The sequence below is a fragment of the Xyrauchen texanus genome, chromosome 40 (genome assembly GCF_025860055.1).
Source record: "Xyrauchen texanus isolate HMW12.3.18 chromosome 40, RBS_HiC_50CHRs, whole genome shotgun sequence".
NCBI lineage: Eukaryota > Metazoa > Chordata > Actinopteri > Cypriniformes > Catostomidae > Xyrauchen > Xyrauchen texanus.
The window spans coordinates 15,716,122-15,860,300 of record NC_068315.1 but is presented as its reverse complement, the minus strand read 5'-3'; the positions used below and the strand labels follow the sequence as shown (position 1 = coordinate 15,860,300).

Here is a 144,179-nt window from a genome sequence, read left to right as displayed (position 1 = left end):
GCAAGCCTCTGACACTGTGACCACATCAGAGACGAGAGATGAGAAAAGCAAAGCAAGGTGATGAAACTCCTCCATTCTCTCCTCCAGCCTGACCTATTATTATTCTCTGTGAGAATTCTCTCTCATCCATGTTTTAAGCCCCTTTCTCTCTCTCCCACAAAGAAAAGCACTCGCTCAAGCTGAAATGTTAATAACGATGCCAACAAATGAAGTGTGAAAATAGTCCTCGCATGTTTGATGAGGTCTCTTTGGCTATCGGATGCCAAGACAGCGAGTCAAATAAAGGAGGACTGGATTATTGAATGAGAGCAGAGAGGAGAGAGAAGATGAAAGGAGAGAAAGAAAGCAGAGCAGTGGTGGAGACCAGGGCAACGGAGTTGAAAAGCGAGGAGAGTGGGGGCGTATAGAGCTGTCATTTCATCTTAGATTTTGCTCTCTCCTTGTCTCCACTCGTCTTGCTTGGTGAAATGTTAATCTGGCATGGAGTGGAAAAAAGCACAGAAGATCAAAAATAGGTCAGAGGGAAAGAAAAGAGAGGGCGAGGAACAGCCCGCCCTGTGATTCGAAATGCACACAGAGTGGAAGGAGAAAAGAGGAAAGAGAGAGGGACAGAGGGAGAGAGGGAGAGAGGATGGTGATCAAGCTTCAAGAGATTTACTGAACACAGTAAATAACACTATGGTATCAATGTGGATGAAAAAAAGGAGAAGGTGAAAGATTTCAATACAATTATACCCTAAGATCCATTACAACACACAAAATAAATAATAATCTGATTTCTAAAATTCAGTGGATTTGCAGCTTGTGTAGTTTTCCTGGGCATAGGTTTGACTCTTTGAAAAAAAATTAAAAGCTTGAAAGTGAAAAAATGAAGGGAAAACATTATCTGTATTTTGTTTTGTTTATAAAGGAATATTCTGGGTTCAATTGTTCCTTTGGCTCATTCCTACTTTTCTTTATAAAAAGCAAAGATTAAGCTTCCAGTGAGTCATTTACAACGCAAGTTAATGGGGCCCATTTTTGGAGGGTTTAAAAGGAAGAAATGTTAAGCTAATAATTCTATAAAGCACTTACATACATTTTTCTGTGTATTATTTGAGCTGTAAAGTTGTTTAGATAATTGTTTTTACATCGTTTAAGGGTTTACAGCTTTACGTTGTTATGGAAACGAAGTTGTAAAATTGTATATATGTTTGCACAAAATAGGTTCATTAACAATTTCAGTAAAATCATGTTAAAGGGGTCATATAATGGTACATGCACTTTTTCAAGTTGATTGTACTGAAATGTGTGTTGGCTGTGCCTGTACACAACCATCCTATTATGATAAAAATCCATCCAGTGTTTTTGTTTTAATCTCCTTATATATTTTCCCCTGCCTCAAATCGAGCCCAGTGTTGCCAACTATTTTCAATGGAAAGTAGCTAAAGCCTGCTCGAAATGTAGCTAAATGTCGCCAGATGACGTCATGCGTCATTAGCATATTAATGACGTCATCGTGTCGTATTTGCATTCTGCCTAATTTGTCGGTACTGTAGCCTACTTCAGTTTATAATAACGGTTGTCTCCCCTAAACCGTGCTCATACTGTTTTTATATAAGTATATAGCCGAATGTCCAGTAAAACGGTTCTCAATTACATATTTTCTGTTAGACAACGGAACGGAACTTAGCTAACGTTACATGTTTATGAGTTTGAAGAAGGTTTATTGTTGTGTTTGGATAAGTAAAATGTATAGAGTCTGTAAATATACGATCTGAAGTCGGAGAGTTCAGAAACCGAACCAGAATGAACTAAAACTCTGATTAGTAGTGAATATAAGCGCATGCCAAGAAAAAGCGGTCAAAATAAATGTTTTGAATTAAAACAAAGGAGAAGGCAGCTGCTATGTGATCACTGATTGGTTCCTGCTAACACAGCGTGCACATGCGCAGCTCATTCATGTCTATGTCCGCTGGCGTGCAGTCAACGGAATGTGCTGCTTCTCTCAGCCGCTCACTGAACAGAGCAGACGCAGCGGGGAAGTAAGACCTCACGCTTGCAGTACTGGCGATATTTGGAATTTGGAAAGTTGCTAAGGTTTGTCCAAAAAGTCGCTAGATTTGTTGCTAGTCGCTTTTTTGAAAAAATTTCGCTAAAGGGGTCTGAAAAGTCGCTAAAAATAGCGACAAAGTCGCTAAGTTGGCAACAATGATCGAGCCGTTCGACCGTGTGACGTCACACGGTCGGACGCCCCTCCCAGGATTGTTGATTGACAGCAGTGTTTCAACACAGACCCGCCCTCGCTCGTGAGCGAGCTGTCAATCATAGTCGTCATCATTGTTGATACACTGGAACAGAATGGCGTCTAAGCGATTGTGGTGTTCTGTTCTTCGGTGTAATAACGAACACAGCAGTCATTTTGATGTTCCTAAATCTGAACCGCTGAAGACGCAGTGGCTGAGTTTTGTTTACGATGGGAATATTCCCTCGTGCAACGTCAATGCGTTCATGTTTGCGCGAATCATTTTTCACCAGACTGCTTTATAAACGAGGGTCAGTATAAAGCTGGTTTTGCTAAGAAGCTGCTGCTGAAAAAATTTATATTAATCTTTGCAAATCGCTTGCACGCTTCACAATGAATGTGGCTAATGTTTACAGTCAGGGTACATTACGGCATGTTTTCCATAACGGAGGGGTGGGGTGACCAAAGCTCATTATCATTTAAAGTCATATGCACTGAAACGGCGTGCTGAAAACAGAGCTGTTTTTGAGCAGGTAAAATTAGTGTTTTCTTAAAATACTAATGAGAATTTTTAATAAAAGTATATTACAAAGTTTTCATTTAGACCCTAAAGATTCATATTAACTTGTACAAAAATGGCATTATATGACCCCTTTAACATTCATATTGTTACGTCTTATGGCCATACTTTTAAAACAGTATTTTAATGTTTGATTGGCCCCATTTCAGTCATTGTAAATGCCTCACTATAACCCATATTTGAGCTTTTTACAGGAAAGGAGGGACATGTTTATTTTGTGGTAATCAACACTATGCCACCAATGCTGGATGAGCTTAACTTGTACTGAACCTGGAATATTCCTTTAAGTAATAATTTAATAATGATCCAAACATCCTTAAAACAATATACATTTACTAAAGAAGCAAATCTGTGAAAACTATTAAGACTTACTTTCAGAGAATTTATAGTAAAGTTTATTTTGCTTACCCCATCTGTAATCTTTTTATTTATGTTTTAAGCATCATTTTAAATATATTCTCTCTGAAGAAAAAGTCACAACATCTTTTGAAAGGCAAAATGGCATAAGATTTTTTTTAAGCCTTTTTGTCTTGTTTTAAGGATTTTTAGATATTTTAGAGTAAACCAAGGCAAAAATACTGATATTTTGTTTTTGCTTTTTTGTTTACAGTACAGAATCTATAGCAAAGATCAGCTCTTATTCTGCAATGTCAGGCTTCATATGGAGTCTCCAACTCTATCTCTCTCTCTCTCTCTCTTTGAACTGTATCCACTTGGCATTTGCCCTCTTCATCTCCTTTGTCCAGCCACAGCTCAGGATCTTAAGATGGGCTGTGAACTGATCATAATTCCTGCTCTCATTCCTTCTTTTTCACCCTCTGTGTTTCCCTGACTGCTGTGTTTGTATTGGAACAGGGAGTGGGGAGGCAGTCCACAAACTGCATTTACACACTTGTTAGTGAGAAGGGAAGCAAAAGAAGTGAACAAATGTGAGAGTGTGACAAGGAGAGAATGGAAGACTGGGAGCGATCTGGGAGTACACAAGTTAATGCAGGATAATAGAAAGGCACTTTAAACAACAAAGCTACTGAGACAAGAAGCACACACAGACTCATAACACAAATGCACACACTTCTCACACTACTACCCTTAAGAGTTCCTTCCCCATCAAAGAGCTCTGTGGTGTCCTCTGCTGGCATCAAATAGCATCACCAAACACAGATATGCCTGCCACTACTCAGCGATTATTAAACATCAGTCTTTATAAAACTGTGCCAACAGCCCTCAGCTAATTTCTGATGTGAAAAAGAGTTTCATAAATGTACTTGGCCCTCAGTGTGCATTTGCTGTCTGGCCAGAGCACAGGAGCTTTGCTAAGGGCAAAACTTTGATCCTGGAGCCTGTTAAAGGGCAAGGGCTGCTAAAATCACAACTTGGTTTCTAAGAAGACCTGACTCAATGTGGAAGCTGCTCCTCACAGGTTCTAGAAAAGACAAAGTGCAGGAATCTTTTGCTTTTTTAAGTAATGTGTGGATGCATGTTCAATTTTAATTACTAAAATAAAAAGGTAAGGTTAGTTTCATAAAATGAGCTCAAACTTCAATTCAAACACTACCCTGCTGAAAAAAACATATAAAATCAGAGTAACCGTGATTTCGCCAAGTAGCACATGTTTCTGTTTCAACATCCTTGTTGGTCCTGAATCAACATTTTTATCAACATTTCAATCAGATTTTAGGGTTAGATTGAAGGTTAGGAGTTTGTACACCATACTTGATCCTATTATTTCCCTCCAATTTAGGGTTGCCAACTTTTGGAATATGGGACACTTGAGCATGTTCAGTGCTTAAAGGAATAGTGCACCCAAAAACGAAAATTCTCTCATACTTTATTAACCCATATGCCATTCCTGATGTCTATGACTTTCTTCTGCAAGTGAATATAAAGGCAGCATAAATGTAACTCATACAACTCCAGTGGTTAAATCCATGTCTTCAGAAGCAATATGATAGTTGTGGGTGTAAATAGATCAACATTAAAGTTCTTTTTATTTTTACTATAAATCTCCACTTTCACTTCACATTCTACTTCTTTTTTATTTTGGCAATTCACAATCTTTATTCAAAATTGCCACCAACTGGTCGGGGCTGGTCAAAGGTGGAGATTTATCCTCGTTTGACCCCGTGTACACATGCCTGGATGTTGTATTTTGGCATTGCTATATGCAATGCATAATTTCAATTAATTTAAACTGACTGATCTCAGTTCAGAGACATGTACAGAGTCATGTGACAAAACAATCACAGCAGAGTTTGTCTTTGGGAGAAATGCCAACAAACCTAAATCTGGTAAGAAACTTAATTAAGCTTTAACATTGAAACCTGTTTGAGTCAAAAGATTAGAGTCTCTAGTATCATCCGACAAGCCATTTTTAAAACTTGAGTAATTTATCGCAAAACGCTACTATGCTAAACACAATGTACACTAATGTTTACTTTAGTGCTAATTTTCTGTAGAAAACATATATTTACTGTGCATTATCACATTGAAAATGAATAGGTTCATCCAAAAGCTGAAACATTTTGCTTTCAGAGGCTGTATATCCTGCTAAAAAAAAATCCATCTTAACCAGCATGGTATTACCATGCTGGTCTGAGCTGGTTAATGCTGGTGGACTAGCACAGCCATGCGTTTCACCAGCAAAGTACAGCTGGTGAAGCTGGTTAAACAGCCTTTTCTTTCAGGTGAAGCTGGTTTAGCTAATTAAAAAGCCAGGTAGGGTCACCAGCACACCAGCATGCAATGCTGGGGGACCAGCACACAAAATGCAACTTAAGCTGGTATGGAGTTAGGATGAAAATAAGGTGTATTTCGAACTATTCTGAGACAAGTGCAGACAGACAGCACACTGGAGGTTAAGTCATTCACTAAATAGGGAGCAAGGGAGCATTCTGTTGCTTTCCTATGCAGCCAGCTAAGTGCATTCACTCCTAAAATCCAACCACAATTTCAGTTTCAGGCTGCAGAGGATGTTTGGAGCACACAACATTTTTGGGACAGGAGACAATGTAATCAATGCATAGATTCAGAATTTACAATGTCTAATTTTATTTTAACATGGTTAAAATAAGTGTGGCTATAACTTGTTGTTTGATTGACAGTGCAAAGTGAGAACACTGAGATTTTGTTATCAAAGTAGAAAAAACACTGTAACATAAAAACATTGTCAAATCAAATTTTTTATTTGTGCTTTTCCCAATTTAAACTATTCCAAAGCAGCTTTACAGAAAATCAGCAGTAATGTCTGTAACATCTCAAAAACAAGAATAACTAACACTCCTGTAAAAACAATAAACAATATAATTAAAAAACCTGACTTTCTATAGCTTTGTATTATTTAAAATTTCACAACTTAGTGTAACACATACAGTGTGTGGACATAATTGTTTAGCAAAACTATTTTCTCTAGAATTGTATATATATATATATATATATATATATATATATATATATATATATTGCATATTTATTAGGTGCTACTAGTTACAAATAACAAAGGGAAATGGAAAATGCACACAGCAGTCACGCACTGGTCTCAGGAGGTTATAGAAAATAGGATTTAAATATTGATCTATTTCTAACCCACACTTATCATATTGCTTCTGAAGACATTCATTTAACCACTGTAGTATGGATTACTTTTATGCTGCCTTTATGTAATTCTTGGAGCTTCAAAGGTCTGGGATGGCATGAGCGTGAGTAAATTATGAGAGAATTAAAAAATTTTGGTGAACTATTCCTTTAAGTCTCCCTTCACTGTTCCAGTGGCGTTAGGCACTGAAATTAGGGACAAAAGGCACCCAATGTGGGGCGTCGTAATTTTGCATTGCAAAACATTACTGAAGTTGGTCGACCAGCAAGATCTTTCTGATGCAACTGGTTAATCAAGGAAATTTAGCTAGTTAAGAAGTCTTTTGAGGACACCAGCACATTAGCATTCCATGCTTGGGACCAGTAAACATAACATTACATTTACTGATAATTTTCAGCAGTATATTTTAAAACATAATTTTGTGTTCCACAGGAAACTGTCCAAACAGCATTTTCTGTGCTCTCTGCATAATTTCTTTATTATTATTATACATGATTATATCTACACACTCAAGGGTGGACTGGGACTAAAAAGTTGCCTTAGATTTTCTGGCCCAGAGTGGCCCACCAAACCCAGCTCGCAACACACCACACAGGCTCATTGATTTCATTTCAAAAAAATTTATTTTGACTGCTTGTCATGACAACGGGCCCAACCAGTGTAAAAATTATAATGTTAAAACATATAAACCACTGTAAATGTGACAAGTGGATATTCTTTTAAAAAGAAAGCACTAAAAATATAGCTCAGACAAATAACATGTCAGAAAACTTTTTTCCCAACATACAGAGATGTTAGGTTAAAATGTACATGAAAGGACAAGGGTAAGTGAGTGTTTAGGTGCTGTGACAAGTCTTCAAAGATTTAAAAGATCTAAATCACCTTTCAACTTGTTTCTACAAATGTAAGCGCAGCATAGTTCTAGCAGGAAGACTAGCAGCTGTACATCATCACACCAATAGCTGGGTAATTCCTAGCCAATCACATGTAAGCCATTGCTTTATAAGTCTACTCACAATCTATCACATTGCAGATTCAGTGTTCTAACACGGCAACCTCCACCAGCCCACCACAACCAGTTGAGTCCCTTCCTGCACGGGGGTTGGCTCCACGCCCCTGCACGATATGACAGTTCAGAGTACAACTTCTTCAGACTACCAGACAGGGCATACACCACTTTTCTGTTTTATATTCATCAAATAAATGTCATCTTAAATTTCACTCAAGTCTATGAGTCTTCCTGATAGAAGTGAAAATAAACTATTGTCTTAGTTAATATGAGATCATGGAAACAACAGATATAATAATAGATTATATGTGTGTATATTTAGCTATACAAGATCATAAAATGTTGTTTAATATAGTTAGATGAAGAAAGTGTCACACAGCAGGACACTGATGACAATGCTTAAAATGTCATTTCAATTACCCACATAACTGTGTAATTGTTTATTTACAAAAAAAAAAAAAAGCAATGAAAACAAATTTGGCCAGAATATGTACATATTTAAATATAAACAAACATAAATATATGTAAAAATAAATGAATAAATTAAATTGAAGATCTTTGTGGATATTTTGCAGATTAATTGCTTATATTTTCACTTTGAGTTTTTTTTTTTTTGCGTCTTTATATCTGCAATGTTTTAAACCCTTGCCCAGATTATTCTTGAGGAAAAGTGAAAAGCCCTATGCTTAGACAAGAGCTGTTTCTCCTATCCTTTAAACAAAGTAAGCCTCAAAGACTCAAATAGTCACAAAGTAATATTTTTCATGACTTGTTTTCTGCATTTTTATCAGGCATGAGCATTAGCCACACTTAAGACCCTTTAATGCTTTGTGGAATGAATACATTTTGCAAATGGCCATGTACTGCTCATAGCTTTACTGTTTGTCGATTTTATTTATGATGCTGTTATCGCATTTTTTGTAACTTGCAGTTGTTGTCATTGTGTGATAATTCAGAGCTCATCTTATACATAATATGTTGTTTTTGGTTGTCACATTATTGTGATTTGTATGTCAAATAATAAGGTCCACCCAAGGAAATGCCCTGTGCTCCCGATGGCCAGTCCGCCACGGCACACACTATTGTATTATTATTAATACTAATACTCATAGGAACATCAAATGTACTATTGACCCCTCTGTGACCTCATATTCACATGGCATTTCATTATCTGAAAGCAATTTGCTGTTCACCTATTTTTAATATCTCTTGCTCGGCATGTAATATTTGTACAGTATGTGCGTGCTATAAAAGCATGTCTTGTAATGCTGCGCTAATGTAATCCAACTCTACTGCAATCACTGACCACCGTTATGAAACTAAAAACATGTGAAGAGTAGTGCTTCTTTCTAAGGAGGCCAGTCTTCTGCCTTGTTTCTCTCCACTAAGCTTCTCATCTATCTATTTGAGCTTTATCTCAACTTTCTTTCCACTTCCACCCACCCACCATGCTACCTTCTCCATCAGCAGCTGTGCTTGCAATCACCCGGCTCTATTGGCCCACTCTGAGGGGGTCATAATATGTTCTTTTTGCCATCTTAATCACTCCTATCCACAGCAACCTCCTGCACAGTGAGATGGATGTGTGTTTTACTGTCACGCCACCATTCATGACAAAATGAACAGCCTCGGCTCCTTTACCCTTGCCTAAGGTAGAATTAGTGGAGCCTTTTCAAAGTTCAAGACAAAGTGACACGTCCAAGGCCACCTTTCTCCCTCAACACTTGCACACATACACACTTACACACCTCTCTCTGGTTTTAGCTCTAATTATACTGAGAAGTAGGCTGCTGTTCTAGTTCAGCGCACCCAAGTGGGTGGCCTGATTCACCATCACTGGGCATGGAGAGGATGGGAGGGGGTGAGAGAGGGAAAGCGAGAGAGCTCACAGCATAATGTGAAGAGGGAGATGATAAGCATGGCCTAACATAGTGTAGTGGCCTCAGATCAGCAGGAAGTGCTAGAAGCTGTTCAGTCTATGGTGGTCTGCTGAGAGACAGGGAACTGAGAGACAAGCTCCTAGCAGAATTCATAAAATCCATTGCAGATTATTTGTGTTGGTACTGTTGACATGCTGCTGTGTGTGAGGCAATTTAGAGGTAAAGTTATGTAAAGGATAATGTATTGCAAAATGTAGCACACATGATACACTGACAGGGTGATCAAGATATGATCAAGGTCTTGTATAACCCTGATGTTGTTTATTTTGTGATAATGACTGCCAGACAGAACATTATCCCACTTTTTACATGGTTACTTACCAAATAAATAAATAAATGCATATGGAAGAATGATTTAAGTTGACGGGAGAAAAAAAGACACCACGTGCAGAGTGGTAAGAGACATGCGTACTGTAGGAGATTGGTTGCTAGGGACAATGGTCAAATATGCAGTTCAGGGGTAATTATCGCCTAACAACAATTGAACAATCAGAATTAAAGTGATAGTTCAACCAAAAATGCTAATTCTCTCATCATTTACTCACCATAATTCCATCCCAGATGTGTATGACTTTCTTTCTTTAGCAGAACACAAACAAAGATTTTTAGAAGAATATCTCCGCTCTGTAGGTCCAATGCAAGTGAATGATAATCAGACTTTCGTATATCCAATAATCATATAAAGGAAATGTAGAAGTAATCCATACAACTCCAGTGATCAAACCAATATCTTCAAAAGCAATATAATAACAGATCAAAAGATTTTTTTACTCCAAATCTCCACTTTCACTTTTGCTTTTACATCTGTAAGTCACATTTGGTGCCTGTTTGGTTTCACTTTCACATCTAAATGTGATTTAGAGTAAAAAAGGACTCAAATATATTTTTTTCTCACCCACACCTATAATATTGCTTCTGAAGATATAGATTTAAACACTGGAGTCGTATGGATTACTTTTCTTTACTTCACTTGCATTGTATGGACCTACAGAGATGAAATAATCTTAAAAAAATCTTTGTTTGTGTTTTCTGAAGAAAGTCATACACATCTGGGATGGCATGAGGGTGAATAAATGATGAGAGAATTTTTAGATTTGGGTGACGTATCCATTTAAGCATTTTAAAGAACTGTGTATAATAAAGTTCAGGGGAGACTGGGGCTACTTGTCACATAGGGAAGTTGTCACAGTGGCTATAACTCAGTAACAATAAGATTTGCACTCAAAAGTCCAATTGTGCACATGTGTGTTTTCTCTAGCAGTGAGTTTGCATGTTGATTTCAAACATCTAGCCTTGTTCAAAACCCTCTTAATTTAGAATATTTTTTTTGTGAATGGTAAATTTTCACTGACTTGCATTCAGGCAAGAGTCAACTATATTATGAAATGTTTAAATGTGTTCTTTGGTCAAAGTAATTTTTCATGAAAGTCAGGTCGGTCCATGTTTTCGCATTTCAATCAAAGCAGATTGTCACGTGTTTTAAATGTCATAAATGTATGCAATTAATCAGTTACAATATGTTTTTGTCCAAAACAATGTTTTTATATTTTTGCAATTTACTTTTTCCATTTTTGTTGTTTTATGAAACATTTTGAGCCTCATAATTATTAAAACATATATATTATTTGACAAAAAGAGTATAATACACAGTTATTATAGACAGATTTTGAAGAAGATACCTTTTTTTAAATTTTTGAGTCACATTACCCTGTTACCCCTCCATGTTCAAATATAACCTACACTACTGGTTTAGTGGAGGGTTCAATTATGACAACTTACCCCACTTAGTGTGACAGCATACCCTGCTATTGTCACAAAGGCCACCGTGTGTTGAATGGACTTTACAAAAATGTACAATAGCTTTTTGTTTTTGCCAAGACTTTAAGCTATGTGGCTATGCATAAACAGACTTTCAAATGTAAACACACTCTGAGAAATACTGACTAGAGCAAAAAGTGAAAAATAGCCATGGTTTCTTACATTTATTGCATTAATATCAGTATTTCTCCTGTGATCAGGCTGTTTTGACTAAATTCCATCTTTAGTGGTTGCTCAGCAACTAGGCACCAGCCTAGTCAGGACACCAGCAGTCTGATTCTCCACCTAAACAGCCAGTGGAATTCTAGCATCCATGGGCATGGATACACATATTCAAGCGCACTTACGCATACACACACACACACGCATACACACACACACACACACACACACGCACACACACACACACGCACACACACACACGCACACGCACACGCACACACACACACACACACAATTGCAGGCTGGAATCACATGCATACACACACATGAAGGCAAAGCAGAGATGCTCCCCTGCTCAGATAATTATCTGCCTCCAGCATCCAAATCCATGAGTCTGCGTTGTACCTGGACAATCTTAATGACAGATCTGACAACTATAACACTGATCTGCACTTAGAAGTCACAAACACTAATGAAGAGAGCCTAGAGGTGAAATGAAGATGAATTGATAGAGAGAGAGAGAGATACAGAGGGAACTTACATAACTATGAGCAGCTTCTGATGAAGCGGCGTTTGCTAAGCAACAGCATCCATGCAGCAGCTGCATTGCGACAAACAGAGTCTGAAGTTGACCACTCTTCCATTACTGGGAATGCATTACCCCCTCCTCCCATTTGTCATACTTTTGATGAAGCTGTGACACTGAACTGAACCCAGGAATTAGAAAGGGCATAAAACGATTAATTCCAGTCTGCTTCATATAAAACAAGTCAAGTCTTTTTTATTGTCGTTAAACCATATACAGTTAGTACAGTACACAGTGAAACGAGACAACATTCCTCCAGGACCATGGTGCTACATAAAACAACATAGGACAAACACAGAACCACATGAGTCTACACAGACAAAATAACATACCCATATAAAGTACATGTGCAAACGTGTGCAAAAAGTATGGGACAGTACAATAAATTACTAAAAATTAACAGGACAATAGGCACAGTGAGAGACAGTGTAGCGCCAACCAGTACACAGTAGTGCAAAAAGATGACAGTTTCTAAAATTGCCAAATGTAAACATAACATACTATGAAATAGTGTTCTATGCACATAGCAGTTATTGAGGTAGCAGCCAGGTACAAAGTGACAATAATTAAAGTGCAACTCAGGACACGTGTGTGTGTGTGTGTGTGTGTGTGTGTGTATGTGTGTCAGTCCAGTCTCTGAGTATTGAGGAGTCTGATGGCTTGGGGGAAGAAGCTGCTACACAGTCTGGCCGTGAGGGCCCGAACGCTTCGGTACCTCTTGCCAGATGGCAGGAGGGCGAAGAGTTTGTGTTAGGGGTGTGTGGGGTCATCCACAATGCTGGTTGCTTTGCAGATGCAGTGTTTTTTGTAAATGTCTATGATGGAGGGAAGAGAGACCCCGATGATCTTCTCAGCTGTCCTCACTATCCTCTGCAGGGCTTTGCAGTCCGAAACGGTGCAAGTCCCAAACCAGGCAGTGATGCAGCTGCTCAGGATGCTCTCAATAGTCCCTCTATAGAATGTAGTGAGGATGGCGGGTGGGAGATGTGCTTTCCTCAGCCTGCGAAGAACTTAGAGACGCTGCTGGGCTTTCTTGGTGATAGAGCTGGTGTTGAGGGACCAGGTGAGGTTCTCCACCAAGTGAACAAGGAATTTGGTGCTCTTGACGATCTCCACAGAGGAGCCGTCGATGTTCAGCAGAGAGTGATCACTCTGTGCTCTCCTAAAGTCAACAACAATCTCTTTTGTTTTGTCCAAATTCAGAGATAGGTTGTTGGCTCTACACAGTCCGTTAGCCTCTGCACCTCCTCTCTGTATGCTGACTCGTTGTTCTTGCTGACGAGACCCACCACGGTCATGTCATCGGCGAACATAATGATGTGGTTCGAGCTGTGCATTGCTGTAAAAGTGCACATATGATGACTCAAATGCAAGGAGTGTTCAGATCATGGACCAGTCTATGAGCTTTACTGCTGAGTCACACTGACTGAACCAAAGAGTAGAGTTAAACCAGTCATGTATGGAGGAGTGGAGGAGAGAGTAAAAAAAAGGGTGGGAATTATATAATCAGGCAGGAGAGCGAGTGAGCAAGCAAGTGAGAGAGCTTAGTTATTTTTTATATTTTGTAAGCCTTTCATCCAAAGGAAATTCCAGCATATTAATTGCAACGACTGTACCTCTGTAACCTTTTTTGTCTGCAGAATTGGCCTGCTACATACAATAAAAAACAGAAAGTAACAAAGAAGACTATTTCACTGTTTAACTAACTCTAAGTTTGGTTTAGAAGCAGAGTGCAAGAACATCAGAGCAATCTGCAGCTCTTACCTCATTGCAAAGCAGCAGCTGTTCCTGTCTTTTCCTATTGAACTGCAATGACATCTGCTGGACATAGAAGGAAACACAAGAATGTTAATGACTTGAAGCCTACACCCTTTAAAAGTCTGAAATCTCTCTCATTACTCACCTCATGTAGTTCCAAAACCATTATTAGGGGCCGTTCATAACAAATGCGTTTTTGCATCCATCTGTGCTCTTTTACATTTGTTTTTCTATGTAAACATGCACTAGACGGACATATTTGACAGTCTCACTGTTTTGTCATCATAGGAGTGTCAAGTTAAAACTGTTAAAAAAGCAACACGAGCACCCGTGTCTTGCTTTTTTTTAATGCAAGTACGTGTTTTGGCCTAGAACTTTCAAACTTCAAAAAGAACGCAAACACACCATAAATGTATTCTACAACTTGCACTACGTATGTTCCGTGTCTTTTGAACTCATACCATAGCTTCATTTGAGGAACAGATAGAAATTTAAAGGGATAGTTCACCCAAAAATGAAAATTCTCTGATCACAAACAAAGAATTTTAGAAGAATATCTCAGCTCTGTTGGTCCTTACAATGCAGGTGAATGGTGCCCAGAACTTTAAGGTTGAAAAAGCACATACAGTAAAGGCAGCTTAGTAATCCATAAAACTCCAGTAGTTAAATCCATATCTTCAGAAGTGTCATAATAGGTGTGGGTGAGAAACAGATCAATATATAATTCCTTTTTACTATAAACCTCCAACTTTGACCAGCCTAAACAGTAGGTGGCAATATGCACGAACTGAAAGTGTACTGTAGATTTACAGTAAAAAAGGACTTAAATATCTGTTTCTCAAACACACCTATCATATCGCATCTGAAGACATGATTTAACCACTGGAGTCATATGAATTACTTTTATGCTGCCTTTGTGCTTTTTGGACCTTAAAGTTCTGGTCACCATTCACTTGCATTGTAAGGACCTACAGAGCGGAGATATTCATCTAAAAATCTTTGTTTGTGTTCTGCTGAAGAAAGAAAGTCAAACACATTTGGGACGGCATACGAGTGAATACATGCTGTGAGAAATGTCATTTTTGGGTGAACTATCCCTTTAAGTAAATTATGTACATGATGCCAGAATAGCCCATGTTTAGGTTAGCTATTCCTTTAAGCAGTCATCTTGTTGAGTATTATAGCCTATTGTCATATGCACTCCCCATTTTGTTTTTAAGATCATTTGTATTATGTCTTTAGATATAGTCTATTGAAAATGTGGCATTTAATATTGCACTGCAGTTTTTCCCTGAGCATTTCAGATGGCACAAAGCCCCCTTTGCTCTCCACTATCAAACCTCAACAGATCTCCAAAAGGGACCTGCTTATGTCAACAACACCTATCTGTGTGCATATAGCATGAAATCTCTCTGTGTTGGCAGAAGTGAATTCCAAGAACTCTTACTCTGGGTCAAAGATGATAACGTCTATAGCCATACTAAAGGGAATCAACAATAAATCAAAAGATTTCTGGTATGTCACTCTATAAAGTTTAAACTGAAGGCATTGGGAACAATCCAGACAAAAATAAACTTAGAAATCACACACACATACGCAATTGTTTAGTTTATCATATTTGGAGTGAACACCTTGTTTGACTGATAGGTTTGGTGCATGTTGTTATCTAGTAGTCCACTGCAGACTGTAGGGTGCTTGAGTATCTTACAAACCCAAATAGACATGATGTGGAGAGGAGAGAATGCAACCAGAACCTTTCCCTCCCTGTTTCTGCGAAAGAGAGGAAGAGTTTGGATGATGACATCACACTAGTATCACAGAGCAGAGAAGGTGTCATCTCAATGTTGGATCCAGTTAATAAATGTATGAACTGGGTTCCATTTATGAGCTACAGCACTTCTGTGTGAGCATGCGGAACATGCTGCTTGAAGACAGTTGTAAGGATACTTTGAGCCACAAGGAGGTAGAACTGAGCATTACAGAGCCACTGACTACATTGAAGGTTAAGACTAGTAGAAATAGCAGTGTTGTACAAAGTAATCAATCATCATACTACGTAAAATTCAAGATACCTTTATGGAAACTGACTCAAGTAAGATATGGATTTATGGTCTTATGGATCTTTACATGATTTTTGGAGCTACAAAGATCTGATCACCATTAAATTGTATTTTATGGACCTACAGAGCTGAAATAGTTTTCAAAAAATATTCTTCATGTGTTCAGCAGAAGAAATTAAGTCATATACATCTGAGATGGCATGAGGGTGAGTCAATTAGGAGATACATTTAATATGGGGTGAACTCGCCCTTTAAAGTAGCCTAACTAATATTAAATGTACTACTATCAGTTGATAATTTGAGTACAAGTAAATGGCTTTTAGGTACGTTAATTGTTAAGTCAATTGCTTATGGTTAAATGAGCTTAGTAAATGTTATTGTTAGGACATTTTCATGAGCGTATCGGGTCATGATTCAATTTGATAGACTTACTGTAGTTCCCTTATATCCACAATGGTAACCGTGTTTTATTGACTTATTAACAGAAAAATATTACAATAATTTATCCATGAGATTATCTAAGCCAATCATGTGGCAGTAGTGCAGTGCATAAAATCATGCAGATACGGGCCAGGAGCTTAAGTTAATTTTCACATCAACTATCAGAATGGGGGAAAAAAAATATTTGGAGCATGGCATGTGTTAATGATTGTTGGTGCCAGATGGGCTGGTTTGAGTATTTCTGTAACTGCTGATCTCCTGGGCTTTTCACACACAACAGTCTCTAGAACTTACAAAAAAAACATCCAGTGAGTGGCAGTTCTTTGGACAGAATTGCCTTGTTGAAGAGAGAGAGAAAGAGAGAGAGAGAGAGAGAGAGAGAGAGAGAGAGAGATCAACAGAGAATGGGCAGATTGGTTCGAACTGACCAAGTCTACGTTAACTCGGGTAACTGCTCTGTACAATTGTGGTGAGAAGAATATCATATCAGAATGCTATTCTGAAATTTTAATGTTGTGGCTGATCGGTGTATAGCAGTTGACCAATTTGTTTCTTACCTTGTCGGAGTTGGATGACTGTCAATCAAACAAACAATCAACTTTTGTGTGAATATTGTGTCCTGTAATTGTGATTCTTGTGAAAATCCATGTACCCTGTTTACCCCAAAATTAGTTATCAAAGCTGCATAAAGAATTTTCTGGACTTGTGAGCAAGTATGTGCATGTGCTCTCTGTGGGTACACCAAAGAACAACAAATAAAATCAAAAAGGTGCACTTGTTTTTACATATATATATATATATACATTTATATATATTCTGATAACATAATTTTAAATGCATTTCTCAAACATACTATTCAGTTCGAAGAAATTAAACCAATTATCCTATCGTGGCTAACATAAGACCATGAGAAATTCACTGCAAACTTCAAACTGTTGGGTTAATTTTTAAGGCCCAGATACCAGTGTATATTTATAGCCAGGGCTGGGAAGTAACAGAATACATGTAATGGGATTACGTATTTAAAATACAAAATATAAGTAACTGTATTCCACTAGTTAAAATTTATATAATTGGTCATTAGAATACAGTAACATTCAAAATGTATTTTGATTACTGAATAGATTACTTTGCATTTTATTGTCATTTGTTTCATTTCATATTTAATCCTTTCAGATGGAAAACATACATACATATAAATGATGTGATCCAAAGTGCATTTGAACAGCGGTGAAACACTTTATTATGATGTGTTACATTCATACAAGCAGACAGAGAAGTAAGGTTGAAGTTTGTAGCAGAAGAAATAGAAATAAACCTTGTGTAAATTGTCAGCTTTATGCTAAGCTAAAATGCCATTTCTATTTTACATGCACGTTACCAGGCAGTAACATGTTTGTTTTTTTTTATCAAAAAAATCACGTTGGATCATTATTGTTTTTTTCTTCTAGGATCATCTTTGATATTAGGGCAAAAAAAATCATAATCTTGATTATAATTTTTGTAATGTTTTCCTTTAAAAATCCTAAAAACAAGATCAATTTGTTTTATCTTGTTTTAGAAGCAACACGGCCTAAGATATTTAGGTTTTTCAGAGAATGTATTTTTAACCTGCATATTTTGTCTTACTGTAATGGCAGAGTTTTTATAGTCAAGTTTTATTTTTAAACAAGTGAAAAAAATCTACCAGTGCAGAAGCAGTAATCCAAAGTATTTAGAATACATTACTGACCTTGAGCATGCATTCTGTAATATGTAGTGGAATACATTTAAAAGGAACCCACACAACCCTGTTTTCAAGGCAGGATACACACAGAGCAACTATACTGAATTCTCACATGCCCCATTATCTGCACTTCTACCACTGACCTAAAGACTGAACAGGGGACAACAACACAATGAAAGTAATGAACAAACAACAATTAATTGTCTGCAGAAATAGTAGTATGTGCATAAAACAGACTGAAATCTGGAAATTGGAGTGGTCATACTACATGAGCATAATTATCTTGGCCTATGTGGGCTTTAGAACCTATTATGGCCACATTCTTGGTAAAATCACTTTTGGTATCCTAGTTAATTTAAAGTCTGCAACAAAATGTTGGATGACTTGTATATTCCCCAACAACAGACTTATATCCCAAAATAAGCCATTCCAACTGGTATGATGATTTTTACATTTTCTATCACATTGGTACATATGTGAGTTTACAATGTTAAGATTTAGACATGATTTAAAGTAAATAACGCATTACATTAAGACATTTCAGTGTTCACTTTTTCTCACATTTACCTCTCAACTGCCATCTCTTCCACAATCAATACAGCCTTTCAGTTATTCAGAGGTCTACTGTAGAAAAACCAAAACCCACTTGCTATTTTTACCTGAATTCAAAAGGAACACACTGCAGAATAGGACAGACCCATGTCAACCTGACCCCTCCACAGAAGAGACAGCGAGATCAGGGGAAAAACAGGTGTTAATCAAGGAGTGGATGGTTATTTCTTTTTTATATAATCAATTAAATTGTTTATCCTGCTGAAATGTAAAGGTTTTAAAAACTCCATGAAATGAAAGTCCTAAACATTGGAAAAACTTGCACTTTTAGATATACGCATTTAAAATGTAGTCATTTTTTTCAGGAATCAGGACCAAAAATATTGATGACTCAGCCTGCACTACATTCAGTTTTGTCCACTTAAATACTCTCTAAGTCCCTACCTTAATACCACTTACAACTGACTATCAAATAGCAAATCATGTTCAAGGCATGATGTCTGGGACGGATTACCGACCGGGCCAATGGGGCCTGTGCCCAGGTGCCCTTGACTGCCCTGGGCTGTAAGGCTGCACGATCTAGTTTGGTGACCCCCCCGTGTGAAAACCATTTTAGGCATAACCAAACCCCCCCAACAACGTTTGGGTGGAGGGGGGCCCATTGAGATAATTGGCCACCAGGCCTTTGCAAATCATATTCAGTCCCTGCATGATGTATCAAAAATGATTAAAATAGATAGAGTGGTGCAGACATCAATTCAGCTGACCAATTAAAATGTTGGATATCAAATAGGTGTGTTTGTGTGTATAGGAATGGAGGCTGGAAAACAGAAACAGAACAAACAAAAGCAGATTACACATACAACACGTTTATTTTTGAATATTAAGACAATGAAGCATAAACCAAGAGCACCAAGAGTGACAGCTACTGGTGAAAGAGGGGCATGCTGAGAAGTGACCCTCTGCCCCACAAAACAGCAAACTGTAACTCAAAGTCAAACAAAATAATACAACAGAGCAACTTAGTAACAGCCTGGGAGTAGGGACCATTAACTGTACATAAGAGAGAGTGAAAGAGAAAAGAGATGACATCAAGAGAGTTGCGAGTAATCACATTGTACAGAACAAACCTTGAACTGTGTGTAAATAAAACTAAAATACAATTAAGTAATTTATAAGATATTGTGAGGGAGACCCATGTTAACAGTTTAAGCAAAAGTGTTTTGAGGGGGCCAAGTGCATACAGAGCTTTAAAGTTACACATGTAACCATGGTGATGCTCGTGATTTACTTTATCTGAGTCACTTTTTTTTTTATCTTAGTTTACAGAACTGAACAAGTCAAACAAGCAGTCAGTCTTTTTTCTACTTTTGTTTCGGTCTAAACATTGCTGAACACCTCCCAATGAGTTGAAACATTCCAAATAACATTCAACAGAAATCAATGTTTCCTGTTGGTAACGTGAAAGGCTCTGCACAAACAATGGCTTGCAATATTCACTCTCCTAACGCTTTGTACCATAACATCGTCACGTCCAAGGAGAATGCTTTTAAATGATATAACATGAACTCCACCTACTCTACCAAGGCTATTGGCAGGCATATCATGTGTGAGGCCACATGCTGCCAGTCTAAGCATTAGTATCACATACATCCCGGAATCATGACCTTCCATCCCTCTTTGTGATCTGTGAAAAAGATTCCATTCAAGCAAATGTTTTTCTCTTGCTGTGCAATCACTTGAGTCAATCATATGCCTGATGGTCTATAAACATTAAATAAAAAGAAATTTAACTACTTTTCCTGTGAAAACGCAAATCTAGATCATAATATATGGAGGATTAAAAACTATGGGGGATTAGAAGCATTGTGTACAAGACTTTTTATGATATATTCAACTACAGACTTGCATAAAAACTAATAAAAATAATTCATACATTGCATTGTCTACAATGGGGAATTTAGCTTTAATTTGCTTCAAAATGCAAAGGGATTGTTCATCCAAATATGAAAATTCTGTAATCATTTACTCACACTCATGTCGTGGCTAACACAAATTTACCATAAAATTGTCATAAAGGTTTGGAACAACATGAGGGCTATTAAATGACAGAATAAAATATTGGAACTAGACTGGGGACTAGTTAGATTATTTGAAGAGAGGGTTCTAAAAAAGGCACATCTACATGTTAATGACCAAATCCATACAGTGAGCAAATTAGCACCCTTAGGTCTTAAAGTAGGCCCCTTTTTGACTTTGCAAATCTTGACAATTTTTTTTTGCAATCACTTTGCATGGATGATGTCTGAATGCATTTACATTGAAACATTCTCTCCGTTCTCAATCGATGACCGTGAAAACCAGAATCTTTGGTAACATTAATCCATAGTTTATCTCATACACCTTTATGACACATTGCACCAAATCCATGATGTGAACATGAATGATCCTCCTCCCTTTCTGGACAGTTTCAAATGAGACCTTCCTCTCAGTCAAGGTTCTTCAGACAGGTCATCCTTATACATAGCTAAGCCCAAGGACATTATTGCATTTCTTCACAATTATTAATATTAAAAATATTTCATTTGAAAATATCTGTATATACTTTTAATATTACTTAAGTAAAACTAGGGAAAAGAGAGAGAAGAGGCACCACATTTCCCTTCTCTATCTGACTGAGCAATAGTTGCAGCCCTGATGAAAACGGGCAATTCTCATGAAACCCATTAAAAAAAAATGTTGTGGTTATATTTCATCCAAAATTAGCACATTTTGTGTAAAGAAAACGAAGCATACATTTAGGACCATTAACATTATTTTTTGCATTGTGACATTATTTCCAAGACACTTAAAGGAATTATAATTCTCACTCTACTTTTGCTCACCCTTATGTGGTCTTAAAATTGTTTTCAATGATGATTCTCATTTCTCTGTGATTTTAAAAAAATTATAATCTGCACCAATGGAGGAGTACTATGAATTTGGTGTTAAAAAGGTATGTAGCAGTCAAGAAAATAATGCAAAAATGTAAAAAATCTTAATGCCCCCAAAACAGGCATTCATTTTCTATATGTAAAATATACATTTTCTTTTTCATTTGATTTTAGAGTAAAATACGACAAGGACACCTCCTTTTCAGGTTTCGTGAGAATCCCCCAATATAGGTAACACCTAGGTATATAGGTACACATCAAGTTTAATGGGTTAGTGCACTGAAGAGTGTCTGGAGCTAAGCCAAGAATGACACACTTTTACAGAAAAGCAGCAAAAAGGACAACTGGCCCCTTCAAAATAAGATCCATCTGATGCCATGACAACCTGCTTCACTACCACCAACCCAGCAGCGGTTTTATGTTGCATTAATTTTACCCACACTATGCAGAAATAGGGAGTGAGAATACAAAAGACCCTCCTCCTGTCCCTGACATCCTCTCTTGTGCATGGACACATAAAACAAAACAAAAAAAAAACACGACATGCAGGAAGACAACTTTAAATACATCAGGAACAACTGTGGATTGTGTTGCCTGGGAGATAACTTTTCAGGTCAGCAGAAGTCTCAGGGAGGACAGGGGCAGTGCAACTCTCTCTCACTCTCTCAAAGCTGGTTATAGTTGCACTGTACCACACTGCTGTTTGGGTGTTGTGAGTCTGAGATTAGCCTAATGTTAGCATTTGTCAATTGTATCTGATCAGTCTCATCCAATAAAAACAAGACGTTAAAGTCAGAAAGGTTTGGGAATTATTAGCCATATCACTACTAGTCCTCACAATACATCATTAGCACAATGCCCATGAAGAGGATGACTGTGTCTCTCATGGTGCCATTGACTCTCGTTGCAGACACAGTCATTGGAATATGGAAACTCTGTTTTTTCCAATTATACTACTGTTAGTAACTTCTACTTTATGCACCATATAATGAACTAAAAGCTTAGGCACATTGTTTAAAGAGATAGTTCACCCAATAATGAACAATTCTGTCATTTACTCACCCTCATGTCATTCCAACCCCATACGAGTAACTTTCTTCAGTGGAACACAAAAGGACATGTTCTGCAGTATTGCCAAGGACTAAAAGCCTTAGTCCCCATTCACTTCCATTACATGTTTTTCCATACAATAAAAGTGAATGGTTATAGGAGTGTAAAATGACATGCACGTTAAGTAAATGATGACAGGATTTTTATTTTTGTGTGAATTTAGTGACTGGGTCTTTTTACACGGTGTGGATGTTGGGACAAAATGGAGGAGAAAACGGCACAAGAGTTACACGTGTCTAATGACATTATACATAGGGTCTTTTCCTCTCTCACCATCAAATCTCTCTATTTTAGTAAATTAATTCAAGTAATTGCTAATTACGGTCTCTGAACTGATCCAGAACGATTAACTACTAAAATCATTCCAGAATCAAGCAGGCCTCCCACAACAAGCCAGCATGACATAATCCAGTGGCACTGATGGGGGTCATAAATTACTCTCAAGAGCAATGTGGCTTTGACGAAGTGAGCATAGTGGTTTTTTTGGGGGGGGTTTTAGTTTTTTTTTATAAAGGAGAGTGTTTATCTAATATCAATGGTCCCAGTGTAGCAGGTTTTATGTATTGCCTCTGTTGCTTCTCCTAACATAAGCACATTTAAGTTAAAGTGCTCTTAATCAGTGCCCAATTTCCAGGGCACTGACAGACCATTCACCAAAAAAATAAAATGACGATATCCCCCTGTGCAATTAGTGGTAGGAATTAATGATTACAAAACATTTCGACAAAAACAGAATGCAGAAAGTGAGTAACTATTTTGACAGGTTGTGCATCGTCGTCCTTATCACTTTCCGGAAGTGTTAAGGAAGCAGAACATCAAACAGCCCTTCTCTCCACTGCAAGTCAATCCATCTTTCATGTATCTTTCTGCCTTGTTCTTTATGAGCAGGACAAAACACTTTTATTTCCTACTCTAGAATGCCTCCAACCATGGAATGAGCACAAAATGTTTCCATGGGAACTTCTGACAGAGCACCATGAAAGCTAAGGATGATGTAAGAAGCTAGAAAAAAAGAAGCCCCTCTCATCAAAATGTGTCAACAATATTACTTTGATCAAAATAATTAATGCAATTTAAATGCAAGGGAATTAAGGGCAGACAGGGAAGTGAATTGGTAGCACAACTGAAATAACAAGGTGAAACCACAATGCCAAGCAGTCAATAGAATGTTTGAAAGGGGCATGAAAACATCTTGTAGAAGTGCAGCCCCCTTGTTTTCTTTGAGTAAGGCCATGGGAATTGAGGGAGGGAAAAGTGAGACTAAAAGGCCAAAGTTTACCTCAGTTTTCCACGTGGCGCTTCATCTTGCGCACAGTGCAATTATCGCAAATTTCGTCAACAGTATGCTCGTACAGTGTGCATGTAGGCAGGTTGTTCTAGGCACGTGGACAGTTCACGTCTGAGCGCGCCATCACATATCCATCCTCCACTGTCCCCTGGCATTGGCTGTCTTATAGAGTATCAGTTGTACTGCGCATGCGTTGAACGCGTCTGTACAGTCAAAAAGTCATGGTCAAAAAGTATAATTTGCAAGGCTATAGCACTCAAATGTGCACAAGATGTAATTACAACCAGAAAAACAAAGTATACACTAGCATTAAGACCTCTGCTGCGTCAGCCTAGTCCAGAAGCTGTAGTGAAATGTGCACACTGGAGAGCCACTTTTAACTGTATATGCATTTCTTTGTTAGAGTGATAACAAAAAACAATATAAGTAGTGGTCGACCGATAAGTGTTTTTTATTGGCCAATGCCGATATCCAGAGAGCAGGGTGTCCTATAGGCTGATACAATGCCGATATATCACACCATTTAATATAGTATATAACAAACATAAAATTGCTAAAATAATAATAATACTCTTAATTAGCACTATGTTTACTAAATTTCACACAAAACCTAAATTATTTTAAATGGTAAATAACCGTTTCTTCAGATTTCTGGTTAGTCATCAAATTTTAGTAATTTGTTTGCACATGAAGAAATTGTTAATATATCAGGAAGGAGGAAATAACAGTACACACAGTAGTGCAGCAACCATGGGTGGCATGTCCACGTTAGCAATCGCATTTACTTGAAAAAAATATTGAATCAAACCAATTGTACATACAGTGCATAGTGAATAAGACATTTATTTTTAGCACACGTGATGCACTTTTAGATTGGGCTGCATCTGAAAATGTAGGCAGCTGACTTGCTATCTTGCTGCCCAATCAGTTAATGGCTTAACTGACATCTGTTTTGAATGAATGGAACACTTAAGGAAACTGGACTCCGAACAGTTGGAAAAGCACCTTATTTTCATTGTGCCTCCATATACATACTCCAAAAGGCAGGATTTTCTGTTTTCGGATGCAGCCTTGAAGTTGCACTCACACGCTCGTGCGGATCCAGCACGAGACTCAATCTCCTGACAGTTTAAACAGCCTGGATTAACTACTTGGACTGTCACAGAGTGACCATCATGATTTGTGAATTAGAGGAACTTTTGATCCTGAAGTTTGTGATTCTGGCTGATGGAATACGAGATTCAGAGGAAGATATTAGATGAGTGATCGATGAAAAGAAAACTAGGGATGCACCAATCCGGTACCTGGATCGGCTCTGATACTGACGTTTTTAAATGGATTGGTATCGGTCTGATGACCCCCGATCAAATCCGATACCATGTTAGTCATGTTCGTTACTGTCAAAATCAAAAAATTACATAAAAAGAACCAATAAAATAGTTTAAGTAGTTAATTTGACTCGTGCATTTTATTCAAAGCCACTTGAAGACGTGCAATAGCTCTGTGAATCACAAAAGGCTGTGTTTTATAAGTAAATATATTAAATGCATGCGCAGCTCCAGCGCATCAGTGAATGGCACTTCTCGGATTACACACACACTCTCGGCTATTTTTAGCCTTCAAGCGGTGAGCAATATTTGAGCGCTACTCACAAACAACATCTCAGCACTTAAAATAGCGGCACCAGAGGTGCATTTTTACCAGAATTTGAATAAGAAGCGAATTAAACTACTGTGAACTTGCCTACAAACACATAAAGGACTTCCTGGAAAAAGTAGAATGTCAAAATAAAGGGTGAGGGTTTAAAAGTGAAAGGTACACGATTGAGATATATTACTATTATAATATATTATTATTAGTTTACAAATTATAATAATATTTAATTTGAATGGGTTCCAAACTGTGTGAATGAAAAGTGGACTAATGTCTTGCAACTAAATTAAAAAAAAAAGAGTTCTGAATCCTTTAAAAATCCAGATACAAGTTGAAAAATATTATGAAAAAAAAAAACAAACAAACAACAAAAAAAAAAAACACTCCTCTAATGATGACTTATACTGGAATTACTGTTAATTTTGCTACTACATAATCCAGTATACTAGTTAATAATAAAGTTTTTCTTAAGCTATACATTTATATTGAAATAATGTGTAGTTAAGAGTTGTGTTTCTTAACATATTAAAGAGTACTCCCAATTAGTTCCAGACAATAATGTAAAGATATTCTAAACTGATTACGCAAAAAAACAACACCGTATCGAATCGGCCGATACGGAGATTTCCAATATCTGAATCGGAAGAGAAAAAGTGGTATCAGTGCATCCCTAAAGAAAACACTGGATTTTCATGAGGTTCATGAATGACATCTGTTTAAACAAAATAAATGCATATTTGCAAACAGAATATAATACACGCTTTATTTATATATGCCTTTTATCATTAGAAAAGTTACAGGGAACTGTTGAGTATAGATTGTTAGAATATGTGCTTCAGAGGAAGATTTATGATTGCTCCACAGGATGCTAGATCTGTTGAAGTTGTGTCAGGTTGGTTTATTACGTCGGTTTAAACAAGATCAGAGGCAAGATAGTTAAAGTTACATGGAACTGTTGAGGAGAGGGAGAATGAAACGGAAGAGCACTTTAACAACATGAGCTCAAGCGTGTCTTCAGTGGCTCCGATATGTGGATCATTTAAATGAGACTGTGTTGCACACCAGTCTATTATTGTAGTAACATGATGGCACGTAACAACAAAATGAACCATGACTGGTTGTTTACATGTCTCAGTCACTCCACATGCAAGCAGGCGGTGCGCTAAAAAAATAAAATAAAAAATATCTGCCAGAAGGGAAAATTATTCTGCCAATGCCGCCAATTTAAACAAGTCAGAATATCGGCTGATTTATCGGTCTCTGCAATATATCGGTCGACCACTAAATAGAAGCTTATATATTGTGTTCAGTTTCAGGTCCCTCTTTCCATACCTACATCCTCAAACATCAAAACCCTTCCTTGCCAAAAAAAAACGTAATTTCGCCACCTCTGCAAAGTGCTGAATGGACTACTCCGGTTAGAAAGTTGGGAAGTATGCTGCCATGCTTCACTTGGCCTTGATTGGCTCCCTCTCAAGCCAGCGTACCCGCACCCTCTGCTTATAATGATACACCGTGAGGTAGTCCTGTAAAGCAGGGGGCAGTGGCAGTGCCCCGATGCCATCGTAGGTGATCCCCTGGCAAATGGCGGCTCGAGCCAGGCTTTGCAGACCAAAAGGGAAGGTCCTGTGCAGAGGCACGGTGAGAAGCGGCTCGAAGAACATGCAAGCGCTAGGGTCCTTGTAGTGCTCCAATAGTGCTGTGACGGTGGCTGCGTGGAACACACAGGGGTCGTGTGCGTCAAAGCTGAAGTTGTGATTCCACTGCTCGATGCGTGCATGCAGCGAACGACCGTAGCGGCGGAAGCTAACAGAAAACAGGTAGTCTTCTTGAGCTGAGTCACGAAGCAGAAAAGTGCCCTCGGGCCGACCATCCAGCAGCGCTTCGGCCTCATAACGGTCCATAACACCCCAGTAGCAGGGCAGTGCCGTGACACGTAGGAGATCTGGAACCAGGCAGTGGATGTAGTCGATCTGGGTGTGTACTTTCCAAGGCCCTGGCTGCTTGCCACCCAGATGGCCCTCTGCTGAAGCATGCCGCTGTTTGGGCCTGCGAGCTTGCAAGCAGAGAGTGGTGGTGTCATCATCCTCAGAGTCACAGTTAACTGCCATTGCTCCCTGGCTGTCACTTAGGGCCTCACCCATTCCATGGGTCAGCTTAGGTGCCAGCTTATAAAGAGAAGTTAGAGGGGCCTTGATGGCCTCCACAGTGTGGATCTGGGCATCTGGGGGTGGGTCCACACCCTCCTCAATGCTTAGCCGCCTTCTTTCTCTCAAACGTTCCTCCTCATCTTCTGGTGATGCACAACTAGCACCACAGGCATCTGAGAATGACTCCACTGGCATCAATATGACTGGTGCTGTGTGCTGTTTAATAAGATGCCATTTTCGGGCAAGGTCTGATCCCGGTGCAAAGGGGCATGTCTCCAGCATGAGCTCAGTGATTTGGATCTTACGTTTGGGCGGTGGAAGGTGGGAGCTTTGAGAGGATGAGCGCAATGGGAGGCACAGGCCCACTGTATCATGAATTTGCTGGCGTAGTGAGCGTGTTGCCCCTGGCTCTAGATCTTCCTGACTTCTACCAATCCCATGCCTGCGCCGAGATCGTCCCGATTGGCGATCTGTGGTCTCCAGCGAACCCTGAGCTTTAGTGGAACACGAGTGTCTCTTCTTTCCGCTCCACGGTGCGTGACGTGAATAAGAGTCCCTGCGGGATCCCAGGGGGGCACGAGCATCTTCAGTGTCCTGCTCAACTGTGATCTCTAGTATCTGGGGCATATCCGCTACACAGTTATGGCCCTGTCGTGCCACACTTCCACTGGTCCTCCATGCCACTAGAGGGAGTGCTGCAACAATGCCAGAGGGACTAGGAGCCTCCGGTGTGCTGTCTCCCTGGGCCTTTTCCACATTGTGGCATATTGTGTCTGCTTGTGGTTGAAGCTGTGGGGGTGATTCAACACTGGTGCCCCCCTCTGGGTGGATCAGGGATTGACATCCCCTCTTCAGGTTGCTCCACACCTTGCCAACCTTCTCCATTAGGTGGGGGCACCTGGACCTGGGGGAAAAAAACAAAGTAAGCTTTACATTAGAGCATGATTATGAAAGTAGCATTTCAAAAGAACAAATATAACAATATATAAACACATTTAAATGTAATTTTTTCAAAAGGAGTGTGTTTTAACGTAGCACAGAGTCAGACAATTGAATACAATAATTTGTAATAGCTATATATAATTATTAAAGGTTTTTTTCTCAATATTTCATATTTATTCATTTTTATAAAATACTACTTATTACAACTAAAATAATGTGTATCTTTAACTAGAAATGTCTAAGAAACCAGTCAAAAAAACTAAATCATGATAAGAGGATCACTAGCCTTAAAGCTAGGCTTTGTGCTCTCTAGTGCAAGCAATTTTAAGTGTTTCGGCACTGCTCGTCTGCGCGAATGAATCTCATGATTTGACCTTACCTAGACATCGCCTGTGTGTGATCATGACTGGAGATATTCAGAGCCGGAGTCATAAAGTGGTATTTTTATGTTGATTATTGTTATACAATTAAACTTTAAAACTAAAATGTTACTTGCTTTGATGAAGATAACCAACACTCTTTTTTACATTTTTTGAATGAATGAATATTACACTTATAGCCTTTTTCTGACACTACACTCAAAGCACTTTTGCATAAAGAACAGGGGACTCAATCACCTTAAATCACTACCAGTAAATAAAAAAAAAAATTCAAGTGTTTTATCTACTATTAATGTTTGTATTGTACTACAATTATCAATTTAAGGGGTGATGCTCATGATATGGCTGATACGAGTTCAAATGAAGACTTTATTATTTTTATATTATATTGGACAGCCTCAGCTGATAATGCAAGTGAACCGTAATACTAAAATAGTATGTCTATGAATACACACAATAACAGTAATCTAAAAACATAAAATTAATATTCAATAATGATAGGGATAAAATATAGTTTATTAAACATGAAAATAATATGCTTAAAAATGCAAGTCAATTTCAGAAGACATAAAAACTTGTAAACATGTCACAGTAACACCCCCCGACAATGTAGATACATTGCTATCGGTTAACACACGAGTATAGTTCGATTCATACAAGCTTGAAAAGCAATACTAGCTTCAACAACCCTACCAGACAACATCATGTTGTTACATCAAGATGGCGCCGCGGATGGCCACCTTGTTGGAGTGCTCCCATTCTTTTGAAGTTTTTGTTTGTCCTGTGTTTAGTAATCTTTTTCCAGTCATTTTTACCAGGGACGAACTGCTGAACATTTGGCAGAAAATACCAGACAATCTTTTCCCGGTTTTTGAATATTCGGATGCTTTGCTGGACACTTGAGGTCAGAGGTGCAGCTTTGCTGTTCAAGAGACGCAGGCGAGGGAGACGGGCAGGTGCGCTGGTCAAGCTCCATCGGAAGGGCTTTCGAACAGCACTGGCGAACATTCATCTAGCGAGTCTTCACTCTCTTCCTAACAAAATGGACAAACTACATCTCTTCACCCTTACAAACAAGGACTTTTCAAACTCTGCTGCCTTGTGCTTCACAGAAACCTGAAGCCATTCCGGACAGCGCATTACATCTGCTGGACATTCAGCTGTTCAGAGCACATCTCATCGTGGATTTAATGGGGAAAATAAGAGGCGGTGGAACATTGTTATTATTTACATCAATGAAAGTTGGTGTACAGATGTAGAAACGTTAAAGAAGATGTGCTGTCCTAATTTGGAAGCGCTCTTTATTAACTGTAAGCTGTTCTACATGCTGCAGATGTTTTCCTAATTTATTCTGGCGAGTGTTTATATTCCATCACCCGTGTGCGTGAATGCAGTGCTGCAACAGCTGGCTGATCAGATCACAGAACGACACTATCTGGACACTGTTATTATTATTCTTGGGGATTTTAACAAAGCAAATCTCACACGTGACCTGTCCAAATACAAACAGCGCATTACATGCCCAACCAGAGACAGGAACATATTGGATCACTGCTACACAACAATAAAGGATGCATATCGCTCTGTCCCTATCTAAGCACTGTCTGGTTCATCTTTCTCCAACCTACAGACAGAAATTAAAATCAGCCAAGCCAGTAGTAAGGACTGTAAAGATGGACCAATGAAGCAGAGCCGGAACTACAAGTCAGCTTTACTTGCACGGATTGGAGTGTTTTTGAGCCACCGACCTGGACGAGCTCATAGATATTGTTAATGCATATATCCTCACAGAAACTGATATATGATGTGTTACTATGACTTATTTACGGTTCAACAACGACAAACCATGGTTTACAGCAGAGCTCAAGGAGCTTCATCAGGCCAAAGAGGATGCATACAGGGATGGGGATAAAGTACTGTACAATCAGGCCAGGAACACGCTGAATAAGGGAATCAGTGTGGGTAAAAGAAGATACTCTGAGAAGCTGAAAAACAAGTTTTCAGCTAACGACCCTGCATCAGTGTGGAGTGGCATGAAACAAATTACAGGACTCCTACCCCCAACCCCGTGGTGGACCAACAACTGGCTGATGACCTAACTGTGTTCTACAGTAGATTTGAAAGGCACAATCTCACACCCCACAGCCGCTCTGTCGATGAAGTTTGACCTGCGTGTCTTAGATCCTGTGCTAACCAGCTGGCCCCCCATCTTCACACAGATCTTAGATCACTGGAGCATTGAAATAAAAATCACAGGACTTAATGACTACAGACCTGGTATTGCATCATATCCTGCAATATCTGGGCAGACCAGGGACATATAAAAAGGATCCTTTTTGTGGACATAAGTTCGGCTTTCAACATCATCATCCCAGCTATACTCTAAAGACTATAGACTAAACGACACCAGCTCTCTGTTCCCACGTCTATCTGAAAGTGGATTAGCAGCTTTCTGATGGACAGGCAGCAGCTTGTGAGACAGGGGAAATTCACTTCCAGCACCTGTACAATCAGCACTGGTGTCCCCCAGGTATGTGTGGTCTCCCCACTACTCTTCTACCTCTACACCTATGACTTCATCACCAAGGACCCCTCTGTCAAGCACCTGAAGTTTGCAGATGACACCACTGTCATCGGCCTCATCAGAGATGATGATGAGTCTGCATACAGAAGGGAGGTTAAACCGCTATCTGTCTGGTGTAGTCAAAACAATCTTGAGCTGAACATGCTCAAAACAGTGGAGATGATTGTGGACTTTAGGAGGAACACCCCATTATGAACTGTGGCAGCAGTGGAGTCATTCAGGTTCCTGGGCACTACCATCTCTTAGGACATGAAGTGGGAGACCCACATTGACATCAACCTGCCACAGGCGCTGCTGATAGCAATAATTATGCGCAATACACAGTTTAGTCTTTTAGTCAAACCCACGATTCGGTTCGTATCACGATTTTTGACCCACGATATGATACAAACCTCGATATGGGATGGCGGGGCAGGGTGGCGGAGGGGTGGGGACAAAACAGTTCAAAAGATATTTTGAGGAAAAATATATATTTTTATTAAATAACATTTGAAAAACCTGTATAAACTGAACACCAAATAACAATATTAACTATGCAAATTATTAACAATATACCTAAGTAAAATAAATTATATAGCCAAAGCTATAACACTTCTGTTTTCTTTGTAACAAAATACTGTTGAAAAACAAACAGCACTAAAGTCCATAGAGGAGATGATTCAAGCATGTTGAAAAGTCTTCTTCAATCAATCTTACATTTACAAAGAAAATTAAATGGTTTCTGTTTTTTCACACTGAGGTAACTGAGGCTTACTGTCTGTGCTGTAAACCACAAATCAAGTAAGTAAACATTAAACAAATAAACAACTTCTTTCTCTTAAGAAAACCAAACTCGTTGTGGATTTGATTTAAGGGAGTTGAAAATTCTTCTTCAGAAACACCATCATGTCCACATTGTCTGGTGAGAGGCTTGCTCTCTGTGCTGTGACAATGTCCCCTGCAGTGGAAAACACTCTCTCACTGGGGACAGATGTGGCTGGGATTCCAAGGTACATTTTAGCCAACTTGGCTAAATGGGGAACTGGTTCTGGTTGTCCTTCCACCACATAAGTGGATTTGACTCCAATGAGAGGCTCTGCACTGCTCTGTAATGCTGCACCTCCTCATCCACCACTGCAGACAAAGGCTTGGATGATGACGATGCCTGTTCCATTGGAAAGAAGTCTCCAAACAGTTCAGCCATCATTGGTGCTTTTTTGGCTGGAGGAGGACGCAGTTGAGGCTGTCTGATGCTCTTGAGCGGGCTAACAGACAAATCCATTACAATTGCAACATAATGTTAGATACAATGGAGATAGAATCAGGACAATTACACAAATAAGTTAGTTTAATAAAGAAGTATTATCTGACTATATTTAAATACGACTTAATTAAATAAGCTAACTGATTACAGCACTTTTTTTATATATTAATATTAAACAATCAAATACCTGAACAGTCTGAACAATTGCAACATAATGTTAGATACAATGGAGGATATGAAATCCAGGACAATTACACGAATAAAGTTAGTTTAATAAAGTTAAGTATTTTTTATCTGACTATATTTAAATACTGACTTTAAAATAAATACTGACTTTAATTAAATAGGCCTAACTGATTTACACAGCACTTTGTTTAAATATTAATATATTAAATAATCAAATACCTGAACAGTCTGTGAACAATCTTCCAGAATTCTCTCAGTCAGACTCTTGAAGATTGTGTCATGGGTGGTCTCATCAAGGAAAGGTAGAGATTTGAAACGGGGGTCAAGTACAGTGCTCATATGAAGAAACTGAATTAGTGCCCTATCCGAATCAGGGTATCTGTCCTCAAAGTCATGTGCAATAGCAGCTTTGATGTCTTTCACTACTGTTGAGTCAGAGACACTGTGCTTCATGGAGGCCAGGATTCTGTGTTTCAATGGCACGATCATTGAAATAGTTGGCATCTGCTCAGTGCTCATGAGGGTAGTCACAGTTTTCAAAGGTTTAAGAACCTGCACCACGTCCTCAGCTAGTTTCACATCATCATCAGACAGAGTGACGATGTCTTTAATGTTCTTCTTGACACTCTTGTCTGTTAATGTAGAGAAAACAGCAGCCTGCTGCTCAAGGTAGCGTTCGAGCATGTCGTGGCTTGAGTTCCACCTAGTAGCCACATCCTGGACCAGCTTGTGTAAGGGCAGCTGTAGCATCACCTGTTTCTCCTTCAACACAGCTGCAGCTGTTGTGCTGCGGTGGAAAAACGTGACCACTTTCCTCACACTGCCGAGGAGTCGGGACATGTGGTGAACGCCCATCCCTCTCTGCGCAGCCAGATTAACAGTGTGAGCAAAGCATGGTATATGCGGTGAAAATCCGGCCGCTTCGACAGCATTGGCAATATTTCTGGCGTTGTCTGTTGTCACGGGAACGTTTGTTCTGCTGATTTTCCAATCTATCACAGCCTCTTTAAGTATTTCCGATAAATGGTCGCTTGTATGGCTCTCATAAACAGCGCGTGTTTGGAGGACGGGGTTTGCTATTTGCCAATCGGCCTGTAATATAGTGTGCGGTTATGGTCATATAGCTGTCTGTGGCACGGGACGTCCATCCATCGGTGGTGATTGCGATGGATTCAGCAGTACTCAACCCTTCCTCCACCTTAGACTTTGTTTTCTCCAGAAGTTTTGGTAGCACATTTTGAGAGAAATGCGCCCGGCTTGGTAATGCATAACGGGGCTCGAGCACACTAAGTAAATACTTGAATCCCTCGTTTTCAACTACCGAAAAGGGGCGCATATCCAGTGACATCAAAATTCCAATTGCATCAGTAATTTTTTGTGCTCGATCTGAATTGGCTGGAAACTTTGCTTGGAATAAACTAGGCAGTGTAGGCTGCTGCTGTTGGGTTGTTTTCTGTGGACGAGCTAAACTGATGTCGGGATGGTGCCTTAAGATATGCATCTGCATGTTGGTTGTGTTGCCGGCCGGTTGGGGAAGCTTCTTGAAACACTTACGGCAAATTGTGTGGGTCTTGTCGACAACACGATTGCCATCCTTGTTCTCCACCGGTAGTCGAAATGTTGCCATACTGCTGACTTAAAAGTATTAGGAGGGTCCGCGATGTCTGGGTTTGTTCCCATGTTTCCTCACGTTCTTCAACTAGCTCGCGTGACGCGTCACATGAAAAAAGGTTAATGTAGCACATGCAATTGGAGGACGCTTACAGATAAAATTAAATTTATAAATTTTTAATTTATCCTCAACTAGTTTTGTGGTGTAGGTCTACGTATTTTATAATGTTAACTTCAAATAATACTAATAGTAATTTAAAGATGTGGTAGCATTGGATCTGGACAGGAAGGATAAATCTGAGAGTTGGAAGGGGTGTGTCGATCGCGATTCTGCCTTTTCACATCTCGATACAGGATCGTGGACCTGCGTATCGCGATTTCGATTTCATATTGCATATCGTTACAGCCTTAATATAGACATACATACACACTTATTTCTATTACATTTTTATTTATTTATTATTATTATTATTTATGGCTCCTTGCTGTTTTGTATTGTTGTGCACTGGAAGCTCCTGTCACAAAGACAAATTCCTTGTATGTGAAGCATACTTGGCAATAAAGCAGATTCTGATATCCAAGCATTAAAGCAGGTAAACAACTTTGCTGAACAGATAACAGATAAACATCCATCCAGACTGTTGCGATGCTGTCCTGAACTGAACTGTAATTATTTTTTTCTTTTTAAAGGCTACTCACAAAATAAAACAGTGCATTACCGCCATCTACTGTTTACATGGGAAATAGACAGCCGGCTCTTCTTTCTTATGGTCATGACATAATGAGACAAGGATGTATGAGCACAACTGGAACCTCACAGCTCAAAATACAAATAATTTTATAGGCTAACCGTAGTTAATCAGGGTAAGGTAAGAACATTGTTTTGAACACTGGTTGTTTATGTACTCAAATCAATAATGGCAATTTATAAATTTTAACCAAAAAAATCTTACATAGTGCAGCTATGTAATCAGCTTTAAGCATAACATAACAATTCTTAGTTTATTTCGATATTTCAAGATATGACGAAAATACTGAGTTGCATTCAGTAAGCGAGTCAGATTGCTGGGCATACTTGGGCTGTTTATTCAGAAGCAGTACAGTAAATAGTAGTGTGGGAAACACCATCAAGAGTATTTTAATGTGATGTTCTGCTTCGACTGAAGATTGCACAGAGATCCACTGAGAGAACCAAAAGTCATGAAAATCATCAGGAATTTAAAATACTCAGGAAGTACCAGCTGTGAGACAGTGACATACTAAGGGATGTATAGTAGTCACACAATCAGAGGCATCAATGAAAAGCAGGTAAATACCAGGTGAAAATGGCAATCTTTGTCAGCTGATTACTTGCAATTGGATCACCCAAGACGGATGTTACTGCCAGGTGTAACCAGGGCCTAAGTGATTAAAGTGTTGCCAGGCAGACTCTCAGCAACTCTAGGCCAGCGCTAAAAATGAACTCATGGAACTGCTCCCAGTCAATCTGCTGCTGTGAGCGGAGGTACAATGCTGGTCTGGGCCTGCCTTTTTCTGACCATCCACAGCAGAGCAGTCAACAGCTAGGTTTTGTAGGAGTTCTGTAAATAGTGTCTCTCTTATTCAATGTACAGCCTCCAAAAAACAAAAAAAAGCCTTTAATTTGGTTTTAATAAAACAAAACAAACTCACAAGCTCTGCTTGGACATCACAAATTTGTGCTTGAGCTAAATAAAAAATTCTCCCCAGTTTGGAATGCCCAATAGGTCCTCGTGGTGGTATAGTAACTCGCCTCAATCCGGGTGGCGGAAGACGAATCTCAGATGCCTCTACGCCAGAGACGTCAATCTGCACATCTTATAATGTGGCTTGTTGAGCGTGTTAATGTGGAGACGTAGTGCATGTGGAGGCCCACGCTATTCTCTGCCGCACGCACGCACACTATAGCAACCACAAGGTGTTATCCCATGTGACTCTACTCTCCCAAGCAACCGGGTCAATTTGGTTGCTTAGTAGACCTGGCTGGAGTCACTCAGCACACCCAGGATTTGAACTTGCGACTCCAGGGGTGGTAGTCAGTGTCAATACTCGCCAAGCTACCCAGGCCTCCCAATAAACAGCTTATAACTAATAAGTAGTTTTTAGCTAACATAAATGTACAATGTCAATGTACACACACGGTTTGTTTTTTGTTTGTTCGTTTTTATTTTTTTGCTGTGAACTGACAAAACAGTCCAATGGCGAGTCAGCAAAATATAGGAAAGGAGTGAACCCCTCCAGGTAATTCATGAGATCAAGGACAGCATGTGCCCAGAAAAACTAGCTTCTTTATTGAGCACATGTACTCTGGCTACCCTGTCTTTGCACAGGATGAACTTTCCACCAATGAACACATCAAGCAAGCAGAAAAACTCAAGTGCATCCAGTCGCAGAAAACCAAAGTTGAAGCAGGGCTAAAAAAACAAGGATTTTTTTTTTCTGCTGGCCTAGTTTACATTTGGATTTACTATGCTAACATTTTTATTGGCTCCACAAAAACATTTTTAGCAATGTATTTTTTAGATGTGCCAGAAAGAAAATATTTTATTAAATCTTAATGATTTTGTTATAACACACACACACACACACACACACACACACACGTATGTATGTGTGCATGTGTTTTGTAACAAAATAATAAGCATATATTATATATAGTAATTGGAAATTACACTGCTATAATACAACTCCACGAAAGCTCTGCAAAGTAATCTAAAATCAATATAGTACTTATTAAAAAAAGCAGCCACAATAACTGAACTGTCAAAGTACGTCTTTGCATTAATTTGAGCACAATCAAAACCAAGACTTTAAATTATTTAAAGTGAAATATGCCACAAGAGGAGCCTGAATGAGAGAAAACGGCCATAAATACTTAATACTAGTTCATCGACAGAATGTAGGTCATGTGGGATAAGGAGCTACAGTGCATTATTCACCTTCTCTCAGATGGCAGAGGAAGAGTATGAGTGTCATGTTTTTAGAGGTCGCTGGGTTTCATGTGTGAACTGACTACAAATTTGAGATGGACCAATTATCAACTTGCAAGGCTGATACCAATTGCTGATTTTGTCAGTATGGATTCAAAGACAGATCAGGGGTGGGGTGTAACCATGCAGATTAAGACACAAAAGATTATGCCAAAATTGTTTTAGGCTTGTCACAAACTCATTAACTACTCACCTTCATGTTATCCTAAATGTGTATGACTTTCTTTCCTCTGCTGAACACAAACAAAGATTTATAGAAGAATATCTCAGCTCTGTAGGTCCATTCAATGCAAGTGAATGGTGGTCAGAACTTTGAAGATTCAAAAGCATATAAATGCAGAATAAACTTTATCTATAAGACTCCAGCGGATAAACTTCAAAAGAAACTGTAGAATGAATGGGTGTGACATTTCAAACCATACCTAGCCAAAATTAAGTTTTGTTTTTTTCCCTGTGGAGAAACATCAGAGACACATTTGGATAAAGCAAGGAAAAGGATGAGGTGTCTAGCACTAAATTGCCAAAGCTATTCTTTTTTTTACCCCTGAATGAAGAATGAAGAACTTCTCCAGAAGTATATCATGGCCTTTAATCTCCACTTTCACATTCTTTTTATTTTGTTTTTCATAATTTGCATTCTTTGTGTATATTGACACCTACTGGTTGGGGCTGACCAAAGGTGGAGATACATATTAAGAAAGGACTTATTTATCCGTTTCTCATATCACTTCTGGAGATATGGATTACTTGTATGTGCTTTTTGGAGCTTCCAAGTTCTGGCCGCCATTCAGTTGCATTGTAACAGAGCTAATATATTGTTCTAAAAATCTTTGTTCTCTGCATTCATTTTGGGTGAACCATCCCCATCAGTAAAAATGAAAATTCTGTAATTATTTACATGTTACAAACCTATATGAATTTCTTTTTTGAAATACAAAAGGAAAGAATGACAGCACTTTCTTTGAATGGAAAAATTATGCAATGAAAGTGAATGGTGACAGACTACAACACTGCCTAACATCTCCTTTTGTGTTAGACATAATAGTCAGTCATGCAGGTTTGAAACAACATGAGTCAATGATGGCAGAATTTACATTGAGTGAACTATCCCTTATAAGTCTTCTTTTATCCTTACTCTGCTAGTTCCAGGTTGGTTATAAACAGTGTTGTCCCCAAAGATAAATGCCAAACATTGCAGCAAATGCACTGTATCTCAGCTTTAATTGAGAGGCTATTTTTTGTTTACTTTTCTTACAACTGGATGAAACTGTGTATAAAATAGGGAAATAATACTTTATACCCCTGTACAAACAAAATTAAACCTTCAACCTCATTCATGTTTTCATACACTGAACATGGTGACTTTTTGGCTCAAACATTTGGTGTCAGACTAGCTCACTGTACAGTAGTATTTGGACACTTAAGCCACTTTTAAAAATGTCTGAATGTCTTTTCATCAGAGTTCGAGTCTTGATCTTGTTCTCCAGACCTCTTCAGACCATATAAACATGGTCTTGGTCTGGATCTCGTTACGGGTCTTGACATATGTCTTAGACAAGACCGCAGTGTATTACCAGTGCACTATATGTGATTATTATTTCAACCACTAGTAAGCGTGGTATCTTCACTATTACTGTGAAGTACTGCCTCGGTCATCATGCATGCTTCAACAAGCACTGTGTCTAACAACACAAAGCAATCATTAGTGGTTTATGGTTACAACTGTCATGTAGAGGCTATGACTTTACTCAGTAGCCACGGGACACAATTGTTATTGCCGGTATTCTTTTGAGTTGTTGGTGGGAATAGGGCTGCACGAAGAATAAAATCATAAATTACAATTATTTCCCTTGATATTGTAACCGCTATTAATAATATTGATTAGTACACATTTATTGCATGCCATATAATTTATGTGGCAACACATCCCAAATAAGCTGACAACTGTGAATCCTGAAATAATTAATTGCTGTTCTATGCATCAGTAAATCAAGGCTTCACATTGTTCCTCTTGGCAGCATAAAAACAACGGTTATTCAAGTTGTGAGTAACTTATATACAGAGATCGAGCAAAGAACACTTCCTTTAGAATCACTGAAGCTGTCTACATTGCAAGATAAATATATTATTGACACGGTTTCTACACCTTGTTGTTTATGAGATCATTCGCGAGAGTGTAGCAGCAGAACCAAGTCTGTGAGCATGCGCTGGGCGGATTTATTCTGTGGCGGCGACTAAACGTATGTTTCCACTGGTGCGTTTTGAGCGTAGGTGAGCGAGAGTTTCCTTTCAGTTCAGTTCACTTTGACATTACAAAGTGGAAAGGTACTTTGCTCCAGGACCTGGTTGAAACCCTTGTACAATTAAAGGCAATCTTTCTGATTGTCAATGGCATTTGAGCCCCAAACTTGGACTTTATAAGTGGGCGCTCATTCACAATTACTTCTATTTTCTTCCTTCACAACAAGACAATTCATTGAAGGTACACATTCAATGCATTGAGGAGATTCTTGATCCCTTGTGTGCTTTCCGGTGAAGATTTCTCCACCTCAACATTTAGGGTGCTTCAGTAACGGGTTACTTGCTTCAGAGGATCGCCGCCGAACAATGCGGAGCTTCAGCGTGACACCTACATGCTTCCTAGCTCTCCGGCAGGAGTTCATTGTATCCTTATTACTATATTATAACTGTATTGTATATTATACCTTCCTAAAATAGCTTCTTGCATGTTTGTACCTTTCCACCGTCAGATCAACAAGAGAGCTGCATTCGCTGCCTGGGCCACGCCCGCGCGGCTCTCATAGAGACAGACTGCCCTCACTGCAAGGGCATGAGTTTCAAGACACTGCACTAAGGATTGGACTCATTCTGAAGGACAATTCAGCTTCATGTGCCCTCCCACCCACCTCTTCTTTGTTAAGTCCCAAAGGACCACATGAGGAGGTATGGTGGGGCCATGAGGTGGAGATGGACAATTTAGAGGAGTACTTTGTTCTGGCGCAAGCCCCGTGAGCCTTCCAAGCATCAGATGTACTGTCTTCACCACTGCAATACAAACATGACAATTCTGTTTAAGCACAAGGTATAATCACGTTTTGCGGCACTGACGATGGGGATGATGCCGAATCTATCGCATCCTCAGTTGAGTGATCTATGGGAGAAGTCCCCACTCTTTCCCCTGCCAAGGGTGAGGAGTGTACACAGGACACCAAGCTTCTTTGCATCCTGGAAGGCGGTCAAAGAGCTCGGTCTAGAATGGTCTCCTCCCGAAGAGCCAGAGGAATCCCGCCTGGATGAATGGTTCTTGTAGTCCGGCCACCATCAGCAGACCACAGCCTGAAGACACCCTTTTTCCCTGAGGTTGAATCCAGGGTGTGCTTAGTGACTCCAGCCAGGTCTCCTAAGCAACCAAATTGGCCCAGTTAATTTGCTAGGGAGGGTAGAGTCACATGTGGTAACCTCCTTGTGGTCTCGATTAAGTGGTTCTCACTCTCAATGGGGCGCGAGTATCGCGGAGGGTAACATGAGCCTACACATGCTGCGAGTCTCCGAAGTGTCATGCACAGGAAACCACATGATAAGATGCGTAGATTGACAGTCTCCGAAACGGAGGCAACTGAGACTTGTCCTCTGCCACCCGGATTAAGGTGAGTAACCGAGCGGTGGGGCTCAAACACCATTGCCAATCAGAAAGATTATTATACAAGTGTTTCAACCAGGTCCTGGAGGAAAGTAACTTTCCCCATAGCAATGTCTTGTTCCCTTCATCTCAGGGAACCGAGATTGCATATGTAACTGGCGACATTTTCCATTAATTCCTATGGAAGACAAGCACCATGCTCACAAGGTGCATTGTGGGATTGTCAGTGGTACGAAAGCGTTGACGGAGGTCAAGAGCATCAAAAAGTTGAGATTTCTCTGCTTGATTCAAACGGGGAACAAAAAAAAATGGCGGGCAGCAGCCAATAACTGTGAGCTGAAATTCATAAGTGCTTAAAATATACCTTTAATTATGGTGATTTTGCTGGATTGAGTGCTTTAAATCACATCATTGTGTATATTTCTGACTTGAAACAGACTTCAAACGATGATTGCACGCATTCATTGTGGCAAAACTGGCTGGGTAAGCAAGTGTAATAAATCAACAATGTTTGTACATTGTGGGCATTCGAAAAGTAAGGTGGCATCTTTCCAACTGTAATCATGCATATATAGGATATTTTATTGATTGTATTTTGGAAAACAATGATAGACAAAACACTGGCTGCATAGCAGGGGTGAGCAGAGTTTTTCTGCATCAGTGGACATGTAAACGCCTCTGATTGGTTGATGCGTTTATGGGCTCAACAGACATGTCTGTGCTTTTGAAAAATAAACATTGTTATTTTGTTATATTAATAATGCATATGAAAAAACAATATTATAAAATTTATTTACTTTACTTTTTTATTTACACTTTTCTTTTATTCATTTTCTTGGGGGAAACCTGAAAAAAAAGGTGGTAAAATTTGATTGTTGACTTGTTCGATAAAGTAAAATAAATGAAAAGGTGCTCAACATAACTATTGAATGTTATAAATGATTGCTGCAATAAATTCAGCATCTTGGTTCTTGGAGATAGGTCTAGGTCTGGATCTGAGTCTTGAAGGGTCTAGACTTGGTCTGCATCTGGGTCTCGAGAGGTCTAGTCTAGGGCTGGGCGATATGGCCCAAAATTGTTATCACGATCATCTTTTTCATATCGTTCGATATCGATATTTATCACAATATACATTTACACATGGCACTTTCTTTTTTTTTTTTTATTTCAAAGTTGATGGAAGAAAAGAAGAAATTAATTCTAAACAGTCAAAATAGTCTCTACAAAACTGTACAGTGGGTCCAGAGACGGCCAAAGCAGTGGGGTCTTTTACCGTTTATCAATTGAAAATGAATGTTAAAAGATGGGGGATAGAAGAATGGGGTATTCACACTTGTGACTGTGGAATGATGCTGAATGTGGGTTCAGGGGTGTTCCGAAAGAATTTTGAAAACATTTTATTAAAACAATAAAAAAAAAACATTTGGATATTTTCATTAAAGTGAGAGACTAGTCTACCAACTAGTAATTTTAGTCTTTCCTTATCCATTCCAGACATCTAATAAATTTTCACAAAATTAGAACAGAAATTGATTTGTTTATTATTAAAGGCTCGTAACATGCTGATTAATAAAGATACATTTAGAAGGGAAAAATGTTTTGATCTAAAAGGTGCAAACCACGTTAACTCATGCGGCGCTTCATGTCTACACACATGCAGGGAAAAGAGGCAACACGTGCGGAACAGGACAGGGCAGAATTTATTTGTTGCTAGAGAACAATATTCAAGATTACAGCGCAAAAAGATCTGAGCTGTTGTCCACATCACTGTTGTTCTGTCGCGCTCTTCACTAGACACGATGAGAGGGCGCAACCGTTATCATGAAGTCTTGCGGTGTGGATGGAATCAATCCGGTGTCCGACATCACCTAATTGCTAGCAAGTCAGCTAGCATTAGCAAGTTCATCCATTCTGAATCTACGTTATCACTGGCGCATTGTGAGCGAAGCTGAGAGCGTTTTCAATTCATTCCTATGAAAGCAGAGAGTCATGTTCGCAAGGTGGATCGTAGGATTGGCAGTGGTGTGGAGGAAGCACTCTCCTAGCGCTGTGAGTGGATTTCGTCCTCCCCAGTGGAAATGCAGCCTGAGAAAGCTGAAACGCAGCCTGAGAAAGCTGAAACGCAGCCTGAGAAAGCCGAACTGCTTGTGTTTTAGTGACACGCAGTAAATATTGAAAATTCCTCAAAAGTTTATCATGGATTTTCTTTATCGTGCTGTATATCGATATTGTTTTATCGCCCAGCACTAGTCTAGTCTTGGTCATGGAGTGGTGGTGGTGTAGTGGTCTAAGCACATAACTGGTAATCTGGTAATCAGAAAGACACTGGTTTGATCCCCACAGCCACCATTGTGTCCTTGAGCAAGGCACTTAACTCCAGGTTGCTCCAGGGGGATTGTCCCTGTAATAAGGGCTCTGTAAGTCGCTTTGAATAAAAGTGTCTGCCAAATGCATAAATGTAAATGTCTTAGGGAGTCCTGTCTTGACAACACCTCTACTTTTCATTATATAACAGAAAGCAAGTGGCATTTATTTTAAAAGACATGCAACACAATCTCCTTCATACAAGTTGAAGTAATTGCAAAAATGGCTATGCTAAGTGAAGTTAGTTCTGAGAAAGGGTCTTGTGTCATTTGTTTGCAGATTGGGGTTGATATTTTGTTGTCTATTGCAATGAAAACTATTTATTTTAAAATACTGTAAAAGCTAATTTATTCTCAGCATCATCCTCTCTCAATTCCCTCTACAACTCTTCTCTTCTTAGAGCTAGAGCATAAAGGATGGTCATAAATCAAAGCTCACATCTGCCAGTGCAGCTATGGTGACAATGTGCACAGAGGCCAACAAGCCTGACCTTTCCTCCAAGCTCAGGAACCTTGCTCCACTTCAAACTGAACTTGGACTACAGAACAACATTTATAAAACTGTGTTGTAGGGTCACAGCAGCAGCGTACATAAAGAGGTCACCGGAGTTCATACATGAAGTGAACGATCACTTCTCAATCTAAAATGTTGCATACATATTGAAACGACGATTGGACAAAATGTGTTGCATGACCACCATTAGAACTTCTGAAAAGAATAGAACAGCTGTAAATAGACATCATATAACCTTTTCTTGGCAAACCAGGTTGGGAGGCACAAAGTGAATTTACAGTGAAATTGGTGCACTCTGATAAAAGATCTCTCAAAAGTCAAGTCTATCACCAAAAGCCAACCCCCTAACACATACCAACATATCCAACAGTAAAAAAAAATACTAGTTCCTAGCTTGTTTGGGACGTGTAGCCTTAATCACAATTACAATAGCAAGAAAAATATTTGTGCAGAGTTCCACATAACAAGTTTTCTCTCCGAGAAGTTTTGTCTCTTTAATTCTTTACATTATTCCTTTAATGCATTGCTGCTACAGCTATCAAATTGCCATTTGTTCACTGTCAGACCTCAAATCTCTGCTGTGATCAGTGTTCCTGTTATTATGCATAAACCTAAAGTTTATTTGTGAGGCGCTGTGGAGAGTATTTGCCTGAAGTCATTCTGCAGATTCTGTCTGACACGGCTTTAATAAATAGTTTGGCTACAAAAACGGTTATCAAACTGTTGATGACATAAACTACATGTCACGCCCCCACAATATTTCTACTATAACAGCCAGGATATTCATGTGCAGTGGCAGGTATTTGGCACATTTACCTGCCATTGTCAACAAGAAATACCGCTAGACACAAAGACGTATGCTTGAAGAAACACCTGATTATATTTTGAAGAACAGTTGAAGAAATGCCACCGAAACACATGTCTGATTTGCTTTATTGTTCAGAAATTCATTTGCGCTTGGCACCAACGCACACAGCGTGATCATGTTCTCGCGCAAATGGTGAGTTCTCACTGTTGTTTCTCTGTCATTCATCTGGGAGCAGTTTGTAAGAATAGTGTCGTCTATGAGAACGCTGCATATGTGATGGATACGCAGATAACATGCAACCACATTAGAACAACAGGTAAATTGTCATGTTTGTCATAATTCAGTACCAGTGTTCGGTGTTACTACAAACATTTTTTATTAATTACTAACTACTAATTACATCTTCCACAGTGTAATTAGATTACTGTACTAATTCTGAAGAAGTCTGAAAAGTAATTACATTACTTACTACAAATTACTTTCTAAAACCCTAATCAACCTCGACCAGATGAAAAATACAAGGATAGGCATGCAACTGTTAAATTGTTTAATTCTTTCAAATAAATCATATAAAATCATATACATTATTCATGAACTGGCCAAAAAAAATGTAAGGGGGCAACGTTAAATTAGAAAACATATATTTTAACATTAGACGTTAAATTTCCATTTTAAATTCACTATTGTTTATTACAGTATTTTACACAATTACATCAGAAGTAACAGCAGTTAAATTACTGAAACATTAAGATTAATCCCTTACTTTACTTTTTCAATGAAAAAGCAATTTACAGTAATTAATTACTTAGTAATGTATTATACCAACACTGTTCAGTACAGCCCCAGAAATGGTTCTTGAACAAGTTTACTCTTTAGCCTCCTTTTGTTTGTTGTATAATAATAAAAATACAATAATAATAGCCTGTGGTAATGTGTTATATTTTATATTGTAAAATAATAAAATTAGCTTGATAAGTTAAATTATATACTGTAAACATTTATTTGTTGAATACAAATAGACATAATGCAGCCTTATACATGGGTTCCTTTGCACTAACTAGCTGCGTAGCTCAGACAATTGGTAGTTTGGCATCCCTACATTTCACTTGCAAATTATATATTACAGAGTAAAAACAATTGTCATTTGAGACACAACTGTTCATCAATAGACATTTCTTTAATGTGTTCAAGTTTTTTTTATCTTTAAGAAGTTTATCAAATCACAATACTTACAGAATCCCAATACATATCGTATCAGCTAGGAAATAAATCGCAGTAATACTGAAAGGGGAGGTCTGTAGCAATTCCCAGCTCTATTGACAACTATGAGTTGTCAAAATTATGCAGCCCTAAAGCAATGGCAATCTATGCAATGGCAAAGACCTAGAATGCATACATGCCATGATTAATACTGTGTTTTGTTAAACATTTCCATCCATAATGTTTTCTTTCACTCTGCATGTGACACAAAGGAGGCTCTTGATTGTCTATGGGGATCCCTTGTGACTGAGAACCAGAACCGCACCCCAAGAGCTAACAAACAAAACTATTTTAAAATATTTAGCTCAAAAAAGGGTTGAGACAGCATACTAATAAGAGCAGTGCCCCTTCCTCGACTGGTTAGGAATGAATTCCACTTAGCTAAGTTCACCTTGGTGTATTTCAGACCTTGTGTTATGCACTAGTAATTATCTAAGAACTGCCACTACCTTGGAGTTTGCATGGCAAGCACTGAGATGCTTCCTACACAGAAGATTGGATATAATGTACAACGATACAACTATATCAAATCACATAATTAATAGTGTCTGGACTGAGGTAAAGGCCAAGTGCAGCAGAGAGCAAAAGTTATTGTAGAGATTCCAGGGTGATAAAGAGAGGTTCATTCTGAGTTCAATCTGTATAGCAATAGTATGAGAACCACATTCTGTGCTGACAGTAATACAAAGAAACTTCTGGATGACTAATAACCTTTTAGGGCCATCATTAAATAAGTTTTTCTTATAACTGTATTATAATTGACCATCCCTTCAACTAAACTATAAGGAAAAAAAGGGCAGCCATTGCAAAACATTTAACTATAAAAAATTAAAAAAATTCCACTCTTCATAATGACTCTTCAGTGCTAAACTCAACTGATGAGTTAGCATTTTAATTTAGATCCAATTGAACCTGTCATTTCATCATAAAAAAAACAAACTAATCAAAACCACCTTGTGGTGTACAGTGTGCTTAAAGGTATGTTCCAGGTTAAATACAACTCTGTTAACTCAAAGATTCTTTTGATTCTTCCATCATATATACAGAGATCAACCACAACTTTAAAACAACCTTCCTAATATTGTATAGGTCCCCCTCGTACCACCAAAATAGCACCAACCCGAATCTCAGAATAACATTCTGAAATTATATTATTCTCACCGCAATTGTACAGAGTGGTTATCTGATTTACAAATGAGTTTGTCAGTTCTAACCAGTCTGGCCATTCTCTGTTGATCTTTCTCATCAACAACGCATTTCCATTCACAGAACTGCCGCTCACTGGATGTTTTTTGCAGTTTAATCATCCTAGGCCATACAGCAAACTGCATATATATCAAGTTCTTCAAACTTGAAGAAATTGCTAAATAAATTACTACTTTATGGTACAATGTAATATTCGATGTAATAATGATAATAATAATATAATCAATAACAATAAGTGAATAATAATTATATTATATTCAATCAATATCTTACAAATTATTATTCTGATGCTCTGTTGTGCAGCACTTTAATTGAACCTCCAATGTTTTGTAGGGCTGCAACTAACGATTAGTTTGATAATCAACTAATCTAACGATTATTATAACGATTATTCGACTATTCTGCGATTATTGCAACAATAACAGACTATTCAGCTTGTGCCTGATTTAAAAGGTTATTAAACCTGCTTACTAACAATAGAGGACAAAAAAAATCATCTTTTAAAATGATCTCTAAATGACATCAAATGATTTAAAAGGAAAAGAAAACTTATTTTATTAAGTTTAATTCAGTAATAAATCACAGCAAAAAAATACATATTGTAATCAAGTTTGTCTTGTTTTTCCACATATTCTCTAAAAGCAAGTCTAAATATCTTACATGTTGCTTCTCAGGTAAATGTATCTTGTTTTAAGTAGGCTGTTTTTAGATATTTTAAAATATTTAAATATTACAATCAACGTTGTATTTAACATGCAAAAATAAAATAAATAAATAAAAGGATTATATAGGACACTCTCCTCCTCATCCTCTCCTTACTATACGGAGCACTCCAACTATCGGTTTCTGATTTAAACAATTAGAGCATATTAGACGATCTTGATGGTTGCTAGCAAGCAATAGGGCTTTGACTTTTGCCCAAAAATCATATTCTAAGTTTGTTTGTTTTTTAATATTAATATTCGAAATATTCAAATATTTATTAATAATATTTTGACCATTTAATGCCTTCAGTAAAACCTATTTTGGTATCAAATTTAAGTTGTATATGTTCTGTCCACCAGAGGGCAGTGTATCACTCAATGTCAATAGGCAATGATGTTTTCACAAGAAAAAACAAACTGTCACGATTGTTTTTATTTTATTTTTTATTATAATTTATCATCAGACCCTGGAATCACAAACAGTATGCACAGCAATATGTGAGCATAACAGATTGTTTCGTTTACATGTTCTATCAGCCAGCCATTACTGACACATTGTTTAGCGATCTGACAGCAATTACCAATAGAACAAGGCACTTTGAGATGTAAATCGAACACTCGGGATGCATTCTCCTCCCCAATCTCGATCAATCATGTAGATTAGAACACTTCGAGATGCAGCGCTATCCCCAACAATCAAACATTTAGCCTAGGCTAAATTAGAACTCGCCATTATGGGCTTTCTGGCTGGCCGTGGGAGAAACAAAAAAACAATCCGTGGCAACGGTTTTGCTATCCGTCCGCCCGTATATAAACTGTACTCATGAATTCTCAAACTGTTCCCTCGGTTTAACAAATCGTGCCCACAGAATCTAAACCGTACTCACGAGTTTCTAATCCGCGCTCTCAGATTTGGAAACCGTGCCTTCAGTTTTTGCAATCTGTATCCACAAATTCAAATCTGTCGCTCTATTTTGACGGGCATATGGGAGGCCTCGTGAAGGAGATAGCATGGAGTCGATTCTGACCTGCCTCGCCCCCGATCCCGACTCCTCTTCCAGCTTCCCGGGATGTAGTGTTAACAGGTGGGCTCTCATATTGCTGGTCGTTGCGTGGTAGGTTAGTTTGGTCCGTGATGTTTCCCTTTTTTTGGAACCCAAAGTAGCACCACACGTTGCTTTTTAGATTTTCAGGAGTGTATATTTCGAACTCCTCAGGCGTGTTTGTAGGCGCTGGCGCTGCCATTGTTTTTGTTTACAGAATAGGCGCGCTTAGTAACCATGACGCTAACGTCACCTATGACGACGCTATGCTAACGGCCCAGATGACCAATAATAGCCTTGTTAATGAACTTGCGATTCACAACTTCACCAGGCGTGAAAAAGCCTCGGAATTTTAATTGAAAACAACGTTTCAAGCAAACCCATTTACAAAAATAAATAAATGCACATAACATATTCGAATATTAAAGGCTGCCTATTATTCGTTCGAATATCTTTTTTTATATATATATATTCGAATTATATTCGAATAATGAAGTTCGGAGTCAAAGCCCTAGCAAGCAACATCTGTTATTCTAGTCCCCTTTTCTTCTGTTGACTAGATGGAACAGGACTGTCTGTGAACGACTCCTGGCACCAGATCACAAAACACTTGCCCGTTAAATACTATGCTATTCTCTGCTCAGCTAGGGTTTCTGCTACCAGGAACGCTAACAAGTCTTGCCCATAGCTTCTGCTTCCTGGTAGTGTGGGCTCAACCCCCTCTGTACCCCCAGATCTCACCCTCCATCACTTGATACTGCAGCCATATTTTACACCAGACATCTCTTGCACCCAAGTGCCAGTGGAGGAAGCTGTCCAGAGCACACTCCAGTCTGTTTCATTCTCATCCAGGACACACACACACACACACACACACACTCACAAATCGACACAGCCACTAATCTAAAATTCAGTTTCACTTCAAAGACATAAAAAGTACATAAATTCCAAAATTTAGTCCCCCTTGTGTTGTTCCAAACCAGTCTGACTTTCCATCCTCAGTGGAACACAAGAGGTGGTATAGGGCAGTACATTAGTTTAAGATCTGGTGGTGCAATGAGGCTGTCATTCTGTATTCCATCTCCTTTTGTGTTCCACAGAATAAAAGTCTTTGGAACAACATGAGAATATTGTGGCAAAAATTTTCATTTTGGGTGAAATATCCCTTTAAATGCCTCGATCTCCACTAGGTCCGAGTTGTTGAAAAAAATCTGTGCACCACATGAGACTGAAATAGAGTCCCTATCACTATCATGCGCCTTTAGTAAATGTGCCAACCAGATGTTTACATGTTATAATTAGGGCTGACAATCGAATAAAATTTTATTTCATGGTGTAAAATTAATTTCATGGTGTCCCGATTAATTAATCGCGATTAATCACATAAACAAATATTTGTTGAGAAAGCCCCTCATATAAAAATAACTCAATATATAATGATTATACATATATCAAAATATAATTATACATGGTTATCTTTAAATATCACTGATATATACATGTATAAAATATTCAGATAATTAAAATGCATTACATTCCTGTAGCAGAAGAGTTAATCATTGATAAGACAATACAAAAAGCAGCTTCAGAATACAATGTATAGTTTACTACCATATTATTGATCATAAGTCAATCATTGGCATACAGTTCACAGCAAACCATTTCACAAGTGAATTTGTCAATCAGTTCGAGATTTATTATGAGGGCTTGTTTAAGAGACCAGTCAATTTACACCTGCGTCAGACATGCTTGTGTAGCGTCTCCGGTGCGGTGCGTCATAAACATAAAATGTTTAGGTCACGGTGTTAAGTTAAATAAAATTATAGTTTAATACTCAATCTTTAAACACATCTTGAGATCCCTTAGATCGCATTTGCGCTCCTTCGAGTGTTTTGAATGCAAGAACGTAACGCATGTTTGTGTTGTTCTGCCTACTGAAGTGTTTTCTTCACTGTATAAACTGTGCGTTGCTCATACAGCTGAAATTTCACTTACTGCCCTCTGGAGTAAACAGGTGGTACTACAAGCTTGCATTTCTCAGGAATCTTCCTTATTATGGTCCGTGGGCATGCAATAAATTGCGTTAATTTTTTTAACGCGTTATTTTTTGTAAAATTAAATCGCACTGAATTAACATGTTAAATCGACAGCCCTAGTTATAAAACATGGTGTGTAATTATATATATATATATATATATATATATATATCATCACCACCCTATGCCCTTCTCTAACAATATCAGAAACAGCATTAAATACACAACATTAACAGTAACATTTGAGTAAATACACCAAGTGGTAGAGTCCTATTGACAGCTAATAACATCCATTCTCAAGATGGTAGACAGACAAGACAGGGTGGGTTGAACTTCCTTGCACAATATTTAAGAGAAACAGAAACACTGCACTGGTGTGTTACACTAACTTGAAGTGGCACCTCGGTCAAACTCGTCGCATGTCCTTTTTCCTGCTACGAACAAATCAAGCTAAAGCTATAATTAATATAAGTGACCACAAAATTAGGATTTACGATATTGTATCATGAAGAAATTGTACATTTCTGTTTTAATATTAAACTAAAGAGCATTATGAAATAGAACCTTTATAAGGAATTGTTCACCCAAATGATCATTCTCTTATTAACATTCACACACACACTTGTCATCTCAAACTGGTACGACTTTCGTCCGTGGAACACAAAGATATTTTAACGGAGTAGTGTTGTCACGGTACCAAAATAGCAGATGTCAGTGCAAGTGAAATTTCACAGTTCTCGATACAAATTTCGGTACCACAGCCTAAATATGCTAATGACAATGTGCAATTGAACACACCGGTTTAGCCTATTTAAAAAGTTACTTTTCATGTAAATAATAAATGAAAAGAAATCCATGTTTCCTTCAAGTGTTTCTCAATCAAGGATGCATTGCTTTTTAAGAGCACCCTACTGAAATCCGTTTTATTCTTTACCAAATCATATTTTCCTTTTTATTATTATTTGCCAGAACTCAAGGTTTTAGTTTAATTTAATCATCAAAATGGTGTCTAAACAATTTGTTCTTAAAACCTTTAACAAGAGAAAAAAAACTTTTCAATATGTCATTTAATGTTTTTTCCCAAAACTTTATTCAACAACAGTCTTGCTTGTGTATATATTGCTTAATTATTATTACTACAGTGAATATTAAATTGTATTATATATATTTCTGGTCACAATTTCTTCAATTTCAGGGCTCTAGCTTCCATTTTGAAACATGCTTTTATTATGACGTGTATTTTTTGCCTGAAATTTCACTTTCCGGATAAACAGTTTGAGACAAGTTTCAAAGTTTTTAAGTCTCTTTACACTGGCCTTCGAGTCTGACAAATGAAATATAGTACACAGTTTTGGAGTGTTAGATTACTGGTGTTTGTGTATGTGGTGATTTTTAAATGTTATTACTGTGAAGCACTTTTGTCAACTCTGTTGTTTCAAATGCTATATAAATAAAGCTGAAATTAAAATCACAAATACTGTGATTTAATTATATAAATATATAGTATACATGTGCTGCATGGTTCATAGTAGCCAAGTGCTCTGCTTTGTCATCTGATACAACATGTCGTGAATGATCCTCAATATGTAAGAGCAGTCGGAACTTTACATTCATTCAATGTATGCATCTCTTCCACACGAAGATTGCAGCTATTAGCGGTTTAATAAATCACACTAGAACATGTCATGATTTTAATTTGATTGTCAATTTCAGTGTAAAAGTAGTAACAGAACATGCACTCAAATGTAACATTTTAAAGCAGTCGTGTGTCAGTCATACAGCGTGCTGGTTTCGGATTGAGTCGATGCTCGGTACCGGTACTGCACAAACACAGGCGTCATTACATATTTTTTATTTTAGTATTGACTTGGTACCGAAGTAAAGGACTTTTGACAACACTATAAATGGAGACATCATGTCTGTTTTTCCATACAATGCATGTGAATGGTGACCTAATTTTCAAGCTCCAAAAAGGACATACAGGCATTCAGAAGGTAATCCATACGACTCCAGTAAAAAAATGAGTTATATTTTTATCTGTTATCACCTAAAACTGATAGGATTCTTAAGTAATCATATCAGTTTTAGGTGATAACAGATACAAATATAACACATTTTTTTACTATACATCTTGACATTGCAGTGATTTCAATCTTGATTACACTTTCTAGTGCTTGACGCATGCACACAGCACTAGATTGCTTTAGGAAGTGTAATTGAGCTTGAAAGAGAAAAAAGGAGTTTGCTAAATTTTGATGATCTCTCACATCAAATCGACACTTCAGAAGATATGGATTAAACCACTTGAGTCTTATGGACTTAGCTTCATGCTACCTGTATGTGCTTTTTGGAGCTTGAAAATTTGGTCACCATATACTTGTATTGTGTGGACAAACAGACATCATATCTCCAATAATATTTCAACAGCCAACTTATTTTCAGAATGAATATTGTCCTAAAGTACATATATAACCTGTAAAGCAGAAATAGAAAAGGCATCCCAGGCATCCTTCTTATGCTCTAAAACCAAACTTTGGGGAAAAAGCCCTGCGAATACCAGACAATACTCTAAAGATGCGGTATTGATGAGGTTTTATGGGCCTACTGTGGCTATAACAATGTATACATATATCATGCAACAATGGCCCACAACTGCATTTTTGGGACATATGGAGAAACTGTGTGTAATGTTACCCACTAGATAACATTTGGATCAATGCACATTTTTATGCTCATTTGAAGCATAAAATGAGCTTCGAACATACAGATGACATGCATGAACCTACAGGATGACATAGATGACATGCATGAACATACAGGATGACAAAGCACTGTGTTTGCATGCATTACCTATTATGTTGCATTGGTGTTCAATTTATGATATAAAATTAATCTTGCATTAATAGAGTACATGTAGAACACATGTCCAAAAATTTGCATGACCACCAAAACATCTGCCTCTTTTTTCAAATGCAAAGGAGAATTTTAAAGTATCAAAATTAACTGAATTCAAGCAAGAGATTTCATGAGCGGTCTTTGAGTGTCAAGATTGTCATGGGCATACAGCTAACAAATATGTGCCAGCTGCAACAACCCCTTTAAGATAACAAAACCCTTAGTGATAATAATAATACATTTTTTTAATTTCATATTATTAATTGCAATAACCAAATGCTTTAATAACCTTAGGGGTTTGTTGCAACTGGAACTGCATCTCAGATAAACCACACACACCTCACTTATACTTGCAATGATATCAAAATTAGGGCTTTGAAGGTAATTAGAGGCCATGATATGTTTACTGACATGCATAAAACTTTGGTTATGTATTTATCTGTACACCTTTATGATCATTAGTATGCAGCGATTCAGTTGTTGCCACACTTTTACCTTCTGTAAATTACTACTGTATTGCATTAATTATATGTGGATCAAGAATCAAAGTCTGAACAACTCACTTTACGTGCTTAGTATATGTCAATGCATTTCTACTGGCTGCTACAGTTGAACCGGCTCAGGGCATTTAGAAAAGAGGGCCGACTGACAGTAAAACTACTTAAAAGACATCGAAACATGCGTGATAACATGACATGATCGATGCGCATACACAACACAGGGAGAGATACACTCACCGATCCTTCTGTCGTACTCTTTTAGTGTTTTTTCGGATGTCTTCTTTTGTTAGCGAAAAAACTGTGATCAAAAATAGTCGGGTACATTTTCCCGAGGCTCGAGACAGCGGCGGATAAAACACATGGACGGGAGACGATTGATCTCATATCTCTGCGAACATCGAGAACCAAATTGCACGTCGATGAAAACGTAGACGTTTTACATTTTGTATATACAAGGCCTAAGGTCCTTTCATCCCGTTGGCATTTTCGTTCCCTGCCGGCCGATATAATCGCCAAGTGCAGCAGAGAAGAAATCAGGAGCGGTGGTGGCAAAGCTGCTCTTGACTGACATCAAGAGACTCCAATTGCACGGAACTCTGCGTTCCGGCGGATACGGATGGGAAAGGCCTTTTTTTAATGCTTTTATTTTGAATCTTTTTTATTTATTTATTTTTTATTGCAGAATTTACAAACAAACATCGCAACATATAATCCAAAACTTCAGTATAAGGATATATAGAAAACACTCGAAGGAAACAGCTCTTAATAACATGAATAAAAATAAATAAATAAATAAATAAATAAATAAATAAATAAAAATAAATAAATAACCCAGTGATAAGGCTTGTCGTACCAGGGGAGACTTCAGTCTAAGTTCAGTTATTTTCTATAGTCGGGAAGTGTTTTTGGATGTCGTACAATTTTTGTTCTTTTGGACCTTTTAGAATTTTTTGAGATTTCAAATACAGTTCTACAGTTCTATAGTTCTACACTTGTGTATAAAAAATTTAGCTAGGCACAGATTTGTATTAGACTACAACATTGCTTTGCAATATCGAGTTTTTTTTTTCTTTTCTTTTCTTTTTTTTTTTTTTTTTTTGCTGTATCCAATTATGTATGTCACGCCAAAATATATGTACCAGGTTGCATGAGAAAAAAAAACACGGTCCGTAGTTTCAACATAATTTTCACAAAATGTGCGCGCATTTTCATCAATACAAGTCTTAAGGCCATTGCACACTGAGTCCGAAATTCGTATCCGAAATTTTCGCACGTTAAAAAAAAAAATCGACCTCACGTTATTTCAATCACGCTTGCACACTGCCTCCGAAACTTTCGTCCGTAATAAAAAAATTCGGATCGGGTTCGATTTTCTGCGTTTTTCGCATCCACAGCCAGCATTTTGAGAGGTTTTTTGACAAATCGGAGCCACCGTACAAGTGACCGGCAAAATCCAGAATGGCGTCTGACAAGTTGATACACTTCGTGAATGAGTCCCCAGTGCTCAGATACCTGAAATTATACATATATTATTATAGAGCACAACTTAATGTTGTTTCAATAATGTGTGTGTGTGTGTGTGTGTGTGTGTGTGTGGGGTGGGGGGAGAACAGCTCGTTCCGCACATCATTGCACATGCGCAGTCCTTTCAGTTTCGGTGTTCAACTCGATCAAGTGTATGTTCTCTCGATCGGAATAGAAAAGGAATAAACCTCCCCTTTCAATCAGATCGAAATTTCGGATCGATTTAGGTGTGATTGAGCAGCCAATTCGATTACTATTGTATTATTAGGGTACAAAATATAACCTGTATACAGCTGTTCTGTCTGCCCAGCGCTTCCGCCGGCTGTGTGTGTGTGTGTGTGTGTGTGTGTGTGTGTGTGATAGCTACCTTAGACATACTGCCAGTCTCTGTTCAGGATCGATTGGCTCACGGAAATTTGTAGTCTTCTTTTTAATGTGTGGCTCCAGTATCGCTAGCAAAGCATCAAACTTTTCCACAGACATTCTGAGGTAAATTTTGAATCGCTCGGGATAATTTAACAACTCCTTGATAAGGAGCTGAAACTCTCCTTCCTCTCGGCGCAATCTCAGGATTGGATGGACCCAATATTTCCTCTTTCTTTTTCTCTTTTTAAGAAGAGAGAGGGCAACAAAATCATCCTCACTGCTTGACGAATCCATTTTGTAATTTTTGCGTTTTTTTCCGCAAAGGTTTAATAAATACGCATCGGACTCAGTGTGCAAGGTTTCTGTGCGTGACGAATTTTTAGGCTGATGAACACGAAAAAACGCATACGAAAATTTCGGACTCAGTGTGCAATGGCCTTAAGTGTTAGGTTTATGAACTAGTTTTGGCCACTAGAGGCCCTCATTGCATTTTATTTCAGTTTCCCGCCTTTGTATCACCTCATTTTTTGTGAGTGTATTTAAGTTGCTCTGTTTCTCTTTTCTTTGCTCAGTGTTTCTCTTTTCTTTGCTCTGTGTTTGTTATGCTGAGACCAACACCTATAGGCTTCTGATGTTTTGAGGTCACTCTGTTACCCTTGGAGGTTTCTAAACTTTGTTTAGATTTTTTGCATAACCTTTGGAACATTTGTGATCTTTATATTTTTTCCCCCATTGACATTTTGGGACATTTTTGGAGTTTTTAGTTTGGATTAACTTTTTGTATTTTTTGTGGAATTACCTTCTGGTCTAATTAAAAGACATTGAGTGTATTCCCTGACTGAGCTCATTTCTACAACTGGGTCCACATTCCCCATTTTCCCCGAGCTCTGTTCCCTTGACCTTGCGTCACCCACAAGAGTCAGACACTAAGTAATTCTTTAGGGGGTAAATGTTGTTCATAACTTTGAAGTGTGTTTTTCATTTTGGGGGTTATAGGAAGTGTTAAACACATTGATCTTAGTTTAGCTATTGAATTTATGTCATTTATGCAGGATGCCAGTTTTGTTGGGCTTTTCGGGGTAAAGGTTTTCAGTGAAACAACTGATAAAAAGTTAAATAATAATTTTATTAGAAGTTGTTTCACTGAAAACCTTTACCCCGAAAAGCCCAACAAAACTGGCATCCTGCATAAATGACATAAATTCAATAGCTAAACTAAGATCAATTGAATTGATAGTGGAGCCAGTCATGGCTGTATCATTTGGTATGTTAATATATTTCTTGTTAGAAAAACAAATTCTTGGGGAAGTACTTAATGTAATTTAGTGAAGTCTGATTGTGAGGGTTTGAAATTATGTTTAGTGCAAAATTGTTCATAGTTTAAAAGATTGCCACTGGCATCTTAAGTCAGTTATGGACCATATATTCCTCCCAAACAATCTTCAAAAAACAAGGATCTGTTGCGGTGTAATGCATATCTATTATTCCAGAGTACAGATTTGTGTGGTGAAAAGTTATGTACATATAACATTTTCCAATATAACAGTATTTGTTTGTGGAACTGTGATGGTGATATAGGTAATTTGTCAATATTAAAGTCTGTCCTGAGAAGAAAATCCATGCCTCCAACTTTTTTGAATAAATGCTCTGGGATACAAAACCAAAATGTGCCGCTGTGTTTGATCCAGGACTTCAACCAATTTAATTTTAAGGTTCCATTAAGGCAATCAAAGTCAATAACCCTAAGTCCTCCATCCTTTATATCTTTAACCATACTACTTTTTTTTCAGATAATGAGGTCTGTTTCTCCAAAGGAAGTTCGAATTGATTTGGTTAATGGATTTGATCAATTTGTGTGGGATGGCATTGGAGTAGGCTGAGAAAATGCATCTCGACAAACATAAATTCGACCAAATTGATAGTCTCTTTGAAGTCATACATTTAGGGTTGTCTTACATTCTTTAATTTTATTTTCCACATTTAGAGATTGGCTTTGTTTTTGGTTCTTTGAAAGGTAAATTCCCAAGTATTTGATTTCTGACTTAGGCTAATAGGGATATTACAAACTTCTGTCAATGTGTCATGTACAGCTAACAGTTCACATTTCTTTCAATGTAATATTAACCCTGAAGCTTTTGAGAATTTTTCAATGTTTGCTATAGTTATTGGAATTTGATATCTGTCTTTTAAAAATAACGTATTGTCATCTGCTAGTTGGCTGATGATGTCTGTGCCAAGTACATTACATTTTTTTAATATCATTACAGTCTTTTAGGTAGATTTGCTAGCATTTCGGAAGCTAAAATGAATCGATATGGTGAAAAAGATGCAGCCTAATGCAACATAAAATAAGCAAGAGAATACATGAGTAAAATAAACCACATAAATAAAGTTACAAATATAAAAGTTCAGAGGAAACTTCCCAAGGAAACGTAATTTCAAAACATTTATAAAATATCTGTCCAATAGCATTCAGTAAGAACTCTAGACAAAGTGAGTTGTGGAAAATCAGATGTGATCTTGGAGCTTTTAACAGCAAATACCGTTCGTACCATTGAAGACACTTAAGTCTATCCCTCACAGCCATCAATGTAGCCCTCATTAAAAAAACAAAGATGGCGCTAGCGTGAATAATGTCGTGAATATGGTGGAGGATCGCCTCAGGAGGCAGCTGGCTGTTCAGAGTGGGAAGATAATGTTGTCCCCCAAAACACTAATTAACACTTGTGCTGACAGCATCAAAGCAAATGTGCTCGAATGGATTATAACTTACAAAAAGTTTATTGAAACTTTAAAAAAAGTGTTAGGTCTATGTAGGATGATGTAATAGATGCAAGCAGCCACAGTGCTGCTGCATTGGGATGGTCTGCTGATTTAAAGAAAAAATAACTTGAACACTACTTTAAAATGTTTGTATCCCAAGGATTCAAAAACCTTTTCAGATTAAGTTTAGAGGCTTGGGGGGGAAGAGCAATGTGTGAGTCTGTCGATTAAAAAAAAAACACTAATTAAAAGGGGGTCCCTTCAAATACTGAGGACATGACATGCGACTTTGTATATAAAGTCTGTCATCAATTCACAATCTTTATCTCATATTATAAAGGCGGAATATAGACAAGGCCGCCTGGTCTTTCAGAAGGCCGGAGCTCATCTCGCAAATAGCGTATCAGAAAACATGCGCTTTGTAGAGACTGAGGATCTCGCGAGCCGTATGCCGCCACGTGAACCACTCCAAAGTCATCCTGCTCGACCTTGCGGCCATGCTGTGCCTCCTCGTGTGAATCCTTGGGTATCACAGAAGAGATGGGTGGGAGGGCGCTTGTATTGTAAGGATACACAAACCCTGCCGAAGTGCTGAAAATTCGGCCTGCTATCTCGTGTATATCGATGGTGAAGTTAGAAGGCTTCTAGACAAGAGATGATCTTGAAGGAGGAAATTCTGAGGAAATGGTGTTTGTGCACCTGCTTTTATAGCAGACAGCTTTCGGCCAAAACGGAAGGAGCTCAAACACCATAGCCAATATTAGAATATTGCCATCGTTGTAGAGAGGCTTCAACTAGGTTGTGCGGAAAGCAGATATGCGTTAATAAACGCAATGTCAAGTGTACTCATTCGTAAGGGAACTACACAATCTTGGGGTGACTATCATGTGAGCTAGTCTCCAATTGTCCCACGTCCCTTCTATGCAACCTACAGTAGTCACGTGACATGAGTCGTTGTGCACGTTAGCGTCAACTGCTGGTACTTACAAATACAGTAAGGTTTATATGTGAACAGACACTAAAGGTGTGTGGTATTATTGTCCTATCTCCTTATGTGATGCTCCTGTTCTACCCGCTCCATACGGGACTCGAACCAACGTCTCCGGCGTGGGAGGCGGGTGCTCTAACAAGGAGGTTAAAGGCTACAACCTCTAGCGTCAGTCAGGTTTACACACTGCACAGCTATCTACCAGATGGCTCCCGTTACACTCAACCCCATAAACCTCACTCCCATCTGGGTCACGGCACCATTGTGACACTCCTGTTCTACCCGCTCCGTACAGGACTTGAACCAACGTCTCCGGTGTGGGAGGCGGGTGCTCTAACAAGGAGGCTAAAGGCTACAACCTCTAGCGTCAGTCAGGTTTACACACTGCACAGCTATCTACCAGCTGGCTCCCGTTACACTTACAGTTACACTTACAGTACTGAATAAAGACACTTAGCATTCTCCATGGCTCTCAGTGGATTAGAGAAGCATACAGCTTAAGAAAGTCCAGATTAGCAATATTCATTTCAGTAAGATCTGTCAAAGAACAGCTGCCCACCTTATAAATTGTAGCAATAATACTGCTTATTTTTGTGGCAAGTTGTTAAACATATTCTGAGGGAACTGACAAAACTTGTTAGTGATTCATGTAAGGTTGACACTTTAGTAACCCAGCCTAATGATTAGAGGTAAATAGGTAGAGACTTGCAAAGATAGCATGTGTGCATCTCATGCAGTAGTTTTCATGCATTTAGTAAGTGCATCTACTGTTACACCTCTGCCATTTTTTTAATTAGATAATTTAGTGATGTGCTGCCCTCTAGTGATTTAATTTGCTTAAACATTAAAGGTTCAAGATGTGTTCAAGAGGTTCAAGATGTGTACTGACTATCTTTCTTCTGATACTAGATACTAGAATGGTATTAAAGTAGTAAAATACTGTGTCAACACTGAATTAATTTTGCAGTTGAAATGTTTTAAAATTTTAATTAACTTTATAATTACTTTTTCAAACTATAAAACAAACAAACATCTGTATTTTAAAAATATGTGTTCAAACATAATGTTCCTGCTGATGAACTCCTCTAGATCTGCTTAATGCCACAGTCTAGTGAAATGTTTACATTCTAGTTAGCAGTAATTAGTGTTTGGCGTAATCTGATCACAACATAATTAGCAACTGTAATCTAATTACTCTTTTAGAACATAGTGTAACATTTTCAATTTTTAAATAAAATAATCTTTTAAATATGTCACCCACACCAGGTGCGTCCATTGATGTGACACAATGGCTTGAGGCTGTCTACACTGCACGTGTCGACATAGATATTTTAAACCATTTACCACCCCAGCCTTACATTTATGAAAAATACCCTTGTCCTGAGACAAGGGACAGTGTTCAACCTGTCACTTAAAATTACTTAAAATCTGCCATCTTAAAATAGAGGACCCTTGCCCTAATGTGTGTCAGAGTAGTTTCATTTGTTCATTTGTACACCCAAGGATACAATTCACAAAAGTTATTATGATTAAACTGTTTTGAATAGATGTCTGAATATAGAACATACAAAACCACTGCTAGTGAAAACATTGCTTTGGTGCCATTGGACTTTTGACTCAAAACCTTTGACACATTTACTGAGATAACTGTGATAACTTACCCTGATTTCCCCTATATTTGTTTTTCAAAATCTCACAATATGGAAAGAAGCAACATTTCCATGTACCATGTATCAATTTATATTGTATATATCCTTTATATGGTATATTCTGCAGTTCACACAGAATGGGATAAAATATTTTACATAAAACAGGCAAGCATGGAGTCACTCGAGACCTACGCAGAGCATTTAAAGGTAACATATAAAGAACATTCAGGCTCAGAAAACGGAAAGCGAGCTCATGATGTTCTTATCTGGGAACCAAAACCTAACTGTCCCAACACTTTCTTGGACCCATAATTTGTTAGTCACTCCTCACAAATGTATATCTTCAGTCACTAGTATAGGGTAGACTTAGTACAGTTGTAACACATTCACATTAGGATCCTCCCTCTCTGAGTGGGAAATTTTCAAATTCTGCCTAAGAAACATGGTTGCCAATGCTCCTTCGAGAGTTTTGTTAGTAGGAAAGACAAATAAATGAATGAATGAATGAATTGGTAGAAAGCCAGCCAGACAGATATACTATATTATACATAAGTATTCATTTTAATCGATCAAGGAGATCTTTTAATTTCAGGGCCAAGGTTTCCATAAACTCCTCATCTACACTGTCATTGTAATGCACTTGGAAAGCCATGTTTCCTTTTTAATTCTTAAGCCCAACCAGATTTCTACAGTCTCCAGTCTCTTGGCATTCTGACATGTTCTACAAAATGTGTCAATATAGGATGTGTAAAACTTTCTCTCACACTTTCTAAAAGGCAAATAAGAATGGACTTACCACAGGAGCTGTAGACAGAAAGAAGTACAAATCTCATGTCCCATGCACAAACCAAATGTAATGCTGAAAAGACATCTCTCGCCAACCTAATAAACAACTGAAACATATCACTGACCATTAAGAAACAAAAGGAAAAGTTTTTCTTGTACAAAGACATCAACATTAAGGAAAACACAAGGTATACAATCTTAGATCATAAGAAAGAGCCAAAAGCCATTGCGTGGGATGAAATCTATTTTATAGGATATTACTCTATTCTTCATATAATATTCTTAGTTGTGTGCTATATATTATTTTCTGAATTTTTATTCATTCTGATTTCTATCATTTGTCACGTGCTGAATGTAGTTAGCACCGTACAAAACACTTTCTTGTAAAGTGTGGCTTCTCTTTCAGAACACATGTTCTCTCATATACCCTGTATCTCAAGTGTGATCGAAACAGCTTTCGTCCTCCTGTCATCTGCTCAGGAATAAGTTGTGTGCAGAAAAAAGTTCTCCACACTGATTTGCACAGATATCTTTCCCCACTCTAACAAGTCTTTCAGTGCTTTGTACATGTGGCTAAATTTACATTTACTTATTTCCTGTTGATAGTCACGAAGTTGATCTTTATAGACATTTATTGATCAGTTCAAATAGAAAACATAGAGGGGACCAGGTGAATATTTCTCAGGGTATATCTTCATTTCTGAAAGTCAAATTCTGTATAGTCGCATATACCTTAATGTCTTGGCCACAAAACAAATAAGCCATTGAACATTTCCATCATTATCACCCAGAAGATAAAATTCACTGAACACACGTTGACCTTTTGTGACAACACACCCTAATAGCTGGCCATAAATTACTAAAATGTTTCAAACTACCAAATTTAAAACACACTTGCCATGATAAAAATTTGACAACCTGCCCCAACCTTACATTTATGAAAAATAGAAAACAGCTCAACCTATCGTTTAAAATCTACCGTTTTAAAATGTAACTGTTTTGAACTAGGTGTTTGAAAATAAAAAATACAAAACCAATGCTAGAGAAAACATTTCATTGGTGCATTAGACTTTTGACTCAAAACCTTATAGTTTCTGAGATATAGACAACTTACCCTCGTGTTTTATTTTTAATAAATTTGCAAAGATTTCAAACAAACTTCATTCACGTTGTCATTATTATTGTTTTTTTGAGGAAAATAATGAATTTAATCCATTTTAGAATAAGGCTGTAACATAACAAAATGTGGAAAAAGTGAAGCGCTGTGAATAATTTCCTGATGCACTGTATATATATATTTTTCAAAATCTCACAATATGGAAAAAACATCCTTTCCATATACCATGTATCAATCCAAATAAAACCTGCTTTCCCACCAGGAACATATATACAGTATACTATATATATATATATATATATATATATATATATATATATATATATATATATATATATACAGTGCTGTGAAAATGTATTTGCCCCATTTTTTCTTCCATTTTGTATATATATCTCAGTCTACATTTTTTCAGAAATTAAAACAAAATCTAACATAAAACAAAGGCAATCTGATTAAACACAAAATATATATATTTTTAATGATAATGTTATTTATTGAATCAAAAAGGTTATCCAATACCAACTTGGACTGTGTGAAAAATTATTTGCCCCCTTAGTAAATCCCCAAATCTATGAAACTGCATTCATAATGGGGTTCAGCTGGACTAGACACAGCCATACCTGATTACTGCCAGCCCTGTTAAATCAAATCAACACCTAAATAGGACTTTTTCAGCAGAAGTTGGCTAAAAGGTCTCACCCAGTAGCACACTATGCCAAGGTCAAAAGAAATTCCAGAAATTATGAGGAAAAAGGTGATTGAAATACATCAGTCTGGGAAGGGTTACAAAGCTATTTCAAAGGTTCTGGGACTATCAAAGAACCACTGTGAGAGCCATTATCTCCAAATGGAGAAAACTTGGCACAGTAGTGAACCTTCCCAGTAGTGGCTGACTTTCCAAAAAGACCGCAGTGATGACTCATCCAGGAAGTCACAAAAAAGCCAAGGGCAATATCCAAGGAAATGCAGGCCTCTCTCGCATCAGTAAAGGTCACTGTTCATGATCAAAAATGGCATCCATGGAAGAGTGGTGAAGCGAAAAACACTGCTAACCCAGAAGAACATTATGGCTCATCTGAATTTAGCCAAAACACACCTTGATGATCCTCAAAGCTTTTGGGAGTATATTCTGTGGACTGATGAGTCGAAATTGGAACTGTTTGATCCTGTTACATCTAGTGTAAATAAAACACAGAATTCCACAAAAAGAACATCAAACCTACGGTCAAGCATGGTGGTGGTAGTATGATGTGTCGGGATGCTTTGCTGCTTCAGGACCAGGGCAACTTACAATAATTGAGGGAAACCATAAATCGTTAACTACCATAAAATCCTAAAGGAGAACGTCCGGTCATCATTCCATGAGTTGAAGCTCAAGCGCAACTGGATTATGCAGCAAGTCAATGATCCAAAACATAGGAGCAAGTCCACCTCTGAATGCCTCAAAGAAGCTAAATGAAAGATTTGGCGTGGCCTAGTCAAAGTCCAGACATGAACCCGATTGAGATGCTGTGGCAGGACATGAAACTGGCAGTTTATGCTTGGAAACCCTCCAGTGTGGCTGAACTAAAGCAGTTCTGCAAAGAAGAGTGGGACTAAGTTCCACCACAGCGTTGTGAAAGACTGATCTCCAGTTATCGGAAGCGTTTGATTGCAATTGTTGCTGCTAAATGTGGCACAACCAGCTATTAAGTATAATTTATTTGGTTAGTTTTTCACATAGGTGATATAGGTGTTGGATAACTTTTTTGCTTCAATAAAAATATATATATATATTTGAAAACTGTATTTTGGGTTTACGCAGGTTGCCTTTATGTTATGTTATATCTCGTATGATGATCTAAAACAATTTAGTATGAAAAATACACAAAAATAGAAGAAATCAGTAAAAGGCAAATACTTTTTCACAGCAGAGTACATACATATATACAGTATAATATATATATATGTATATATATACACTGACAGCCAAAAGTTTGGAATAATGTAGATTTTCCTCTTATGGAAGTTTGTCCAGATACTCCGGTGACATTTCACCCCACACTTCCTGTAGCACTTCTCATGCACCTTACAGTCTAGCTGATCCCACAAAAGCTCAGTGGGGTTAACATCCATAACACTCTTTTCCAATGATCTGTTGTCCAATGTCTGTGTTTTATATCTGTGCCTTCCACATCTCTTTCTGTCCTTGTTAGAGCCAGTTGTCCTTTGTCTTTGACGACTGCAGTGTACCCCGTTGTATGAAATCTTCAGTTTTTTGGCAATTACAAGCATTGTATATCCTTCATTTCTCAAAACAATATTTGCTGATGTTTATTTTTTCTATTTTTGATCTAATATTGACCTTAAAACATGTCAGCATACTGTGGCAACTCAAAAACAAACACAAAGACAATGTTAAGCTTCATTTAATTAACCAAATAGCTTTCAGCAGTGTTTGATATAATGGCAAATGACTTTCTTGTACAAAATTGGCAATTTATCATGATTACTCAAGGATAAAGTGTTGAGGTGATGGCTGCTGGAAAAAGGGCCTGTCTAGAATTCATAAAAAAATGTATTTTTTCAAACAGTGATGGGGTTGTTTTTTACATCAGTAATGTCCTGACTATACTTTGTGATCAGTTGAATGCCATTTTGGTGAATAAAATTACCAATTTCCTTCTGAAACAGCAAAACCTGTACATTATTCCAAACTTTTGGCCACCTGTGTATGTGCATATATACACATGCACACACACACACACACACACACACATATATATATATATATATATATATATATATATATATATATATATATATATATATATATATAAACTTCCTCTGTTCATGCACATGGGTCATACTTCAGTGCCCGAGGGGCAAGCATTTGTTCGCCTGGTCTCCAAGGTGATGGCTTATTTAATCTGCTTACATGGATCCTGTGATTCATTTCATGGTTTTGGCATCCACTGATGACGTAAGGCCTGTTAAAAACAGAGCGCCATAACCCTCCTACAATGTCAGAGCAGGTCTACAATAAACCGGAAGACCAGTACGCCTTGCCACAGTCACACCTGTCAAGATCACACGTCACACGCTTTATGCATGTCACACTGCAGCTCCCACCAATGACTGTGTATCTATTGAATATTCCATTGTAATATTAGAAGTTGTGCATTTTAGTATTACAAGGAAAAAATAAGTATTTGTGTCAGTCACCCCTCCATTTCACCTTTCAAAGACCAGCATTACCAGAACCCTTGGAACATCATCACAAAAGGGTCAAATGATGCAATATATTGATGCAGTGGAGCTGGTGTGGGTTATTTTTGTACAATGCTTAAAGGAGTAATCCCCTTTTGGTTACGATCTTGGATCCTGTAGCCTTTTGTACTTTTTGAGCAGAGGCATTTAAGTAAACAAATGTACTGGAACACTGTATAAAGTAATTTATGCATACATATATTCATCCATATCAGGAATTAATTGGTCAAACTAATAATATAATACACATGAAATATTTGTATGCAATTATTATTATTTAAAATATGTATATTATATACTACATTTAATTAATATTATTATTACTATATTATACAAATAATTTATAATTCATCCATTGTTCATCCATTCATTATGCATTAAATAAATGTTATGTCAATGCCATCTGATCAATTCTACAGCATGTTAAGCCCATTAGAAACTTTCCCAAGATTCAAATATAGCAACTTATCAACACGCCTGATGTTCACATGATTGCATTTATAGCAAAATTCTCAGCCAGAGAATACAATTGACCTTTTTGGGGAAGAAAGAGCTGTCACACAGATCAGTCTTGGATATGCTGTGGGGAATGAACCGATTTTTAATGTATTTTTTTCAGTCATATGATTTCCACAAGAAAAAACAATCACCTTTAAAACTCATCTAGTACATGAAAGATCTGAGTGAAATATGTACCTTGTATATAATAATAATAATAATAATAATAATAATACATATCTAAAATCTTTATAGGATTAGACATTTCTAATGCAGTTTATGGGGGTCTAGCTTATGTATGAGCACGTGAGGTCATATGCTCAGAAGTTTGACACACACCGCTGTGTATTTACATTCAGACTAGCAAATCACTAATTGGTTACCGCCGTTTGCATGACAGTAACGGATTATTCGATTATCGCATAAAAATGGGTGTGACATTTGTGCAAGCTAGCAGAGCGCGTGGTCAGAAATATTTCGACGTGCTCAACTGGACACGGTGATAGTGAGGAGCTGATATAAATGCCACGCTGAGCGCGTGAGACAGTTGAGACTCAGGCAAGAGAGTAGCACAAACTGAACCTGAACGCGAAACTCCAAAGATATCAACGGGTTGCCATCCTGAGAGAAAATACTTCTGGTTGTATTCAAGAAATACTTTATTTTAGATTATTCGGTCTAGAAAAGACTATAAAAATACGTTATTCTCTATTAAATAGGCAATTAACGCACTTTCAATGGAATACCAAAATGCTGCAGAATTAAACGGTTTGTGCAATGGCAAAATTGTCACAGAATATCTCTGCCGAAACGGCTTTAGCGAGCTGTCACTGGATGCGAAGAAAGTTGCTATCCAGCACAAAAACGAGACATCCTGGAAAGAGGCGGAGGATGAGTCGCGGTTACCTGCGCTGAAGGCGGCGTACACAACCATACTGCGAGGACTCGGAGAAAACACTGACCGACAGGGGCTCCTCAAAACCCCACTCCGTGCTGCTAAGGCCATGCAGTTCCTGACCAAAGGGTACCATGAAACAATCTACGGTAAGTGCTTTTTTCAGTATATGATGCCTTGGCAGTGTCTGTATAGTAATATTAAAAAATAAAATTTTGCACTTTTTAAATAGTGGTGCGTCTGATAGTTAGGTTCATTATATTCTGATTTTAACCTTTGTGGGAATTTTTTGGGGATTTGCTAAACTATACATTTTTGGAAAGGTTATTGTATAAGGAGTCAGAAAATCAATGTTTGCATTTGCTCAGATGTCTATATGAAAGCCATATTGAAGTTTAAAAAATGGCCGCCATAAAATTTAAAATTTTAATATCTCGACTTCTGAATAAACTGGAATGTTGATTTTTACTGCTAAACCCACACTGTAAGGGTCAAGGAAACCAATGGTGCTAGTTAAAAAGCTACAAGATGTTACCACATTAACCCATAGATGCATAAGTAGGTAAAAAAAAATGACCCCGTGTGGTTGTTTTCTTGCAGTATCTTTGTAATGAAAAGTTATCATTTCATATTCCAGCTGTTCAAAAATAAAGATTTTTTATATCACTCATTAAAAAATTTAATATTTATTGTGGGAATGATTACAAAGACATGCACATTGCAAACCTACTAGAATGCGTCCACACACAAAGTAGCAAAGTTCCTGTTGAAAGATATTATTTGCAGTGATTTTTCGAGCCAATGGCTCTTCCTCAGACTTGCTATATCAGAAGTGTCATCCCTTAATAGCATTGTTTTACAGAGCATCTAACACATGTATAGTAACTATTATCTTCATTTTACCTCAGAAAATGTTATACATTTCAACAACATAGTTATACACATATGACTACAGCTAACTAAGCTAGATAATATTACTGTATAGTGTGTGTCATATATGACTTTTGCTCTTCAGACTTCTGATATACAGGGATAGTTGTTGTGGAACACACAACATATTATATCAGCTGTGTCATCCCTCAAGAACATTGTTTTACAGAGCATCTGGTACATGTATAGTAGGTAGCCTTTTTTCTTAATTTTGTCCTCCAGAATGTTATATTTCAACAACATATACATTTATGACTGCTGCTAACAGGTCGCTGACATTACTGTATAGTACGTGTCAGTGTCATAAATGATGATTGTTTGAAATTAGCCTACTTTATAGTTAGCTAACACTAGCTAACTAGTTAGCTAACATTAGGCTACTGTATGTAGCCTACATTCATAATTATTATTTTGAGAGCATGTGTTATCATATATCATCAAATTACCCTTTGTAGTTAGATATCAACACTAGCTAGCTTGATAATATTCTATGTCCAAGCATGAGTGACAAGTAACACGGTAAAGAAGCGGTATGTCAAGCTGAGGAGTCCATTAACTGGAAGCAGTGCATTTTCTGCCAGTCTGATGATAAAAAGAAAGGAGTCCTGGTCCAACACCCTAGATTAGAGTCCTATGGGCTCATTCTTCAGGTAGTTCAAGAGAGGGCCAGTTTGAACGATGGGGACTATGTCCAATTACAAAGGCGACTGCAGAACTGCACACCAGAAACAATGTGCACAGAGAAGGCAGTCTGGCATCGCTCCTGTCACTCAAGTGCAACTAATAAGGTTGAAATACAACGTGCAAGAGACCGCAATGCACATGCTTTAGCTACAGGACACTACACTTCCAAAAAGCGTGGACAAAAAAGAAGAAGCACAGAAATGGATGAGCCAAACCCCTCAACATCTGGTTCTTCATTGCCATTCACACGATCCCATACAAATCCACTGGATAAGGAAGAGTGCTTCTTCTGCCAAAAGGACAATGGCCAGCCACTGTACCAGATCAGGACTGAGAATGCTGGTAAAGATCTCAAAGATGCTGTGGAAAAGTCCCATAATACTGCACTGAAGACAAAGCTGAACACCTGCATATCACCTGGTGATGCACATGCAATCGATGTGAAATACCACAAATCTTGCTGGAGAGAAAATGTGTTCCACGCTCTTCGAGAAACTACCACTAGCAAAACTGCCAAAGAACCCTTTCTACAAAGGTCGAGTCTTCTTGAGCTGATCAACCTTATTGATGTGGAAACACAAAACCAAGCGTATCTTCATATGGATGACATTGAAACCACTTATCTCAATTTGATTGGTTCAGAAGTCTTGGAAACTCATGTACCTGCATTTAGCAGAAAATGGCTGAAAGAAAGAATCCTCACTGATTTGCCACACCTGGTGTCTGTTCGTCCAAATAGAAAGAAGCCAGCAGTCCTCTACTCCCCAGATGCATGTGAAGAGGACATGGTTACTACCACAATGACAGCTGGCAAGGAGGAGGAGAACAGCATGAAGACAATCTACAAAGCAGCACAGGTAATAAGGAAAAGTATTGCAACCTTTACCAAGACCAAGGAGAGAAATGTCATAAAGGTATCTAGTGACATTGGCGATGTTCCAGCTGAACTACACACCTTAATATATTGGATAATGGTTGGGCCTGCTGAAAAGCTGCAAACTGAAAAGAGAACCAGAGTTGTTGACCGAGCAACATTGACGGTGAGCCAGAATATCATGTATGGGTTCAAATCCTGTGCACAGGTAAAGTACATACCGAGCAGTGAATCCAGCATCATTCAGGTCACCCCAAGCAAGAGAGAACCCACAGGTTCTAGGACTAGCACTGACTGTCCACCATAACACACGCAACAAGAAGCTGATGAATCTTCTCAATGCTCATGGCTACTCTGTTTCACATGGCCGTGCCCTTCTAATGGAAACTGCTTTGGCCAATGCTGTTGTAGAAAACATCAAAGCGCACCAAGGCCTCTATGTACCACCATTCCTGAAGAAGGGACCTTCGTGTTTTTGCAGTAGATAACACAGACTTTGCAGAGGACACTCCCGATGGAAAAGGAACCACTCACGGAACGATCACTGCAGTGTACCAGAAGGTCGATCCTTCTAAAGAACCTGTTGCAGAACCTCTGATCATAGGTGATGCACAGAGTCTATCAGTCACTCCCTACCATGTAGAGATGCTTCACTGTGACAAGCCAAAACCACAGCTTACCAAGAGGTCAGAACAGTTTGCCATCAACCATGGGATCTCAGAATCCTATCAGCTGACACAGCTAGGATGGGTTTTTGCATCTGCTTTATCAAGAATGAAAGCAGAAGAAACTTCCAGCAACATTCCAGGCTTTTTATAGCGGCAACTCAGAATGCTGACCTGGAACTCCATCTACAAGCTGGAGAAGCACTGAGCAAGCTGTTCTTTGCCATGGACCGGATCAAGTACAAGCGACTCTGGCCAAGATACATCGCAGACATGCATGACTTGAGGACCAATCACCCTCAGACATGGGAGGAACTACGAGCAGGCAATATATCAGTCACTAAGAGTGTCATTCCTTTTGTGTCTGTTGGGGCAGACCATGCATGCGAACACCTGAACAAGCTAATGAAGATTAGCTCTGGGATCATTGGCATCTCCAACAATGCCAATGCCAGACAGAGATTTTTCATGGTCACACCAGAACTTTCTCGTCTGTCAAAAGAGTTCAAGAGTCAGTTTGACATGGAAGCTGACAGAATCACAGAGCATCATGAGCTTGGGCCAAGTGCAGTCAAGAGGGCACATGATACAATCGACAAGATCAAGGCAGCCATACTCAGCCATGGAAACCCCTTTACCAATGAAGGTGACAACCTGCACAATGTGATCACGCAAGCCTACATCCCAGATGAGTATGTACAACAGATCTTGAATGCTGATGTCATTGGCCAGAAGTTGTATGAAGACTATGTGTCAGAGCGTATCAATGGAGATGTCAGCCTCTGGGCCCCTGTGAAGAAAGAGAACAACAAGATGTTCCTGTCTGGGAACAAGAAGATTACAGTGAAACTCAGAGACAATACTGTGGATCTGAAGGAGACCAAGGACCTGTTTGCAAGGCTGATGGTACTTGCTAGGTCAAATCGAGACATCAACCAGAAAGAGGCCATAGGAAACTATGAATTCACTCTGACACCAAGGGCACTGTTCGCTCCTGATGGAACACTTCTGCCATGCCATGACAAGTCCAAGTTAATCCATCTACTTGAGAAGCTGACAAAAGAAGACATGCCCCATGAAGACCATCAGCCGCCTCAAGTTGGAAGTTCTACTCACCAAGATGTAATGCATACAGGACTCACAGACCTCACATCTACTGATCAGCCAAGTCGGAAGATAGCACTGGTGGACGGTATGGTGCTTGTGCAGAAGCTGAGCAAAAAACCAGCGACTGTATTGACAGTCAATGATTTGAGTGGCTGCTTCAATGACAGACTGATGCAACTAACACGAGATTATGATGAAATCATCCTTGTGTTTGACACATATAGGGCAGATTCTCTCAAGAGTGCAACTAGAGATAAACGAAGACAAGGAAAAGCTTCTATTCAGTACCAAGTCAGAGATGACACCATCATCAAACGCATCCCAATGAGCAGGTTCCTACCAAGATGTAATGCATACAGGACTCACAGACCTCACATCTACTGATCAGCCAAGTCGGAAGATAGCACTGGTGGACGGTATGGTGCTTGTGCAGAAGCTGAGCAAAAAACCAGCGACTGTATTGACAGTCAATGATTTGAGTGGCTGCTTCAATGACAGACTGATGCAACTAACACGAGATTATGATGAAATCATCCTTGTGTTTGACACATATAGGGCAGATTCTCTCAAGAGTGCAACTAGAGATAAACGAAGACAAGGAAAAGCTTCTATTCAGTACCAAGTCAGAGATGACACCATCATCAAACACATCCCAATGAGCAGGTTCCTCTCCCATGACAAGACTAAGAGTGATCTGACTGAATATCTTGCTGCCAAAACTCTGGAGTACAACAAGAGATCCTCCAAGCTGATCATCACATCTGCTTCTGGGCTCACTAGGAGCAACAAAGACCTTGTCTTTGAAGAAAACAACCACGAAGAAGCAGACACATTGCTGATCCACCAGGCTGTGCTGGCTTCACAGAGAAACCCACATGATGCACAGTTGGTATTTTTCTCACCAGATACAGATGTTTTAGTGCTAGTCACAGCAAACTATGATCTCATGTTGAAGAACACATCCATTTCTATGGCCTCTGGTGTTGTGCAGATTGAACCACTGTGGCGAGCTCTAGGTAAAGAAAGAGCAAAGGCTTTGCCAGCCTTCCATGCATTCACTGGGGCTGACAACACAGGAAGGTTCTCCCGCATAGGCAAGGCAACCTGGCTGCAGGTCTACCTTAAAGCAGATGAAGATATTGTCAAAGCTCTGCAGATACTTTTGGATGAAGCAGATGTGACAGAAGGAATGCGGTCAGCCCTGGAATCCTTTATATGTGCAGCTTACTCACCCAAGGGGATCAACATCAAGGCAATCCCTCAACTGCGATGGCATCTCTTCTGCAAACATAGGGTAGAAAGTGACAAGCTCCCTCCAACACTTGGAACTCTGAAGCAGCACATCTTGAGAGTCCATGTCCAAACAAGAGTATGGGCACAGGCAGCCATTGCTCTGCAGGATCCACCACTGGATCCTCTGCAAAACGGATACTTCAAACACTCGGATGGCATGCTCAAACCAGTGACCACAGATGTCCTCCCAGCCCCAAAGGCCATCCTTGAGTTGGTTCAATGCAAGTGTAAATCTGACTGCTCTTCTGGGAGGTGCTCCTGCAGAGCTAAGGACTTAGCTTGTACTGACATGTGTCAGTGCAGCAGCCAGTGCCAGAACGATGACGATTCCTAAGCCGTGATGTATGAAAGCGATGATGATTATGATGATGTATAGAAACTGCATAATTAAAAAGGTTGCTTAATCATACTGTGGTCTAAATGTGCATGTCGATAGTTCCAGAACATCCACGTTTTACATTAGCTAATTTTAAACTCTTCAATAAAAGGAACTCCGAGTTATCTGATCAACTGCTTGTGATGTGTCGTTTTTTTACCCATATTGTGGATGTATTTCAATGGGATGATAAAAAAAAACATTGTTTTTAAGGAACATGGAATATTAAATGCAAACAACTTTTCATTACAATGATATTGCAAGAAAACAACCACACCGGGTCATTTTTGACCCACTTATGCATCTTTGGGTTAATGTGGTAATGTCTTGTAGCTTTTTAACTAGCACCATTGGATTCCCTGACCCTGAAAATGTGGGTTTATCAGTTAAAATCAACATTTCATCTTATTCAGAAGCCGAGATATTACAAATTAAAGTTTTACGGCGGCCATTTTTTTTAAATTCAATATGGCCGCCACATAGACATCTGGGCAAATGCAAACATTGTTTTTCTGACTCCTTATACAATAACCTTTCCAAAAATGTATAGTTTAGCAAATCCCCAAATAATTCCCACAAAAATATATAGTGAACCTGACTATGAGTGCGTGAGAATCTCACTGCGCTACTAGAATATTCCATTGCTTTAATTATGGGTTACATAATTTACTTAAACGTCGGCTGGTGTGGGGGGCCTCTTACTAATCACCTTTAAGTTCCTAAGAACTTTTCTCCTGAAATGAGCTGATTTATGAAACAGGTTTTAATGTCTATTGTTCCTAAAGTGGTTCCACAAAACAATTTAAACTATTGCTTATCTGCCCTTTTTAACCTTTGTAATCTGTGGTAGCTTGAGAATGCACTTTCCAGTTCTGTAGCAGTATGGTGTAGGGTGTAGCCTATATATACCATGGGTAGGATTTTATGTCTTAATTTATTTTTGTTTCAACAGATATCCTTAATGATGCCATCTTTGATGAGGACCACGAGGAGCTGGTTATTGTGAAAGATATCGACATGTTTTCTCTTTGTGAACATCACCTAGTACCATTTTTTGGCAAGGTGTGTCTCAGTGTGTCTGATGCTATGTCTTGCTTTAAGACATAGAGCAAGAATTTGATTTCTAACTGTTTGCTTTACTTAGGTTCACATAGGATATCTGCCCAGTAAAAAGGTTGTTGGCCTCAGTAAGCTTGCAAGGTGATTATACAGCATTCACACACACACACACGACACACACAGGCAGACACACACAGGCAGACACACACAGGCAGACAGACAGACACACAGACAGACACACAGACACAGAGAGATATATTATATTTGGCAATATTGTATGTAAACACAATCATGCCAATAAAGTACTTTTAAATTTAGAGAGAGAGAGAGAGAGAGAGAGAGAGAGTTTAGCATGCCAGTCTCAGATGGATGGTAAAGGGGATTGTTCTCACATCAGAGTGAGATAGAAAAAGAGCTTTTATTAGTTACAGTTGGCTGAGTTCTTCTGTTATCATAGCCCATTGACTTGAGGCTTAGATCCAAAGCCTGGCACAGTATCCTGTCCCATCCAAAAAGAAATCCAGACTAGCTGACTTCTGGTGCTGAGAAAATCCCCCTCAACTCCCACCTCCACAGTGGAGTGGTTGTGGGAACCATTACCATTGCCACCCTCACTAAATATAATGAAGCTGGTGTGTCCTTTGCCTGATTAAAGTCAGACTTCATAAGACTCCATCCTTAGACTGCATTTACTCTACAGTATATCTGAGTTACTTCTGTACATACTTAAATAACAATTACATTACAGTTATATGCCTTCATGGAATAATGTTTAGAAAAAAAAAAACACACAAGTAGTGCTTGGTTAAAGCGAGAGAGCGAGAGCCTATCAAGTACACTCCCTGAACAATGTTTGGAGGCGATTGTCACTGAAATTACCAAAATAGAGAAACCTTCATATTCTGCTGATATTTTTTGTTGTTGTTTGTTTTTGTATAAAGTTGTTGGGGTGTTTAAACTTTGTGCTCTGCGTATTTTGTACCTCTTTAGGATTGTTGAAATCTACAGTCGGAGGCTTCAAGGTAACTATCATCTATCATAATGAGAGGATGTTGTAGGTTTTCAGTGTTAGCAGTCTGTACAATTCCATCTCTGAATTACACAACATTAAATGTGATCCCATCTCAGACATACTATTGAATCCATGCTTATTCATATCATGTTTGTGACCATAGAGATGCACTTGCAGTCAGTACAATTTAAATTGACCAGTTATAAGCTGTGGTCCACCCAACAACACATGTGTTGCTTCCTTACTTTTTACTTTTTAATTTAATTTTTACAGTTCAAGAGCGTCTAACGAAGCAAATTGCAATGGCAATCTCTGAGGCTTTGCAGCCTGTTGGTGTAGCAGTTGTCATTGAGGCAGCGTAAGTATTTGACATACAATACCTCCCTTTACAAAATAATGATTATGTGATTATGACTCTAGATTATTTACCTTATGGAATATAAGATTATTTAAAAAGTAAACACATTAATCAAACACAAACCTAATAACATCTCATAATTCACTAGCTTAAAGGAATATTCCGGGTTCAATACAAGGTAAATTCAGACGTTACCATTTGTGCCATAATAGTAATTTCTACAAAACATTATTTTGTCTTGCCCCACCTCTTTAAAAAAAGCAAAATTTGAGGTGACAGTGAGGCACTCACAATGTAAGTGATTGGGGCCCAATTATTGAACATTAAAATACTCAATTATAGCCACAAGACATAAAATGCATGTTAACATGATTTTAGTGTGATAAAATCACTTTCTAACCTTTTCTCTGTAAAGTTATATCCAGTTTTACAAATTTGCTGCTATGACAATGTAATATCAACAAATGTAAACAACTTCAAGGCTCAAATAATACATGAGTTTTAACAAAAGAAATAATGTAAGCATAGGCGGAAATCACGGGGGTCGGGGGAGTCAGGACCCCCCCCCTAAAATATCATTAAAATATGTGTATTGTAAATAATATAATGATATAGTCTTAAAATAATTGTTTAAGAAATAAAATAATACAAATGCAAACGGGGCAACAACAAAAAACCCCTTGGTGTCCCCTTCAAAAATTGCTCTTGACAATTGTTATGTTTATTGTCCCCCCCAACATTTTGATGAAATTTTCGCCCCTGAATGTTAGTGCTTTTATAAAATTATAAGATTCAAATTTCTGCCTTTTTTAAACCCAACAAAAATTGGCTTCACTAAAAATAAGTGCTTCACTGTAACCTCTGCTTTTGCCTTTTTTAAAGGGAAATTAATTTTAGTGGTAGTCAATATTATGCCACAAATGCTGTTGATAGAGCTGAACTTGTATTGAACCCAGAATATTCCTTTAAATCATTTCCTCTATACAAAGCAATGTAAACATTTCATGGATTTAAAGCTTTGAGTATAGTGCACCTATTTAGTTCCTGCTTACAGTGACTTTCATGGCTGATGAATTCTTCATACAATGATGAGCATAAATGTATGTATTTCAAATGTTAATTGTGACTTGAATGGATGTGTGTTGTTGTAGTCACATGTGCATGGTTATGCGTGGAGTGCAGAAGATGAACAGCCGTACAGTGACCAGTGCCATGCTGGGTGTGTTCAGGGAGGACCCAAAGGCTCGGGAGGAGTTCCTGGCCCTGGCCAAAAGTGCAAAGTAATCCACACTTCCGTGCTGCAACTCTGTGTGTTTAAAGTGAAACAGGTCAACGATCCTCAACAAGATGTTATAAGAGTACCTGAGGCAATGTTAATTTTGTTCGAGTATATTAAAATGCTTAAGCATAGGCTTATCATGATTGTTAATAGAAGAAACAATGATAACAGATAATAATTGTTAACTTACTAAAAATTAGAATATTAAACATGCCAGTTATAAGAATTATTTTGTCTTGACATTCAGTGGTAGTTTCTCAAGATGTGTTATACTCGTACCTTCAAAGAATTTACCTCAAAAGAAGTAGCTTGTAGTAACTCTAATATATAAAATGTGAAAATTGATAGACCAGATTTCAATATATGCAAATAATGAATACCCTTGAGTTTCAGCAGTAGGCATTACAGTACACTCATTCTGTGTCTATGTAGCTGGTGGAAAGATCTACGGCTCAGTGAGATTCTCTTAGCACCATGGAGGGTTTGAAAATGTAGAGTGTATATACTGATCAGCCACAACATTAAAACCACTGACAGGTGAAGTGAATAACATTTATTATCTTGTTACGATGGCACCTATCAAGGAGTGGGATATATTAGGCAGCAAGTGAACAGTCAGTTTTTGAATTTCATGTGTTGGAAGCAGGAAAAATGGGCAAGCGTAAGGATCTGAGCGACTTTGACATGGGCCAAACTGTGATGGCTAGACGACTGGGTCAGAGCATCTCCAAAACGGCAGGCCTTTAGGGGTGTTTCCAGAATGCAGTGGGTAGTACCTACCAAAAGTGGTCCAAGGAAGGATAGCCAGTGAACAGGCGACAGGGCCACAGACCATGTCCAAGGCTCATTGAAGGCTAGCCTGTCTGATCCGATCCCACAGAAGAGCTACTATTGCACATATTGCAGAAAAACTTCATGCTCTCCATGATAGAAAGGTGTAGGAACACACAGTGCATCGCAGCTTGCTGCATATGGGGCTGCGTAGCCGCAGACTGGTCAGAGTGACCATGCTGACACCTGTCCACCGCTGAAAGCGCCTACAATGGGCACATGGTCTGAGTGGCCTGGTCTGATGAATCACATTTTCTTTAAGGTCATGTGGATGGCTGGGTGCGTTTGAATTTACTGCGTTTTTCATGTTGAGTTTCAAGTCACAATGGGCTTTTTCCGTAGAAATTAGATTTTTATAAATTTGATCAATTTATCGTTAGGATCTACCAGTGTTGAAGTATTCAATATGTTGTAGGCTATTAGACAAGGCAAGCTCATGAGCAGGCTGATCAGACAATGTCAAAGCCTGTCTTTTTCTGTCTTTTTTTCAAGAATTGCACTTCGGAACGTTCTTACAAACTTTCTTAATTTTTTTCTTAAGAACATTTTCGTTACAATCGTATGTCGTTACATAAAGTAATTTATGTTACTTTGACACGTGCCACCTACCTAATGTTTGTTGCAGACCATGTATACCCCTTCATGGCAATGGTATTCCCTGATGGTAGTGACCTCTTTCAGCAGGATAATGCATCCTGCCACACTGCAAATCATTTTCAAAAAGTGTGACAAAGAGTTCAAATTCCCCAGATCTCAGTCCGATTGAGCATCAATGGGATGTGCTGGACCAACAAGTCCGATCCATGGAGGCCCCACCTTGCAACTTACAGGACTTAAAGGATCTGCTGCTAACATCATGGTGCCAGATACCATAGGACACTGTCCGAGGTCTTGTGGAGTCCTTACATTGATGGATCAGAGCTGATTGGCAGCACAAGGGGGACCTACACGATATTAGGCAGGTGGTTAATGTTGAGGATAATCAGTGTCAGATCAGCCACAACATTGAAACCACCTGCCTAATACTGTATAGGTCCCCATTGTGCTGCCAAATCAGTGCATACCCTATTCTGAGATGATAATTCTTTTCACCACAATTGTACAGAGTGGTGCCAAAAACATCCAGTGAGCGGCAGTTCTGTGGACGGAAATGCCTTGTTGATGAGAGAGATCAACAGATCAAAAACAAAAGGACTCTTGGTGGCCAAACACAAACAGGTCAATAGTATCAGACACACCTACAGGAACAGGCTCTTGTCTCTCTCACACACTGACGTGCCTTTTCAGCTCTCCCTTCACCGGTGTTAGAGATTAACCCAAGGAACCTTACAGCTATGTTATGACCCAAGGAACCTTACAGCTGATCTCTCTCCAGACCGACACATGGCCACGCCCCTACATGCTACACAGTGTTACTACAAGCTACTTCTTCTGAGGTAAATTCCTCGAAGGTTCGAATATAACACATCTAGAGAAGCTACCACTGAATTCCAAGACATGTTTAATATTCCACTTTTTAGTAAGTTAACAATTATTTCTGTCATCATTGTTTCTGCTGTTAACAATCATAGTAAGCTTTTTAATATACTCCAACAAAAATAACATTGAACATGAACATTTTAGAAAACTAATTTGTTTTGAAACTTGGAATAAAAAATTTTCAGTGTCACTTTCAAATTCCATGATTAGCTAATTTTCAAGGTGTCACATGTAAACGTGATGTTGACATGTTGAATATTTATATTTACATGGAAATTGCTACGCCAATGACTGGATTTTTGACACATTTGTGTCATTTCTATGTAATTACAAGTAACAATTGTATTAAAATATTTTCACTATTGGTTTAGATGCATAAAACTATCATGAACCACTTCCAAATTAAAGCTTCTTTATGAAAAAAAATATTCTTGTCATTGCTTTCTTATTAAAAAGACTGGCTTCTGCAAGATGTCATCACAATTTTATTTAGCAAAAAAAAAAAATGTATACTGTGTGTATATATACAGACTTTAAGAAACTGTCCAGATTGTAATCGGTGTCCCAGACAATTCTTCATTTAATAGATATCAAGGGAATAATATTTTAAAGTTTCTTAAGTATTGCTATGCCTTCTTGCCCTTAAAATATGGCAAATAATCAAACAGACTACAAGAGCATTCACAGCAGTTACTGTCTACAAATATTATTTCATACAATATATGGATTCTGGAGACTTCTAAAAATCCACATTATCATTTAAAAGTAAACAACAAAACATACAGATGCCACTGTGGACACTGTTGCAGCAATTAAGAAATTTAAACAGGCTGTCAAAATCACTGTACACTAAACCTGTTGCTATTTTACACTGACCTAATGTACTTGTTCTATTTGTCTTCATTTTTACATTCGATGCTCTAGTAATTACACTGACTTGTATAAATCTAGGGAAAAAACACATTTTAAAGCAATGTAAAAGGAGATGATAGAAAAGATGTTCTTGACTTGGGGGAAGGAATGACATTTAAATGTCAAAGTCTACTTTTGGTTGGTAAGGTCCAATGGCCATGTAAGTTTTAAAAAGGGGCTATAAATTGCTGTAATGTGAATTGACTGTATTTCAGGGTACAATAGATTGGTTGGTCTGAATTGTCTAACTACTGTTATGTTCTGTAGAATAAATAACTTATAGAAAATTTGCCTAAGAAATGCCAAACTAATGAGCACATTTCAGACATTTTTATTTAAACAGATTTACTTCTAATTTTTCCAAACAGTACAAGCCAAAATATTGCTCTGTTTAAGTGGGACAGAAATACCAATAACATATGCCCTTCATTCATAACAGTTATGAACCAGGGCACCACTTTCTCAACACTTTCAGAGTCACGAAACACTGCAAATTGCTCCTTTGTTACCTCTGCACTAAAAATGAACACAATCATCCACAAACACCCCTATCACAACCAAATACAAGATGTCTTCAAGAACATAGAATGAATCAAACTGAGGTCTGTTTGTAGTTCTTGGTATCAATAACCTTTATCCCGCACATGGCACAAATTCCTGCAAAAGAAGAAATAGAAAACGGATAAATAGTTATGTTAAACAATATGAGCTTATGTTCTACATAAACAATGGATAAGACCGATTTAAAAAAGCATCCAAATATATTCACTCGCTGTTCATCTCACCTTTCTTGTATGCACATCCCTGGCAATAGTGTGAACCAGACTGATGGACAGAACTTTTGCATATTCTGCAGATGGCAAAACCAGTCTTTCCATAAGGATCAAACCTGTCAAAAATATTATGCAAGCTTTCAATAAAAATGCATCATATATTATAAATCAAATGCATAGCAAGACTATGGTGTTAAACATAAAATTCCAACACACCTGGCTTTTTTGGAGGTCAGCATTTTATTTTCATTTAGCTTTCGCCCACCACTCTCTGTAATGTAATAGTTTACATGTCAGTGTTGACAAGGTACACATGTACTAACATCCAGCAGCATACTACTATATAAAACTAATATATATATATATATATATATATATATATATATATATCTAGGTAATAAATAAAAAACAATAGTTAATGCATAAGGTATCTAGAACTAACAATGAACAACATATTTATAAAACATGTAAACTTCATTAGTTTATTCATTAAAATATATTTGTTGATTGTTATATCATGATAGTTCATAATGCATTATCTAATGTTATCTTTAAATTTAAAAATGTATTAGTGTGTTGGAAGTAACATTAACCGAGATTAATAACTGGTGTAGCAGTTTGTTTATTGTTAGTTTATATTAATTAATTTAACAAAATATTGTTTCCAAATACAACCTTATTGTTAAGTGTAACCAAACTAACACCTAACCAGCAAAATAATTTACCTGTCGTGTTTCTAGCACCATCTTTCCAGGTATCAGGAGTGATGACCCGCCCCAGTTTCTTCTCGCCTGTTTGGGACATCAGCACATGCGTATTTCACAAAAATACAACACTTTACATCCATCATGCTTGGCTAACTTCAATAAAAAACAATACATTAATGTTAGCTATCGCTGAGCTCAAGAACAACTGGCTACACATATGTTTACAGTAGACTGTTTTTTTGTTTCCTACAGTTCTCTCGCTACTACTATGTATTTCTAGCAGATAAAACACGACACACGATTGCAAGATTAACATCCAATTAAAATGACGAAGATTAAATAAAATTACTTGTTAAAAAATCCTCTGATTTACAATAGGATTCATTATAGCTACTTACACTTTTCGCAAACCATCTTCAAATGTGTCAGAAAATCGTAGCTAACACGTCAGAATAGTTCTCAGATGCAAAAAAAAAAAACAATGAAGCTAGAAAATATTTTACTCTTCTTAGTGACGTAATCTGAAGAGTTGTCGAAATAAAAGCCCTGTAAATGTCACTCAATATGATAACAATATAATTTGGTAATGTTGTTATTAAAATAAATGTATTTAATTTAATTAGAAAACTAATGAATGTTAATGAAGATTGTGTACAATCAGTTTTCTCATGGTGCTTCATTAATTCTAGAGTCTTTTATTATGATTAAGAAATAGTTGGTCATTGTTTGTGACTTCATAATACCGGAAGTTCACGGTAGTCATGTTTTGTAATTAAGTGCTCGACGTTCTATGTTTTAGTTATGTGAAAAACATGTTATGGAGCTTTGTTTGGAAAGGATAATTTTTTTAATGGTTTGTTGAATTATTCACGAAGTGCTGGAGGAATCTGTCGATCTATTAAGTTGAATTAGGAAGCGCATTTATTTGTGTTAATAGCTTCAATCAAGCACCAAACTCCACTTGACAATATTTATTTAACAGTAAGTTGAATAATTCACCATTTACGCTCATTTTTAGCTATGTGCAATATAATGTCGTCACTGTTGTTTTCTTAAATGCTAGTTTTGCTTTTATACTGAACTCTAATATTTGGTCATACTCTATATCAACATATAATTAAAGTTCATGTATTTGAGCATATATGCACACATTCAAATTCCATTAGTATTTGGAAAATATATGCTAATTTATTAAATATATGTTCCATATGTGGACAAGTATGTGACTTTTTTTATCAGTGAAAGCCATGTTTGAACAAATATTTTATATTTAGGTTTTATATACAGTGTTTTGCCATAGATCATATTCTGTATTGCCAGTGTCATTAGTGTGAACTATGTCTTTAATAGATTTAACATTGCCTACTTGTTGGGTTCCTATCTGTCTCTTATGTCCGTTCTCCAATGACATATAACATGTTGTAACTCTATATAAAATTATGTGAAAGGCAATGCACATGGCTTCCAATTAAAATTGCTTTTGCAATCATTCATTAAGCCATTCACCCAATCCTGTTCTTTCATCATTCTTTGACAGGTACAGACGTTTATCCTCCATTATGTGGGATGTTGAGATTAGGGGCATGGCATCAGCCCATGTCATCATTGCGTCATCCATCTTTATGGCAACTGTAATGCCAGCTGTGTTGGTGGAAAACTTCTCTGTTTATGGGACTCACATGGTTTGGCTGTATTGTGTGGCCGGATTTGTTGCTGTTGTCAACATTGTGGTGTTTTGGCTTCTAGGCATCAGCCCATCAACAAAGAAGAACACGCTGAGCTTCAAGGTATAATGGAGCAGAGTATTCTCCAATGATTTGTCAATTGGTGTCTAAAAGAATGAGTTTTGAAAAGTTCAGTGATAGAACCCATTGGCTTTGGTTAAAATATTTCGAAAAATCTGTTAGAAATTTATATTTATCAGTGTTTTCATATTTTTTGGTTTTGTTTTTTCACAGATCAATAGATTGTTCAGATCCTGTCTGTACTTTCTACTGTCATGCCTCTTTTTCCATACTGTGATTGTATTGTATGGCGTACCTCTACTAGAGTGAGTAATTTTTGTGTATTTGTTTGGCATCAAAAATGTTGATTTTGTGCATTCTTGATGTTAAAGTCTAAGGTCATGTTGCAGGTCTGCCCTGGAGACATTTTCTCTGGCTGTGCTGCTGTCCACCTTTACTACATTAAGATGTTTGTGCGTACTGGGCCCTAATGTACAAGCTTGGATCCGGGTTTTCAGCAGAGATGGGTGAGTGCAGTAAGAATTATCTTCACCATGAACCAACTGCATTATTGCTTGCTCCCTTAACCATATGGGAAATGGGATTGGTGAGCAGTTCATCTTTTATTCTTCCACAATATGGCTTTAATCCACTAGATGGAGACTTTGATCAACTTTGAGAAATGGGTGCTACAATTTACAAACAGCTTCATAGTCAAGGGATTATTTTAAAATAAAAGCCTGAACATAAAGAATAAATTACACAGACCAAATTTTTTTCTTCCCCCATGGGCAGTGTCACAAGTTTCAAGGAGCGAGTAAAGTAGACCATAATAACGGATTTATTTTTTAATTAAGTAACGTGTTGCTTTTGTACACCTCTACTTTCCATGTTTTGTGAGAAGTTAGGAGGAAAAGTGTGCAAACTTCGGGGAGATGCAGTGCATGGTGGGTATTGTAGTTCTATAGAGTGTGAGGCTAGAGACAATGTATCAGAGACAAGTCACTTTTATTGAAATTAATTGAAGAAATTGGAACGTCCAACCAAAAATCTCTAGCACCCAACAGTCAATAGATGTAGAAAGGAAGTCCCGCCTTGCAGGAAAAAGAGCTTATTACCATTTAAATACAGACGTCGCCTGTCAATCAACGCATGCACATTAGCCATACAAGCCGGGACAATTGTGTGTTTTAGTGTAATATGAGGACAACATTCTGTTGAGTGAACCACTGCATTTAAAAATCAGTAAACATGTTTAGGCAGAGGGATTATAAGACTAGTCTTCCACTTGCTACGACATGAAATACTGGCTCAATTAATTGAATTATACAGTCAAACTACTCCATTTTACAGCTCCCCATAACTGGGAGAATGGGATGAGGAAAGCTGACTCTGGATCAGTGGCTCAGAGCAACGTTCTACATCGATTTTGTACGTAGAGAAAATGTCTTGTTTTCTAAAAAGATTCTACAATTTTGTTTTATTTTAAACAAGTAGATTGATTCATGAAACAAACAATTTTTATGACATTTTTGTAGCATTAAAAACGATTCTATTCAGGTTGTATCAACATGCGCCTTAGAAGTTGTATGCAATCAACCAGTGACCTCTGTACGCACCGTGGATCAAATCGAGCGTGCACTGAGATGAATTAAGTGAAAAATATATATATTTTTTATCAGACACATTCCTTGAACATATTAGGCTGGCATTCCTCACTGAATTTAATCCGGACTTTTGAAAAACATCTTAAATTGACTCTGACATGGTCGATGGGCACAGCACATGATGACACATATGATGCAGGTACATCATTTAAATTTTTGGGTGAACTGTTCTTTAAATGATATATTAGGCTGTTGTGTTTAGAAACAAGCACAAACTCGGACCATAGAAATGGTTTTGTGCTATCATTTAGTGATTATTTCCAATGGTATGATGTAAGAGATGCTTTGTGTTTATGCAGCTGCACTATTTGTTTAAGCACTGCTGGGAATTTGTCTCTCAGAGGTAAATACTCAAGAATTGCTCTGAGCAGCATGAGTCCATGGTCTGTTTTCATTGAACTCCTACTCTTACTTTTCATCATTCTACTTCATATCAGCATACAAGCCCTGTATTCAATGAGCTCTAATCCTTATCGATATATATATTAACCAATATATCTAAATGTGTCAATGTACTGTAAATCCATAGTTTCATTATTTTATGTGTTTACATGAACACAGCTTGTTTTATACAGTTATATATAGTTATTTGTACAGATACGGTTAGTATTCTGTCTCTATGAGCAAAGTTTTTGTTTTGTTTTTTCACACAAAATGCTGATTAAGCATGTGCCGTTTTCAGAGCGATGTCAGTGTGGGACACCTCGCTTCAGATTACAACTAGTTGTAGTGTGATTGGAGCCTGGCTTGGAGCTTTTCCTATTCCTCTTGATTGGGACAGACCCTGGCAGGTTAGTGTGATGTGAGAACATAATCATACACACACAAACAAGTTTCACTCCTTTTAACAATGATCTGTGTGCTTTTAATCCCATGTGCTTGCATATTCCAATGGCAGCCTGGTATCATAAATTCCAGTGATTTAAAAAAAAAAAAACATTTGTTAAGTAGCAGTTGGTACACAAGATTCTGGCTGAGGAGTGGTGCTCATGCGGGTGATGCAGGTTTGATTCTGGTCTGCGACATATTCAAATCCTGTTTGTTCTCTTTTACCCACTGATGAATTGTCTTCACTAAATCTTCTTAGTAAACCAAAAGCCCCAAGACTATGTAGATAAGTGTGTGTGTGTGTGGGGGGGTTATTAAGGTTAATTAAGTAGGCTATGATCTGTAAAGATTTCTGCTGGGGCAGCAGAATTTCAGGAGAGGGTTCCTTGTTTCAAGGCTGCTGCTCATGTGCTGCACCAAACCTCACAAAGGAGGAACATACCAGAGAAGCTTTACTTTTGAAGGTAATTTCCTGAAACTGAGATGACATACTGTAACCCCAACCTGTTTGCCTTGTGGGAAGATTTGCAAGAAGCATTTTTTTTTGCTGTGTAAATATTTGGGTTTTCTTTTATATTTTACTTATTGATGCTGTCTGAATATGATGTTTCTCTGTGTTCACAAATCATATATTTTATCCTTAATGATTTCATTTTATCACACTAAAGTCAAGTATACATGTGTAATGTTTACATTTTGTTTAAACGGTGGATGTTTTAAATAATGTCTAAATTATTAAATAGAAGTTATAAATTATATTACAACATTATGACACAAATGCTGTTAAATGAGCTTGACGTATTGAACCCGTAAGATTCCTTTAACCTTATATGTGTAAGTTCATAGCCAATATTACAACTTCTTTGTCATGCCAACAAAACTGTAATCCCAGTCTTGGATGTAACTTAAACATAAGGTTAGTAATCATGTTAACACGTATAATGTTCATGTCTTCTTGTGGCTATACTTTTGAAATATAGCATTTTTAGCAATCATTGTTTGGCCCCATTCACTTCAATTGCAAGTGCCTTACTATAACCACTTTTTTTAAACAAATGTCAAGCAAGCCTAAAATTAGTTTTGTGGTAATCAACATTATGCCACAAATTCTGTTAACTTAACTAGGAACATTCCTTTTAAACATTCCCAACAATCTGTGTCAAACAGTAAATACTTTACGCATAGTTAACACTGAGCACTTTAGACAACTTTTCCCTCAACAAATAAATCTGCTAGGACAGCCATAGACCGACTTTGTTGTGTATGAACCAATCTTGATGAAAAATGCAATATTCTCCAAACATGGAAGAACTGCACTGGAAGATCAATTATTCATGCATTGTACAGAGACATTGATCAGAGTCCAGCGTGTGCCCTCGTTTTGCCCTCAAAATGTCACACTGAAGTCTCCCATGTGTGCTTTCTGACACACACTCTACACACAGACGTCTAGACAAGACCGCAGAGTTGAGACTGATGCATTATGGTAGGAAGAAAGCTATAGGGAGTGCAGTTAGGTTGGCGTAGAGTGATTCCTCGACACATGATGATTTGAAGTGTGAACTAATGAGAAACTCTAGGGTGGTTGAGTCCCGACACAGAGTGCAACTCACACTCCGTCCTCCTCACTGCCATGACAGTCCACTTTAATGGTGCCCATGGCCTTGAGATAATTGAAAAATCAATCTTAGTGACATTTTTTTAAATTCTGAGCTACTCCTGCAGAGCTCCAGTAATTTATTCAGTAAAGTATTCTCACTCTGTAAAAAGACATATAAGAAAAGTGTGTGCAGGGGTAATCAAATATTTTTGTCACCTGCTACTCAATCTCTTATATAATTAATATAATGACCAAAAATGTCATATTTTGAAATGTGTGCTTTGTGCAAGTCTGAAATATGCCCTAAGAAGCTTTGAAGAAGCAGTAAGACAAAAACAATGACACAATGTTACAAAAAGCTGTTTTATAGTCAGTCAATTTTGAGGCAAGTCATACATTTACATTATGTATATTCCATCAAATTCTCACAAAACCATTGTGCCTTTTGGATTTTTAGATTTCCATATATCTACTGTTTGAAGTAATTTTTTTATAAAGGCATTTGTTCTTTTTCATTGTTCACAATGTGTTGGAAGCTTTAAAGACCACTCAGACAACTCTATATATTTGCAAAGACTGCAAGAAATGCTGTTTTAAATCACTTTTGCTCGTTCAAAGCAAAAATTCAAAATGCAAAGTAGTCAGAACAGACCTGAGAGGCAAGGCCACCAATACATGACACTCACAAAACAAACTCTACAAAAGAAAGAGGAAGAAAGCAGTCTTGAATACAAAATTTGGTTGGCAAAACACCACAGTGATTTTGAAGAATTCACAGGCAGTCACTTGTGCTACTGCAGTTTCATATCTCTTAATTTTTGGCTCCTCTGTCTAGGTTTGGCCCATCTCCTGTACCCTTGGCGCAACAACTGGATTTCTGACTGGCCTCCTCGCTGCTCCTGTCTGGATACATTGGCACCGCAAACAGCTCACCTACAAGCTTAAGTGAGCAACAGAAGGGCTCAAAGTCACAGGCCACCAGGAACTCAGCGAAAGAGAAATTAAGACCTGTCAAAAAATAGAGAAAAAACAAACAAAACAATTGTCCATCCTTGCGTCAGGCCAGCGTACATGCTCCAAATCCCAGAAATGAAGTTTTATTCTGAGGTCTCATTTACAGCAATAAACATCAGGCATTTTCTTTGATGAATAGAATATTTAGTTTGTTGTATGCTCTTCATGGCAGTATATTTATTTCTTCATTCCTCTTAAATGTCTTGTAAATAAAGCCAGTACTGATTGAGAAATGTTGTAAAATGGAAATGTTTTGCAAACCAAACTGAGATGCACAGTTTCCCTTTTTTAACGTTAAATAATGTCTTACTTCTGTAAAAGACAGATGAGTTTGGTTGTGCTGTTTTGGCTGTCTGGGTTTCCTATCTTAAAACTCATGCTCACAGAGCCAGACATGGAAATAAAGTCAAGATTTTTTTTTAGTTATTAGGAAGGGTTTCTCAGACATTTGCTGCTCTTTCATTTTCTTTTCTGTGTGCTTGTGTTCAATAAGTTATTAACTCTCGCCTTTGTCCTTATATGCCAAGTGTCCTGAAGAACGTGTCCTTTTGTCAGTTGTCCTTGTCATCCCCCCATAACTTGTACTATTAGCACCCAATGTTCATAATATCCATTTTCTCAGTTTTAGAGATTGTAATCTGGTTGGTTGTTCTCTAGTTGTCAGTTGTTATGGGTTCTTGATATCTATATCGTGGATGCCCCCAAGTTAGTGTATCAGTCCCATTCATGTGATCAGGCAGCAGTTAATGCAGCGTGGGCTCAGTCTTCGCTTGAGTGCACCTTTCTTGGGAGCCAGAATGGCTATAATGGCCTCGTCAAACACGGTCTTCAAGCCTTTCTGCGTCAATGCTGAGCATTCAACATAACAGCAGGCACCAATCTGGAAAGGGATAGAAAAGATCTAATGAGACATCATTTCTTTGTAATAGCATCTCCAAGAACCAGTAAGTCACAATGTGGTTTTTCCCTTTTTGCTTTCCCTTTGACCTATAATGTCTGAGATTTCTCCCACTAGAAAGTTTTGTTTTTAAACGGAACTTGAGAAAGAGAAAGTATCCCTTCTCTCTTACCTCTTTTGCAAGCTTTTGGCCCTGTTCTGTCACAATGGGCTTCTCCTTTACATCATTCAGCTTGGCAATAGTCTTTGGGTCATCCCGCAGGTCAATCTACAGCCAAGAAAGGAGACCGAGAAGAGGGAGAGAAAGGTTTAGAAGAGAAAGTTAAAGGTGTACTTCCTGTGCCAACTGCGTCCCCAAACAGAACTACAAAATAATAGCTGTTTTTAAACAGGTTTCCTTAAAACTTCTGCAGTCTATCATTGGACTATAAATATGATAGTCCCGCCCCAAACTCTCACCATTAGACTGTTTTGAATAGCATCATAGAGCCAATGTTTATACTTTTGGAGGAAATCAACCTATGAATGGCTTCTTTATAGTTGCCACTGCTTATTAAAGAAGGGATAAAAAAATTACTTTAACATTACACCTTTAAGCAAGTTCAAACTCTTGATTCTGAGAGTTGCTAACTGCGTGCACATGCGCTCTTCCTATTTCTTTGAGGTCGGTGGATGAGATTCCATATGATGGGTTTGTTTTTAAAGCAGAAGGTTCTACAAAATTCAACCCAAGAACAGATGGTGAAATGCATCTGCAGACTCCCCTTTCACATAAAAAGTTTCACCAAAGTTGTCTAGGAGGGTCTGCATCTTCACTGTTTCCAATTATAATTACTTCTCATCCAAATCCAATTTCTTGCCAGCCACCCCAGATATATGGAGGGCCCCTCTACATACATCCACTAAACTAGGCCCATTACCAAAACCACACCATTAAGTTGTCTTCCCTTTACACCATCCAATTAAGCACATGGGACACAAATGTAATGGGTACCTTTTAAATACAGGAAAGCATGGTAGCATATGTTATAATGAAATATGTAAATTTGAGCTGTAAAATTAAAACACTTAATCCAAACCAGAGATGTAACAAAAACATTATAATATTAAATTACATATATTACCCAATAAAATGGCAGGAATGGAAGCTGCTTTCAGTAGAAAAAGACAATTTTATATATATATTTCTTTTAATTTTCGCAAAAATGTGCACTTACATTAGCTGGGGTTAGAAGAGAATTGACCAGCCTTGAAAAATATTTTTTGGTGTGTGATTTTTGCTAAAATATATGAGACCATTTTGGTTTTTCCCCCATACAAGTAGAAAGGAGCTATGGGTGTATGTCTTTTACCTTCATAGAAAAAGCCAGTGGGCATTACCAAGTGGACGGACTTGCCTTAAAAGGACTCACATATGATAATTTAAATCTCACAATTTTTTCATCTCTTTGAATTGAGTAGTACCCCTTTGAATAATATGAAAGGCATTCTGACTTTGAGTGTTTCACTTGCTGATTCAGAGTGGCAGTGAATATTTGTAAACACTTGGCACGGCCCCCATTACGGTAATTGTCTTCGACCCCTTCCTAAATGGATTAATCTGCATCTGTATTCACCTTACTCAGAGGTCTCATTAAGGCCGGAAGGTAGACACTGCAATAAACGTGTCCTGACAGGACTGGGTCTAATGACAATCCCTCACTCATACAAGCTATAGTATTTTCCAAGCCACACCTGTGAGTTCTTGTACAATGTAAGGCTATATCACTGACAATATAATTACAGGAACACATGATGATTGAACCTTTTACAATAACATTAATCAATATGTTCAATCTGTAATATTGCCACAAATACTGTATTACTACACTTCAGTTACAACCACAATGCATCTCACTGAACAGATCATGACTAAGGATCATCTGTAGCATCAGTATTTCTAACAGTCAACACAGAATTAAATAAAAAATCCTGTTCAGCCAAGTCTGATTTCTTGTCAGCTACCCCAGATGTACATCCATACATCCAATAAAATACTACCAAAACCACTACATTGAGTTGTATTTGTAAAGGTCCAACACTTATGTTCTGAATAGTACATTATCCTTCCATACTACTCATCCTATTTTTGCCATATGCAATATGTATACAGTGCACAATAATCACTTAATCTGTATGAATGGCTATATTCGGAATACCATGCTGCCATACTACTACTTAAAATAGCTGCAGTATCCATACTGTGCACAGCAATTTTCTGTTTAGAATACCAAGATGACCTATATCCATTTTTGCCAAAATGACCAAAATATGCAGTAAACAAACAGAGCAACTGTGGAATAAATAAATCACATAATTATACACTTTACTTGACCTTTCACTTCCAGAATGATTAATGAACTGGAAGCAAAATTGTATTTTTAATCAATAGTTTAGATATTTTTATTAGACATATTTCTGAGATAAGACACCACCAGATGAATAAAAGATTAGGTTATGTGACCACAAATGTAACATACGTGTCTTTGAAATATTTATTATTGTATATTGTGCTCTGTTTCTCACACAATTTTGTTAAACCAAGTAGGCAGTACAGGATGTACTGTGTAGTAGGGTTGCTCCAATACCAAAATTTTGGCTTCGGGACGATACCAGCCCTGGCACCTCTGTATCGATACTAAATCGATAATGTAAATCAACAAATAAAAAGCCTTAGATGTTTTTATGAAATTACACAGAAATTTATTTTATTAAAAGAAATGCATAAAGTCTCACAGATACAAATTATGTGTTTACCGTTTAATTTTTTTCTGGATTGCATGTTAAATGTTTTAATGAAATGTTATGACCAAATGGTGTTAAATCTAATTGAAAATACAGCTTTATCAAATAAAATATAATAAATACGTAATATATTTTACTATAATATACTTTAATTTAAGAAAATACATATTTTGTTTATTTTTACACTGACATTTTATTTTTGATCAAATAAAATGCTGCAGAACAGAGCTTCACATTATTAATGAAAATCACAACATGCTGATAATACACTTGTGCTTGTGATATTGCTCACAAATGATAATAATAATAATAATAATAATACAACTAATTAATATTATATAATTGTTATTATGAGTATTACTGCTACTTTTTGAATATTACATTTCTATACAGTAGTTATGTTTTCTGTCTTCAATTTCACACATCCAGTTAAATAGAGCTTTAATTTTAGAGGGAATTAAATTTTGACAGACCTTTGAGTTCTTCCTGTTTTTGACAGGTTATTTATATAAAGCTTCTCATTAATGCTGGGATACTCCCGTTGCAACTCTCAAGCTAAAATTTCCAAGCTGAACCGGGGGAGTTCATTTCAGTGTTAAAAGTTGTTTAATTTATACACACTGCATGAAAATTAAGTACCAGTAGTGTGTTGCGTTTGTGTGAGTGTGTGCGCAAGCATGCATCAGTGTGTTTGTGTGAATCATATGAAAGAGCAGTGCGGCCCCTCGTGCATTCTGTAGCATGCAGCGCATGTAACTATATTATTTAATACAATTACATCCTTGTGCTGTTTAATGATCACACGTGGCCATATCCAGATGTTTTTTAAATTGTCACATCTCATATAATTTTGCTAATGACAGCATACTGTAACATGGTACAGAAATTGGCAACAAGATGATATTGCACCACTTAAAAAAAAAACTTTGTTAGTAACGGTAAACTGTGCAGTATGCGGTAAGAAGGTCCATTCCATTACTAATATGAATGCTTGGTGTTGCAGGTGTGCGTACCTGAGTGCCAATGAGTAGGTAAGGGACATTGGGGGCATACTCCTGCAGTTCAGGGACCCACTCCTCTCTTATGTTCTGGAAGCTGGCTGGATTCACCACCGAAAAGCAAATAAGGAAGACATCTGTCATGGGGTAGGAGAGGGGTCGTAGGCGATCATAGTCCTCCTATCAGAGCAGAGGACACTGGGTAAAAACAAGTATGTAGCCTTTGACTGTTCATAAACCAACATGGGTTTTACCAGAAACATTTACATTAGTCAATTACAATGGATAACAGAACAAGATAGTAATATGAGGAAGTAAGAAATCAAGTTCCCTGGTAATGCATGCTACAATTTAATCTTTGGCCTTTTCCAGGGAAAATCTGGATTCTAAAAATTATTTTTCTAAAAATCTTAAAGAGATAGTTCACTCAAAAATGAAAAGGCTTTCATCATTCACCGTCTTCATATTGTTCAATCTCATATGATGCTTATGAACACAAAAGGAGATATCAACACATCTTTTTCCATGCAATGAAAGTGAATTGGCTGAGCTTAACATTACGCCTAACAGAAGAAACAATCATATGAGTTTGAAACAACATGAGGGTGAGTAAATGATGTGCACTTTTTGAGTTAACTAACTCTTTAAATAACCGTATCCGCCACTGTATTGAATCACTGTCCACAAACAATCTGCAATGGAACATAATCAACCATCACTTAAGCGGAAAGCAGAAATTACACTGGTGCTTGTGATCAAGCAGAGATTAATATGATTAAGATTATGACTCATGACCCAAAAATCCATATTTCATTCACCAGCAATTCCCTGTCTCCCCATTCGCCCTCTGAAACAGCACAGAGGCAGCAACATGTCCTCTAGAAACCAGAAACCTCAGACGGCGAGCTACAACAGATAAGCCTGGATTTACAGGAGACATGTGACGGATATTTTTGGGAGCCTGTTTTTGCCAATGTGTGTTTGTGTGTCTCCACATCCACACACTGTGTGTGTTCGTATGTTTGTATCCAATCATCCATGGTTATCCTTCCTTTGTAATAAGAGTGTGTCTACATTATAATAGCATGTGCCTCTGGACATACATTGCTGTATAAAAAATTAATTTGCTGTCTCTGACTTCCAGAAATTATACCGTAGAAATGTAAAGTGGGTCTCTGAGCATTAAAGGTACATTTGCCATGACCGTTTCCCTCTGCATCTCAACTGCAAGAGACTAGGTTTACCAACAACTGAATCCTGAAGATTACGAGGGCAAAAATACTTCTAGAAGCTAAAGCTACCTACCATAAATCTGAGCCCCTTCAAGGTCTCTAAAGCCAAAATTTTCCTCGTCAGTTCCTGGGTAAGGTCGAACCGTTGGGACATTGGGAGAAAGCTTGTTGTGAGCTACATATAGTAAACACACATGCACATCCACCAAGTTATATAAAACGTCTGTGATAATTTCAAACTGTCAAAGCTTCAAGGCCAAATGTGCTGTTCTGTGGCAGAGATTTGAACCTATGATATATTATCTCATGAATTACAGCCGTACAGTTTCAATGCACAACAGAATACAGTAAAAACTAGTGTTGTGTCTAAATGCCTGTGCTTTGAGTATGTATTGAATTCGATTAACTTCTCAATCAATCATTGATTAAGTACTTTCTTTAGGTATTCAGGTGTGTAACATAAATATATACTATAAATACTAGTAAATATATACACTCACCTAAAGGATTATTAGGAACACCATACTAATACTGTGTTTGACCCCCTTTCGCCTTCAGAACTGCCTTAATTCTACGTGGCATTGATTCAACAAGGTTCTTTAGAAATGTTGGCCCATATTGATAGGATAGCATCTTGCAGTTGATGGAGATTTGTGGGATGCACATCCAGGGCACGAAGCTCCCGTTCCACCACATCCCAAAGATGCTCTATTGGGTTGAGATCTGGTGACTGTGGGGGCCATTTTAGTACAGTGAACTCATTGTCATGTTCAAGAAACCAATTTGAAATGATTCGAGCTTTGTGACATGGTGCATTATCCTGCTGGAATTAGCCATCAGAGGATGGGTACATGGTGGCCATAAAGGGATGGACATGGTCAGAAACAATGCTCAGGTAGGCCGTGGCATTTAAACGATGCCCAATTGGCACTAAGGGGCCTAAAGTGTGCCAAGAAAACATCCCCCACACCATTACACCACCACCACCAGCCTGCACAGTGGTAACAAGGCATGATGGATCCATGTTCTCATTCTGTTTACGCCAAATTCTGACTCTACCATCTGAATGTCTCAACAGAAATCGAGACTCATCAGACCAGGCAACATTTTTCCAGTCTTCAACTGTCCAATTTTGGTGAGCTCTTGCAAACTGTAGCCTCTTTTTCCTATTTGTAGTGGAGATGAGTGGGGTCTTCTGCTGTTGTAGCCCATCCGCCTCAAGGTTGTGCGTGTTGTGGCTTCACAAATGCTTTGCTGCATACCTCGGTTGTAACGAGTGGTTATTTCAGGCAAAGTTGCTCTTCTATCAGCTTGAATCAGTCGGCCCATTCTCCTCTGACCTCTAACATCAACAAGGCATTTTCGCCCACAGGACTGCCGCATACTGGACGTTTTTCCCTTTTCACACCATTCTTTGTAAACCCTAGAAATGGTTGTGCGTGAAAATCCCAGTAACTGAGCAGATTGTGAAATACTCAGACCGGCCCGTCTGGCACCAACAACCATGCCAGCTCAAAATTGCTTAAATCACCTTTCTTTCCCATTCTGACATTCAGTTTGGAGTTCAGGAGATTGTCTTGACCAGGACCACACCCCTAAATGCATTGAAGCAACTGCCATGTGATTGGTTGATTAGATAATTGCATTAATGAGAAATTGAACAGGTGTTCCTAATAATCCTTTAGGTGAGTGTATATATATATATATATATATATATATATATATATATATATATATATATATATATATATATATATATATATATACACACACACTATATCTGCAGTCTACATAGCAAGTAAATCACTTGCATATGCAACTACATTTTGCGCAATGCAACTAAAATCTGTCTGTTAGCCACAGGCTGGTAAATATTCAGATTTTAGTCACCAGAGCTTGAGCTGTGTATGACGAAGAAGAAATGACCACTGGGATTCTTTCACAGAATAAGAAGCTGGCGATTAAGAAACTGGATTCAGTCTCTTCTTTATCTGTGTGTTGTGTATCGTGCGTGTGACTGTCACCATCACACTGTCACCATCGTTTTAGTTGAGCTATGCATTGGCATTTTGACATTGCATTTAACGACGTCAACATTTTCCATTTTACACCATGGCTAGAGACTAGTAACGCGCCAGTTGGGTGCCTGCTAGAAGGTAATAGTGTTGCAAAACTCTTTGAGAATGTGCACAATACATTTTTGTACAAGCAAGTCAATACACATGCAAGTAAATGTTTCCTTTTGCTTCATTCCCTGTAGTGTGTGTCCAAAGAATAGATCCACACATTCCATTTTCATTTCATGTCTCTTTTAATGTCTTTTCTGATATTTGCAGTCATTTTAAAAAGATAAAAAGAAACATTAATTCTAATAATGCATTGTATGGATGAGGGAAAATCCGACGTGCACCTTCTCTTTCATTAATGTGCGCTTAATGTGAACACTTGATCATGGAACTGCCATTATCTTAAAGAGACAGTAGCAATTTAGTGCTTGTAATTCATATCAATGTAAACTCAATTATTAACTGCATGTAACAAAATGTAGTAATGTAGTAAGTGTAATAAATGTGTAAATACATGATCATATATTATGAAATATTTCACTTCAGAAACACTGTAAATATTAAACAATATAACAAATTAGCTGATAAAATTTTAGTAGTTTTGATACATATAGTAGCACTTATATTATTATTTTTTACAATATAATAGTTACAATGAATATTTTTATGTGTAATTCTGTTTTCATTATTAGGTTCCAACCTTGTGAATATTTTGTAAAAAATGTGTATGAAATTTCAAACGGTGACAACAGCTTCTATCCTTATTAAAAATGCTATTTCACAACATCATATAAATTGATATAATGTGTAATACACAAGCTGAAATGTGATTATGATCAAAAGCAAAAATGACAAAAATCTCACATACAATATTGTATGAAGTCATATATACAGTATGAATACTATAAATATGTGAAGATGCCCTGTTTTTTGGTTTGCTTAAAGGTGCAGTATGTAAGATTCAGAAACCCTTGATATTAATGACACCTGTTGCCATTAAGTGAACTGCAGCCAGCTGCCTATTGCTCATGCTCGTGCTCACGCTCGTGCACACACTCCATAGGGATGCAAGCGAGCATCGTCCAAAACAATAACGTAACGTACAAAGAGACTGAACATTATTCACTGGCATCATGCTGACAGATGAGGTATCGTAATTAAAATTACACAGCTATGATTGTTACAAACTTTGAGACTAATCTAAAACTACTTATCAGCTAACATAGCATAGTGATACACACATACAGCTACATACTACCGAACTATACCAGACAGTTTACTGTTGCACTGCACTGTATTGCACATATGTTGCACTTTTGTATGTTTTGTATGTCATGTGTTGTACTACGATCAAGAAACCAAAGTATTTGCTTAAATTTATCCTGTATACCTGACTTTTAATATAAAGAGAAGATCGTTGATATTATTTGAAATTTACGAAGCAAGGTAGCTAACAATTCCTCAGTGTTAGATCAAGTTAGCTAAAAGTACACAGATCAATCCATATGGAACTATATTTCACATGCAGTATGTAAGTTTACCTGTCCAATAAGAAGAACACCAATTCAGGGTCGGTTTTGATCCCCAAAACCGAACGAAGGTCCCTCCAGGAATCAAATGCCCTGCCGATGTTCACTCAGTTTTCGCTCAACCACTATCACGTTCCTGCTTAGCCAGGCGGGATTCAGTAGATGCATTTAATTAATTATTATAATTTTTTTGGGCTAACTTCAGTTTGTGTTGGAGTCGGACGTTTGCTGGATTCTATCTCTAAGATAACATTACCTAGTGTTGCAGAATGTCTGTTGACACAGTTGAATAGCAGAAGAGAAGCTATTACTGAGGCAAGGCTCTCGGGAGTGCACATAAACGTCACATCCTTTGGATTTTCCTGGCAAAACTGACCCACTCCCTTCACATGAAAATCAGTCTACAGGTTTAATAGGCAACTTAGGAAGTCCGGGAAGGGCTAATTTTTTAAGTTGTGTTACAAGCCGTTCACACATTGGCAAAAAAAAGGCAAATATTACATGAACATTGTTACATACTGCACTTTTAACATCTTTTTCAGTGTTCAGCTAAATTACGCTTACATGTCATCAAAAGTCTGGCGAGTAAAAACAAAGATTTACTAGCCAATGGCGATTCTTTCTCAAACGTGTTCGTAGAGGGTTGCAAGTGTAATGCTGGATAACTTCTGACTTCTGTATTCCGGTACTGATTACAACACACCTTTTTTTTTTTTCGAGAATCAGACCACTCCATTGTTTGCCTACTGTATAATGAACACTGAGTTTTTGGACATCCTACTCATTTAATAGGGATGTACGGATATAGGGTACATTCTGTGTTTGGGTTTTCTTTTCCTGTAGGGAGACTCTCTTCTTCCTGCTAAAGGCCAAATCAGGATTTGTCATAATACAATCAGTTAACAAGTTGAGTAAGTGTATCTGTGGTGTAAGTGAGACTTTTGTGTGAGTTGTTGTGTTGTCCCTGTGGGCCAGTTATGTTATAAATACACCCTCCACCACCCATCCTCTGGCCTGTTAAAACGTTCTGCGGGGGATAGGGTGGGAGGGGTGGTGTAATTTACAGCTGGCCTCAGCCAGAACTGAACATAGAATAAGCCAACACATCATCCACCCACCCTCTTGCATATCTCCAGATTCTCTGGAGAACATACACTTGCATGTTTATATTGCAGTGTCACAATTCAGCAAAGCCAAAACAGGCAGCTTTAAGCAATATATTATGAGAGGTTGTGCTACATTGTGAATATGTTGTGCTATGTTGTTCAACGGAAGTCCTGCAATTCCTTCAGCTGTGACTTTATCAATATAGGTGTCATGATTCACTGTTGTTTGTCTTGTGTTTCTCCCCTGTCATCTGTTCCTCCTGGACTACACTTCCCATAATTCCCTGCTCTCATCACTGCCAGCTGTTCTTGATTGTTTTCACCTGTCTTTCATTTACTCATTACCATTGTGTATAAAATGCCATGCTGTTTGCTTTGTCCTTGTCAGTTGTTATATGTTTTGACTGCCTGTGTATGACATTTGTTCCTGTGTTTACCCTGTTATTTTGTACTTCGTTTCTTCATTTCATTAAACTCTTTTTAGCTGCATTTAGAACCAGCTCTCGTTACATCCTTCCTAACATTATGTCAAACATTACAATAGTGTAGTAATGGACAACATGTAACCTGTATTACAAAAATCTAATTACAAGTACTTGTAATTAGATTACATTAATTTTTTCAATGTGCATTCTCAGATTAAAGTTACTTTATGGATTAAATGATTGCATGTTTAATGAAACTGTGTAAAAAAAAAAAGAGTATAAATTGACTTCGCTAAGAGTTTTGAATCCAATTACTGTGTAATTTAACAATTTCTTTTACAAAAAAAGTCAGATAAACATGCTTTACAATGTCACTCTTCATTCCAGCCCACGTAATAATATTCTCCATTACGTTTATGAGAATATTTTGCCAAATACAGCTCAATTGCAAGGCAATCGCCCATTCACTCCAATTGAGAGTTCTGCAGAGCTTGTCAGAGGATGAAATGGTAGCCATGGGGGGTGTAGCTTAGCGAAGGGTCATTTGGTACTTAATACATTTAAAACTAGATTAATCAAAACATGTATAAAGTAGTCTAAATGGTAAAATTAGATTATTGTCTATTGTATTAGAGTATTGTATTATAGAGTAGCCTCTCCGAGAACCAGCACCTTATCGTGGTGGAGAGGTTTGTGTGCCCTTATGATCCTGAGGGCTGTGTTGTCTGGAGCCAGGTGCTCCTGGTAGGGTCTCCCAAGGCAAAGTGGTCTCAGGTGAGGGGCCAGACTAAGAATGGTTCACAAAGACTCTATGGAAAAAAGGCAAGAGGAGGAGTTACCCTGCCCGGAGGAAGCCCGGGGCTAGCTCTAGGGACGTGGAATGTCACCTCACTGGGGGGGAAGGAGCCAGAACTGGTGAGGGAGGTGGAGCGTTACCAGTTGGATCTGGTGGGGCTTACTTTGATGCACAGTTTTGGCTCTGGATCCATACTCCTGGATAGGGGATGGACTCTATTCTTCTCTGGAGTTTCCCAGGGTGTGAGGTGACGGGCAGGTGTGGGGATACTCACGAGCCCCCGGCTGAGCGCCGCTACGTTGGAGTTTACCCTGGTGGACGAGAGGGTCGCCTCCCTACGCCTACGGGTTGTGGGGGAGAAAACTCTGACTGTTGTCTGTGCATATGCACCGAACAGCAGTTCAGAGTATTCGGCCTTCTTGGAGACCCTGAATGGAGTCCTGAATAGGGCCCCAGTAGGGGACTCCATAGTGATGCTGGGTGACTTCAACGCACACGTGGGAAATGACAGGGACACTTGGAAAGGCGTGATTGGGAGGAACGGCCTCCCCGATCTGAACTCAAGTGGATGTTTGTTATTAGACTCCTGTGCTAGTCATGGATTTTCTATAACAAACACCATGTTCAAACATAAGGATGCTCATAAGTGTACGTGGTACCAGAGCACCAGAAGATCGATGATCGATTTTGTAATCGTGTCGTCGGATCTGAGGCCATATGTTTTGGACACACGGGTGAAGAGAGGGGCAGAGCTGTCAACCGATCACCATCTGGTGGTGAGTTGGGTCAGGGGGTGGGGAAAGACTCTGGACAGACCTGGGAAGCCCAAGCGAGTAGTGCGGGTGAACTGGGAACGTTTGGAGGAGGTCCCTGTCCGCGAGATCTTCAACTCACACCTCCGGCGGACCTTTTCAGGCATCCCTGTGGAGGTTGGGAACATTGAACCGGAGTGGGAAATGTTCAAAGCTTCCATTGCCGAAGCCGCGGTGGAGAGCTGCGGCCTCAAGGTTTTAGGGACCGCAAGGGGTGGTAACCCTCGAGCACCATGGTGGACACTGGTGGTCAGGGAAGCCGTCCGACTGAAGAAAGAGGCCTTCCCGGGATTTGTTGTCCCGGAGGTCTCCCGACAGGCCCGAAGGGCAGCGGCCTCGGCCGTGAGGGAGGCAAAGCAGTGGGTGTGGGAAAGGTTCGGAGAAGCCATGGAGAAGGACTTTCGGTCCGCACCAAAGTGCTTCTGGAAAACCGTCCGCCACCTTAGGAGGGGGAAACGGGGAACCATCCAAGCTGTATACAGCAAAGATGGGACACTGTTGACCTTAACCGAGGAGGTCATTGGGCGGTGGAAGGAACACTTTGAAGAACTCCTAAATCCCAACGCGCCCTTTATGCTAGAGGCAGAGCCGGATACTGATGGGGGATCAGATTCTATTTCCCTGAGGGAGGTCACTGAGGTAGTCAAACAACTCTGCAGTGGCAAAGCCCCGGGTATTGATGAGATCCGACCAGAAATGCTGAAAGCTTTGGATGTGGAGGGGGTGTCATGGATGACATGCCTCTTCAACATTGCAAGGAAATCTGGGACAGAACAGGGTGGTGGTTCCCCTCTTCAAAAGGGGGGATCAGAGAGTGTGTGCCTACTACAGGGGTATCACACTTCTCAGCCTCCCTGGTACAGTTTACTCCAAGGAGCTGGAGAGGAGGGTTCGGCCGATTGTCGGACCTCAGATTGAAGAGGAACAATGCGGTTTTCGTCCTGGCCGTGGAACGACGGACCAGATCTTTACTCTCGCAAGGATCCTGGAGGGGGCCTGGGAGTATACCCATCCGATCTACATGTGTTTTGTGGACCTGGAGAAGGCGTATGACCGGGTCCCCCGGGAGAGACTGTGGGAGGTGCTGCGGGAGTACGGGGTGGGGGGGGGTCCCTTCTTAGGGCGATCCAATCCCTGTACACCCAAAGCGAGAGCTGTGTCTGGGTCCTTGGCACGAAGTCGAGTTCATTCCATGTGGGGGTTGGTCTCCGCCAAGGTTGCGCTTTGTCACCAATCCTGTTTGTGAAATTCATGGTTGGTTCGGTGGGCTGGGGATCTCATCGCTGCTTTTTGCAGATGATGTTGTCTTCATGTCATCATCGGTCCGTGACCTTCAGCTCTCACTGGATTGCATGGCAGTCTAGTGTGAAGCGGCTGGGATGAGGATTAGCACCTCTAAATCTGAGGCCATGGTTCTTAGCAGGAAACCGATGGAGTGCGTACTCCAGGTAGGAAAGGAGGTATTGCCCAAAGTGAAGGAGTTCAAGTACCTCGGGGTCTTGCTCAAGAGTGAGGGTACAATGGAGCAGGAGGTTGGCCTGGAGAATCGGGGCAGTGAGGGCGGTATTGCACTCGCTCTATCGCACCGTTGTCACGAAAAGAGAGCTGAGCCGGAAGGCAAAGCTCTCGATCTACCGGTCAATGTTTGTTCCTACCCTCACCTATGGTCATGGGTCATGACCGAAAGAACTAGATCGCGAGTACAAGCGGCCAAAATGGGCTTCCTCAGAAGGGTGGCGGGCTTCTCCCTTAGAGATAGGGTGAGGAGCTCAGTCATCCGTGAGGAGCTCGGAGTAGAGCCACTGCTCCTTTGCATCGAAAGGAGTCAGTTGATGTGGTTTGGGCATCTGGTAAGGATGCCCCCTGGCCGCCTCCCTAGGGAGGTGTTTCAGGCACGTCCAGCTGGGAGGAGGCCTCGGGGAAGACTCAGGATTAGGTGGAGAGATTACATCTCCACACTGGCCTGGGAACGCCTCGGGGTCCCCCAGTCAGAGCTGGTTAATGTGGCTCGGGATAGGGAAGTTTGGGGCCCCCTGCTGGAGCAGCTGTCCCTGCGACCCGACTTCGGATAAGCAGTTGAAGATGGATGGATGGATGGATGGATGGATGGTATTAGAGTATTGTCAAAGATTATATTACTGACTTCAACTTAAGTTTTTGTGTTAACTTGAAATCAGTAATACTGCAATCACAATTTTAGTTAATTTGTCATCAGTTTCAGATACCATTTAAGTAATTTATCAAACAATGCTCGTAATACAGCACAACCTCTTATGCCTAATTGGTTTAATAAAATGGCGGCAAAATTATAAAATATTAATGCTGTGCGTTGTTTTTGCACCACTAGCATCACCAAACAGAATTGCAAAAATAATCAGTTTTCAAACAGGTTTCCCAAACACTCCTATTTTCTTCCAATGGTCGGAAAACAGTCCAGCCCCAAACTCACACCATTGGTTGAGCCAATGTTGCTGGTTGGGAAAGTGCCATAGAGCCACAGTGTTTACACTTTTCATGGAAATCAACCTACAAATGGATTATTTCCAGTTGTATCTGCATATAACACACTCTGATACGATAACATTTTTAAACACTTGAAAAATATAACACTTCAGCTCTAAGGAAAAAAATTAAGTTATCATTAAAATGTTATTTAAAGCAAATTCATTGTAAGTGCCATCATTCAACTAAAGGATATAGTCTCTCACGTATAATTAATAACAGAGCATTATTCTATGAGTGATAGACACAGTAGCTAGGCAAACAGCTGTTTTGTGTCATAGTTGTTCCTAGGATGTGTGTACAGTGTTTTAGCATGGCAGAAAAGGTGTACTGACCGCATTATAATTTTTTCTAATGAAGTTAGAATAAATTTGTATTGGGGGCCTGGGTAGCTCAGCGAGTATTGACGCTCACTACCACACCTGGATTCGCGAGTTTGAATCTGAGTGACTCCAGCCAGGTCTCCTAACAACCAAATTGGCCCAGTTGCTAGGGAGGGTAGAGTCACATGTGGTAACCTCCTCATGGTCACTATACTGCGTGGTTCTCGTTCTCGGTGGGATGCGTGGCGAGTTGTGTGTGGATGCCGTGGAGAATAGCGTGGGCCTCCACACGTGCTACGTCTCTGCGGTAACGCGCTCAACAAGCCACAAGGTAAGATGTGTGAATTGAAGGTCTCAGACACGGAGGCAACTGAGATTTGTCCTCCACCACCTGGATTAAGGTGAGTCACTACGCCACCAAGAGTACTTAGAGCGCATTGGGAATTGGGCATTCCATATTAGGGAGAAAAGGGGAGAAAAAAAAATACATTTTTATTGTGGCCTGTGAAAACCAGTTAATTAGATATCATTACATTAGTCCTGCATTCCCTTGAAAATGCCCTGTGATGGCTTATCGAGATCCAGAGCTTGTTAATAATGAAATATGTGACATTTCTGAGGATGTGTATGCCTGTGTGTGTGTGTGAGCGCCTTGCTCTTTCGAGAGCTGAGGGAAATGGATTGGAAAACAAAGGGAGACAGCAGTCTAATGCAGTAAAAATGGAAACACCCTTCTTTCCTACCTGCTTTCGTCATTAGCATAAAACTCTCGCTCCAGCTAGTACCGCCTGCCTCACGCTGCCAATACCAACATCAGCCCTCTCAAACACAACAGACAGGCTCTGAATGGATGCATTTCTCCTGGAGTATGAAGACTCTGACAATACAGTCAATTGTACATTGTACAATGCAGCTCCTGCCTCTCACTCTCCTCTTCATTTCCTTCTTTCTTACAAAAGCAAATATCTGACATGGGATGGATAGGCTGTTTGTTTTGAGGTGTTCGTATCGGGCATCTGTATTGAGATGCTCAGTCACTGTCATTTTCTTGATGCACAGATCAGTTTAATATTATTTCTCCCTATCCTTTGAATAAACACACTCCATTTAAAATATATTTGTGTATCAGTGCTGTGACCTATCAGTAAGCGCATGTGCTCAAACAAGTGGTAAGAGAGTTTGAATCCATCTCCAAACCTTTGCAGATTTATATGAATTTCTTATCCCTAACATTTTCTCTCAACTGTCCTCTACATAAAAAATGCTACAAGGCCAAACATTTGGGCAATATATACTTTTAATGTACATTTTTTTAATATTCTATTGTGCATGTAGTGTAGCAATAAATCAATATATCGTCCAGGCCGCTATATCTGCTGATAGTTGGTTATTTTAAGATTATCTGCATTGACCATTAATAGACATGATCGCCTACATAGTGTCAGATCCAAAATCTATTGACAGTAATGGCACTGTAGAGTGCACATTTTCTATTTTTTAATTATAATTTTTTTTTTTCTTTTTGGTGAATTTTGTTTAAAATAAATGTTTAAATTCAATAACTGTTTAAATATTATTTGTAAACTTTAAAACATACAACATGATTCCACAATATATCAGCCCACATTGCTATCCAGATATCAGTATCAGCCATTAAAAGAACCCATTTCAGTGGACCACTAATGTAGTGTACATTCTTCGTAATGTTTTGTATTCATTGTAATGTATGATGTATTGTTCTGTGTACCTACCATACAGTGTTGTCAGTGTCTGCCTGCTAACGCAACACAATTTCCAACATGGGATTAATAAAGCATACACACACGCAGAGAGTATGAATATCAGCTTTGCTCTCCTTCATCACTTTACTTTCAGATCAGATTCCCATCTGTCTGTCAGTAGAATGCTCCAGTATGATACCCACAGTCTCAGAGAGAAGAGAGAAAGAGGGAGAGAGTGAAAGAGTGTTTTTACTCTACTGTTCCCATGAAACATTTATCTCCAGAGCCCCTCCAGTCTCCAATCTCTGTGTGTCTGTGAGAAAGAAACTGCACTCCGAGGTCCACCTTGTCTTTCGATCTTTTGTATAACGAATTGCATGCAAGTGCTTGTGTGTGTTATGTTTATCTGAATGCACTCCATAGATTTTCTGTGGTGCAATAAGTGGGTCAATCTGCAGTTGATTGTCTCTTTGCTGTTAGCATCTCATGTCTTATCTGAGAAAAGAGGAATCAGCGGCAATGAGGGAGAGAAACAGAAACCTGTTAAAAAGAACACAAGTCCCACTTAAACAAGTTGGAGAAGAATAAAACTGGGAATGGCTGGATGACATTCTAAGAAAGTTTTTATATTCAGAATGAGATGCATGGGTAATTGAGGGAGGGAGGGAGATGAAGAGAGAGAAAGCAAGAGGTTCATGTGCTGTTATCCAAAGAGAATAATTCATGGCTCTGGTTACTCAGACGATACAGATTAATTGAAGCTTGCTGTGCATTACAGCAAGTTAACACACACACACACACATACACAATCACACAAACACTAATCAGCCCAGATAAAGCTCAGTAAGGTCTATTCTCTCACACTCCAGTGTTTGAGTCATGGTAGATGATTTAAAGTGTACCAGCATGAATTCCTGCCCTTGGGATGACACACTCCTATCTCAACTCACTAACCAAGCCAAGCAAAACACCTGAGGGGGAAGAAAAAGTGGTCTTTTCGGGATCATTATCTGTGGACAGTGTGTAAGTAATGCTCACCTTCACACCTGTCCCTTTGTAATGGAACGAGCATCCAACAGAACCTGAGACCATCACAACTTTCAAGAAATGGCTAAAGACAAAAAATTATCTCATAATTTACTCACCCTCACGCCATCTCACTTAATTTCTTCTACTGAACACAAAAAAAGATTTTAGAAGAATATCTCAGCTCTGTAGGTCCATACAATGCAAATTAATGTGTGCCAAAATTCTGAAGCTCAAAAATCCACATAAAGGGAGCATAAAAGTACTCCACATGACTCCATATCTTCTGTAGCAATATGATTCTCCTCCCTGCTCAGTCAATCTCCACTTTAACATTCACTTTCCCTGTTTTTGATGATTCACATTCTTCGTGCATATTGCAACCTATTGGGCAGGGAGGTGAATTTATGATCATTTTGCCATTGCAGACTCCAGGCGCAATCATGATTTCAAGCTCGATTACACTTCTTAGTGCTTGACGATTGCTCAAAACACTAGATGGCACTATACTGAAGGAAATGTAATCAAGCTTAAAATCATGATTGCCAAGGAGATTGCTGTCAAGGCATACAATGAAAAAGGTCTGTTCACTCCCAAAACCAACTGGATCACTTCAGAAGGCATTGATTTAACCACTGGATTTTGAAGGATAATGCTTATGCTGACTTGATCTGCTTTTTGGAGCTACAAAGTTCTGGCCACCATTCAGTTGCATTGAATAGACCTACAGAGCTGAGATATTATTCAAAAAATCTTACTTTCCTCTGCAGAACAAAAATTAAGTCATAGTCATCTAGATGGCATGGGGGTGAGTAATGAACTCACCCGTTTAAACTACTCAAACACACACACCTGTAGACTCTTACTGGAAAAAAGCAAAAGCATTTCAGAATGGCGAACAGTTGCAAAAATAGGATTGGTCAGAAACGATTTTAAGTCAGGTCTTAGCAAAGGGTCATTTGTGACATTCTAATGTTTGGAGGTATATTTTTTAATCGGACGTGACTGCCTTAACAGAAAAGAACATTTTCAACAATTAAAACCTTAAGATTCACTCTTTACCTCACAGAGCTCTTGTGTGACTTTGGAGGATTTTCAATGCAGCATATACAGTTTAGAATACTGTGACAAGGAAAAGGGCATGGCCAGGCCGGCGCTGAACCAGCTGATCAGCGGAAGAGCGAGATAAAGGAGAGCTGGATGCGCCAGTTCGAGAGAGAGTGACGCACACAGCCACGTTGCATGTGTGTCTGTGTTCATTTGTTTTATGTTTATTTTTTAGTTAAGTTTGACATAAAAATGTTGTTTACTGTTCAGAACTGCCTCCTCTGTTAACTGTTACAGTGGTGCTGAAGCCCGGGAGAGAGGAGGGATGCACTGTCACAGAGTCCTCGCCACTGCCATCCATCGGGGGAGCAGCTGCGGCCATATGCCAGGGGCCGGAGGACTCGCTGCCATCCGCCGGGGGAGGAGTGAGCTGGCGTCCACCAGAGGGTGGAGGGGCGGTTGAGGACAAGGCGACCGAGAACTGGAGAGAAAGTTCTTCCGTCTCTCTCTCTCTCTCTGTGTGTATCTCCGTTCAGCCTTTCCCTCTCCTCACTCCTCCCCTCATCTCTCTCCCATGTTTACAGGAGGCGGGTGGACCACCGGCTGACAGAATGGCCGAAAGGGCAGTGTCTCCCCTCCAGATATGGCGGGGGGAGTTTGTCAGACCGGTGGCACCCTGGCTTGAATCGGGAGGAGGAGTATGGCGAGGAGAAGGGCGTGGCCGGGCCGTGACGGTGCACGGCAGGCACTGAATCAGCTGATCAGCAGGAGAGTGAGATAATAGTGAGCCGTGTTGCATGTGTGTCTGTATTCGTTTAAGTTTTATGTTGTTTTTTTTGTTAGGTTTGACATTAAAACTTTATTTTTACTGTTCAGCCGGTTCCTGCCTCCTCCTTGCCCATACTTTAACTGTTACAAATACTTTTATTGTGCTTTTTTTAAATAAAATTATTGGGACTATACAATTATCTGCATGTTATGTCTTCTATATTGTTGGTTAATTACATTGTTATTTTATTGTTGTTTAGGTTTAAGCATAAAGAGGTGGGGTAAGGTGTTCAAAAATATCTATATTATAGTGAAATGTAAATAAAATTATTGTGACTACATTTACCTGCCTGTTACATGCTGTAACATGTTTCATATTGTTCATAAGTGGTTAGGTTCAGTGGCAGGGCTAAGGGATTAGGCTATCTAAAATATGATAGATATGATAGTATAATGCAACTACACTAGTATAGAGTATTTTTAAGTATAACTCATAATAATGAAACATATTGTGGTTAAATACTCGCACTAAATATAAGATCAGGATGTTTTCATGATGCACAAAAGAATTCTCTTCAATTTGCTAAATAACTAAATGTAAATGTAAATGACCACTTGTGTCATAAAAATAATCACCCAACATTTCTGTATCAGTGCATCCCTAATCATCTGCGATTTCTTTGATTTTACAGTCCTGTCTCCACATATAATAGGTATAAAGTATATGTACGTGTGTTTGTATTGCGTGTGCATGGCACACCAAAAGGGACCAAATGATCTTAAAGCTTTTATATATATATATATATATATATATATATATATATATATATATATATATCTTGAAAAAATGCCTTCTGGTTATTTGCTTTGTCATGAGGCAGCTTGAGCTCTTGAAAGACCAGAAGGGCAACCGACAGTTGGGTCCTCCAGGGTGGGAGTTTTCTGAATTGAAAAAGAAATGCAATCTGCAGCTGTGATTAACATTTGGGGCCCAGTCCCCTCTCTCAGGCATCTTAAGTTTAATAAGGAGAGTGTGTCAGTTCAAAGCCCAGTTAAAACCTCAGAGGAAAGAGAAGAAAGGTCAGGATTTGATGGCAGAGACGGAGCTGCTAGACAGATGCAAACTGAGAAATTGTCCCTACTGACACTTGCCAACTTACTCTCTGACTCCTCCTGAGGCTATTTGCATGTCAGAACCAATCAGACAGAGAGCCTGTGAAGTCATTCAACTGACATGCATCTGCTCATGAGCCAAGAGATGCCCCTCTTCTCTGCACCCACAGGCTCTGCATCTATTTTTAGAATGATCACCTGCTTATTCTTCCAATATTGTATCTACATCACACAAAGTGCTCCAGAAAATTGTGCCAGTCTGAGTCAGATAAAGCAAAGTTTTTCTCTTGTCTCAAGGAGGTTTCAAATCAAATGGCTTAAAGCACACGCTCATTAAAACATGCGCCCAAGAAGAGCATTTCACCAAATATCATGCAAGGGGAATTATTATGAGGTTCTTTACCTAGTCATTGCAGAAGGGATTGTAAGTATCAATCAGAATAGTACAGTCAAATGCACATTATTACTGCTCAAAAAATCTAATTATGGATGTGAGATGTCTTAAAGTGCAAACAACAGATTAACCCAGTCTACGGAAACAGTTACAAATGGTTTCTGCATGGTAATAACTGGAGCCAGCTGTGGAGAGAGGGTGCACATGAAGATCATTTTCTGGATTTGAAATGCTTATAAACTAACCATGCTGAAGGACCTCTACACACCTGGCAGATTTATAATCTATTTATAATCTATCTTTTTTAACAGGAGGACTCTTTAGATGGCTCCCAATGGAACAAGGCAGTTATGTTAGATCTACTATTATGTTTAAGAACTGTTAGTTTCCTGTTTGCCAAATAAGCATGCAAATTTGAGAACATAGAAGGTTTTACATATAAAGTCAGAATAACACTAAAGAGTTGGGATGCATCGTTTAAAAAATTGTGCCGATACCAATATCCAATTACAACATCTGCCAACACTGATGCCAAAAATTTGGCGGTTCTGCCTTTTATGCTACCTTGTTTCAAATGACAGATAATTAGTGGCACAACTCCAACTTCATTCTCTATGTTTCTACCTCTCTTCTATAGTTCTATGAGTAACTGATCTCATTTATAAGCATAACACTGAAACATAAACATATTTTTACTCACATTAACATTCTTAAAGGGATAGTTCACCCCAAAATAATAATTCTCTTATCATTTACTCACCTTTGTGTCATCTCAAACTCGTATGGCTTTCTTCCACGGAACACAAACAAAGATATTTTAATGGATAACTTTTGTACTGCCTTTGTGCTTTTAGGAGCTTCATAGTTTTTGTCACCATTCACTTGCTTTGTATAAACCCACAGACATCATACAGTATATCCCCAGAAAATAAAGAGACAACATAAGGGTGAGCAAATGATGAGAGAACCATCTTTTGGGAAACTATCCCTTTCTGAACAGCTTCCTGTAAGGCTCACATTAAAAAAAAATTATGTTCTTAACTCACATTACTTTACACATCACATACTCTTTGCTGTGTCAAGCTTAAAGGTGAGTAATCAAATTAGTTGTGTTTTAATGGTAGTTGCACCTCATGCAATTCTAGCAGTGCAAAGCTCTATGATTGTCACACTATTAATTCCACACAAGAGACATTTTATTTCACACACAGCATGAGGTGTAGGCTAATAGTCTGACACATATTTCCACCCCTTTTTACAGGAAATAATTGGCCCTGATCATCTGCTTTTTTTTTAAAAAAAGATCAGTCAATGTCCAATAGTGCATATAATTGCTTCATCAGCCCATACAATGGTGCACCTCTACTATAAAGACTGTCAAATTAACACATTGTGCATGTATTAAAAGTGCATTACAAGCATCGCTTTAAAGCATTTGTTGAAAAAGCATTGAATGTTAATTAAAGACAGTCATCGTCAACTGTTTATAAGAAATAGTCTGAGCTTGTTGGGTGTCAGAAGGAAAAAATACCTCACTAGACATGTAGTCCAAAGTTTAAATAATTCATCAGAAATCAAAGCTGAACTACAATGCTGACAGATATTAGATTTTTGAACAGTACCAGCTCAGACTGCTTCTGAATTACTGGCCGTGGGTGAGAAGCTCTCTCTTTTTCATATCACATCAGCATATCAGAGCAAAAACCAAGCCATGAGGTCAAAGGAATTGCCTGCAGAGCTCAGAGACAGGATTGTGTTGAGGCACAGATCTAAGGGAGGCTACAAAATAAATGTGGCTACACTGAAGGTTCCCAAGAGCACATTGGCCTCCTTTATATTTAAAAAGGAGAAGTTTGGAACAACCATGACTCTTTCTAGAGCTGGCCGCCCAGCCAAACTGAGCAATCGGGGGAGAAGGGTCTTGTAATAGAGGTGACAAGAACACAATGGTCACTCTGGTTGAGTTCCAGAGATCATGTGTGGAGATGGGAGAAACTTGCAGAAGGACAACCATCACTGCATCACTCCACCGATCTGGTCTTTATGGCAGAGTGGCCAGACGGAAGCCTCTCCTCAGTGCAAGACACATGAAAGCCTGCTTGGAATTTGCAAAAAAGCACCTAAAGGAATCTCAGACTGCGAGAAACAAGATTATCTGGTCTGATGAAACAAAGATTGAACTGTTTGGAATTGTTTGTCAATTCCAAGCTTTATGTCTGGAGGAAACCAGGCACCGATCATCACCTGCGCAATTCCATTCCAACGGTGAAGCATGGTGGTGGTAGCATCATGCTGTTGGGGTGTTTTTCAGCAGCAGGGGAACTGGTCAGGGTTGAAGGAAATCTGAACGCAGCAAAATACAGAGATATCCAACAGGACAATGACCCTAAGCACACAGCCAAGACAACGTAAGAGTGGCTTAGGGACAACTCTGTGTATGTCCTTGAGTGGACAGCCAGAGCCCAGACTTGAACCCATTCGAACATCTCTGGAGAGACCTGAAAATGGCTGATAGGTGTGGGTGAGAAACGGATTCATATTTAAGTACTTTATGGAGTCTTATGGATAACATTTATGCTGCCTTCAACATTCTGGCCAGCATTCACTTGCTTGTCGGATCTCACCTAAGGCAACGAATAAGCCAGAACCGCCACTGTCCTCAACATTCATAAGAACAGGGCTGTACAACAATTGATATAATCACTAATTTTATTTGGTTTTCCACAATGCAATTAATAATAGGCAGAAAGTATATATTTCAGATTGCTGCTGTGTATTCCCACAGCTTTGCATGTTTATTTTTTCCCCGGGAGACTCCAGTGTGCACTCACCTTTTCCGTTTAGCATGGACTTGGAACTCGGAAGCATAAAATGGCAAGTTATGAAGAAACTTCATCAGAATAGATCTGAACAATAGCGTGCAGTGAACTTTAACTGTATTTGATTGAGTTACTATTCCTAATGAATAAAGCCACAGATCAATGAGAGAATAAAGGTTTTACCCTACCTGACCCGCAGTGTCATAAAGCCCCAACAGGTTTTGTTTTCCCCCAACGGTCACACTGACTGAAATAGAAATCACAAATATTTATTTATCAAATTTTCAGTCTCAAATGGATTTAAAGGCTGGATTTTACTTAATTGAATTGTCCTACATGATGAAACACTTCAATTTTGTTCGTAAAATGGGCTGCACAGATGCTGGTGTGCACCAGTTGCATCCTCAACCCACAGGTGGTTTCCATCATAGAAACAGGAGCAGCACAATGCAAGTCACTCCACGAACATTTCAAGGTCTCGGTTATCTCACTGATTGAATTTTACACACACTTACACTCAAGTGCACAAAGTAGCCTAATCTTTTGCTTAATGTGCATTGTATAAGTCCCAATTGTCTACAGTTGAATTTACCTGCATAATGATCAAAGACAGTTGGTACATATTCCTCGGGAAAAGCGTCGTTGGCATAGCTCATCAGCAGACAAGTTTTCCCAACGGCGCCGTCGCCGACGACCACGCATTTCAGCATGATGCTGCCAGTTCTGTTTGCCATAACGATAAAACACTTGAATTCACCATCTTCGGCTGTTGCAGATATATGCTACTATATTAATGCCCCATCCCTGATCAGGAGTCACCACCAGCAGCAGCGCCTCGCTCGGTCTACGAAAAGAGCTGAAATGCCATTTCCTCCACCCTGATTCCCAAATTTGCATAGACTGAGGTTTTCCTCTTCTCAGTACTGACACACGCCGGTCGCGTGCCGTTCTGCTCGATGGAAGAACACTATAAATTCCGCATTGTCAAGACATCAGCTGAGAACGTGAAATCCCCGATGCCGAGGCGCGTGCACAACACCCTACGCCCTCTCTCCGGTTGTCCCACTTTCCAACCCCAGGATCACCTCCTATGACTCTTGAGCCCAACACGGGTTGACTTGCGGCATAGGCGGGGTAATAACTTCAAGGGATCACGTATAAAGTTTTATTATCATTCGAGACCGAATCAACTAGCAACAAATATGAAAAAAAAAAAAAAAAAAAAAAATAAATAAATGCTGTCTTTTCGCATCTTGTGGATAAACTGCTTTTATAGAGGTTATTCAGAGTAGGCATAATACATTTTTGGCGGTAATGAAAACAAGGCTGAAGGTCTCTTCAGTTGGTTGTACTTTTGTTTAAATTAGTGGTGAGCGTTTAGCTGAAGAAACCTTAAAAATATATATATATATATAAAAAAAACATGACTTGTGAAAATTATATGTGATCTAGGCGTTACAGACTTCTACTACAATGCATGCCTTTAAAGAGCCTGTAAAGCCCATAGTAGGGTGGATTATGGTCATGTGGGATACTTACTGCGATTCTGAATTGTGTACCATATTTCCATATGAAGCCAAAACAATATATCAACACCTTATATCATTATGAAATCCCCAAGATGTTCCATTATTAAATCAGAAGACACATTTTCTGATAATTTTCAGGGAAAATGGCACATATATTAGATTTCCTCATGCCAAATCGTTTAGGAATTTGTGGATCGCGCTGAAATCTGGGACGCTATTGTGATCTGTATACATTGCATTTAGGAATGGATTTATAGATGATAAGAAAATTCATTTGTTCTATGCACGTAATTAAAAAAAATGTGCCAAGTTATATTTGATGTTAGTGTGACTAAAAGTTATTTCTTTGACTTAGCTATCTAGGTAGCTAGTTAGCTAAACCGTAAGCTAGCTAACTGGCAAATCATGACAAGGTTTTGAAAGGGTTAGGTTAGAGGCTTTGTCTTTGCTGTTGGAATGGAGTTCCCACCTCTTTTTGAAACTTGGCTTGCAGCTATATCCTTTTCGCATAAGGTGTGTGCATAACCAGGGGCGAAAATGTCATCAAAATGTTGGGGCGGACAATAAACATAACAATTCTCAAGAGCAATTTTTGAAGGGGACACCAAGGTTTTTTTTTGGTTGTTGCCCGTTTGCATTTGTATTATTTAATTTCTTAAAAAATTATTTTAAGAATATATCGTTATATTATTTACAATAAACATATTTTAATGATATTTTAGGGGGGTGGGTGGGGGGGGAGGGGTCCTGACACCCCCGACAACCCCGGGATTTCCGCCAATGTTATAACTATGACTGCTATAAGACACTGGACTATTTCTCTTCAGGAGATTAGACCCATAAAGACCCACGCACTCTTGACACATCCACTATTGTTGTTTCCAACCTTGTCTGTCTCCTGTTGTTTAATGGCGTACACATCTTCCTCTTGCATCTTCTTTGTGAAAGCAATGGTTCAATTATAGTGTTACCACATTGTGGACCCACTAATTAGTGCAATGATTCCTAAGCATGTGTGCATACTGTGCATTCAGAGTATGTGCAGTTTGCGTGATGCAAATTTGTTTCACAGTGTACATAACTGTCTGAATGCAGTCCAGATTTTCTTGACAAGTGGACAGTCATCTGTGCTCATTGTCGGCATATCTGCCTGCCGTTGACTGTACTAAAAGAGCATCACAAAGCAGTCGTTGTGCGCATGTGTCGAACGTTGGCAGTGGGTAGCTATGTCACCTCACAGGTAAAAGGTTCCTGGTTCAAGTCCTGGCTCAACCAGGGCGTTTCTGTGTTTAGTTTGCATGTCTTCCCGTGTTTGTGTGGGTTTCCTTTGGGTCCTCTGTTTTCCCCTGCAGTCCAAAAACATTGGAGACTCAGGAGAAATTGCCTGTAGCTGACAGTGTGAATGTGTGTGTCTGTTTGTCTTAGCCCTGTTATGGACTGGCCACCTGCCCAGGGTGCTTCCCTGCCTTTGGCATGAGACAGCTGGAATAGGCTCCAGAACTCCCGGTGACCCTACATAGGACAAGTAAAATTGATGGATGGATGAGCACTTAACTGTGAAAAACAAAGTATACCCAAACTTTTAAAGAAATCGTGCCACACGCAAACAGTGCTCGAGTTAATGAAGAAATTAATATTTCACATCCTGTACGCATTCGCTGAGCATTTTTGCAAAACTGAAGTATACTTCGACCTTCAGGCCACGTCCACAGTACTACGTTTTCATTTGAAAACACATTGATTTCCCTATATATTCACTTTTGATTCACACTGAAACAGCATGTTTCTCCACTTAAATAACTGCATGCTATGGAAAACATTGATGTTAGGTAACCAAAAGTAAAAAAAAAAAAAAAACATATTAGAGTGAATGAAGTCTATCCCTCATAGTGTTCTTTTCATTTCTTTCAAAATTTAAATATGGTCCGAATAAGATCTATTGATTGCTGTAATTACATCACAACTGTTGTTCTGCATGACATTTGGAAAAATTGATTTATATTGACAGCAATTTAAACTTTTTAATGAAAGATAATTTTTATTTACTAGTTGTTAGTGTACTTAGCAATAAATTCATGATGTTTAATGATCACAGGTTACTGTCATATTTTTGAAATCGTGATTCTGCACTTTGTTGAGGATCCCTAACACCTGATCGCAGTCCAATCAGCTGGAAGCGGGCAGGCTGGTCAAGGATGCGCTGCTGTATCACTTTTGACAGCTGCTGCAGGAATCATGTGACCAAACAATTACCTCATACCTTATGAGTGCGCGCGCAGTATATATATATATATATATATATATATATATATATATATATATATATATATATATATATATATATATATATATATATATATATATATAGGCCTATATATATATATATATATTCTCGCATTTATGGGGGAACAACCATACAACGTTGTGCTGCAGGCGCACCCTTTTCGCTTTGACATCACTGTGTCTGGGCAAACGATTATTTTCTTGGGATAACTGTAATAGCTACTTACATTAAATATTTTTCGTGTGTGACAGTGACATTTTCCAGAAAATGCACCAATTCTATCTAATTTGGCAAGAAATGACCGAGATGTTTACTATTCTTTTCATGTCACAAAACTGGGGGTTTATCTTGTGCATTCGTTACTGCAAGACGTCTTTTAAAGGAAGACTTTTCTGGAGAAGACGATTTAGATATTTAATGATTAAAAGCCATTTCTATTCCACTGGAAGTGTTTGGCTGTAATATGGTTTGCATGGAACATTTCAAAAAGAGATGTGAACCTTATAGAATGTGATTTTTTGTTACCGTGTGACATTTTACTGGATTACATATGCACATAGACTTATTATGATGTATATTTTACCTGAATGGGTCACTGTGGCATTCCTTGTATAGCCTACTGCATGTCTTAACCGACTCAACAGGTCTAATCAAGCGACTCAAAGCTCAGGTTGCAACGTCTGGTCCAAAGAAGCCTGAGAATGTTTTAACCTGTATTTTTACGTTGTCCTGGAGACTTTGATGCGTCAAAGAGTCTCACTCACGTTGTTCTTAATTTAAACTTTACTGCATTTTCAACGGCTAAAGTCAGAGCGAAGGAGAGAGTAAAACAGAAAAGCATATCTCCCTCTTGTGGAAGGTCTCAGTAATTCATTTTCATCATAGCCAACATAAATAGCGTTCAGGTAGTCTTTGAATATGAGATTCGTGATAAATATTGGTATTTTATTCCTAATTACTTTTACCTGGTTCCAAACTATTATTTAAAACAAATAATTTATATTTGACACAAATTAAGGAGGACATGTCTTGATTTTTAAATCTTGATTATATCCTTGGTGTATTTAATTCATTAAAAAGTGAGGATTTAAATTAATAAAATATTTGTATATGCTTGCTTGTGCTTTAAAGTTATTGTATGTGTGTATGTATATATATATATATATATACTCAATAAAAAACTATTTATTTATTTATTTTGCTATGGTAAGTCTTTTCACACACATTTAAAGATATAGTTCACCCCAAATTAAAAATTCTTGATGCAATTAAATGGTGGCCAGAGCTCTAAAGGTTAAAAAAGCACATAAAGGCAGCCTAAAAATAATCCATACAACTCCAGTGTTTAAATATATGTCTTCAGAAGCGATATGATAGGGTGTGGATAAAAAACTGATCAATATTTAAGTCCTTTTTTACTATAAATCTCCACCTTTGGCCAACACCAACCAGTAGGTTGCATGCATGTATGCGCCAAAAATGCAAATCACAAAAAAACAAAAACAAAAGAAGAATGAGGAGGTTAAAGTAAAAGTAGAGATTTATAGTAAAAAATGACATATTTATCAGTTTTTTACCAACACCTATCATATTACTTCTGAAGACATGGTCTGAACCATTGATGTCTTCTATCCTGCCTTTATGTGTTTTTGGTACCTTCGAGTAGTGGCCACCATTCACTTGCCAACAGAGCCAACAGAGCTGAAACATAGGACCAATGGGCCAATAGACCAACAGAGCTGAAACATTCTTCTAAAAATCTTTGTGTTTAGCAGAAAAAAAGAAAGTTATACACATCTGGGATGGCATGAGGGTAAGTAAATGATTAGATAATTTTCATTTTGGGTGAACCCTTTAAAGCACGTCCAGTAGCAGTCAGTAGATGGCGCTATTAGCTTACTTCAATTCCCAACTCAACCAACATCGTGTCGACTCAGATTGATGCTTTGTGAAAACAGATGCAAAAATATACGGTTGAAGCACATTAAAAACTGAATGCAAATTTACCATTTAACTTAAATGCCATACATTATGAATCATAGAATGAGACTGAACTAATAAATGACATCAATCACAGTTGAGTATTTTATAGAATACATTTTTAAATGTCTTAAAATGAGAGGATTCCTGAATCACTAAGTAACACTAAAATGCAGAGAAAGAGAGAAATGCAGTGCTGTATTTTACAGAAAAGGTTCCGGGAGTATTAATACTAATAAATAATGTATGACTGTCAAACATTACCGTTCCAGCACTGTGGAGTGTAATTGGTAGCCAGCTATGGCAAGCCATTTTAGCTTTTATTCATTTGCAGGATATGAATTGTCGATATCAATAATTACATTTCCACTAGTAGAAACGTGAATTCTTGATATAAAAAATTATGTCATCACTCACAGACATCACATTCTTGACATCAAAAATTACGTCATCACTCACAGAAATAACATCAAAAAAACATAGTTCTTGATATCTGTAATTGAATTTTCACTAGTTGAATTTCACAATGATCTCTGATACTGTTGCAAGCCAATTTGACTTTTATTCACTCACAGGATATGAATTGTTGATATCAGCAATTCAGTTTTCACTAGTTAGAATACTAATTCTTGATACACAATTTTAACTCGGGACTCAAGGTGATAGTCAGTGTCAATACTCGCTGAGCTACCCAGGCCCCCCAATCTTGGTTAATGTTCATTAATTTTTAATATTATAAGTTGTAAATGTTAACAATAGTTCATAAAATCATTTTATCCATTAACACTAACAGATTAATAAATGCTGGTAAAAAAAAAAATGTATGACACCTACTGCATTAACTAATGTTAACACATTAGACCTTATAGATTTTTTTTGGAAAAGGCTACCATTAAATGTTGTAGATAGCAGAGGTGGGGGACTCGAGTCACATGACTTGACTCGAGTCTGACTCGAGTCACAATTTTCAGGACTTGTGACTTGCTTGATTAAAGTACGAAAAATGACTTGACTTGACTTTGACTTGAGAACAAGTTACTTGAGACTTGACTTGACTTGAAGTGGAAGACTCGACAATGACTTGAACTTATAATAAACAAACAGCAATACAATTAATTAAAAAATATATATATTGTGACGTCAGCATCACTATCGGCATCTGTGCCTTTAACGCTGCTCAATTCAAACCGCGTCAAACATGGCAGACAGTAGTCGAGCTCCACAAATTGTCTCGTTTGGCTATACAGACTTTGAACTGGACCGTGCCTATAAAAAAGATTTGCCAGTTGCAAAATATGCAAGGCACGAATATCCGACTACGACAACCACAACGTCAAATTTCGTTCGACATATCAAGAAGAACCACAAGGAAAGGTAAGAAAGTAATCTCTTTATAGTCAGTTTCACTAAGATCTACGTTATAACGATTACTAATGTAATGAATTAATCTTTTCTGTTTGTCATAATTTGGCCTTGATGGCATATTATGTTTTTTTCTTATTAGAAATGTGACCATGGCATTATCATTATACTGTTACGTCTCGTAAATAGATGTAACTTATTGGGGAATTTGACTATAACTGTGGCGTAGCCTGAATTTTATAATGTTGATTGGCATCTTAAAATGAGCGGGCAGCTCAATATTACATGTAGGTTATAATGTATGTATTAAATGTGCACATTTTCAAGTTTGTGGACTGCGTGTGGAAACTATAAAGCATTGCGCATAACGTTACTGCATGACAGGCTAACATGGAGGCGCCGATGTGATCACAAGCACGCACCTAAACATTTCTAAGGGGCTGTTTAACTAGGGTTGCCAACCGTTTCATATAATACGGAATCGTTCCGTATTTGACACATAAAAGTCTTGTTCCGTATTGAACTGATACGGAACGCACTTTGTTCCGTATTTTTGAGTATCAATTCAGTGCAAATCCATGACAGACAGATAGCTTCTATTCTAATATATATGTCAGACAGACTATGAATGAACGAAGACCTGCTTTAATGCAAAATTCGGGGACTTGGCGCCCCCTTGGCGGGCTCTGACCCGTGCTCGCGCCATTGGCTGTGCAGTTGCCGCAGCACAGCCTATGAGCGAGCCAGACGGCATAGATATATGCAGCATAGATATATACACGGCTGTGCAGCTGCAAATGCGTTTTACATATAGGCTTCAGTAAATCAAGGAAAAGGAGTTTCCGAAGACATTTGTTGGCTATGATAAGAAAAACTACTAAATTAAAAAAATATATTTTTTGCACTTGAAAGAACATTCTAGAAGTCTAATTCTATTGAATAAGTTCAGCACAAGGCTACAGAAAACTGTTGTGGTTGGCAACCCTATGTTTAACGTTACACCTGGCCACTTCATGCGTTTTCTCAGATCGGATAGCTGATTCTGATTTATCAAAACGATTCCATTTACACTTGGTCACATAAAGGACCCGCACCAGCCGACTACATGACAGCTTCTTTCCCCAAGCAGTCAGACTGTTGAACACTTGATCTATCACGATCAATAATTAGCACTGCACTTTATTCATCTATAATTTCACACTGGACTGTCAACATATTCTCCTCAATATACTACTTCATATATATATATATATATATATATATATATATATATATATATATATATATATATATATATTATTTTTTTTTTCATATACTCCCACTTATTGTATATTGTGTATTGTATATTGTGTGTATTGTTTACTGTACTTTGTATATAATTATTGTGTTGTGTAAGTATGTGTACATTTGATTTGTAAATTGTTTTGTGTAAGTATGTTATTTATTGTAATTGGTATATGTCTCGTCACTGTCATGACTGCTATGTTGCTCGGAACTGCACACAAGAATGTCACCTACTGTTGCACTTGTGTACATGGTAGAGTGACAATAAAGTGATTTGATTTGATTTGATTTGATTTGATTTGATAAATGTGGTTTTGCAAATTGATTTTCCTTAAATTACATTATTTTAAAAAATGTAAAGAATGTTTGTGCATATGAAAATAAATTTGTTTTAATGTTTACAGGTAATGTTAATGTCTGAACGTTTTGTGTAAACAACACAATTTTATTTTATTTTCAGATATTAATGTAGCACAGATATGCATATGATTAATATGTAGCAAATGTATAATAAATAAGATACATAATATATGTATACAAGTTCATCTTTTCTGTGCAAAAATAAATATGTATCGAAAAAATTTACCTCTATTTATTTTAGTAGTGTGACTTGAATTTACTTGAAACTTATCAGGACTTGACTTGACATGCTTAGGGTGAACCCTTGACTTGACTTGACTTGCTTGATTTATCTGAACTGCGACTTGAGACTTGACTCGAGACTTGATGGTTAAGACTTGAGACTTGCTTGGACTTGACCATGTGTGACTTGTCCCCACCTCTGTTAGATAGTAAGCAAATATAAATCGATGTAAAAACAGCACATTTAAAATCGGAAAAAGCAAACAAACATACAAAATTTTGCTCCAAATGGTAAATGCCGCAAATCTACTAACACCGCATCAGTCCTGAGACTACAGGCCTGAGACTGCTGTTTCTCTGCGGCTCTGCAGATGGATATATCTCTATACACATTACAAAATCATACAATGTTATTAAATATAAAAATAACATACACTTTATGGGTTGATATGAAAAATAAAGGCTAACGGATGGTGGGGATGAATTAGCGGTTCTATTTTCCCCTTGCGTATCCCCTGCGAGGTTCTATACCTTTCTTTTTTTAATATTAATATTAATATTAATATAAGGTACATACAGAACTTGTAAGCACTCCTCATTACTATACACATATCCAAAAATAAATTTTTGATATCTGAAATTACCATTTTAACTAGTAAAAATGTTATTTCAACAATTCCTTTTTAACTCATAAGTTACAGTTACAGATATCAAGAATTATGTTTTTTACTAGTTGAAATTCCATTTTTGATATTAAGAATGTGATTTCTGCAAGTGATGACGTAATTATTTATATCAAGAATTCATGTTTTTATTAGTGGAAATATAATTACCGATATCAACAATTCATGTCTTACATGTGATTAAAAGTTGAAAGGGTGCCAAAACTATGCAAAGGTAATTACAGACATCAAAAATGTGAATTCTTGATTTCAAGAATGTACTTCTCACTAGTAAAAATATCATTTTTGATATCAACAATTACATTGATCCTAGTAAAGTTATAAATTACTGATATAAAAAAAATATATTTTTAGTAGTTAAAATGCTAATACTTGATATCTGTAAATGTATTTCAACATGTTACATTTGTGATTTCTGATATCTGGAAATGGATTTCAGACATCAATAATTTGTACTATAATTAATGATATCTAAAAATACTTTCTTACTAGTAACAATTACATTACAGATATCAAAAATTGAAATGGTCACTAGTGAAAACTGAATTACAGATATCAAAAATTTGCATTTGTACTAGTTGGAATTCAATTGTTGACATCAAAATTGGGCATTGCCACAAGTAGAAATTAAATTCTTGATATCAAAAATAAAATGTTGTACTAGTAAGAAAATAATTGTTTATATGTGAAATTGGAAGTAGTGAGAAACTAAGTTTTTAAATCAAAAATTGTCTTTTGAATAGGATTGAATGACATTTCAGTGTGAAACTTTACTAGTGAAAATTCAATTGCAGATATCAAGAATTATGGTTTTTACTAGTTAAAATTCCATTTTGTATATCAAAAATGCTATTTCTACGAGTGATGATGTCATATTTATATCAACAATTGGTATTTTCACTAGTGAAAATGACATTCTTGACATCAAGAATTCGAATTTTAATTGTTGATATCAAAAATTCATATCTTGTGAATGATTAAAAGCTAAAACGGCCTGCCACACACCTGCTGCCTAGTAGTCCAGTGTCATGCCTAACCAATCTCAAATTCCCAAATCCTTCAACCTCTATTCATTTGAAGCCCTCTTCACATGTATCTGCCCTTCACTCCTTCTCTTCTTCCCTCTTTCATTTATTTGTGTGTGTTCATGCGTGTGTTTGTGTGTGTGTATGATTCTCTGCTGCATAAGTTTGTTTTGTTTTCGGTCCCTCCTCTATTTCATGTTGCTTTTTTCCCCCTGACGCTTGTAAAGGGATCTCAGAGGACAAAGATAGGGAGGGAGATGAGAGTGGAGAGGTGGAAGGGAGGCGAATGCTTTTGCATTGCCTGTCTGCCACTTACCCTTTAAACAAGAGATGGAGCAGCCCTGTCTGTTTATCAATTTATTCCTCCCAGGACAGTCCTCAAGTGCAGCTACAATTCTATTTTTCAATCTCATTGATATCGATGTGAATGAATACTAGGGTGAGAGAAAGACAGATTACTGGAATGGGACTAGACTTTCTGAGTGTATAATGTGAGCTGAACATAAACTGAGAGTTATTATACAACTACTAGCAATACTGGATCAAATTCACAGTAGTCTGCATTAATACATCAGCTTGAGTGATGAGCATTTTGGGGAGCGGCATTTGAAAAGTCCCCCTACAGCTGTGAAAATGAGAAAGAAACAAGAGCCATTTTAATATTAGAGCAGCACGACACACTCAACAGATCTTAGAAAGGAATGGACATGAATTTTTAATTTAATTCTGAAATATGAAGTTATATTTTATTGAGGGCATTAAGTTTAGCCTCACACCAATGTTCATATCTAAGGAGAAGAAAAAAAATACTTGATGTATCAGTCAAGTAGATTGTGAGGAAATGACAGCGGCATTGTGTGACCTGTCAGGAAACTGCAGCTAGAAGCTATTAGAAGGGTGTAAATATTTGCATTGCCTTTTTTATATACATGAACCGTGGTTGTAAATATTTTATAACATAATAATACCTTATAATTTCCCATTGAAAGATCAAATTGAGATTGTAGAGCTAACCATTTCTGTGGAGTTTTGTGCAAATATTACTTCTTAAAAATGGATTGCAGTGTAAGTGTCTTCAGTATCACTACACAGTCCATTGCTTAAGTGAGTTTTTGCAGTGTGTTTGTGTTGCGGTTTGGTTTGAAAGCCCCCACTGAGAAAGTTCATTTTGTCAGAGTGGTTGGCCCCCTGAAAAGGGTTTGTGGATTCATGGGACATAACTGAAACATTTAGTTTTTCAGGTGCTCTTATTTGTACAGTTATCCTGCTTTCTAGTACATTGTATTCATCTACTGCAGGGCCCATTTCGAGGGAGAGGAAATTATTCTTGTTTTGCCTTGAGTCAATATAATTAATGTTTCACTTAATCTAGGTGTTTATCTTTATCTTGTTTGAGAACAAGACTTTTCAGACTCAGCTGAAACTGAGAAAGTGATATTTAATATTATCAGTTCAAGCACAATCAGATTTTAGAAATCAAAGTGGGTAGCATCTTAAAATTGCTTTATTGATAATAAGTCAGTTTTGTGTAAAAGATGAATCCTTAATTTTAAATGTGCGATATTGCTTATATGTCCTTAACAGCTCTGGTTGCACACTATGAAGCCATTATGTTTTAACCTTATACATACAAGTATATTCCAATATCCTTCTTAACATTCTACCTAAGACATGAAAAATACCTGGATGTTCCAATGAAAAATAACATAACCACAAAATGCTCAAATAAAAGCTTTTACATGAAACAGTAACAAATCTATTCCTTTTGCCTGGAGACACATATATAGTACATTAGGAGTGGTGGTGGTGTAGTGGACTAAACCACATAACTGTCAATCAGAAGGTCGCTGGTTCAATCCAAACAGCCACCACCATTGTATCCTTGAGCAAGGGATTTAACTCCAGGTTGCTCTGGGGGTGATTGTCCCTGCAATATGTGCACTGTAAGTCGCCTTGGATAAAAGTGTCTGCCAAATGCATAAATGTTATGTAAATGTAAATGTAGTACACCATGTTGAGCATCTATCAAAGGTCTGGCACAACTGTTCCGAGACATTGTTCTTTATGTCAAGGGCCTCAGCACCATAGTGGTGCCCAATCAAATTTAGAAACAAATGAGGTCAGATCGGGTGACCTCATTTACAAACATTAACACGGGTGAGGCACAGGGTCAAAACACATATGCCATCTACATTTAACAACCAACTACGAAAGGTGAAACAGCAGGGTTTAAATACACAAGGATAATGAATAAACGACACACAGGTGAGAACAAAGAATGACTGCTGGCAGTGATGAGGGCAGGGAATTATGGGAAGTGTAGTTTAGGACAGGTGACAAGTGAGAAACACAGGGCAGACAACAGGGGATCGTGAATATAACCAACCCCCCTCAAAGAAGCGGATTCCAGACTCTCCAAAAAAAAACAAAAAAATAAATAAATACCCACACAAACCAAAAAAAATCGTCCAACGAGTGAGGGGGGGCAGGCAGACCAAGGAGGGCACAAGGGGCAGACAGGCAGTCCACGGGGGCCACAAGATGGGGACTGGATCAGGAGGCCTGGGAGGTAGCCACAGGACAGGAACTGGGTGAGGAGGCCTGGGAGGTGGCCACAGGACAGGGACTGGGTCAGGCGGCCTGGGAGGTGGCCACAGGGCCACAGCCATGGAGCCGTGGAGGGCGGAGTCATGGAAGGCTCAGGAGGCGGAACCCTAGAAGACTCTGGAGACGGAGCCGTGGAAGGCGGAGCCATGGGAGGCTCAGGAGTCGGAACCCTAGAAGGCTCTGGAGACGGAGCCGTGGAAGGCGGAGCCATGGGATGTTCTGAAGGCGGAGCCTTGGAAGGCTCAGGAGGCGTAGCCGTGGAAGGCTCAGGAAGTGGAGACGTGGAAGGCTCTGGGGGCGGAGCCGTGGAAGGCGGAGCCCTGGGAGGCTTGGGAGGCGGAGCCGTGGAAGTCGCCTCCCGAGCCTCCCAGGATGTTCTGAAGGCGGAGCCTTGGAAGGCTCAGGAGGCGTAGCCGTGGAAGGCTCAGGAGGTGGAGCCGTGGAAGGCTCTGGGGGCGGAGCCGTGGAAGGCGGAGCCCTGGGAGGCTCGGGAGGCGGAGCCGTGGAAGTCGCCGCCGTAGGAGGCTCTGGAGGCGGAGCCGTGGGAGGCTCGGGAAGCTGAGCCCTGGGAGGCTCGGGAAGCTGAGCCCTGGGAGGCTCGGGAGGCAGAGCCCTGGGAGGCTCGTTGGCCGTGGCAGGCGTGAGCTCTGGTTCGTTGAACGTGGAAGGTGGAGACTGGAGAGCGGAAGCCTTTCTTCTTCTTCTTCTTCTTCTTCTTCTTCTTCTTCTTCTTCTTCTTCTTCTTCTCCTCCTCCTCCCCCTCCTCCCCCGGGCAGACGAGGCTGAGCACACTGATTCTGGGATGAGCGAGGCTACAGGTGCTGGCTCGCTGACCGTGGAGGGCGTGGCATGTTCTGAAGCTGCACCCGGGATTGAGAGAGGTGGTTCCTCTGTCGCAAATGTCTCCACAATGAGCTCCACATACTCCTGCCATGTGTAATCTCCGATCTCTGGCAAATCGTAAGATCGGTGTTTAGGTACACCAATCCTATAAACGTCCTTCAGGAGGTTGTCATCCCAACCGGTGTGGCCGGCCACGCAGGAGAAGAAGTGGGAGTACTCACAAATGTTTAAGTCCATCCGAGTTAGTTCCACGAAGAACGCCGCTGGATCCATTTTTGGTCGGTTGTTCTGTAACGAAGGGAAGTCAAGAAGGCTAGATCCAGGTGTGGCTAGTGGTTTTAATGAAACTATAAATAAATATAAATAACAGGTAGACACGGGAACAAATAAAACATCCACGATGGGAAACTGAAATTTTAACAAGAGCAAAAAATAACACGGGTGAGGCACAGGGTCAAAACACATACAGGAACAGACATGCCATCTACATTTAACAACCGACTACAAATGGTGAAACAACAGGGTTTAAAAACACAAGGATAATGAATAAATGACACACAGGTGAGAACAAAGAATGACTGCTGGCAGTGATGAGGGCAGGGAATTATGGGAAGTGTAGTTTAGGACAGGTGACAAGTGAGAAACACGGGGCAGACAACAGGGGATTGTGACAGCTATACAGTGTAAAGACAGAAAATTAACATGCACAAAGGTTCTTGTAAATATTATAAATAACAAGACCATTTGGAAAGGAAACAAGCAGCATGATTCACCATATTTCAAGGAGATACTATCAGAGCGGTGATGTCATGAAGAAAGTTGGATTTAAAAAAAAGAAAGTTTAAAGAGGAAGATGTAATTTCTGCATTATCAAGTGTTCTCTTGTCCGATTGGTTGAGCCAATGTTGCTGTGTCAGGCTGGTTGGGATGCTCATACAAATAGAGTAAAGTTTTGATATTAAGGAAATCAATCTACATATGGCCTTCTCATAATTGTTTTTGCATATTAAAGGAATATTCTGGTAATTCATGTTGAGCTCAATCAACAGAATTTGTGGTATAATGTTGATTACCATAAAAACTCATTTTGTCCCTACCTTAGTTTAAAAAAAAAAAAAAAAGCAAGAAAAAGCAAAAATCGTGGTTGTAGTGAGGCACTTACATTGGAAGTGAATGGGGCCAATTCATAAACATACTTTTGTAAAATAAAAAAACAAAACAACAATATGCATATTAATGTGATTTTAGTGTGATAAAATCACTTACCAACCTTCTCTGTGAAAAAGATATACTGAATTTTAAAACTATGTTGCCATGGCATAACACCATAAACCTTGTATTTCCACAAAAACAACCGGTAGCAGTTCTAGTTTGTATGCCGCCCTGGGCAAAACTTCCTTCAGCACCCGCTGGGGATTGTGGGTAGTTGGAGATGAGATGAATGGTGGACTTCAGGGTGCCCACTTATTTCTGTGGGTGCCTCTAGGCGGCTGCCCATGTCACCCATGCCTAAATCTGCCCCTAAAAACAACGATTAGAAACTTTACAGTGCAAACAATACAAGAATGTTAACAGAAGAATCGATGTAAGTGCTTTTATAAAATTATAAACTTCACATTTCAACATTTAACCCTCCAAAAAATGTATCCCATTTCCAATAAAAGTGCCTCACTGTAACCTCGATTTTAGCCTCTTTTTGTTACAGAAAAGGAGAGATGAGTCAAAATATATATATTTTTATATTAACATATTCATTATATCACAAATGCGGTCGATTGAACTTAACTTGTATCGAGCCCAGAATTTTTCTTTAACTGGCATATTAGTATTTTATCATCAAAACAATTACACACTTGCTTTTGAGACAAGCAACAAGCCATGTTGTCTTACTATAGTTCAATGACAGGATTTCAATAAATCTTTAGTCAACTCCTCTCATATCATATCCACAGTTGACTGGGAGTAGCACTCTTCAGTGCTTCAGGACTCATTGATTGGTGAGGAACTATTTTCAGGTGGGAATATACTGCATCTCACACCGTGGGGCTCCACCAAGACCAGGTCATGTAGGAAACATGAAGAGCTAATCAGAGCTGTGATCACGCCCCTCATGCTTTTCTCCCAACTCTAATGACTACATTCGCTCCCTTTGGCAAGACCAGTTACAAAGCCCTCACTCTGTCTGCCTATTATGAGACTGCTTTTTTCTTCACAATCTTGATTCAGAATAACCAAGGACTGCAGTCAAGATATTTGTAATAATTTTCTGCAGGTATCCTCTGAGAAATCAGCTTTGTAATGATAAGTGGGTCACATGAACTCTGAAATAGTCTGAAAGATAATCTGCATGATAGAATTTATTCCTTCATGGCACAAAAGTGGAAAATACAAACAAAGGGACAGCTTGAGGAGCTGTCATTCAAACTCCAAATAATTTAGAGGCAGAGCACAAATCCATTTTCACTTTAAAAGGGCAGGTGAGCTGTAATAGTAAATTATCTCCATGTCTTTTTGAGAGCACTGAGGATGTCTAAACATTGTGGTAACTTCACTTATTAGTGAAAAAGTATTTTTTGACACCAGCTTCCATGGCAAACACAAACAGCTGCACTTTAGATCATGAGTGGAATATTATTAAAATGAGCACAAGCATATCACTGGGTCATTTTAGTAAAAATTTTCTCTTTTCATTTTTTGTCATTTCAGTTTCACAACCTGAAGAGCTGGCACATTCCTCTGCTCAAGAGCAATTCTATCAAGGCTAATTCATCAAGCTGTAAAGAAAAGTTGCCACAGGGAACAACATACTTCCCCATGGCCAAGTTGATTATCAATAAGCCTTTGTGTCAATGATGTAATGGTTATGCTCCAGCTCAGTTGACATTTTATGGTGGAGTCCTATAACTGAGGCTACTGCTGAAAGCAAGAGAGCTACAATTACAGTATAGACACCTTTAAAGCATTCTCAGAAAAAAACACTGAATAGTGCAATCTTCATGCCTCTTCAGAGAGAACTCGGAGAAAACATACAGGTGAGCCAGTACATGCACTCACCAAAGATCACAGTGAAGGGAGATGTCTGTGGCAAACATTAGGGAGAGTTATTAGGATCTGAAGGATACTCCCTGTGATAAGGTGAGATTAGCTGGAGAAAATATCTTTCTCCGGCTCGGAGAGCATAGACAAGAGATTTAAAGTTAACATCAGAGAATCCTGAAACTCTGCTATCTGTTATTGCACAGACATGTGGTCTGTGACGCATTTCTGTAACCTAAATGTCAACGGCTTTGCGCAACTGCTATAAACTAATGTGAGAAAATAATGAGATCAGTTGGGGGTAACTTGATATGTTCGAATTTGATGTACTCTAAGATTTCAATAGACAACTTGTCCAAGTCACAAGAGACAGCATCATGATTGTACTTCATTCAAAATCAATATGAGTGCTAAAACAATAATTGAGGTTCCCATGTGTCCTGGAAAAACTGGAATTTTGCAAAGCAGTTTTCCAGTCATGGAAAAGTCGTGGAAAATTAGAAAATGCCTTGAGTCTTCTGACGTCAAGCGAGGGCTGATCGCTTAAAGGTGAGCTAATCTAAAACTTAGCTACAATTATCCTTTAAAGCAATATTAACTGGTGAGAACTGTAATAGTTTTGGTTGTTAAACTGTGGGGCAGGAGCAAGATTTTTTAAAATGTTAAATCATCGGCTATGGGGACATTAAAAACCATTTACATTCTCACACGTTGGATACCTCGCAGGATCAAGATGGCAGAGGTCCAGTCGTTAGTGACAGCAGTGAGCTTCATGAGATAGGTTGAACATTTCTCGAACATTTATGTAGCCCTAACGAAAATCTCGACCGACATGGAGGGCCTTGGAGAAATACATCTAGCGATCCCAACTATGGAGGCAAAACTTTCCACCCTGATGGATAATGTTGAAAAAATGGTTGAGTTTTTGGAGTCGGCCAAAAGAGAGCTACAGGCTAACCCACCTGCTTCCAAAGCTGATGTGGAATGGGTGTGGGAAAAACTAGAGAATATGAAACATCTGAGCAGAAGTAATAATGTTTGTTTCAATGGAATCCCCGAAGGAAAGGAAGGTTAATATATGGTGAATTTTCAGATGGGCTTATTCCGAATTTGATAGACACAGCAGGCCACCAGCTTGAGGTAATGCACAGAGCTCTCGGTCAGCTTCCCAAGTTGGGTGACAGAACCTAATCTACAGAATCCTGGCATGATTTTTGTGGTCGGCAGACAGAGACTTTGTTCAACGTGTGGCGAAAAATAAAGGCAAGTTGTGCTGGGAGAACCACAACATCATGGTTTTTTCAGACTTTGCTAGAGTGATCCAAGCAAAGTGTGTCAAAGAGTGTAAAAAACTACTGCACCAACAGAAGATAAGCCTCACACTGCTTTTTCCCGCAAAGCTGAGAATTGACGCCAAGGACAGATGTAAGACTTTAGATGCCCATGACAAGCTATGGCCTTCATTAAATCATTGGTGTGTGTAAAATTGTGCCTGTGTAGCAGAGTGGTGCAAGATTGAATATAATAATAAAAAAAACTGTACCCGACTATGCCACCATGGGAATTCCACCCAGGGAGTATGAAACACAAGATGCCAATTAATAAGGTGGCACAGGTTCACTTCACTAATGAAAGGCCATAGACAAGGGTACAAGTACAAAAATAAGCATTTTATTATAAATAAAATTAGAATGAAACTCTTAATATTAAAATGAGAACTGGCCTTAACCATGAGTTGGTGCGAATAGCAGGACACAAGCAATGCAACTGTAGATATGATTTAATATATACAATAAAAAAATACATGATTAGACACAGCTGCAAGAACTGGGGCTTACCAGCAGGGGCGGACTACAAGGACCAGTATCAGCTCTAGAATAGAGGATCACTGCATTCACATGTGCACACATGTGCGCGCGCACACACACACACACACACACACACACACACACACTACATTAAGACTGGATATAAGTGAAAAACTTCACCACCAATACAATTGGGAAAGAAAGTCAGCCTCCCTGCATTTAGCACCCAGATCCTGCAACAAACACAACTGGGTTAACAATTTAATATTCTAATCACATGCATTGGCATAAACTCACTGATACACAGTATTTAAAACAGGCCACGGGGGGCCAGGTTAGCTCAGCGAGTACTGGTGCTGACTGCCACACCTGGAGTCGCATGTTCGAATCCAGGGTGTGCTGAGTGACTCCAACCAGGACCCCTAAGCAACCAAATTGGCTTGTGTGCTAAGGAGGTTAAAGTCACATGAGGTAACCTTCTTGTGGTTTTGATTAGGGGTTCTCGCTCTCAATGGGGGCATGTTGTGTGTGGATCGCTGAGAATATTATGAGCATTCACGTGCTGGGAGTCTCCGCAGTGTCATGCACAGCGAGTCACGTGATAAGACATGTGGATTGATGGTCTCAGAAGTTTTTGACCAAGGGGATACAAAAATAAAATAAAAAAACACAGGCAAAACATATCCAGTGGTCTACATTATGCTTTACAGCTGGGAAGGAGCAGTCAAAGCGACCCACAATTACAGACACTGGAAATTGTCTTCAAGTCCAGGTGAACATGCATTAATCACTGCATTTAAACAAGCCCATAACTTAGCAAACATCTAAAAGCTCATACATCTCCAATGTTCCCATCCATATCCTGGGTGGAAACAACAATGATGCGGCCGTAAGGCTAACAGTGAAGCATTTCCAGGTGGCATGTAGTGAACCTTAAATAGGCAAGAAGTGACTGCTGATAGACTGTGACTAGGAGGGAGGTCCTAGAAATCAGGGAGGGTTTATCCTACCCTGCCACACCGGCTCTCAATCAACAATAAAGACTACAGTGCATTTTACTGATGCAGCCTGAGAGGGTTTGTTGTTCTGTTGTCAGAACCAGCGTGTCAGAGTGTGCACCTCCTCTCTGTAGGCTGTTTCATCCATATCAGTGATCAGACCACCGTCGTATCGTCAGCAAACTTAATGATGGCATTGGAGCCATGTGTTGCCACACAGTCATGTGTGTATAGTGAATACAGGAGTGGGCTGAGAACACAGCCCTGCGGGGCTCCAGTGATGAGGAGGTGTTGCTGCCCATTCTAACCACCTGACGTCTGCCTGACAGGAAGTCCAGCGAGTTGTTTAAGCCCAGATTCCGGAGTTTCTCATCAAGCTTGGAGGGCACTATGGTGTTGAATGCTGAGCTGTAGTCTACAAACAGCATTCTCACATATGTGTTCCTATTTTCCAGGTGGGAGAGAGCAGTGTGCAGTGTAGATGCAATGGCATCATCAGTGGAGCGGTTGTTGCGGTAGGCAAACTGCAATGGGTCCAAAGAGGGGGGCAGAGCAGCCTGTTTAAATACTGTATTCCCACCGATTAATTAATAAACCTGTATTGTATGATCTTTAACTCTATCGTCATTATGTCCAAGTCGATACGTGACAAGAGCACTCTGAAGTGTGCAGCACATACAGACTATATATTTATTTAATGAAATCACAGCTTTACGGGGAAATGCCAAATTAAAGGCTTGATTTAAATGGATGCATGTTTTTTCACTTAAATATTTCACATGGGAAATTTGTGCCTTGAAAAGAGTGGGAATCATGAATAATGGTGATTCTTTATGTGGATTTTTGCTATTCAAACGAAAAGGTGGACTAAAATCTGACCTAATGAAATCTAAAGAGTATACTATGTTAAAAGGGAAGTTTGTTTGATCTGTGAAGGCTGTGAGCCCTGCAGGGATCTCTTAATATTCAGTGCAAATTACAGATTACTGAGTCCCTCCAAAGAAAATAAGAGAACAGATTGTTATCTCATTTTTATCATTGTGATTACTCACTGTCTGCAGTAATTTCATGGCCAAAGCCAGACACATCTCATTGCTGTATGTCATTGAAATATTTGTTTTAAAATTTAATGTGAGATGAAAAGTAATTTATTTTGTGTATTGAATCTATTGTGTGAACCATGAAAAAGGCCATTATCATTTCTCTGTGAATAGATGAGGCTGCGTTTCAGAAGAATATAGTACATTGAGAAAATCAATAATACTGTCATTTCTGCTGGTTTGGTGATGGTTTATTAGTGCACCTTTCGTGCCTTTTTCTGACAGCTTACTGTGTATACAGTACAACATGTTACACAATAGAGCACCACACACAGTGTGCTGTAGGAAGAATAAAGAGAGCTTCATTTATAACTTACCAATTTTAATGGATGTCGATAATTTTATTATGGGTGAAAAATATATTCTTTAAACTCCTCTTTCAGTTTCCTTTTGATTAAGTTTGAGGTTTTAACAGTTTTGACAATTTTTCTAAGACTGATGATTTCTGTCAGGCCCTCATCACCCTCCAAATCTCCTGATTACTGATTACTCTCACCTGATCTCCATTAGCCATCTCAAGCTCCCATTCTTTGTCTAGTCTCGTTTGGACTCCTCACATGTGTGTGCTACTCATCCTTGTGACTCATCCAGGGTTTGCCTGAAGATAATCTTCTGCATCTGAGTTAAATTATTAGTTTGTTTGACTTCACCTTTGTTTTTGATATCCAGTTCTGTTCTCCGTTTATACCCCTGTTTTATTTGTATACCGTAATATATCTGCATTAGGATTCATCACTTCTGTCGTCCTCTTCCTCTGAGTGTAACAATTTCAAGGAAATTATGTAATTGTGAAACTCATGATGGTGTAATCAAAATCATATTCTGTGTATGTATCTTTTACCATTGAATTTGCTGCTCTTTTACTATTACCTTCTCTCTCAAATGAGAGAGTGGGAGACGTCTATTTGATGTGAGCTTTTTATTCTGGAAGACATATTTACTATTTATTTTTTAGAGTTTTTGCTCATCTGTAAATTTGCAAGTCATTTATGACTTGGAATGTTTGCAAATTTGCTCTTTGTTTTTCAGAAATGTGCATGCGTTTGTGGCAGGTAATCTCTTCAAACCTATTTCAGGCATTATCCTTGTGCAGTGACTGCTGTGTTCTCGATAACATTATGCGCTTAATTGGAAATAAAAAAAATCCAACAACATCAACATTGCGGACCCAACTTAAGCAATGCTTTTATAACAATGCAAGAAACTTACAGAAGCCGGAAGAATAGATCACAGGCGCAGATTTAGGTAGGGATGGTAGGGACATGTTCCTACCAACTTTTGGCAATTTTACACATAGATAATACTTTAACTTTTGTTTTTATTTTCATTATAATGACTATTGAAGTTTCTCAGTATCAATATTCATGAGTAAATTATTGTCCGACTTCTGAAGCAATGACTAAATAGCATTGTCACATGGCACCTGTTAATTTTCTCAGTGCTGTTCAGGATGCACCAGTCACAGTCATTTGTGATGACTGCAGAAATATTTTACCAAAATAATTTTATGGTGATTAGACGGTCGGATTTCCATTTGTATCTTGCATCCAATCCTTGAAAAGAATAGATTTAAACAAGCCTACTTTTAAGTTTATTGCATATCACATTTTTCCTCCATATCGTGCATTCCTAGGGGTCAGTTCTAAACCCGTTTATTCTTCAGAATAAAAAAAAGGCTAATATTTAATATGGTGGAGCAGAGAAATTAGACTTGTTATATAAAGAAATAAATGTTATTTTTCTAGCATTTTTATACTACCTACATTTTGAATATCATCCTCCTCAAAACCCATTTGAAATTCCAATGGGAACCCATGGGGAATTAGCCTTCCCGGTTAGCCTACAAACTGACATCACAGCTGAACATCTCTAATGATATAATATGGATATATCAATCTCCACTTTCACATTCTTTTTTTAGAGGTGGTGATTTATATTATTTGTGCATATCACCACCTACTGGGCAGGGAAGGTAATTTATAGTAAAAAAAAGGTCAAATATTGATGAGTTTCTCACCCACACCTATCATATTGCTTCTGAAGACATGGACTTAACCACTGGAGTGGTATGGATTACTTTTGTGCTGCCTTTTATGTGTTTTTTTGGAGCTTAAAAATTTTGGTACTCATCCACTTGCATTGTGAGGACCTACAGAGGTGAAATGTTTTTCTAACAATCTTTGTTTATGTTCCGAGGAAGAAAATAAGTCATACATATCTGAGATGACATTAGGGTGAGTAAATGATGAGGGAATTTTCATTTTTGGGTGAACAATATTTTTAATCACACTTTTAAGTGTTCATTTCGAAGTATGTTTGTTTATACACTATTAAATTATTTCTGTTCTTCAGTATGTTTTAAAAAAGGACTAGTTTTGCCTAGGAAATTGCTTTGAGTAACAATGATCTTTGTATTAATTGGGCATATGTTCTCAATGTTAGCACAGGTATAAGTCCTATTGAGTTTGTTGCATATGAAAGAGTTGGGGGCAGCACGGTGGCCCAGTGGTTAGCACTATTGCCTCACTGCAAGAAATATGTGTGAGTCTATTTCCTGACCCTTGGCTTTTTTGTGTGGAGTTTTCACGTCCTCCCCATGTGGGTTTTCTCCAAGTACTTCAGTTTCCCCACTGTCCAGAAAACATGTCAGATGAATTGTAAACTCTAAATTAGCTGTGAGTGTAAATGTGTTTGTGTGTATGTGTTACCCCTGTGATGGACTGGGTGTTTCCCTACCTTGAGCCCGAGACAGCTGGGATAGGCTCCTCGACCCTACATATTGATAAAAGACAGTTGCTCTCCCCTTAATCATGTCAGAACTGCTCTGCACAGCAGTGTGAAAATTCAGAAGATGGCATTTAGATCACTGATCCTTATGCTCGATGTGGATTGTTCAATATGGACTGTTTCAAAAACCTCAGGCTTTAGCTTGCTGTCATTTTGGGTGTTTGTCCTGCAGTTGGTGTGGCTGTAGACTGTTGTCCATCCTCCCATTCCTCTGAGAACACTGTTAAAATAAGTTAATGGATTCCAATTTAGAATGTTTCAATTGTTCTCCACATTTTAAGAAACTGAAATGTTGTGAATGAAGGATGGAATCTCAAATGAAAATAATTAATACCTCTCAAGTGACCAGAAAGATTTTGAGCGATTACTTTTGAGAGTATATCCAGTAATAGATAATTTAGTCATCAGTAGAGGATTCTTGGGTAAACACACCACACCCACGAACTAAATAGTTTATTTAATTATGTAATTGATTTAAGTTTATTTTTAGGTCTGAATAGCTTAATTACAAATATGAATGAAAGATGAATCGTAAACCTAATTATAAGATGTTTGGCTCAGCTGGGATCCCTAAGCATATTGCTGTTTACTCCATCTCTGGGCGTGGTGTAGTATACTGTTAATAGTTCCTACTAGAATATAAAAATTCACAAAAGAACCCTTTCCTATTTGGCTCCTAAACTATGGAATAGTCTCCCTAACACTGTTTGGGGCATTGATACACTCCCTCAGTTTAAGTCTAGACTAAAGCCTCAACTTTTTAGCCAGGCATACACCTAATTTATCCATCAACTCACAAGTAGGCTGCTTTAGTTAGGTCTGCCAGAACCAGAAATATTTATCATAATCTATAACTCAAAAAATAAATTGAATGATATCTATGCAAATATTATTCTATTTGTCTCAACCTCGGTATATGAGAGCCTGGAAATAGATGAGAGGCTGCGTTTCAGGAGATTTCAGCTGTTGTTATCTGCTGCTCTTACAAATGGACATTTCTGACAGAGATATAAAAAGAATATAGAACATTAAGAAAATCAATAATACTGTCATTTCTACTGGTTTGGTGTTGGTTTATTTGTGCACCAGAGCCAGCCAGATCCAGCTCCTTTCCTGGTTGATGTCGGACTCCACTGCTACTTGACGCTGAGTGATGATGACTAAATGCAGCCGGTGCCAGCCAGCCATGACTTCAATATATTACAATGGACTTGAGAGCATGAACTGATGCCAACTCCAACGATAAGACATGGGATACTTCATATGCCACTGTCTGAACCTTGGACTTAGGATAGACCTCACTGAAATGACCTGCCGCTTGATCAGCGATGGGCCTCAGTGATCTCTGCCTGCATCACCTTGGTCTTATGATTGACTACACTTTTGAAATGCAATACATGGACTATCAACTAATTCCAAAAAAAAAAAAAGTCTTCATCAGCCAACAATGCATATATGTGACCTTCTGCAGCTAATCCAAGATGGACCTCAAAGACAAAAGTCATTAATCTTATGGGGCTTTTACACTGCATGGTTCAACTCAACTCTGCTGGCTTTTTTTGGGTTTTCCACTGTGGATAGTACCTGGTACCCGATACTTTTTTAGTACCACCTCGAATGAGGTACCAAATGAGCCGAGCTGGTACTAAAATGAGACGTCAAAATCCTGCAGATCACTGATTGATTGGTCAGGGAGAATTGTCACTACCAGCATCACTGGATTTTCAACACTCAACATCAACCTGCTAGTTTTAATGTTAGCAACCGCAATAATGGCATCGTTTGTTCATGTGACTTTCGAATTGTGAAAAAATAAATGGAAGTGCACAAAACAACGCCATTGGTCAATAAACAAGGTGCAGATAGTCCACTCATTAGCGATGAGCGAAATGATAAAGTCTCTCAGGAAGTGTCTCAGCTGTTGGCCGCACACTGTTACCACCGGACCTACCAACAGTGTAAAGGTAAAAAAAAACAACAACTTAAAGTGACTACAGAACCATCAAGGAAAAGTGGAAGTGGTTCAACCAAATGGACACTAAAACGGCGAGCAATGGGATGGAGAGTGCCCTGGACTAGCGTTGATCCACGATGGAGGATGGTATGTTTTGCTATGTTAACTCTATACTCTGCTTGAAAGCTTCACTTTATTTAGTTGACCAGCTACTGGAGGCTTGTGTATATCACCATGCAACAACTGCTTTATGCAGCACAATGAGCTAGTAGCTAACAGCTAGAGGTCGTGTTATTATTTTGGTCAGTTTGAGTCAAACAGTAATGTGCAGTGGAAAAGTGACAAAATCTATGTTTAAACACTGGCCATTAACACTTATTTAGTTTACTAATTTTAAACCATGAGTTGCACTTCTCACAAATAATTAATATTGGCCTTATATTCAACCCAGTCACATGAAAATATGTACATATTTTACAAGTTGGCTATTTCGTGCGATTTCATACGTGTTCGTTTGTATAAATTTGTACGATTGCATCACGTGCAAATGCCCTGATGTCTTGCAGACAAGGCCTTAAGGACATGCTTACTAATATCATGCCCTTACCCAAACCCCTTATTTAAACCGAACCGATCAGTAGAGTGTGTAAACATGACAGAAAGATGTTGTGTGTGACAGAAGCAAGTAATTATCGTGTATTCGATGGAAACAATGTCCAGCAACGTCATTGGCTGTACTGAAACATATACGAATTTATACAAGTTAATTCATACGATATCATAACAATTAGCCAAATTTAGAAAAGTCATATATCATAAGTCTTATGATTTCGCCATGAGAGTGTGTAGTTATATTTATGCTGTTTAGCCAGAGGGGAGCTGGCCACCACATAGCCCTTTTCCACTGACGTGGTTCGTGTGTGGGTTCCTGGGCCGGTGCAAATTCTCGAACTGTTCCACTCATTCCCACTGCAGATAAGTCCGTTCCGGGTAATGAAATCCATGTTGGGTTCAAAGAAGAAAAGATAAATATTGATTGTCTTGGAACAAAGTCTTACCTACGAGGCCATTACAAGAACACCCATCCCTGACAAAAAGATTATTGACCTCTTTAAAATGCTCTGTGTGACCTATCATTTGTTGCAAGTGTCTCTCTTCAGTAGTAAGCAGCAAAGATGTTCTTTTACAGCTATGGATAGCCAGGCTGGATGAATCATAGCCTCTCATTGTCATAGATTGTTTCACTCTGTTTTGTGCTCTGACAGCCTATCAAATGCCAGCATGCAGTTAGACCATCAGTCAGCCTCATGTTGTGTTATAACCACTGACTATAAAGAAACTTAGAAAAATAAGATCTGTGAACAATAGAACTCCATTCTTTCAGAGTTCTATGATGATTTGGCTGTAAAAAAGCCATATTCAAAAGGACATATGGAAGTAATTTTATGTACCATGTCTCATAGCCTTGTTGCCATGTGAACAGCCAGAACAGAAGACTCAAAGCTTTTCAAGGGGGGCCCTGTATACAATACAAGGATCAGCATATAATCAACATAACCTTCAAGCTTTTACGTTTTATAATTTCAAATACAGTATCGTTCTGAAATCCCATGACTTCAATAAGCTAAAAAGGAACTAGGCAAAGACAAAAAATGGTTAATCAAGTTTAAATGTTTTCAGTGTTCTTTTTAATAATAATAATTTAAAAAATGTACATCCTCTGAGGGCCAAAAAACTAAGGATCTTGATAATTGTTTTCATTACCAGCAGTTCCTGGGTTGTGTAGGCACAGCAGCATTACTAGTTCTCAAGTGCACTAAATACAGTATAACTGAGTAAAGACTACAGAATGACTGCATAACACAATATCACATACAGTGGCAGAAATTTGCTGGATAGTCCACTCTAAAGATAATATACTGTCATTATTTACAGACTCACTTCCTTTTTCCAAACCGTGGATGGATTTTTCTTCTGTACAATACAAAATGACACGCTAGACAGAATGTGAGCCTCAGTCACAATTCACTTTGATTGCATCTTTCTTCCAAACATGGAGAGTGAATGGTGACTATGGCTGTCATTTTGTCTAACATCTCCTTTTGTGTTATACTGAAGAGTGTCAGTCATACGGGTTGGAAAGAACATGAAGGTAAATAAGGACTCTCTTCAAAACTGCTCCAGAATTTTGGAATCCTCTCAAATCCAGCTTCACACATTCTTCAAGTGTTAAACCACTGTGCTTTCATCAATAAAATCCTATAGATTTTCCTATAGACATTCCTAATTGGGATGGAAAATGTATAATGACCAAGTGTGTAACGAGCACATTAAATCGCAGCACCAATCAACACTAATGAAAAGTGTGATGTCTCACCCTCTTTCTTTCTCATCCTCTTCCCAAGTGTCACAGTCCTCTTCATTTATGACCAAAACACAATTCACACAGTGTTATTTTTGATCAGCCACTACACCTCTGGCTTAAACCAACCTGACCTGATAATAGGTATAATTGCAGCTGAGAGTGAATGGTTCATGTGTATAATAGAAAGACAATAGGTCTAGGACTGGACATAAGACACAAACATACAAATCATTGATGCACAACTAACAGCATCCCTTTTTAAGTTTAAAGAAAAGAGCTGATACAGCACATGAGTAAGACTTCTTCTTTTGTGTTAGTAGAAGTCGGGACAGAAAGTTGTTTATGGTGATTGGGGCTGAGAGGTACAATGACAGGCCTCGCAAATGTTCATGATAAATACAATAAAGTTACATATCACATATATTATTTTATGGCTGACATGGTGATATAAAGGTGCTAGATACAGTTTATTTGTTTTTGGGCTGTGCTGATAGATAAAGAGCCACAAGACAGCAGAGAGCTCCCTCAATTGTCAGAGCCATAGTGGTCCTGTACAGCAGTCTGTCTGGAACACCTCGCTTTTGATGGATAGGAATCTTATCTGAGGCCTGGAAGAAAAATAAAATGAAGAAAAACAATGTGAGGAGAGGATAGGGACAAGAGGAGGACTTTAGTATACATAGTCCTCTTTTCCCCATTCATAAACTCAATTAAGTAGCTTGTGATTCTCAAGCCTTTTGATCAATGAATTTCCATGACTTTTCCAGTCATTTGTGTTAACTGGATTAGGGCTGAAACGATTAGCTGACGTTATCGAGAACATCGACAATAAAAAATTGTCTTCTCTTCTATGATTTGCGCGAATGTCCCGATCTGAGTGGAAGAGATGGAAACTGCATCCGGCTGAAATACACTCTGTCACGGGGACGCTCGTCCCTTGAGCACCCGCGCTTGCTACAGCTAGATTATAACGTGATGGCTTGTGACTTATTGAATCATAATATATATCACTGCATTTCGTATTGTGAAGAAAATTGGCAATACGCAGCTTTATTCATGTGAGACAATTTGTTTTTTTGTGAGTTAAAGATGAATTGAAGTGAACAGAAAGGTGAGAGGTTATTCTTCGCCCCATTATACTATCCTGCAGAAGAAATAATTGTTTTCTGAGAATGTTGAATATAATATTTAAAATACAAATATTTTTAAATATCTAAAAATATTTAAATAATTATGCATTCATTTCACCTGAGAAGCATAATAGATATTTAGACTTGCTTTTAGAGAATAGATCTTGAATATAAGTTTATTTTTCCTTTACTGCACTCGCAGAATTATAATCAAGTGAAAAAATACATTTATATACAAAATACACTTACTGTATATTTAAGATACATTCTCTTAAAGCAAGTCTAAATATCTTATATATTGCTTCTCAATTAAATGTATCTTAATTTTAAATGGAAAACAAGACAAAAACACTAATTATTTTGCAACTAATTTCTTTACTGAATTAAACGTAATAAGTATTTTTCCCCCTTTAATTCAGTGAATGCCATTTAGAGATATTTTTAAAAGATTATTTTGTCCTCTTTATTGTTAGTAAACACATTTAATACAACCTTTAAGTCAGGGCACAAGCTGAATAATCGGCTACGAGCTAATGATTAATCTTTGCAATAATCGCAGAATAGTCGAATAATCGTTCTAATAATTGTTAGATTAATCGATTATCAAAATATTCATTAGTTGCAGCCCTAAACGTGATAAGGATAAAAAAAAAAAAAAAACACACATTTGTCTATATTGTACTAACAAAGATTAGGGTACAACTGGGCTAAAGGCTCCCAGGGTTAAAAGGCACTTTTGATTTCATTTTCTCCAAAAACTCTACATGGCACCTAAAACTACCACAGGACTTTCCTAAACACATGTTAGTCACTATATACACTGCAAAATATTCCTGGTCCATAAGGTCATTGCCTGTAATGTGTTTTAAAATTATCACATTTATTTTGAGACAAAATACTTGTCATTTTCAGTTCTATTCAAGGTGATTATATTCAATAAATGTCAATAAC

General features: G+C 38.4%; 5 protein-coding genes across 5 annotated transcripts; 2 read left to right on the top strand and 3 right to left on the bottom strand.

The window, feature by feature from the left end:
* Positions 1–25,876: 25,876 nt before the first annotated feature.
* LOC127633579 (suppressor of cytokine signaling 5-like) lies at positions 25,877–55,064 on the bottom strand. Its single transcript, XM_052112789.1, has 2 exons — positions 54,743–55,064; positions 25,877–28,486 (listed from the first exon to the last, which is right to left on the bottom strand). Exon 2 carries the CDS (start codon positions 28,465–28,467, stop codon positions 26,881–26,883), a length of 1,587 nt encoding a protein of 528 aa, XP_051968749.1. The 5' UTR covers positions 28,468–28,486; positions 54,743–55,064; the 3' UTR covers positions 25,877–26,880.
* A 12,933-nt stretch (positions 55,065–67,997) lies between these two features.
* On the top strand, positions 67,998–78,197 carry LOC127633582 (GTP cyclohydrolase 1-like). The gene is made up of 6 exons (XM_052112793.1): positions 67,998–68,489; positions 75,222–75,331; positions 75,414–75,469; positions 76,319–76,350; positions 76,614–76,698; positions 77,850–78,197. The coding sequence occupies exons 1-6, from the start codon at positions 68,183–68,185 to the stop codon at positions 77,980–77,982; spliced, it is 723 nt and encodes a 240-aa protein (XP_051968753.1). The 5' UTR covers positions 67,998–68,182; the 3' UTR covers positions 77,983–78,197.
* A 2,569-nt stretch (positions 78,198–80,766) lies between these two features.
* LOC127633586 (cysteine-rich PDZ-binding protein-like) lies at positions 80,767–83,179 on the bottom strand. Its single transcript, XM_052112798.1, has 5 exons — positions 83,078–83,179; positions 82,698–82,763; positions 82,189–82,243; positions 81,985–82,088; positions 80,767–81,856 (listed from the first exon to the last, which is right to left on the bottom strand). Exons 1-5 carry the CDS (start codon positions 83,091–83,093, stop codon positions 81,792–81,794), a joined length of 306 nt encoding a protein of 101 aa, XP_051968758.1. The 5' UTR covers positions 83,094–83,179; the 3' UTR covers positions 80,767–81,791.
* A 248-nt stretch (positions 83,180–83,427) lies between these two features.
* LOC127633583 (phosphatidylinositol-glycan biosynthesis class F protein-like) lies at positions 83,428–89,477 on the top strand. Its single transcript, XM_052112794.1, has 6 exons — positions 83,428–83,660; positions 84,217–84,466; positions 84,638–84,729; positions 84,814–84,930; positions 86,753–86,861; positions 89,334–89,477. The coding sequence occupies exons 2-6, from the start codon at positions 84,239–84,241 to the stop codon at positions 89,445–89,447; spliced, it is 660 nt and encodes a 219-aa protein (XP_051968754.1). The 5' UTR covers positions 83,428–83,660; positions 84,217–84,238; the 3' UTR covers positions 89,448–89,477.
* Positions 89,478–90,216: 739 nt separating this feature from the next.
* LOC127633584 (rho-related GTP-binding protein RhoQ-like) lies at positions 90,217–114,944 on the bottom strand. The gene is made up of 5 exons (XM_052112795.1): positions 114,464–114,944; positions 114,060–114,118; positions 94,208–94,372; positions 90,583–90,678; positions 90,217–90,392 (listed from the first exon to the last, which is right to left on the bottom strand). The coding sequence occupies exons 1-5, from the start codon at positions 114,603–114,605 to the stop codon at positions 90,237–90,239; spliced, it is 618 nt and encodes a 205-aa protein (XP_051968755.1). The 5' UTR covers positions 114,606–114,944; the 3' UTR covers positions 90,217–90,236.
* Positions 114,945–144,179: the final 29,235 nt, after the last annotated feature.

Bases quoted from the DNA above. Each gene is read 5' to 3' on its own strand.
- LOC127633579 (XM_052112789.1), bottom strand. From the start codon at position 28,467: ATGGAGAAGGTTGGCAAGGTGTGGAGCAACCTGAAGAGGGGATGTCAA.
- LOC127633582 (XM_052112793.1), top strand. From the start codon at position 68,183: ATGGAATACCAAAATGCTGCAGAATTAAACGGTTTGTGCAATGGCAAA. The intron at 76,351-76,613 runs GTAACTATCATC...TAATTTTTACAG, and splicing joins CTACAGTCGGAGGCTTCAAG to TTCAAGAGCGTCTAACGAAG. The intron at 76,699-77,849 runs GTAAGTATTTGA...GTGTTGTTGTAG, and splicing joins GCAGTTGTCATTGAGGCAGC to TCACATGTGCATGGTTATGC.
- LOC127633586 (XM_052112798.1), bottom strand. The intron at 82,244-82,697 runs GTAAATTATTTT...ATTACATTACAG, and splicing joins TGGTGCTAGAAACACGACAG to AGAGTGGTGGGCGAAAGCTA. The intron at 82,089-82,188 runs GTGTGTTGGAAT...TATTTTTGACAG, and splicing joins CTGACCTCCAAAAAAGCCAG to GTTTGATCCTTATGGAAAGA.
- LOC127633583 (XM_052112794.1), top strand. From the start codon at position 84,239: ATGTGGGATGTTGAGATTAGGGGCATGGCATCAGCCCATGTCATCATT. The intron at 84,467-84,637 runs GTATAATGGAGC...GTTTTTTCACAG, and splicing joins AGAACACGCTGAGCTTCAAG to ATCAATAGATTGTTCAGATC. The intron at 86,862-89,333 runs GTTAGTGTGATG...TCCTCTGTCTAG, and splicing joins ATTGGGACAGACCCTGGCAG to GTTTGGCCCATCTCCTGTAC.
- LOC127633584 (XM_052112795.1), bottom strand. From the start codon at position 114,605: ATGGCAAACAGAACTGGCAGCATCATGCTGAAATGCGTGGTCGTCGGC. The intron at 114,119-114,463 runs GTAAATTCAACT...TTTCTATTTCAG, and splicing joins TGTCTTTGATCATTATGCAG to TCAGTGTGACCGTTGGGGGA. The intron at 94,373-114,059 runs GTAGGGTAAAAC...CTGCTCTGATAG, and splicing joins TTTATGACACTGCGGGTCAG to GAGGACTATGATCGCCTACG.